General features: G+C 34.6%; 1 protein-coding gene and 1 non-coding gene across 2 annotated transcripts; one reads left to right on the top strand and one right to left on the bottom strand.

Annotated features, from left to right (window-relative positions):
- Window positions 1-39,701: 39,701 nt before the first annotated feature.
- On the bottom strand, window positions 39,702-134,249 carry LOC138695303 (uncharacterized). Its single transcript, XM_069819729.1, has 2 exons — window positions 131,590-134,249; window positions 39,702-40,860 (listed from the first exon to the last, which is right to left on the bottom strand). Exon 1 carries the CDS (start codon window positions 133,148-133,150, stop codon window positions 131,606-131,608), a length of 1,545 nt encoding a protein of 514 aa, XP_069675830.1. The 5' UTR covers window positions 133,151-134,249; the 3' UTR covers window positions 39,702-40,860; window positions 131,590-131,605.
- On the top strand, window positions 86,633-86,706 carry TRNAS-GCU (transfer RNA serine (anticodon GCU)). The gene has a single exon. It is a non-coding gene; the product is annotated as a tRNA-Ser (tRNA).
- Window positions 134,250-144,179: the final 9,930 nt, after the last annotated feature.

The raw sequence follows: 144,179 nt of genomic DNA, 5'->3' as shown, positions 1-144,179 counted from the left end.
CGCGCTGTAGAACTTTAACTTCCGACGACCAAGAATCGTCTCATTCTTTTTAAGGGTAACTGTACGTACGTACGTACGTACGTACGTACATACATACATGCATACATACATACATACATACATACATACATACATACATACATACATACATACGTGTCCGACCCATGGGTAGGTCTTTCACTGCAAACCCAACATTCTCCAATCTTTCCTATTTTCTGCCTTCCTCTTAGTTTCCGCAAATGATCTACATATCTTAATGTCGTCGATCATCTGATATCTTCTTCAACCCCGAACTCTTCTCCCGTTCACCATTTCTTCCAGTGCTTCCTTCAGTAGTCAGTTTCTTGTCAGCACAAATACTACATACACTTAAATATATATATATATATATATTTTTTTTCAGATAATTCATATGTCTATATACAGTTTTTCACTACATAGTCCTAAGTGTGGAAATGATTAGATATAAAATTAAAATAAAGTTTCCTACAGTAACTTTATAAACCTTTTAATAAACCCAGAAGTACAGTGGGTAAATGTGATTGCCTAGCACTGTGTGGCACATTTATTTGCGATATTACTAGATCAGAGGACATTAACAACATGTTCAAGTTTCTCTCGCTCGAATATTTTGTATTCTGATGTAGCCTATATCTGCGCAAAGCTTTAGGCCTACAGTATGTGTCGCTTCTTGAGGACAACATTCCTATAGGGAGAATGGGCGGACTCTAAAATTTTTCTCCATAAATAAGGACTTTATGCATGATGCAGGGTATATAATACCATGAATACAGGTCCAATTTTAGTAGAGTCTTCCGTATTTATCTAGAATTGTAAAATATCATAACATGGCTGTAACTCAGTATCACTGGATTCGTTTGCATACCTTAGGAGCACTTTCGGCTTAGATGGTGATTTTAACAACTCTACATCCATTTTTGTACTTATTTTCCATGCATCAACCCGAAATTATTTGATAATAACTTACAAAAGACGTCACTCTGTATCCTGTGTAGAGAATATAACATATCCTTTTTTTCTTATCTATGAAAAGAAAAAAAAATAAGTATATTTCTTGGAAAAATAATTATTTAATTAAATCTTTGATTGCAGTCAAAACATTTTAACATTAACGAATTGATTTCAGCTTACCTTGTAATAAAATACTCGAAACGGTATAAGAACACAATTCTTTTTTCAGTTTCTGTCATTTTTGCCTACACGTCATTATAAATTCCAGTCATTTTGGTTGCATTATGGTAACACTGTTTGCAAATCTTAAAATGTCACGTAAAATATTAAACTAGTCCTTAGCTGACATGCTCTCAGTAGAATAAAGACAAGGAAAAAATAATTCTTTACTTCTAATGAAACACGGACAGGTATCAAAAAGAAAATGAACTGTTATTGAGTTGACATATCTGTGGGTTCGTCCCCTGTTACAGAGAAATGCTTGGTAATTCTAACATCTGTTATTAATTTTGTAAGGAGGGCGTGATGTAAAATAATTAGCAATTCATTTTGTACGTCATGTGAAATTCACTTTATAAGAATCACGTTGCAATCATTTCTCAAGTTCTTTAGTATCCTCACTTCTACGTTGCGACATAGCATTACAATTGCTTGTAGTGCCTAATATTCTCTCGAATCGTAAGCTTTTGTATCTCAGAGTAACACAATAAGAAAAGAAATTAAGAAGACACTCCATTTCCTTTCATTTTATTTAGTTTTTCGCTTTCGGGTCTGAATGTTCGCTACATAACGACCGTTGAAGTTACAGTACACAACAAAAATGTCCATGTGGAAAAATGTTGACATACATAAATGTCCACAGCAAAACGTCCAAATACATGAATGTCCATATAAATAAATTTTTACAGCTGGGATCATGATTCTATGTAGCAAGTAAATTAATTTCTTCAGTTTTATTATTGTAGTGTGACGATTGTTTGTGCATCCAAGCAATTACTTGACATACATTTCGCAGCGAACCATAAATTTATATAATTTATATAAGTTATTTTGTCCAAGAAAAACAATAATAATTTGCTAAGTTCCACCCTGATCAGATTGACCATCCCCATGCTACTCGTAAAAACTGTAACATATGGAAGAGAACAACCATCAGGACCGCCACTGTCAATTGATAACGACCGCTAGATGGAAGCACAGTTGCTCCATGCAATTCAAATGAGAATTATAACATGACTTCATCTGCAGTTGCTAGATGGCAACATAATAAAATTGACAAAAGTGGTTGCCTTCAAAGCCCATAAGGCTGATCAATATGTTATAATATGTGGTCTGTGATTCCAGTTATTATGTACCATTACCTTTCCAGGTGTGGGAATGTTGAAAAATGCGGTGCACAAAAGTTTTCCAACTTCCAAAGTAAAAGGGTGTTTTCTATCATTTTATAGACAGTTTACCGTAAAATAAGTAATCTGAGATAAGGCGTAAACGTTGATGATCCTGGAATGATGCATCAAATGAAATAACTAATAGCACTACCTTCTGTGCTTCTAGAATACGTTGAAGCTACTTTCGATATTTTGCATCTTTTGGAATTAGGAGAATACCTTACTAACATAAGAGGACGTCGATCCCAGGGAAGACGGAGAGATGTACCACCTCGGTTTGTACCCACTATTTAGAATATGTTTGAAAATGCTATTCATGGTTTTCTCCGGTTTCTGTATCTTCTTGATCATAATATTTAAGCAAATCAGCGTTTATGCATCTTGCCTTGAACCCAGATTACTTACTATTTTACGGTAAAATATCTGCAAAATGATACAAACACCCTTTTATTCTAGAAGTTGGAAAACTTTTGCTCACCGCAAATTATTTTCGAAGTGTGTCCTTTCCTATCTTTGTGCATGATTCTTTCACTGTTATAGAATTTTTTTTATTTCTCCATTTAAATAAGGAATTTGTAATTTTCTCTCTAAGCTATATTTCCTTCATGTTCCAGTCTCTTTATGCCCAATAGTGATCTCAGAAGTCGCATGTCAGCTGCTTCTAGTTTCTGTGAATTTCATTTATTTAAAATCTTGACTTCACTGTTAACTCTTTTTTCGTGTTGTATGCAATATGTGTTTTTATCTGTACTGTCTATTGTAATTGGGGCTTTGCCCTGTTATGGACATAAATAAATAAATGAATGAATGAACGAACGAACGAATGAACGAATGAACGAATGAACGAATGAACGAATGAACGAATGAACGAATGAACGAATGAACGAATGAACGAATGAACGAATGAACGCATGAACGAATGAATGAATGAATGAATGAATAAATAAATTAGTGCTGTCTTTGATGTAATGTTGTGCAGTCTTAATTTTGTATCCACTGTCGTCTGTTAACCAAGATGTCAAGATGTCTTCTGATAGTTCCATCCCTTTTATTATACTTTTGTATAATTTGACAAATCTAGATTCATTTTACTCGTATGTTCTGCAAGTAGCTTTAATATATACTGTATATTATGTGAATTCAGATAGACTACTGATTCTACAGAGTTTCTATAAAATAAGTAACTATTTACGTTTTTCAGCCAACGTACGAATTTAATTTTTTACGGGGTTATCACCAGATACAATGTTGACTAATGCTGAACGTGTTGCCGTTGTAACATATCGTCTACAGGATATTCCATATGATGAGCTGTGACAAAAGTTTCAGCGAGAATTTAGGAAGGCTGCACCAACGAGTAAATTCATATGGAGGCTGTTGCATAAGTTTAAATGCCATGCCATTAGCATTTCATTTAAATTCAGATTAGTTCATACAGATTAGTTTTCTCCGTTACCATCTTCGTTTCTGAAGTCTAATATGGTTGTCGTATTTTTGCACGTTTACATTGAAAGTTTGTTGCATTTTTAGAAGTTTAGTAAAATGCGACAAATGCGATTTGGCTTAAATCCTACTTCAAATGGAATAACTGGCACGTAAATTTAAAAAAAATCAATAACGTCCGAAACTAGAGATGTAATGTATTAATTCGTACTCAATATTAAACACTTGTAGGCTTCAATTCTGGCAGAAACTCTTGAATGTTTGTAAGAAATGCCCTGGAAACCATCTGGAACTTTCTAGTGAATGTCAGCTGATTTGATAAGCAACATTATCAACATTTACAGAGAGAAATAATTCGCTCTCTGTAACCCAAAGGAACTTACTATATACACAAACCAAAGAGTTTAGAAAATGATAAAATTGTACACTTCCTTTGATATGAATAGAGATATTTGTGATAAATAAATAAATAAATAAATAAATAAATAAATAAATAAATAAATAAATAAATAAATAAATAAATAAATAAATAACATAAAATAGGTATATTGTTTTAACAATTTACACACGTCTGTACTTTCATCTTCCTCATTTTTACACCACTTTCGTTGGAAAATACTCTAGGTACGCCTACTTGCACCTTCCCCATTTTTATCGTTCATTCATTTAATCCATAGTTCTGTAGTCGTAGGCAGAGGGAGAAGTGGTAAACTAATCGCCTCAAACGCCACTGAGTATGCAACTAAGGTATTACAAAAATGCGAGAGGGGAGAAATTTAGTCCAGAGGCTCTAATTTATGCTTGGAGGTCTTTATCTAAATGATTGTACTGTTTCGACGTAACTCATACTGATTATACTAATTATTGTACTATTCCTTTAGTTGGCTGATAATATTCGTATGTATTAATTCTTTTTTTTTTAGTTAATACTTGTATACCGGAATGTATTTTCCTGTTTGTGATTATATTCATATAATAATAATAATAATAATAATAATAATAATAATAATAATAATAATAATAATAATAATAATCGTTTATTTTAACTGGCAGAGTTAAGGTCATTCGGCCTTTTCTTCTACTCAACCAGTATGATAGAAAATTACTACATTGCTATGAATATAACATAATTAATACAATACAATTCAAAGCAATACAATACTACAATACAAGACAATACAATATAATACGTAATTAATATAATACAATGAAAATTCTTTTTATCTTCACAACACCAATAAAATAATTAGGCCTATGTAATAATAATAATAATAATAATAATATTAATAATAATAATGTGATACCTGAATTAAATTAAATTATTATTAAACTCGATCACAATTATAACTTCAATTTGACTACGTCCAAAAGAAATCGTTTAGCCTTTTCTTGAAAGTGGTTATTGTCTGGCAGCCCCTCATCTTCTGAGATAGAGAATTCCATTCACGGGGGGCTGAGACAGTAAAAGAGGATGAATAGTGGGATGTTCTATGGACAGGAATTGCTAGGATTTGGCTCTCCTGTGACCTGGTGTTTAGATTGTGATTGGAGGATAAGTAGTTAAACCGGGAACGAAGATAATTTGGAATAGAAGTGTGGAGAACCTGAAAGAGAAGAGACAGCGAATGAAGTGTTCTACGGTTATAAAGTTGCAGCCAGAATAAAGATTTGAACGAGGGTGTAATATGGTCAAATTTGTGAGCATTGCTTATGAATCTGACACACATATTGTGCACACGCTGCAGCTTGTTCGCAAGGTCAGTTGTCAAGTCTGTAAGTATTACGTCGCAATAGTCAAACAGTGGTAGTACGAGGGTTTGCACTAAAGTCTGTTTTAATTCTGGGGGGAGGAAGTTTCTGAATGGGTTAAGAGAATGCATGGTATTGCACACTCTCTTGGATATTTCCTTTATTTGGCATTCCAAATTTAAATTTTCGTCCAAGAAAATGCCGAGGTTTCTGACGACGGAATGGTGCGGAATAGTGGCATTATTTACCGTAATAATTGGGATATATCTGTTGTTCATCATGTTCAATAGTCTCTTATGTCCATGTATTTTTCTGTATGTGCTTTGATTCTGGTTGAGTGGAAGAGAAGGCCTGATGGCCTTAACTCTGCCAGGGAAAATAAAACTATTATTATTATGGCGTTACAGTTTGGTTCACACGGGGCACGTGCCGTTCGGTCTGTGAATGCTTCAGTTGACACACAAGCGTTCAAGTGGGTGCAGGTGAGGGAAATGAAATGACGACACAATGAGAGGGAGAGAGGGAGGGTTGGTGGGGTGAGAGATAAATATTCCGCCCATTGATCGTCTAAAAAAGTATCTGACGCAGCTAAATTGAGAACCGAGTGGCGCGGAAGTTGATGGTCACGAACGTTGCGAGGGTGGGGCCCATTTCCGTCAAGTGTCTCTACTCCTTTCAGCACTGCTTGTTTCATTTAAATTGGTTCTTTTGCGAATCGGGGAGGAAGCGGTCATGGCCTATTACACCTTTTTATTAAATGAAATCATATTTCCATAGCTCACTATTTTTCCTCTTTCACAGCATCAGCAATGCGTTTCTGGAAGTCCCTACCCATCTTCCTCTGGAACTATCGATGTCGGACATATTTAAATTTAATAGTAATTCAAACACGTGGCAAATAGCAAGCCTCATAATTCCTAGCTTCAGGCATAATTTTTCCGTACCTTTTTTTTTATCCCCTTTTTATTGAGTATGGTCCACACCTGTGGAGTAACGGTCAGCGCGTCTGGCTGCGAAACCAGATGGCCCGGGTTCGAATCCCGGTCGGGGCAAGTTACCTGGTTGAGGTATTTTCCGGAGTATTCCCTCAACCCAATACGAGCAAATGCTGGGTGCTGGACCCCGGACTCATGTCAACGGCATTATCACCTTCATTTCATTCAGACGCTAAATAACCTAGATGTTGATACAGCGTCGTAAAATAACCCAATAAGATAAAAATAAAAAATAAAAAATAAATTTATTCAGTATGCTCCATTGCAGTAATGCAATACTACACACATATGTTGCTACACTGTTTTTACATTGTGTCTGAACTTAAAACAAAAACTAATAGTAACTATTTACAATATTTACAAGGATGTAAAGTCAGCTGACTGAATACAGTTTATGAATTATTTAAAATTATTAATACTAATACTATTTTAACTGGAGTAGTATTTCCACTATTTACAATATAATACACTGCCGTGAAGTCTATTGACTTATTAAAGGTCGTAAATTGCTTATAATTATTTTAACATATCTAACTTGAATACTAATACTAATTTTAAGTGGAGTAGTATTTTCACTATTTACAATATTTACAGTGATTTGAAATCTATTGATTGAACAAAGTTTCTGAATTCCTTATAGTGTTTTAACAATAGTTTCTCATGTGACACTGGACATCTATCTTGATTTCCGTACCTTATTTTGTCTTATCATGATTATTTTACATAATTGTATCATTATGTTTGTTAAATCTTTATTTTAATTATTATTAGTCATTTTGTTAGTGACTTACATGTTTTATTTTACTATTTCTGATAGGATGTTTTCTTTCTTCCCTAGCCCTACATATATACTATGTTTACTTTTGTCTTATGTATGTATAACTTAATAGTCTATTCCTTATTGCCTAGTTATAATAAATTTATTTTATTTCTAGATCTGAATTTGACTTATATCGTGAAGTGTTTTGTTCTACTAACACTTCAGTAATTTTTTTACTCGTCGCTAGCGAGACAAGCCAGATGCGTCGCATCTTTGACTGTAATATAGGCCTACCACATTAACAGTTTTCAAACTTGTATGCCACAATTTAATGGATCATTGTTTACTATAAAATATGTGTTTTATTGTTTGAGTATGTGAGAATTCTCACACTCTTTTCGCCAGTAGGCTAGGAGTCAATATGAAGAGAAGGATCGAAGACAGAATGTTTAGTCTACTACAGTATTTGGCCTAAAGACCGATGTAAAGTAAACTGACTTCATTTTGAAAGGAAGATCTTAAAAATGTTTGATCCAATACATGAAAATGAACAGTAGTGAAAACAATATAACAATAATTATTTGATTACTCATACGTTATCAATATATGATAAAAGCAGCAATATTAGGCCTAATATGGAAAAAACATTTTGCTCCTATCAACCCACACAAAGGTATTATTTGGTAAATCTGGAGGAGACAGAAGACGTGGATTTCCTAGATTAAGAAATTATGAGGACTATACGTAACGTAAGCCCTATAGTCTAAAAGTTGGACAAGACTGGCTGAAGTCAGAAAAAACATGGCGCCACTTAAATTGATTAGACCAGGGTCACCAGACTGTAACGTTGTAGATAATGGTAACGATTATGAATTCGTCTACAGAGATAGTGAGTGAGAAGAAGAGAAGTTGCACTTTCAACTATGTTTGTTCACTTAGCCTGTTAGAAAGCTACTCAAATGTTTTTTTACTAATTTTGGAAGATCTTTTTAGTCCTTGAAGTTTATATTTTAGTATTTATTTATTTATTTATTTATTTATTTATTTAACTTGGTAGAGATAACGCCATCAGGCCTTCTTTTCCCCTCAACTAGGGGTTTACAACTAAAGGATTAAGAATACAAATAAAATTATAATAACAATTAATATTAAAGTTACAATTACAATAAAAATCGAAGTACTAAAAAAACGTCATTAATAAATGCTAGAGAATTTATTGTAGAAGTTACGAACAAAGAAATAGTTTTTTACCGAAGCACAAATTAAACATAAAATAATAAATTATATAGAGATGAAATTACCGCAGATTGAAATATTTTATGCTAGAATAAGAGAACTGCGTATTTACATGAATCTTGTCTGAACGAGTCTCAATTACTGACCAAATGCCTAGTAAATTTGCGTTTGAATTCAATTTTATTTCTACAGCCCCTGATGCTAGCAGTCAGCGAATTCCAGTATCTTGGCAGGGCTATTGTGAAAGAAGATGAGTATGAGGAAGTGCGATGAGATCGCATTGTTAGTATTGTTTCACGGCAAGAACGTGTGTTCAGATTATGGTGAGGGGAAAGGTAAGTGAAGCGAGACGACAGATACGAAGAAAAAAGAGAAAGGTTGAAGAATTCGAAGAGAAGGAGAAGTGAATGTAGATCTCTTCTTTTGCAAAGGCTAATTGGGATTTCCCGGTCTCTGATCGGGTCAGAAACCCTGATAGAACTGTTATTTAACTATTGCGGTGAATTTCGGTGAAGTTCGGAGGGCCCACTTAGTCAAATCCACTCACGCACCTCCACGCTGGGACTCTCTGGAATCTTTTAAGATGCAAAAGAGAGAGAGTGATGTGCGGAAAGCAACGGGAAGCTATCACATTTATCCTTTCCAAGAAAAATGTTCTGGGCAGAAGAAGATATCAGATGATAGACATTAAGATGTATGGATAGGTTGACCAGACGTCCTCTTTTATCCGGACATGTCCTCCTTTTCAGGCCTTTGTCCAGGGTCCGGGCAGATTTAAAAAAAAATCAAGAAATGTCCTCCTTTTCGTAACTTGTATGCCTGATATTTTGAAATTATCTGATTTGACGCCTTTTTCAAGTAATTTTCCTGTAGATGGGAGCAGCATTGACAGAATATACTCTTTGCCAACGATCATACCTCTCTTTGCATACAAAGTAATATTAAATTCACATTTTGTGCGGTCTTTTTATATATTTTGATAATAATAATTATAGTTCCTTTGGCTTTCATGTGTAATTAACTGTAAAATCATTTTATTTTATTAAGTTTTATCATAAGTATACTGTAATAAAATAGATATTGACATAATTTTAAGTATAATATAGGCCTAAGCCTAAATCTAAATAAGGTAGATATTTTCTGTCTTCTTTAATAATTATAGTTCCCTTGACTTTCATATGTAGCTAACTGTAAAAGCATTATTATTAAGTTTTATCATAATTATTTTTGTAATATTAACATACTTTTAAGTATTATATAAGCCTGAATCTGTACTGTAAATATTTCGTAAGAAAATAGATATTGACGTAATTTAGAGTACAATATAGGCCCAAACTTAAATCTAAGTACATATTTTCTGTCCTCTTTTTTCGAACAATGTCCTCCTTTTTTGAAGCTTTGTGTCCTCTTTTCTATCGATATGAATCTGGTCATCCTATAGGCCTATTATGGATCATATGCGGAGACTAAGAGGAAGGCAGAAAATAGGAAAGATTGGAGAATGCAGGGTTTTTCAGTTAAAGACTGCCCATGAGCAGAACACTTATGTATTGTATGTATCTAGTTTAAGCCAACCTACTGCTTCCAGTGATGGAGTAATATGATCATATTTGCAAACATTGCTTACAAAACGTACACACAAATTATGAGCACTTTGAAGTTTCGGTTTGTTGTCGCTGGAAAGTTCAGTCAGTAAAATGTCGGCATAGTCTAAACAGGGCAATATAAACGTCTGCACAAGAGACTTTGGTAGCTCAATATTACTTTCTAACAATTCTTTCACTCTTCTTCATCACGTACGACTTTTGAACAAGTTCTTTCACCTGAAAATTTTGGAAAATTCCTTTCTAGGGATTTTATGATCTTCAACTAGCGGATGGCCTGTGTGATGAAAGAATCTGGCACTGGGTACAAAACTTCCGGCATTGCCTACCAAAATAAGCAATTCTAAGGACGTTCATCACTCTCAATTGGGCTTAAACCACGGATCTAATGGTGAGCATGGGTAACTTTTCCCACAATTGTGTTTGAAATAATGCACGCACTTTACGGAAAGCATGAATATGGGGGCACACACCTGCACGTGTTTCGGAATACAGGGGTTAATTATCTCACTGCAGACACGGTGGCGCGGTCTCGCGTGCGATTGGTACCTGTTGGAAGCGTGGCTTATCAGGAAGTGACGGTACGGTTCAGTTCTGGTTCAGTGGTGGCGGCACAAGCTGTGCGTCTGCATCAGGTGTTGCAGGCGGTGACCATCGGCTTTCCTTCTCATATTAGTTGATAACGTACTTCCGCCGGATGAAACATTAAAGAAGCCAGCATTGCGGACACGGCACCTTTTTATATCTGTCCTGCAACCGGACTTCCATTCATGCCTCTCTAAGCCCATCCGTAGTTCATTCAACTGATAGCTTCTCATGAAAGAGCCCGGACTTCGATTTCCGGTACATTCTCTTAAGATTTGTGACAGAGCTATTCTAGGAAGAATAGATTTTACAATACTCTTGTTTGTAGTTGTTCAGGTCTTCATTGTCAACAGTGAAGACTCTTTGCGACGCGGATCACCACCCACGTAGCTTCTAGGTAAAGACTGGTTCAAAATAAACCGGGAACGGAAACGACAACGAGAACGGAAATATTTTATTTATTTATTTATTTATTTATTTATTTATTTATTTATTTATTTATTTATTTATTTATTTATTATTTTGCTAATAATTCTGACATAAAATACAATATATACAGAAAAACTTTAGCTCGCCCCTGAAAGAGTAGAAACGTGCTCAGGGGCGGATTCCTGAATTGAAATTAATAATTATACAATACAATTTGTCTTATGTCTACTATGCAATTATAGTAAGGTAATTCCGGGAGGATTGCCCCACTTAAAGTTTTTATCTTTTAAAAATTAAACAAACCAAAGCAGATATTTTATTCATGTGTTATATCAAGTGGAATACGTTAAAGGTTTATGTAAAATATTAAACAATCGATGATTCGTACACAATAAGTGGTAAAATAAAAAATAATCAGATACGATATCACTGCAATATACATACATAGGCCTATAGGGGAGAGATGCCCCGCTGTGGTAATTGCCAAATTAAACTATTAATTTGATAAATAACACTCTAAATAATGTTCCTTTTTTATTTTTGCAACAAGTTCATTTTGTTAAAATATTGTTAAAATAAATGTACTTAAATGTGAGCGTTCACAATTAACTATTGTGAATGCTCACATTTAAATACATTTATTTTAACATTATTTCCGTTCTCGTTCTCGTTGTCGTTTCCGTTCCCGGTTTATTTTGAACCAGCCTTAATCAGGACACTCAATCTCCAAGACTGAGCTCAAACGTTGGTTCGGATCCCTGTTATTGTTGATTACTTGGTACGGGTTTTCCTAGGGTTCTCCCAGAACGTAGGACAATCCCATGGCGAGTACGGTACTCTGTGATGAAGTTTGTTGGAACAACTTCTATTGGAGTGCGTTGTAGGTGGGTTAGTAAAAGACCTAAATCCTTTTAAACAACCAAGGGGTGCCAATACTTAAGTTTATTAATCAATCTTGAAATACAAGCCGTAGTACAAGCGATGATATGAAAATGATGGTGATTACTCGTTGCCACATGGACCATTCGTCGCCCTCTCCAACACTTCTGCTGACTGCAAAGCTATTAATAATAATGCTTCTTCAACGATCGCCGCTCCGTTTTATCGGCTGCCGCCAATGACGCTACGGTGACCTTTGAAATTCGCATGATTTCGCTTCTACTCAATGGCTTACCCACGCCGTGGCCAGTGCGATGACCTGCCTTTGCACTTTAACAGATAATCCTTTAGTCATTAACCTTAACCAGAGTATTATACATACATGACTCAGACTATAAATTTTAAATCAAGTCTGTACGAGTTATGAGGATGGAATACATTTTAGATTTACAGTATTAATAACGTCACTTTAAATATTAATTACAATCATACCAATTATAATCATACCAGTTATAATCATACCAATTAAATCATGCCAATTATAATCATTCCAATTATAATCATATTAATTATAATCATACCAATTATAATCATACCAGTTATAATCATATCAATTACAATCATGTCAATTATAATCATTCCAATTATAATCATACAAATTATAATCATGCAAATTGTAATCATTCCCATTATAATCATACCAGTTATAATCGTTCCGATTATGATCATACCAGTTATAATCATACCAGTTACAATCATGCCAATAAATAATCATCCTAATTATAATCATACCAATTACAATCATGCCAATTATAATCATTTTAATTATAATCATACCAAGTACAATCATGCAAATTATAATCATTCCAATTAAGACCCTACAGTAAGTGGGGCGCTTATCACAACTCGAATTCAGAGGCTGCTTGTTAAGGGATTAGGTACAGCTTAACATCTTCAAAAAAATCAATTTTTCAAAATAATGTTTAAAATATGCATCAAGTAATTACGTTTCTTTTGCTGAAACTCATTTCAATATACAGGGTGGAAGTGAAATAACCCTGCAGATTTTCAGAACAAATATCTCATATTATATGTAACAAAAAAGTGTAATACCATTTGGGTGGAAAGTCCATAGTTTTCTCAGAATTTTTTTCGGGTGTTTAAAACCCTCTTATTTGGTAACTATTTTGAGTAGAATCGTGATTTCTGTAAATATCGATAGAAAATATAAAGAGTAATCTGTCTCTTTGGCGTATTTTAATAGCGGGGATGGTTTTCGTGTAAATAATTTAAAAACCACTAATTTGAAGCCACTGAATGATGCGACCACCTTACAATATTGTAGCCAGAAAGGGAGATGAGATGTAGTTCACAAAGGCAGACGCACCTGAGTTCGTTGATTGCTTACATCTGTATTTCGAGAAGAAAGAGACGTGTGTTAGCGACGATGTTATCAGACTGCTGAAGCTTCCAACTGAATTTTCAAATTAAACGTGCATTTAATCAGAAAACGTAATATAGGTTTTGTATTCATTTAAGTGTACCCTATCGTTCCTTTCAATCTGCAGGATTATTTCACTTCCACTCTGTATACGAGTATGTTAGTTTAAAGTTATGAATTTCAATGTAAGACACTGCAAATGTTATTACATTGCATATTATGTCTTTAACGTTCTTTTCTTTGTACCTACATTTTGAAAATCCATATCATTGATAATAATTGAAGGGTTCAGAGTCATAGTGCGCCAAGCGCCATTTATTAAAAACGGAGAAAACAAGAGTTAAAATTAAGCGATTACCATAATTTAACGAAACATGTAGCAAGTAGGATTAAGTATGCACATTAAATTATGGTATTTACTTAACGTTAACCCTTGCTTTCTCCGTTTTTAATAAATGGCGCTTGGCCCACTATGGCTCTGAATCCTTCAATTGTGAAACTACTGAAGAGAATTGTACACAATATTTATTCATGTTTACATAAGGGTAAAAGTAATATTACTGTAGTTGTGCAGATTTTAACAGTTCATTCTTTGGAAGGAGCACAACAACATTTTCTAACACCATGTTAGTAAAAAATTAATATTGAACAAAATCATGGCAGCTATATCCAACATTTCAACTAACAAGAAAATTTCCCATAACATTAGGTTACTTATCTAGTGTCCTCCTATTATAACTTTAAATTATATGAATCAAGCTACACTATTTAAAATACGATAGGATTCATGGCAAATTACTAATATAAGAACACCATTTCGTAGTACTTTTGAAATCACTCAGTAACCTAGGTAATGAAAGAACACGTGATAGCTAAAATCAATTGATCAAAATTAAAAACACGTGATTGGTATATAACCCACCCGCTTGCCCAAATTGAGACCATTGTTATGTGATTTATTTAGTAAATCTGCAGTTTCTCTCGAAATGAAATATATAATCTAGGACTATTAAGGTTTTTTTTAAGATAGTACCAAAGCCACAAATATTGTAGATTAATAGTGCTGAAGCCACTATTTTATTGTTCTATATTAATGTCTGGTGAACGTACTGGCCAGACTTCAGGAAAGTAATTGTATTATTGACCTTAAGCAGGTTTAAAATTATTTTAGTTATTTAGTTGTTTATTTATTCTGATATTTAGCATATCCATAAATAAAAATATTTCGCATTTAGAGTTAACTGAATAAAAGTGCAAACTATAAACATGAAAAAAATCAACTTTTAACATCACACGAATTGACCAGTTCTCTTATAATTCAATAAAAAAATAATTTCTGGATGGTTACCAACAAATCTATTACAATGGCAATAAAGGAAATGATATTTGAACCGTGTGCAATCCTATTTCTTTACTATAACAGATGTCTTTTAATTTTGAGCAAATTGAATTCTTTAAAAAAGGTTATGGCAATTGCGAAATGTAACACCCTACTAATTAATAAGGTTATATTTTAAAGATGGCGCAGGTCCAGTCATAACTCCGTCAGCTGCCGGCCTCTAATCAAAGAGATCAGTAATTTGATCCCTGTAACATTCTGTACAAACTTCTGGTGGACAAACCAGTTAATTTTAATTGTTCGTTTGTGTCTTTGAATTGTGTCCTTTGTCATTTAGAACCAATATTATGAGACGCAGATGTTTAAGATTGTGCCCAATGATTATTACTTTTTTAGTTTTGTTGTATTAAAGTTGAGACCTTAAGTTGGTTTACATAAAACAGAAAACAAAGATTAGGAATAAATATATAAAATAGTCACAAACTAAGTCACTCAAAATTTAGGAATATTAAACATGGAGTCCTCCAAGATCTATTTTTTGTCCATTATTGTTTCTAGTTTATATTAATGATTTAGCCTCTACCAAAACTAATAATTTATTCCAGGTAAGGAGATGCACTATCACCTTTACTTTTTAACTTTGCTCTAGAGTATGCCATTAGCAGAGACCAGGATAACAGAGAGGGTTTGAAATTGAACGGGTTACATCAGCTGCTTGTCTATGCGGATGACGTGAATATATTAGGAGAAAATCCACAAACGATTAGGAAAAACACGGGAATTTTACTTGAAGCAAGTAAAGAGATAGGTTTGGAAGTAAATCCCGAAAAGACAGAGTTTATGATTATTTCTCGTGACGAGAATATTGTACGAAATGGAAATATAAAAATTAGAAATTTATCCTTTGAAGAGGTGGAAAAATTCAAATACCTGGGAACAATAGTAACAAATATAAATTATACTCGGGAGGAAATTAAACGCAGAATAAATATAGGAAATGCCTGTTCTTATTCGGTTGAGAAGCTTTTATCATCCAGTCTGCTGTCAAAAAATCTAAAAGTTAGAATTTATAAAACAGTTATATTACCTATTGTTCTGTATGGTTGTGAAACTTGGACTCTCACTTTGAGAGAGGAACATAGGTTAAGGGTGTCTGAGAATAAGGTGCTTAGGAAAATATTTGGGGCTAAGAGGGATGAAGTTACAGGAGAATGGAGAAAGTTACACAACACAGAGCTGCACTCATTGTATTCTTCACCTGACATAATTAGGAACATTAAATCCAGACGTCTGAGATAGGCAGGGCATGTAGCACGTATGAGCGAATCCAGAAATGCATATATAGTGTTAGTTGGGAGGCCGGAGGAAAAACGACCTTTGGGGAGGCCGAGACGTAGATGGGAAGATAATATTAAAATGGATTTGGGATATGATGATAGAGACTGGATTAATCTTGCTCAGGATAGGGACCAATGGCGGGCTTATGTGAGGGAGGCAATGAACCTCCGGGTTCCTTAAAAGCCAATAAGTAAGTAAGTAATCTTATTTGCAGATCATACAAGTGTGATTATCTGGAGGAAACAATATCATCACTTTAAGAACACATTTAATACAGTGTTTACTCTAATGAATAAATTGTTTATTGCAAATAAAGTAACACTTAGTACTGTTAATAAAAGGAGTCTAATCAAATTTAGTATACATAATAGTGTTCAGTTTTCCTACAATTTTAGATTAAATGCAAATTAAACACTAAACTTTTGTATGGAATTGGATCTATAATATCAAACTGTATTATAGCTTGTACTAATACGAGGTAAATCAGTCGTGAAGCATGGATAGTTAAATATTTCGTATGATAACAAAATAATGAATAATTTTACTCAATCTAATGCAAAGAAAAATAAAATGTTCATCCTAAAGTAAATGTCGGTCGATTATTCCGAGATACATAACTGGAGGAGGTTCATTTAGAATAGGACAGTTACAATAAAATTATTAGAAGAATAATTAGATGTTGTTGTTGTTATTGTTGAGTCAACTGTCCGAAGACAGTTTGAACCTCTTAAGTAACACCAATAAGACATCACTCATGAGGCAATTAGGCCATGAGATAATAGGGTAGGGTGGTCAGTTCCTTTCCCCCTCCAATGCATACATCGCCGATTAGCTACATATTACACTAATCGGACTTCAGATGCGTACAAACAATTATTCTTCCTCTCACACACATAGTCAAGTGAGATGTACTGACTGAGAATAGATTTACATATCAGGCAGATGGATGTTTAAAAGAGCGAATCAGGAGATTTCGTACTAACAGATTTTAAAAAAATGGTACAACCGTAGTTCCAATAAAATTTAAGGCAAGTGGGTTGGAATCAAATCAATTTTTAATCATTTGGATGCCATTATTTGCATTAAGGTACTAGGTATCATCCCAAGTTTTGTCTGCAAAAAAAGAACAACAAATGTATGTTTAGTGAAGTGTCCGAAGACTGGCTTAAACTTCACAAGTGAGACCAACAAGGCATTACTCATGAGGGAACTAAGCGAGGAGGTAATAAGATAGGGTGGTCACTTTCTTCCCCCTCTACAATGAAAATATATGAATTAATATTATGGGGAAATTTATCTGAAGTGAAATAGCCTTGAAGATTTCCAGAGCGAATAGCTCATGTTGTATGTAACAAAAAACTATAATATTATATTGGTGGAGAGTTCATAGTTTTTTAAGATAAAAGTTTTTTCCCCAAATGTTTAACAATCTCTTATTCGGTAATTGTTGCGAGTAAGATCGTGATTTTTGTCCATATCGATAGGAAATCTAATAAAGAATAATTTATCCCTCTGGCGTATTTCAATAGCGTGCACGGTTTTCATGTAAATTTAATTTTAAAAACCCCTAAATTCAAGCCATTGCACGAAGCGAACAAATGGCAACACGTCTTGGCAGAGTGCGGCTTACGTACGGAGAGCGGAGACTCACCTAGTTCGTTGATCTCTTACATCTGTATCACGAGTATAACGTATTAGCGACGATGTTGCCGGATTGCTGAAACTTCAAACTTAATTTTCCAATTAACCGTGCATTTAATCACAAAACGTAATATAGGTTTTCTAGTCATTTACGTGTACCCTATCGTCCCTTTCAATCTGCAACGTTATTTAACTTCCACTCTGTATATAAGCTACATATTACAAAAGGAAGCGCTACGAATTATGTGAATATGCATAAAAACACATCTCGCAAATAAGAAACCTTACTTTGTGAGTGCATTCTTTCTCTAGTACTATTTTTAGTACGGTACCATAATTTTAATACAAGACATATATTAGATTAGTCTGAGCCGTTATGCATAGTGTAAACGATAGAAACCGTCATACTTATATAGATAATACCTACATATAGGTTTAGTGAATAAAATGTCTAGTGAAATTGACTTATTTCTTATAATTGTATTTTTAATTTGCAAAATACCACATTTTTTAGATTGATAGGCCTAGTAGTCTAATTTTGTTTACATTTCGACTGAACGTGAAAGCCATTGTCAATTACCGTGCGCCCAACACATAGCAACATACAACTGAGTATAAGCATAAACACAAAAGATTTCTTCAGCGTACGTAGCGGGAAAAGTAAATAATGACGTTCTGTTCCTATTTTAAATAATGTCAGGATCACAAAACACATTTTTTTCTAGAAAAACCTTGAGAGTTATATAAAAAACGTTATTTGGCTTTCTTTCTCCAGTTATTTATGCTCTACCGTCAGTATTTTTTGGTAGTTAATATCGTCTACATCTTGTGCGTAGCCTATACATGAGGTGTTATTACATTAAAATTGAAGTAGCCTACAAGAGAAAAGACGTTTTCTCGGAGTTATCACATTTCCCTCAAGTTCAATGTCACCATTTACATTTTTGTCTTATTCTCCTCTTTGGAATGGAATTTAATTTACGGGAGGGGCATTATGGCCCAGCACTGCGACCTGTTCTGATCTATTGCGCTAACCCTCAAGCTATGCGCATTCCCAAACACACACACCGGTTGGATACACTAAGGTTCACTGTGTACACAGGTTTCGAGCAGGAAACCTCCCTTGTCCCTAGGCCAGCCGGCGATTGAGAATGTTATGGAATGATGACGAAGTGGAGAAATGTTGACGGAATGATGTGCATGCTTACTAAGGGGAAAAACGTGAGAACCAGGAGAAAAACCTCAACTGCGATCTTGTCCGACACAAGTGTCACTATGGGTTTCTCATAGACTCGAACCCGAGCCGCCTGTATGACAGGCCGGAGATCTGACCACTCAGCCACCGCAGGGGTTATTCTCCCTCTTTTACTTCGTAATGTACGTGCACGTTGTCAAGGTGATATGTACGAACCTTGGTGATGCCGAGTGGAAACAACCAGCCAATTCTTGCTTTTCTGTGCAATGTTGACGATTGCGTTCCTGTACCCCAGGGATGTCGAACAGCGCTCTCTAACTGTGAAACGATTAATAGTGTTTCCTACCGTAGCTGAGCTGAAACGACAGTCAGTCAGCTCGCGTAGCAGTGTTCTGTACGCAGTGTGTTTATCAACTCTGGCGGCTAGTATGGACGTGGAACGACGATTCAATAGTGAGTGGACAGATAAATACTTATTTTATTTATCTTAAAGGACGGAAAGGCACATTGCTTAATATGTAGAAAGGAACTTGGATACATTGGCCATCATAATATTAAAAGGCATTTTAATTCTACACGTCATGCTGAAGCTTAAGGGTCAGAAAAGTTATCCAGTTCCACTCGTGAAAAGACTGCTGTAGAAGAATTAAAATCAAGATTGAATTCAGAAAACCTCCCATCATCATCGGGTGTTAGTAGAACGAGCTTGCTTCGTGCTAGCTACAAATTTTGTGAAATTATTGCAAAGGCTTCAAAGCTACTCGTATTTACTGACGGAGAATTTGTGAAAGGCTGTCTCATAGCTGTTGCAAAAGGGACATGTCCGGAATACGTTAAAGATTTTAAATCTATATGTTTCTCTCGTAATATTTTTGCAGAGCACGTATCATAAATGGGAGATAACTACCGACCGGAAAGATAGCTAGCTACAGTATATTTATGAGTGTCGATTCAGATTTCAATGTTCATGGGGATCTTGTAGATGTCATTTCACTAAAGGATCGAACTCGAGGAGAAGATATTTTTGGATCTATAACAAAAACTATGAACAAATCTCAAGTTACGCTGAAAGTAATTAATTTTATGCATGAAAACAGTTTACGTTTTTGAACTTGAAGTTGAACTGCTACAGCACATACAGACTAAGTTGATATTTTAAATATGATATTAACAACAACTTTATTATTATTATTATTATTATTTTTTTTTTATTTATTTCCGTCACTAACGAACAACATTTATGGAATGACCTAGTAGATAAAACTTTATTATTATTATTATTATCATTATCATAATTCGTCCACAGGTAGGCTAGATTCTTTGTTTATCAGAGTTCATCAAGTGCAAATCTAAACTGAGTTCCTAATCAATTGGTACGATGTATAAAAGTTATCAAAGTACCAGCCGCCGCAGTTTCGCTTTTGTTTACGATCATTCGGCCGGTCTGTCTACTACCTCTGTTGAACTGTTGAACGGTAAGGGAGGAGTGAAGGCTCTGCAGTTCACAGCTCGAGAGCGCTGTTCGACATCCCTGCTGTATCCGACGAGGGATGCAAATGCATAGTACCTGCTGACGGATCAGGATAGTATTTCCAGTAGTGAATTAGGAGTATTTTGAGACGGAGTCATCCCTTACTACTATCCATGAAGTGATCTTGTTGGTTGCAAGCCGTTTAGGTGGTGTCCCGCTGATGTTCGCGGAATTTGCTATCTGGTGACTGTTAAAGAACTGAGTTATTTCCAGGGCTGAAGAACCAACCATTAAGTCACTCATTCATTTCATTCCTTTCGAAGTTGTACTTGTTTGTACTGTCTATATGCCAAAGGAATGTGTCCGTTCCTCTGTACATTTAGGTCTACATAAAATATTAAAATGTAAATTAGAAGAGAATTTTATTAAATATTTTGAGGTGCTTGTCCCTAGTCATGTGCTGTTCTGCACTGTCTCAACGGTGACCCTATGCCATCTTGCACGACCGGGAAACTGTGAATTGCCACAAAATTTCGGTTGGGTCAGTGTAAGATACGTGAATTACCACAAAGACATACGTAAATTGCCACAAATCCATATGTGAATTGCCACAAAGACATATGTGAACTACCACAAAGGTATACAACTTTCCGGTACAACATTTTCCCTCCCACTTTGTACAGACTTGGGACTGGGCAACCAGTATGGTTGGTGTTGTTAAAAATGTTGGAAATATTCGCAGGCATCAGTAGTCAATGTGACGAGAAACTTGGCCACATTTGCGGTGGGAAAGTGCTATCTTCACTTATGTCAGTGTCTAATAAATAATCACTATATTTATCCACAGCAATGTCATTAGGCTTTATTGACATGAAGTACTCAACGAAACACTCACTCACTTCGTCAGGACGAAATGGAAGGCCATAAAAGTAATTCAACCATTTTCCAACTTCACCTTCACCATCAGCAAACTGTTTTGAAATGCCGAGTTGTTGCATTTTTCTATGCCACGCTTACCCCAAATGAAATGTACAACCTTCAATTTTACTATCTGGAAACACTGTTTCGATGGCTATCTTTGTCAGAATTTCAAAGTCAATGACAAATTTAAAAGGGGAATTTCCAAGATTTTTCAAAACGCCTAACAGCCTAGTATAGGTTCCAAGTACCAAGTAGTAACTCTAAAATTGACCGCAGGTAATTTTGTGTCAATTAACGTATCTCGCAGATACCAACTCTAAAACTGACCGCAGGTAATTTTGTGTTAATTAACATATCTCGATCTTATAACTATCTTTACCTCTTCGGGTTTTGTGGCAATTCACCCGTACCCGCAAGACCAAGGAGGTAGGTACCGGTATATATCTTCCCCTGCACCGCATTGGAATGTAAGTCGTCAAAGAGAGAGGTAATATGGGATAAAGGGAAAAGGAAAGAGAGAAATTGAGAAACAAATAAAGATATATAAATGAACAAATGAAGGAAGATAGATATAAAGAAAGAAGGAAGAAAAGAAAGAAAGAAGGAAGGAAAGAAAGAAACAAAGAAAAAGAGAAAGAAAGAAGGAAGGAAAGAAATAAAGAGAGAAAGAGAGAGGGAGAGAGAAAGAAAGAAAAAAGAAGCAAAGAAGAGAAGAAGGGAAGAATCGTCATCTGTAATAATCCTTATTTCTACATTGATGTTATTGTAGAGACGAATTATTGTCTGTATTGTCACCGACAACTCTCAAAAAACGTATAATTTTCCTCTCTAATTTGAATGTCGTGAATAATTTGAGAAGCCATCATACGAAACAATTGTGACGCCCCTTTCAATTACAGTCTGCATTGGCATGAAGTTCTAACCAGGCACCTGCGTTATGAAAAGGTTTTGATGCTGATGAGGATGGAGACATCTCGACAACCGCAGAACAGACAAGGGAAGCTGCATCCGTCAGGCAAGACATCTCCTTAAGACATAGTTCACATGTCGTTAAAAAAATACTTTCCTGTCATATTCAGTTGTTCATTTAAAAGGCTCAAAAAACTATTCAACCCATTATGGGGAAATGATTTTGTCGGACGGAACTACACTCAATTTCCAAGTTGCCATAGAATGAATCGACTTTACGAAGGGTGATTCCCCTTTTTTTTCCCTGCCTTTGGGGGTGAGGATGTCTGGCTGTCCAATACCGGATGTCGAAATATGGTTCTAGCTAAGAGACAGACATTTTCCTCTCAGGAGAGAGAGAATTTAAAAGCACAAGTTGTCCATGACATTTCAAGTCCGGAAGTTACTAAAAATTATGAACGCGTGTGCGTCGAGGGTTGATTTGAGAGGGGAGGAAGACCAGCGGGAACTACGTACATGTCATTCAAATTCAATGCATTTACTTTTCATAGCGCAGAGTGCTCCTTATGTGTCCTGCTACCCGCAGCGGTCAGCGCTGCTTTGTCAACTGCAAGGGACAAGAGGTCCGCGTCCAGTGAACTCCGCACATTCAGCGACAAAACTGGCTGGACTCTCAGATTTTATTGTCGTTCTCATGCATGAGGCTATTTTATCCCTTTGTCACATTCATGCGCTGCTTTTCTTTTAAATTTGTACTTGTCATATTTAATAATAATAATAATAATAATAATAATAATAATAATAATAATAATAATAATAATAATAATATAATCATCATCATCATCATCCACATGGTTTAGGCTCTTGGGCCCGTCCAGACTTCACACTTCCCATCTTCTGCTTGGCCTTCCTATATCTCTTCTTTCCACTGACATTTTTATTGATGTACAATTTTTGGCCATATTTCATTATCTATTTGAAGCAGATGTTCGCCCCACTTATGTCTGCAACTATCGACCTGTTCACATAGAGGGGTTATTCCTAATTCTTCTCTTATAATATCATTTCTTATTCTGTCTGTTCTTGTACAACCCTTTACTGATCTAGGATACTTCATCCTGCTGTTGTTAGGGAATGGAATAGAATTTAACTGAGGGGGGCACGGATAGCCCAGCACTGCGACTTATTGAGACCTATTGCGCTAACCCTCGATATGGAATGAGTTGCATGCCACAGATCCCCTACACGCACCACCCTAATCACAGGACTCTCTGAAAGACCGGTCCCTACAACCGACAGAATCATATACCTTCCCTGCCTCGGGTGCCATTGCAGAAGCCATCCAACATCGCTGAATTACATTCTACGGAGGCCGGTCGAGAGAGTCAGCAGTTCGGGAGGCCGTCGGTAGAGTGATCTGAAAAACCAGAAACGGGATGATGAGGGAGGAAAGGAAGTGGCGAAGATGAGTGGGGTTACAATCGCCTGATAAAGTTACCCGATATTCATCCAAAGGAGTGAGAGGGGAAAACCCGGAAAAAATCTCACCTAGGCAACTCGTCCTGACCGGGAATCGAACCCGACCGCTCGACTCGGAGTTAGACTCGCTGACCCCTCAGCCACAGCGGTGGACGCTGTTGATAGGGACTGATAATCTCTTCGAGTTAATATCCATGTCTCACTGCCATGTATAATAATGGGTATACCCATGACTGTAAAATTTTAGCCAGTTTTGTTTTATTTCTTAATGTCCTTTTAAGTGTGTCACATATTTGTTGAAACCTATACAGGTTTCTATCTATGTTTCTGCCTCTATTAGTGGAAATCTCGCAGCCAAGATATACGAATTGAGATACTTGTTCAATTATTATTTTTTGTCAAATATAATCTTTGTTCTGAAAGACATAGATTTTGTTTTTGGGGCAGAGATTTTGATATTATATTCTTTTGCTATCTGTGAGGCTACTTCTGCTTGAAGATTGTCTTCTGATTTTTGGGGAATTATCTCTTCCTCCACAAATAATTTAATTTAATTTAATTTATATTATTTTCATCAGCGTCTGGATTTATTTTTTGTATTTATATGTGCTATCTGGTAGGATGGAAGAGAAGGCCTTATGGCCTTAATCCTGTCAGATTAAATAAATAAATAAAATAAATAAGTATAGGCCTAATGTGTTTAAATATATGGGTATGTTCGTATCTAATTTTATCCCAGGATTAACTAAAATTTTCCATTCTCTAATCATGTCACCAGTATAATTGTTGAACAAAGTGGGTGATAAACTACACTCTTTTCGTACACCCTGGTTAATTGAGATTTTAGCTGAGACTGTTCCATTTATGCACTTGAATTACATTATCTTTATATGAACATTTCATAATATTTATAAAGTGTTTGGAGTATTCACGTTTTTAATAATAATAATAATAATAATAAAGCAATGTGGAGGTCTATTCTCTTAGCTGTCCCACTAGCATCGATAATGCAAATTATTGGCTATCCTCCTCCTCCTGACCCTACAGCAAGCAGTAATCCTTGATTCAAGTTCTTATTAGGACTTCTTCTCACCCTAGGAAAGGTTGGCATTATTATAATTTTATTATTATATATTATGTTCGCAGTTGGTGCTCTAAAAGATCACCTATTCCAAATTCAACGAGCTTAATGAAAATTTCCAACTGGGATGTGGAGATCCTTCTTCTCCCTTCTGCGTATGTTTCTTGTTTTGCAGTTATCGTGTTAATTTGAGATGTCTTTGCCTCATGTTAATGACACGACTGATAATTCCCGCTCCTTGTTAGTATTTAGTCTTGTACAGTAATTAGGAAATTAATCTAAAAGTCTTAAATCTGTTGTGTTTGGTCAAAACGTAACTCCAAGAAGCCTGTTTTGAGATACAAGCATTTTTATTTTCACTTTTCCTATACAAATCATAATTCTGGTGTATATACAAATGTGAATAAAAATAACATAAGATTAGATGGAGATATCACGGCTATACCAAACGAAAGATAACTGTTTTGTATATAGACCTAGGACTGCGCTTTCAGCTAAAAAAAAAAGGCCATTTTTGGAATTATCATGTTCTGACCAAACTACACACAAATGACTTTTGAAGCTTAATAATAATAATAATAATAATAATAATAATAATAATAATAATAATAATGATAATAATAATATCATAACTATCATCATCATTGTTATAGAACCCGTTGAGACTTTAGAATTTTCAGACAAAATATTCCAGGTATTTCTATATTCAGTGAACTGCTTCTAATTCTTTGGAGCAGGCCGTTGCATATGTTGTCGTTGAAAAATCGATCCGGCTGTCATCATTTGCGACTTCTCAGCAAATAAATTTTTTATGGGATTAGATCGCCAGCCTTAAGCTCAACCCCGAACAGGAGAGCCAGTCCAGAGATGTCCAACTACATTCTTGAGTAGCTCGGGCACCGCTAAAATGTCAATTACTGTTCATAAAAAAAACAGTTCTTGAGGTGAATTGAAAGTAGTAATAACGATAATGATAATAATAATAATAATAATAATAATAATAATAATAATAGTAATAATAATAATACAATCTAATTAATTCGTTTATATCCGAAAATAGAAATTATGAGTTTGGACAAAAAAATGCAGTCGTTTGGCTTTGTAAACCTAGTTCTCTGTTTTAAAATGTTCGTTGGTAGACGATGAACGGCTTCCGAAAACATAATTATTCCGTAGAGAGACCATATCTATTTCTCAGAACTCTGCAAGACATTCTGAACTTATTGTTGAAGAATTATTAAATCTTTTCCTAATATGTTCCTGCAAATATACAATGTGAACCGTAAGTTATGTCATTAATTTCGAAGAGGCATTCATTCGGATATTAAAAAAAAGTTTAGTACAATTTTGCTCGTTTTTCCTTCCTTTCCGATATAAAAGTTGTTTTATATGCAATATTTCGTAACCTGTTTTAGGAAACCCATTGATTCAATTTCCATTTTGCTCAGTCAATTTAAGAGAGCAATGTATTATGATAATAAATTATTGGAAGAATTTTAGTTTTGTCATTTAAATGTGCAGAAATTTGATCCGAGCAAATATAACTTTTCGTTCTACAAAGGAATTTTAAAAAGTTGCATTTGCTCCTATCAAATTTCTGCACATCTAAATGACAAAACCAAAATTCTTTCAGGACAGCCATTGATTCAATTTCCATTTTGCCCAGTCAGTATAAGACAGCAATGTATTATGATAATAAATTATTGAAAGAATTTTAATTTTGTCATTTAAAAGTGCAGAAATTTGATCCGAACATATATAACTTTTCTTTTAGGAAAGCCATTGATTCAATTTCCATTTTGCTCAGTCAATATAAGAGAGCAATGTATTATGATAATAAATTATAGAAAGAATTTTAGTTTTGTCATTTAAATGTGCAGAAATTTGATCTGAACATATATAACGTTTTGTTCTGCAAATGAATTTTAAAATGTCGCATTTGCTCGTATCAAATTTCTGCACATCTAAATGACAAAACCCAAAATTATTTCAAATATTTATTATAATAATACCCTGATCTCTTAAATTGACTGAGCATATTGGGAATTCAATCGATGTCTTTCCCAATACACGCTATGAAATGTTTCATATAAAACAATAAAATGTTTGTCTCCAAAAGGACTAAAAACGAGCAAAATTCTATTGAAATTTGTTTGAAATATATCAAAGAATGATCTCCTGAAATTAATGACATTACTTACGGTTCATCCTATATATTTATTTCACGAAATTTCAATGTATTATTTTAATTCCATGGACTAATATCTCATTAAGAGTTAATGAGCTTTACATGATTGCAAAGTTTAAATCTACTTTTTTGTCTTTTCCAGGTGGCAGCTTCCAGGCGTCAGGTAAGATTATCCATGCTAGTATATATACTATATTATCACACGCAATAATTATTAACACAGAAAATAATGTTCGTAAGAAGATTATCATCAGACGTATGGAATGATAAAAACAATGAACTCCCCCATTGTGTCATTGTCAGTCGTCTACGTTGCTCGATATATTTCCGTCCTGTCATTATTTCGGATGGGACAGTGATAGTGGGTTGCAAGAACGCATGTATTCCTTCGTTAGCCGCTAACGACCAATATGTTCGAAAGACGCGTTGCAAGAAACATTTGTGTTATTAATCCGCTAAAGGATTCACTAACTTAGAGATCTGATTTGCCTCCTATAATAATATTTATTCCTTCGTTAGACAGCCATCTTACGTACATTTTGTGTATTGGCGAATAGTTTAATATATTTTGATTAATCATAATGGTACCTGTATGAGATTCAGGCATGCGATGTTTTGTATAATAGGCCTATATACACGATATTCTAATAATATTGCATATCGATGGCTAAAAAGTGATACCTCGTATCTGTAGGCCTACATTTGCAGATAAATAAAAAAAAAACTTCGAAATTATTTTCTCAAAAAAGACAAACTTCTTACATATGTTTCTGCTTTGCAACATCTTCTATTCGAGAACAAAATATTAGTAGACTGTCCAATTTTGTGAACACAATATTAATGTAGTTAATCTAAATAATAATAATGTAGTTAAACTAAATTACCATTTTTGTAGATAGAGGTATCTCTTCTTAGCCATCGATATACGATAATTTGATTATTTATTTATTTATTTATTTATTTATTTATTTATTTATTTATTTATTTATTTATTTATTTATTTATTTATTCATTAATTCTTCGAATAGCGAAGTTATTATTTATTTCTGTATTACAGACTCTAGTTCATCGTCTGACGACGAGGTTATGTGCTCTGTAGACTGTCTTTATATTTTCTATAAAATTAATGCACTTGTGCACTATTTTTAATAACAAATGGGCATATTTATCTTTCTCACTGAAACTTATATTCATGATTTCTTTCTGGTTCGTATTAGTCTATATTTATTGCAAATTTTGACAACAATAAAAGCAATACCTCACATCAGTCTAGCAGCCAATGTTCACTTTTTATTCATTCACGTACTATTGCGTCATTTGTGAAATCCAAAGATGCTTGGTTAACGATCCAATAACTAGAGGCCCGTTAAATTCCTCTTCTCCAACCCGACAATCCACTAACTTTAAAGGTCCACTAACTAATGGAGTAATACATTATTTATAGGTCTGTTTTCTTGCAACCCAGCATGAGTCTTTCTTTCTTGTATTGGATTATGTTTTATGTAAATTTATTTGTGAATCATTTGCAATTTTCAACTTTGGCTTTAATATGAAGAATATTATTAAATTATCATTCTGAAAACTTACATTCCAGAGAAAAATTCGAAGTCGATTTTCGCAAGGCCACAATACTTCTCTTCTTGCTTCGTAAGCTATAATGAAAAAGTAAAAGCACGACATTTATGAGTAACGAACTGCACATGCGTCACTATTCGTATGAAGGAGGAAAAAATATTTTAACAAGCAGTTTTAGATGTCTATCGCATAACGTTTGGAAGAAAAAAAGCGGCAAGCACGTAAAAAACCTAAGAAATGAGACTGCTTCGTCCTTGAGACAGTTCTTTGGCGTCATAACAAAAGGAATTCTTTTTACTTTCGTTTGCTTTTTATTGTTTATAAATTGCCGTAATTACTAGCCCGTGTCCTCCGCTGCGTGACGGCTCTGACAGAGAGGCACCCACACTCTGCCTGGTGCGTGCCCCTGTCTCCGTTACATCACGGCGGATCAGGTATCGCACTTTACGACACTGCAAGTAATAAACCCATAAGGCCAAAAGCCATAGAGTTGCCTAGCATCACCTTACTGTACATTTTACACATTTGTTTTTTCTACAGTACTTTTTTTTTATTATTTCTGTTTTATTTAACATCGCGTTTCAAACATCGAGTTTCATGGGACCGTGGCAGAAATAACACAAAATTAAATATATCTCATATTGGTGATGTATAGGGCTAGGATTTTGATGACCTATAAATCATGAAAAAATGTCCTAAAAGCAATGCATTTATGACCTAAAAAATCTTTCAAAAATGCCCTAAAAATTGATCTTACATAATTGGCTTAGTTTTTTTTCAGTAGGTTATTTTACGACGCTTTATCAACATCTTTGGTTATTTAGCGTCTGAATGAGATTACTGTAAGGTGATAATGCCGGTGAAATGAGTCCGGGGTCCATCACCGAGAGTTACCCAGCATTTGCTCATATTGGGTTGAGGGAAAACCCCGGAAAAAACCTCAACCAGATAACTTGCCCCGACCGGGAATCGAACTTGGCTTAATAGGAAAAGAAGTTTTGTACTACTTAATATTTAGACTAGTAATTAAATTAAATGTTACATAATTTTTTCTAAGTAGTACACTTTAATTAATTATTTTACCTGATGTAGTTTCCATGTATGATTGTTTACCTCTGCGTCGGCATGCGGACGTGAGGTCAGCAGTCAGCAGGACGGTCTCGGCCGTTCATGGGCTGTAGCGCCATGGATTTACTTTACTTTTAGTTTCCATGTAGTCCACCACAAGACCACTCTTATCCGGAATTAGCAGATATAGAGGAGTCTATATTGAAGGGGTGGTCGGACTGATTCATTACATGGGATGTACTACGTTAAAATGGCAATATTTGTGTAGAAAAACGATTAAAATATTATACAAAATAATGGGTATTAATGGACAAAATATGTAAAGAAAATATTAAAGGAAATAAACATTATTTTACATTAATAATGGGGATTTATGGCCAAAATTAAATGAAAATTCTTAAAAAATGACCGAATAAAACAAAAGATGCTCTTATGAGTTGAAACAGGCAAAAAATGCAAAAAAAAAAATGCCCTAACAAATATGTCTCAAAACACTCAGTTTATCACATAACATATAAATACTAAAGCAGCAATGTTTCTGGCTTAGTAGAAAGAAGATGCAATTTCATAAAAATCCTAGCCCTAGTGATGTATAGGCCTAAGGAGAGGCAAAAACCAGTATACATTTTAGAATTATATTTAATTCCTCTGAACCTGTTAAGGAAAGAAATAATTGTTAATGTATTTAAATACATTTTCAGCTCCTTAACATTTTTCCTTATAAAATTTTCCTGTGCAACTAGGAAGATAGTAATTACAAATAGTTGAAAAGTAGAGGGAGAAAAACAATCAAAGTCACAATTCCCTTAAGGATCGTGTCGTCTTCTAATTCAGTAGGCCTATATTACTGCAAACTTTATCATCTTTCTTATCAAAACTGGTATAAGAGAATTATCCACCTCTGGTACAGTCGCCCTGTCTTACTTTTTGATTAGGAACAGCAATAATTTGCTGAATTAGAAGATGTCATCTCTCTTAAGAGAATTGCGACTTTGTTTTTCCCCTATACTCTTCAATTGATTGCCCACGTCAAATCCCTATATACAGTAAACTGTGTCCATTCATTTATTCATGCATTTTTTCTGCCCAAGGACAGGTTCTTCACTGCAAACCCAGCATTATCTAATCTTTCCTATTTTCTGCATTCCTCTTTGTTTCCTCATGTGAGCCATATATCTTAATGTCGTCTATCATCTGATATCTTCTTCTGCCCCGAACTCTTCTCCCGTTCATCTTTTCTTTCAGAGCATCCTTTAGTAGACAGTTTCTTCTTAGCCAGTCACCCAATCAATTTCTTTTTCTCTTCCTGATCAGTTTCAGCATTATACTTTCTTCGCACATTCTTCATAGCTTCTTTTCTTATTGTATCTGTCCACTTCACACGCTCAATTCCTCTCCATAGGCCTATCCACATTTTAAATGCTTCTAGTCGTTTTTCTTCACTTCGTCTTAATGTCCATGTTTCTGTCCCATGCAATGTAACACTCCACACGAAGCACTTCACCAGTCCCTTCCTTAGTTCCCTTATCAAAAGTCTACAGAAAATGCTCCTTTCCATATTAAAAGCTTCCTTTGCTATTTCTGTCCTCCTTTTGTCTTCCTGGCAGCAGCTCATGTTTACGGCTTATAGTACATCCCAAGTATTTGAAGTTGTCCACTTGCTCTACTGCTTTATTTTGAGTTCGTATCTTTATCTTTATTTCTGTTCCGATAATCATAATCTTCGTCTTGTTTGCATTTATCTATTTCCAATACCGATCACAGATGTCATTTAGCTCCATTAGCATATGCTTTAATTATCATATCGACTACCAACAAAGCCATTTTTTACTCTATATGTAGCTCACATCGGCTGACTACGCCAAGGTTGATTAAGCATCTCGGTTTCGAGCAGGCAACCATAGCTTTAAAAATTTGGAAATGAAAGGGAAAAGTTACAAAAATGTTTATTGAAATAAAAATAAAAATATTATAGAAGGAAAATGAATAATCCTCTAGTTGCTAAAACGACATAATGATGTTATTGAGTAAGCATTTACACATACATTTGTTCAAATGAGATCAGACGGACGAACGAAATCATCAAAAATAAAACGCAGAATATGTGCTAAAAATAACTGAACGGAGATATCTTGTTCAATTTCCGATTGAAAATTATGAAAATGACAATAATGGTAACGGTAGTGACATTTTATTGGTACTGATGAGAATTACGATTAATTCTATTTTATTTTTGTATTTAGGTTTCCTCGACCAAAAACAGATATGATATAAACAAATTTGTAAACAATATCCTTTTAAAGGAACTTATCCTCATATTGTTTCGTCATATTTTTTCCGAAGTTTTATGTCTGCTATACAGTATAGCCTATTCTTCCCGAAGTCCATCTTTTGCATACCTCTTGCACTTCGTTCATCCATCCCTTTGATGGTTTGTTCTTTTCTCTTCTGCCTTCTATCTCCTATTCTAAGACTATCAGTGGCAATCTGCTGTCGAACATTCTTCTTACATGTCCATACTATTCTATTCTTTTGTTCAATTATTTTCAAAATATTTGTTTTGTGAATTTTATACAATACAGAGGTCAGGAATTAAAACTAAAGGAAACATTTTTATTAAGTGCTATCAAATTCTGGTATATGCGGATGATGTTATCACTGGAAAGAGAATAAAACAAAACTAATATCAGTGTCAAGAAGGACCAATCTTTCAACAGATACAGGTGATATTGGAAATTATACTTTTGACAGAGTTACTGAATTCATACATCTGGGTACAGTTCTCATTTCTAATAATGATATTAAGAATGAAATTCAAAGAAAAATTAATTTAGCTAACAGAGAAAAAATTGCACTTTTACTTATAGCCCCAGATCACATATAGATTGCTCATTCCTATTTTAAAATCGGTTGCACTTTGAAGAGAACAACCGCCAGGATTACCACCAGTCCACCGTAAACGAACACGAGATGGCAGTACATACAGTCGCTAATGCAATTCAAATGGGAGTTATGACGTGACTCTTTATGTAACAACTAGATGGCAGCATAGTAAACCTGACAAAAGTTGTCATCGTCAAAACCTATAACGCCGAGCAAATTGGGTATATATGATCTTGGCTATTGCCTACTCAAGAATAAAATTATTCCAAGAAACAAGCAGAAAATTTATAAGACTTTAATTAGGACAATAGTACTCGTAATATACGGTGCAGAGACATGGACGTTGAATAGGGATATGTGAACAGAGATTGCCGTTTTTGAAATGAAGATCCTTAGAATAATACATGGGGCTATTGGGATCAGGGATGAGTGGAGGTGTAGGTATAATAATGAAATTATAAAATTGTTCAAAGATGAGGATATATTATGTAGTAACATTCATTAGATTTTTATACTAAAGTGGTTAAGGCATGTAAACATATACTATTAGAGTGAAACAAAATTTTCTACTCATCCGGAAGGATCCAGATCAAATGATATGTCTGAGAATAGATGGTGAGATTGTGTTCAGCTGAATTTTTGAAGATTTGGATTATGGAGAGTGAAGGAGCTGTCGGCGGATAGAGATGAGGAGAGCCATAGATGAGAGAAGGCCCGCCATGGGCTGTAGTGTCATGCAAGAAGAAGAAGAAGAAGAAGAAGAAGAATTTTATACAATATTAAACATTCAATATTAAACATTGTAGCAGAAAGGTATTAATATAATCAATTCAACTGAGATTAATTTTATTAAATCCATAAAGGATTATTCTAATCCAGCATATTACGAAAAGAACAGATAAGAACAGAAAATAATTAAGTAACTGATAGAATTAAGGGAAAAGGAAATGAACTGGAAATAACTTTTTCTCCAATAGAAGACGTCCATAAAAATTAATTCTAAATAAAATAAAGGGGAAATATTATGTTGCTTAAATAGTATATACGTAATTGTGAGATTTCTAAAATAGAAATGGAAGATCAATTTCTTAATTCGATAATAAAGAAAAATAATTTCTGTCCGTCCGAGTGGTTATGTCGCAGGGTCGTCGAAACCTGGGAAAATCACATGACGGTTACTTACTTAACAGAGCCTTTTTCTTTAAATTTTTTTTTAAACAGTGTAAACTTCCAATTCCGTACGGCAAATATTTTCAAGAACGAGTCAACAACCCAGTCACTAGTCTTTACAGAGGGACGAGCAGAAACGGGTGGGGTAAACCAGGATGTGACATAATCACTCGGACGGACAGCAGTGTCCTTCTTGACGGTGTGGTTAAGTAAATGTAATCTTACAATATTATTCTTGGTAGCCTGTATAATTAGCAGGTGTGGAAATGGAGGGGTTAAAATAATTTGAGACATTTTGTATTAGTGACACTTTATTGAAAGTGATGCATATTTCTATAACTGGTTATAAAGTTTACAAACGACCGATAGAAAAAATGTTAACATTCTTCAAAACCTTAAAGAGTTTGCTCGACATGTGCTACATTCCAATTCTTCTACCAGATCAACAATTTGTATAATAATGAAGTCTAAAATAAATAATCGAACATTAAATAACTTCTTAAAAATTCTTATAACATCTTACGACAGTTTCTGGAAGTTTTCACATTTCTTGTTACGAGATCAGTTTGTTGGAGTACTTTAATAAGATACTTAGGCTACTCATTTCCATATTTTTTTTATTATTTTCTTTTATTTATGAAACTAATATTTCTTACACTTAAACAAGTTACAGGGTAGTAAAACCTACGAATTTTATTGTTGTTGTAATCGGAATGATATTAGCATTAAATATAATAATTTAATTTTCTTTTTACAAGCCGTTATCAGGCATTATCATAATTTTTGTTAAAGGCATTTTAATTCACAAATTTCCCAAAACTTATTTTTCCTGGAGTAATATTCTAATGACCATTTTCCTCAAATACCGTATACGTAGGGTAATTAATTATAATTAAATATAACTATGCAATTCTAAACTAGGTTCTACTTCTTGTTTTATAAACATATAATTATTATTCTGAGTAAAGTCAAAGATTGTTAATTATACTGTATATCATTTCATATTTGAATATATATTACAAAATTAATAGACTACTGTAACAAATGAACCAGACGTAGTTATGGACTTTCATTTTTGATTTATGCTTTCATTTCATATGTAATTTTCTCGGTGACGGAATAATTTCTAGTTCAGACTTTGATGATTCCGTTAAGTTCAAACTTATTATTTAATGTCCGATTTTGAAATTATTTCAAACATAAACGTCTTCTTTTTAGCAGGTATTATGAACAAGCGTTATTAGAAAGTTTGACTAATATATCAAGAAATATTTGAACATTTACTTTCGGTAAGTTACGTTTTAAAAAGTTTGTTCTGACAATAAATTAGGGAAAATTTTTATTGGACAGGTATATATGTTATGAAAATGGTCACTAGAAAATAATTCAAGAGAAACATAGACTATATTTGTCACTAGTCGTCTAAATTCAACAACAATTTTCGAAGTTCTAGAATTTTTAATCCAAAGAAAATACAAAAGTGTATTACGGAAAAACGCAGGAGAGAAAAACACGTCATACAAAAATTAATGGGGAACAACTTTTTTAATAAATTTAAAGGTCATGTTGATTCAGATAAGTTTTTGTGAAATTAAGTCAATAATAGTTTTGTATTCTCAGTCAAACACTTATCAAATTGACAAGTGTTTGACTGAGGCTACAAAACTATTATTGACTTAACTTTTTAAATGCTAACAATACAGCATTGGTAGTCATCATCAGTTGTAAAGCAGGGTTGTCTGAAGCTGACGAGATGGAAAATTTCAGATGATGCTGTAAGGAGAGAACGTTTTTGTTTACTTCGTTGCTAAGGCAACACACGTGGTCTATGTGACTCGCTGTAACAGATTAATTTTTCTGTCTTCCTTTTCTTCAGTTGTTCAATACCAAGAAATTTTACAGATGAAATAAATAAATATATTTAGCATATTCAATGTTACGAGAAAAATGCTTTTAAAATGAACGAGCAATAACTAAGATATAGGGGAGAGTCGGGTAGTATCGGACATCGGGTAATATGGGACAGTGAGTTTCTTTCATCTACCACAAGATGATAGTACCTGATTGACATGGTTACATTTCTGTGATGTCGCATAGAGAAATATAACCATGTGATTCAGGTACTACCATATGGTGGTAGATGAAAGAAACGTACTGTCCGATATTACCCGATGTCCGATACTACCCGACTCTCCCCTAGGCCTAGTGTATATTTTTTATGTAAACATTGTGTTACCAAGAGACATTTCTTCCAAAATGTCTTCTCATTATTAGCTTAATCATCAGGAAAATATAGATAACTGAAATACGTGAGAAATAATTTGTAACAAAGTGCGACTGATAAATCTGTAGGACATGTTAAGTTTAGAAACCTTAGTTGAAATATAGAAAGAAGCAGTATCCCAAATCTTACAGTTTCCGAGATTGCAAAGTATGCAGAGCTATGAATTCACTTCCGGTAATAATTCCAAGTAAATTATAGTTCTTACTACACATCGTTTCCTGTTGAGGCGGAAACAAGAGGGTTTTCACAATCGTGTTTTTTTTATTAGAACCTTTATATCTAGGAAACAGTGAGGCATAAGATACTGCTTCTTTGAAAGCTTCCTTTCAGTTTTTCTGTGGAATGTGTCATAGAATCAACTCATGTGAAAAAAATTATATTATTTATATGGTTATGTAATATGGGTAACTTACGATTTCACGAATATTATGGTAAGATAGCTATGAAAAATGGACTTATTTTTGAGCTATAGTTTTACAAGAATAAAATTCGACAATGATTTCAAGCGATGTAGCACATAAATGTACATAAAGCGTCTCGTTTAGGCACAGTGAAAATGTAAACAAAGTGCAGGTAACGTGTGGGGTGAGTACGAGCCGTGCGATAAACAAGTGAGATGCACAAGGTTTTAGTTACAACATTTATGGCGGAGCATCAATTGAAATTATATTTTCCAAAAACACACAGAACAGAAGAACACAAATCGCATACCGTTATCATATAAGCCTACACATTTTTAAGAAACAAGTAATTGTAACTTTGAAATAATTACTGTGCTGTATCTGAATAAATTGAACTTTGAGAAGGGATAATTATGTTTAGGAAATAGTGTTGTCACTTCAGACCAATATACTGTAGTTTTGTTAATTCGGCCACAGAAGACAGTGGTATTATGTTAGTGATACAGAGAATGAAATTCATGACCGTAAAAATGCTGCTTGAAAGCAACATCATATGAATAGTAAAATTTGATTTCTTATATTGAATTATTTCAACGTTACAATTGCTTGTTTGTTAAAATGTGTATATGATAATGTTATGCAATTTGTGTTCTTTTGTTTTGTGTGTTTTTGGAAAATGTAATTTCAATTACTGCTCCGCCATAAATGTTGTAACTAAAAACCTTGTGCATCCCTCATGTTTATCGTACTGCTCGTCCTCCCTTCAAGCGTTACCTGCACTTTAAGTTTTCACTGTGCCTAAACGAGACGCTCTACTGTATATAGATATACTGACTTATTATTTCATGTTATATCTTTATTTCAATTACATTTTATGCCAGTTTTTATGCCCAGACACTAATTAGTATAAATGCAACATTGCTATTATTGTACGACTAATACATTAAGTTATATTTTGAAAATCACCTAATAAATCGAATATATTCAAAAACAATAATTTGTGTCATTATACAGAAGTCAATATACAGATTGTAAATTAAATAAATAGCCAAACTTAAAAAGGTGATACAGCACGGTCCACTGGACAAACAATTTTATCAAGGTTTTCCTCCAACTAGCATTTTCAATTTAATGTAATAAATACATGTTTGTAAGGTAGAGATCAGAATACCGATTCTACATTAATAATATTTTTTGGCAACAGTGATAAACGTTGAACGTGCAGAGAAGTCGTACTGAGTTTTCTTAATACAGATGAAATTGAAACACTATGTTTGAGGTTCAGATCTCTTCTCCACAAGTTAAAGGAATATCAAAAGTTTGTGATTAGAAAATCCACCAACATTATCCACATATATCTTTAATTACAAATGGCTCATTCACTGATATTTAATTTCTTTAATGCTATCGGTCCTTTTGGTCAATGACTCATGCCTCGTGACCTTACTACAATATTATTCATTTTTACAAAAACATCCGGCTTGCAAAATTTCTTTACATTTTTCTGGAAAAACCGTTAGAATTAGAGCAATATGTTATCGGAGTGTTTCGTTCAGTAGACTGTATTGTATTGCATGTGTATGGTTGGAACTGTTTATTGTTTACACATTATAATTATCGCATTAATCTCTAATCATCAGGTAATTTAATTCTGTGCTGTAAATAGATAATTTATTCCTGCTTTTTGTGTCACATATTGCGCTTTGTCCTTTTCGATTTCACTTTTTCATATCATCTTTTAATATTGTTATTTATTTCATCTCGTAGTAAGTTGATATTATAATGTTTCCTTTTTAATCTGCTTTTCGTGCATTATATTGAAATGTTACATTGTTTCGTAACATTGTTTTACCTTTTAAATAACTGAAGGGTTCGGGAGTAAAACATAGTAAGTGACGTTTTAGTCTTTTGAAGTTATTAGGTAGGTAAACATTAAATACATGCCATAGTTTGTATAGTTACCAGGAAAGTAAACTCTGCATATTTCTGCCATCTGTTGAGATGTTGAAAAACGAACTACTGCATTAGACGCATAATGAAAGATACCATATTATACGCTACATATATATGTTTTTTTTTTACCAAAATGTCAGTTACCATGTTTTACGCCCAAGCCCCTCAATTTTCTAAGCATTTAATCCTTTCATATCTGTATTTCTAATTATAATTTGCATTTTATATTGTTTGATTAAGTGTGAAACTTGGATTTGAGTAACTTCATATTTTTCATGTCATTGTTGAACGTTCAAATCCATAACGTTTTGAAACATTATTAGATTCTTTTTGCGCAAAGGAATATAGTTTTCAGAGCTATCTTATCATTCCCATTGTGATTACCATCTATAGTAATATATGTGACGTACTTCAGTTATCAATTTGTCCTTGAATGAAACAAAATATGTTGTATTTTGTGGTATTTCTGTATTGAAATTTTTTGCTAACGTTTCATAATCACTTCCTGGTTCCATCTTTCAAGTAAGTAGTACCATAGAATTGTATCGGTCAACTTAATTTAATTGCAGTATGAGTTCTATAAAAAATACACTGTATTTCTATTCGGGAGGTTTAGGATTCAAAATCCAGGGTTGACCAATCTGATTGGGATTTTTGTGATATTCTGAATGATAAAATAATTATGAATCTAGTAATTTAAAGAAGCAAATGTCGGATTGTTTCTCATTTCATCTTCAAATGATTTTCCCATTTTACCTATAAATGTACAGATAATGTTTCACAGGATCTCAATCACTACTGACTGTCAATGGTGGACATGTCTACGGATATGTTTATTAGATGGCATAGTAGTTCGTACAATTGCCAATAGATGGCAGAAGTCTCATGTTTCAACAATGTCGACAGTCGCGCGATTACCTCGAACTATAAATAAAACAAAAAAAAAAAAAATCAGTTTTATAATCCACATCAATATTATATACAATATCTACATACAGCCAATTTATCTAGGCCTAAGAATCAAGTTAGATTAATTCAAAGGAATCCATAGTAATATGAATTATTAATTCTGAATATGGAACATTTTAAAACTGAATTATTGCCTCTTCTCGACAGAAGCCTGTTTTACATCATAACCATTTTAAATTGTTGCACCTCTAACGTGTATGTTGACAGACATCATTGTAGTAAAAATTCATGAATCTGTAACATTCTGAATCGACATGTTCCCAGTTCCTTCAGTGACATGTCTCCGCGTTCATTATCGCGGTAAAATCACTTACCAAGATTTGGACATTGAATCATATGTATATTCATCTCTGTGTGTCATCTAAAGAGATATTTTACACCTACTGTTAGCTATCGTTCCATTAGCTGTTGAATTCGGTATTTCGAGCGAGTCAACGACGCCGGCTAAAGTCGCTTACAGAACTTTCGCGAGAGATGGCACTACTATATTTAAATGTAAAGTTGAATGAAAAATGACTATAAATTTATTCTTCCACGGCCTAAATCATCTAAACAGATACAAAAATGAATATAGTCATACGTTTCTGTCAGATTATATCCTAATGTTCATTACTTAAAAATAGCCTACTATTTTGAAGCATGTAATTACTAATTTCACCACTGGGTGCCTATACCTTTGGGTATCGATTTGCATTAGGTGGCATATACTATTGTAAATAATCCGTGGCTTGACAGCCCATGAAGGGCCAAGGCTGACCAGTCCACTGCTGGCCTCATGTCCATATGCCTCATTGAACCAGTACGGCGGTATCGTGTGATGATCTTCACAGCCGTTTTAGCTGGTTCGCGGAATCGGATTTTGCTACCGAGGACGACCAATACGTGGCGTAAAAGGTTTAATTTCCTCATGTGACGGATCCTTCTTTCTCGGCCATGTTTGTACTCATAAATACGTAAGTGCTAACGTTACTATGCCACAGTTTTAATAACGTAATTTGCTGTTATTTTATAAAGATAGGCATATATTTTACTATATGTCACATAGTCTATTATTGTTACCTTAACATTTTGATTCGTCTCATACATGTTTGACATGGTATCATTTTTGTCCAGTTATTTACTCCCAATTGAGTGTGTGAACTTTGTAGATGAAGCTATTTATGAAAATGGAACCCGTAATTATTTCAGAAACCCTTAGAAAAATTTTCAGTACCAGCAAGAAACACCCAAAAATTAAACATTCTAACCACACTGAATCTCAAATCTAAAAACAATTTAGAAGTTAACTGTACATAATATGGAACTTTAAACTTCACAACACGTTGATAGTCCAAAGCTACATCATTGCCTAATTACATTAAAGTTTCAGATCGTATACATTCGTATAGTTCATATCTGATTCAAGTGGCATTTATAACACGTTTCGAAGAGTCACAACCATCAAAAGGCACGATGATCTCGGCCCGTAGAATCCGCATTTTCTTCCTCTGAAGCAGCATTCTGCAGAACGAAGTCTGAAAAAGAAAAAAAAATAATAATGTCATGAAACATATAGACTACTACATCAATATGCAAATACATTATTTTTTATAAGTTTATGTCTGTAGCAACACTTATATGTTATATATCTTCTTCCAAACATTTATGATTGCCATAAGGCTGAGGCAAGAATTCAGGATTCCAACCGTCCTACGCAACATATTGTAATTGCGACTTAGTAGGGTCATAAAAATACACAGAAACTTTACAATGTGCAACAAATAACATATTAATACTACACAATTATACAATTGAATTTATGATTCAGTTCGTTACTTCATTCTTAATCTTAAACCAGTCATATTTTTCTTAATATGAAATCTTCTTCAGCAATACATTGTTTTGTATTAGATACGCATGATTTTGCAAGCAGTAGTCTTTATTGAAATTACTCTAATCATCTAATGTATTCAATTTTTAGTCTATTCCTGTCATCTGTCCATTGCGCATTCATGATAGAAAAAATTCGTTCCACACATGCATTATGGGCTGGTAAAGAAAAGTAGAACTAGCCAATCTTTACTAATTCTAAATTTTTACAAGAACTGAAAAATTCCACCCATTTATCACTGGCTAGTTTTTACATGAAATTAATGACAGAATCAGGTTCATTCAGGTTTTCTTTCAAAAACTTTATTAAACACAGTGATTGATTGAGCCTCAACTTTGTAGCCATGTTTCAATAAGTATTTAACAGTACGGTACCTTCTAACAGAGGGAATGCAATAAATTTCATTCGTACACGCTTCCTTAAGATCCTTCAGTGAAAGTTTTAAATCAACATTAAAATTCAGGATATTTGCCGATTTGTTGAAAATCGGGCGGGACACTTCTCCATGCACTAAAATTCAGGAAAATCCCGCTTTTTCAGTACGTATGACAACCCTACAAACATTTTGAGATTCCTTTAAGGGAATGGTTTTAAAATAATAGTATGCGTTCCGTAGTGACAAGTAGAATGTCATCTTGTGGCAGGCGACATGCTATTTACGAGATGAAAGAAAAATTGGATCAATCTATTTTTCCCTTTCTCCATTAATAACTAATCGGGGTATAGACTCCTTCGAGAGAGTTTTGACCAGCTCTTGATAGTCAGGAGTCACCATTAACGAAGCGCTAATGTGTCCGTTTCTACATCGAAATCTTGAGTTTCCCTACTGGCGAGTCCACGAGAGAAACATCATGGAAAATGCACTAGAAACAAGTGACCTTATAATATGATATTATATTATAATAACTGCTAATATTAACTATAGATTCAAAATGAGTTAAAATAGCGTAAATTGATATGCTCTACTAATTTTTTAGTAAAAATCCCACTTGTCGCTAGAGAAGAGTGTGTAACAAGTAAGTCAAAATTAACCAGTTCACTCCCTATTATGAAATACTGCAACCTCGCTGAACATTTGTGAGAAATTCTCTGTTAGTGACTGAGAATATAGATCCAGTATGATGTAGAAGGCCAAAGATATAATGTTTATAGGTCTATCTGGCATACAGTTGTAGCTAATGAAATGTAGATGGTCACAGAGATCCTTGTCTAGTACTTCTGATCCAACAGTCTAACAAGAAGGCCGCTCAGGTTTAAATTACAAGCTATATCTAAGCTTATTTTGTCACTTATTGATAGCCATTCTTCTGTATCAAATTGAAATTACAGAAGTTGAATCAGAACAACATTAGAAATTTTTCTAAAAAAACTCGGGGAATCGACTTGAGTGTTTTCAGCTGGGGGGTGAATATCCACTAAAGTTTAGTTTTTATGCAGCAGGACAGTAACGTTTTTCATTTTGCCACCTTATTAATTGGAATTTTACTGAAATAATAGCGAATATATGTCGCGGCTACCTTCGTATTATATTTTGAAAATTCATCGTCACATTAAACCTTTATTAATCGGGACGTAATTTAAATGTTGTATGGCTGACAAAGTATTCATAAAAGTTACATCAAAATGCCTACAGTTCAGCTCAAAGTACAATGGATAGTACCATTGCAGTGACTGGCGAGATCGTTCAACAATTTGGAGTCTTGTACACGAAACTTCTGATGTGTGCCCACAAAAAATCCACAGTTGTCAAATCAAGCGAACGTTCCGGCCAGGGTGTACGATTTTATCTACCAATCCAGCGACTAGGATACGTTGAATTTCTAAAAATTTTTGCCTCACGATTTTTATGCGCTGGAACCCAGTCACCTGAAATCACATTTCCTAACGTAGGCTTATTATCAGTGGAACATCCTCCAGAAGTGCTCGACTTTGGAAACAAGCTCTCATTAGACCTATCCCGAAAAATAAAATTCCTGAATCCCCAAACGACTACAGACCAATTAGCATCTTACCAGCTCTGTCAAAAGCACTGGAGCGCGTAGTACATAAGCAACTGACTGAATACCTCAATGAGCATAGCTTACTTGACGACTACCAATCTGGTTTCCGTGCAGAACATAATACTACTACTGCCCTTTTAAAAGTGATTGAAGACACTCGAGAACCCAGCGACAGAGGAGAATTAACACTACTGACATCACTAGACTTCAGCAAAGCTTTCGACACAGTTGACACGGATCTCATTTTATGCAAACTAAAAAACTACAATCTTTCTAACAGTGCCGTTGCTTGGTTCGATTCCTACCTTCGCGAACGCCAACAATGTGTATCAGCCGGTGGTCATTCTTCCAATTGGCGTACCGTCAAGGCCGGAATCCCTCAGGGCTCGGTTCTTGGGCCATTACTTTTTACGCTTTATATAAACGACGTAACAAAGATCTTAAAATATTCAAAACACCACCTATACGCTGACGACTTACAACTTTACATTCATTCCCGAACTTGTACAATCAATGACTCTGTGACCAGAATTAATGAAGATCTAGCATCTGTAGCTCAATGGGCGCAAAAATTTGGACTCAGACTAAACCCAGACAAATCACAAGCTATAATAATGGGCCACCAACGAGCATTAAACAAAATAGATCTAGCCACTGTATCAAATACAAAAATAAATAATACTACAATTACATATAGTAAGACAGTAAAAAATTTAGGGGTATATTTAGATTCAAATTTAAATTTTCAAAGTCAAGTGACCTACATATGTAAGAAAACTTTTTCCATAATTCATTCCCTCAAACACTTAACCAATGTTTTACCTCTCAGCCTTAAAAAGAACCTGATCCAAACTTTAGTGATGCCCCACTTCGATTATTGCGATTCTTTATTCACGAATCTAAATACTGATCTTGCCCATAGACTACAGCATGTTCACAATATCTGCGTTCGTTTCGTTTGTAACATTAGAAAATTCGATCATGTAACACCGTCACTAGAATTGTTGTCTTGGAGTCCACTTAAAGAAAGAAGATTCTTCAACTCTCTCTTATTACTATTTAAAATCATCCACACCTCCACACTCTCTTACCTAGCATCTCGTTTTGTTTACCTTTCACTACCTCGAACCTGGAACATGTACCTTCTCTCTATTCCTCTGCACAGAACATCCTTCTACTCATCATCTTTCAGCATATCTATTCCACGCCTCTGGAATTCTCTCCCTGACCACGTCAGAGACTGTCGGACAATATCAAAATTCAAATTTAAATTAAAAAATCACATTCTAGTTCGTGGAATTGTTTGTTGAACACATGTCAGGTTGCGCAACTTCACCTTAACCCATGACATAAAGTAAATATTGTAACTATGCTGTTGTAAAATTGAAAATTAATATGTAATGTATTTATTATTATTATTATTATTATTATTATTATTATTGCTACTACTATTATTATTATTATTATTGTTGTCAGTTATCAATATCATCATTGCTATCTCTGTTTTCTTTCTTTTCGTTGTATTAGCTCGATGAGAGCAATATAATGTACTTTTGACTCTGTTGACCCTCTATAGGGCTTTAACTTAATTTGTATCATTTTTCATCAGTGTTTGTATTTCTTTTTTGTATCTATATGTACTATCTGGTAGGATGGAAGAGAAGGCCTTATGGCCTTAATCCTGTCAGATTAAATAAATTATTAAATTAAATTAAAATTTGTTCTGAAAGGTGCCAACAGGAATGTCATTGAACTACACGGCGGCATAAATACTTTTTTACTGCCGTACAGCATAGATAAAACCAGATGTCAGTGAATATACATTCCCTATCTCGAAATACTAGTACAGTATAAGTTTCCTGACTCATTTCTGAAAAAATCAATGATTTACTATAACAGTACAAAAATACAGAAAAAGAACAACACGTATGGAGAATGGAACTACATAGGATATCATATAAACTGCCTCATTACAAACCAGATGGAAGCAGAGATTTTGGGCAGATAAATATTAAATTATTTTGAAATCGGAACAAGTCTTCATGCTTAATCCATGTATAGGGTTACCATCCGTCCGGCAAAAGGAGGAAATGTCCTCATTTTTAATCATTCTATCCTGTCAGGAAGGCATTTAGAAAAAATTAAAATGTCCGGCATTTCGCATTTCAACTAGAATTAATATGAATATTGAACAATGTGCGATATCATGCATAGAATATCTAAACAAATGGTGAAAATCTATGAAAGACTTTAACTACTTTCAATGATTGAAGCTGAAGCACACAAAAAACATAAAATATGATGACCTATTGACAGGCATTGAATTCTTAAATTCTAAAAATGTCACTATTCATGATTCTAAGCTATTTTATCAATTTTATTCTGCAATGTACAAAGATATGCCAATCAAGTTAATTTTGACAAAGACTTAAGTTTAGATAAACAATGGTGCAAATTCTTAAATTCCAATAGTTCTGCGAGCACTGAACTTTCTCAGAACTCTTAAAAATATGTCAGTTCTATTTATTTATCCCAAGTCACAATGGAAGTGTTGAGAGAGTATTTTCTCTAATATCTGCTCAATGGACAAAAGAACGAAATCGCATGCTAACAGAGACAGTCAGAGGTATCATCATAGCGAAATATAATTTCAAGAACATGTCCTGTAAATAGTTCCATAATTATTTGTTACAAGATATGTTTGTCTGTTCAGGCTCTTGTGCACAAAGTGGGCTCCAACGATAAGTAGAGTACAGATGTAATATTGATCCAGCAACTAGTGAGAAAACTAACTAAAGTGAGCCATTGTTTTTAATCTTTAATTTTGTTCATACCAATTCTTAAAAGTCCTCCTTTTTTCAGAAATGTCCTCTTATTTTAGATTCTATGTCCTCCATGGCTTAAAAATCGATAATGTGTTAAATTGAAAAAAATCATATTGAAGAAATTACCCCCAAACTAAATTCAGCATGTTTTGCTATTAGATCTATGCAAAAGATAGTAATATCAATACCTTAAAAACAATATACTTTGCATACTTTCACTCGGTAATGAGTTTTGGAATAATATTCTTTGGAAATTCCACAGATAGTAACAGTATATTCCTATTACAAAAAAGAGTAATTAGAATAATAGTAGGTGCCAAATCTAGGGAATCTTGCAGGACTATTTTCAAAAAACTACAAATAATGCCCATGGCTTGTCAATATATCTTTTCATTAATAATCTTCCTCTTATGTAATCGTGAAAACTTTGTAACTAAATGGCATAAATACACGTCAAAAAATGACTTTCATACTCTATCGGCAAGTCTATCATGCTATCAAAAAGGAGTGCGTTATATGGCAGTAAATATTTTTAATAGCCTCCCTACCGATATAAAAAATGAAACTCAAAACATAAGATTATTTAGGGCCAAATTAAAGAAGTACCTAATTTCTCACGCCTTCTATTCTGTAGGTGAATTCATGACGTTCAATAACGCTTCATGAACTTGATACTAAAACTATGTGTTGTACTAGTAGACTATATTGTAAATCTCTTCTGTATATATTTCATCTAGACTGTGACTATAGATTAAGACTTTATAATAGTATTAAGTGTTTTGACTTGTTCCATATTCTAGCTGTGAAGCAATGTATGAATACCATGGAATGTTAATAAATACAATACATAGAATTTATTCTCATGGTAACCGTGGTGGGAATATATTCCCATCACGATGGTAACCCTATCCATGTAGTAAATGATTATTATTATTATTATTATTATTATTATTATTATTATTATTATTATTATTGTGCTGTTATTGAGCTGGTCTTTGACCGCCGGATGCGTGGACTTCTTTGTGTACTCCTGGAGCATGTGGGCAAGTGCCAACGTGTGTTTCCATTCATGCAGTGGCTGCTGCTAAGTGACAGAGGCACAGAGCGAGAGAGCTCCGCTAGAAAATGAGTAACCGCCCCGCTTTTGTCACCGCTCATTACAGAAAGGTCACAATTTCCGCTCATTTGGTGCGCGAGCTGTCACAGTTGTCGGCAAGTGCGACAGAGAGCGACGTTTACTGCTCTGTCTGCATGACATATGCTGGCAAGATGCGCACCAAACCAACGGCGCCAATATGACAACCGCAGTATTCGAATTTGCGATTTATAACACACACGCAGGTTGAAATTAAACAGTAACGCATAGAGAATTTGAATTGAGTCACCACATCGGCACGAGCTGCACTACCAGCCACATAACTTGCGAAAAACTGGCCTGTTCTAGTTTCAGAAATTTAAAATGTTTTGCAATGTTACCTTGTATCAAAATATTCTTTCCTATACTTGGTTTGCGTTATATTAAAATCTGAAATTGTATTCATTGTTAATTTCAAATCTTTTTTCTCATGAAGATTTATACTATTCCAGTAGGGAGGGAAGGTAGATTCGACAGTAACATGCATAATTGTTCCACCCAAGGACAGGTCTTTCGCTGCAAGCCCAGCATTCTCCAATCTTTCCTATTTTCTGCCTTCCTCTTAGTCTTCGCATATGATCCAAATATCTTAATGTCGTCTATCATCTGATATCTTGTTCTGCTCCGAACTTTTTCCCGTTTACAATTCCTTCCAGTGCATCCTTCAGCAGACAATTTCTTCTCAGCCAGTGACCCAAACCAATTCCTTTTCCTCTTCCTGATCAGTTTCATCATCATTCTTTCTTCACCCACTCTTTCCAACACAGCTTCATTTCTTATTCTGTCTGTCCACTCCATTCTTCTCCATAACCACATTTCAAATGCTTCTAGTTGTTTCTCTTCACTTGGTCGTAATGCCCATGTTTCTGCCCCATACAGTGCTACACTTCGCACAAAGTACTTCACTAGTTCTTCCTTAGTTCTTTTTCCAGAGGTCCGAAGAAGATGCTTCTTTTTCTATTGAAAGCTTCCTTTGCTATTGCTATCCTCCTTTTGACCTCCTGGCAGCAGCTTATGTTACTGCTTATAGTACATTCCAAGTATCTGAAGCTGTTCACTTGCTCTACTGTCTCATTTAGTAGTCGTAAGTTTACCTAGTTTATTTTTCTTCGTCTTGTATCCTTCAGTAGGCAGTTCCTTCTCAGGCAGTGACCCAACCACTTCTTTTATTGTGACATTTATAGTGTCCAATTATTTTAAACGATTATTAATCGATAAGTGTTATAAGCCAGGTTCATATCCCGCTTCACACTGAATTTATAACTTGTGGTGGGCAAGCTCGTAAGTTTTTTTACTTGGTTAATTAACGACGCTGTATCAACTATTAGGTTATTTAGTGTCGATGGGATTGGTGATAGTGAGATGGTGTTTGGCGAGATGAGGTCGAGGATTCGACATAGGTTACCCGACATTCGTCTTACGATTGGGAAAACCCTCGGAAAAATCAAAGCCAGGTAATCAGCCCAATGGGGAATCCAACCCAAGCCCGAGAGTAACTCTGGATCGGCAGGCAAGCGCCTCAACCCACTGAGCTACGCCGGTGGCCCCATAAGGATTTCCTCCAGGCACTCCGATTTCACTATGATATTCCAACAATTCTCCATAAACATGTCATTCATTACGAGAGCAACGTAGACCTATCGCCAGTGGTGCACTCTGGATAGTCTCCCACGAACTAAGTGATCTACTCTTCTCGGTACTAGCGATATCTATGAGCTCGTTCGTAGGGTCGGGTAAATAACGGAAAAGTTAAGGTTCCTGCCATTTGTCATAATAGTAATAATAATAATAATAATAATAATAATAGTAATAAATATAAATGTAATATAACTTATGTACACTATAAAGTAACAAAATTATATTTATCATCAAATAGTCTTGCAAATATTCTACAGTCTACAAGTAACCTATTGAGGCTATTGAAGCTTTCTATTGCTCATGTCAAACTCTTATACATATAGGGCCTTTATATTGGAACATGTAGAAGCATTCATTTGCTGTAACAGTGAAATATGGTACATAATAAAGAAGAACGGCGCACAAATGTGTATTGGTAATATATTAGTTTTTGGAATAGTCCATGAGCGAGCTTGTTATCTTCTGACACTTACTGAAATGGTATCGTTCACACAGATCACCACACCCTCGTCGTTCGCAAAGCTGATGATGGAAAAATATGGCATATGAACGTTCTAAAGAATCAAAATCATGGCGAAAGTTCTTTCATAACTTAAACCTATGTATCTGGGTATTTATGGTGGTACTACTCCGGTTTAACGTGGATGCCTTGCATAAAGTTTGTTAAAATATAGCCTTCCTTTCTCCCCATCCAGTGCACTGCATTGCCCCGTACTTGCATGTCACATGTCTTTCCTTTTATTAAGCTAAACCTTTTTCGATGGATTAGGCAATATCAGAATATATTTTTCATATATTGCAGTCAAATTATTAATATAAAAATTAAATTCCAATATGGACTAAGTTATTTTTCCTACCTGTATTTCATAAATTTTGGAAATCTTTAGTAATAGGCTTAATGATAAGGAGCAAATATGCAAATATTTTCACTGATTATTATTATTATTATTATTATTATTATTATTATTATTATTATATGGACATTACGCCGAAGTGAAGAGAAACGAATAGAAGCACTTGAAATGTAGATAATGAAGAAGAATGGAGCGTGGGAAGTGGACAGACAGAATAAGAAATGAAGCTGTGTTGGAAAGAATGAGTGAAGAAAGAATAATGCTGAAACTGATCAGAAAGAGGAAAATGAATTGGCTGGGCCACTGGCTGTGAAGAAACTGCCTACTGAAAGATGCACTGGAAGGAATGGTGAACGGGAGAAAAGTTCGGGGCAAAAGAAGATATCAGATGATAGACGACATTAAGATATGTGGATCATATGAGTCTAAGAGGAAGGAAGAAAAAGGAAAGATTTGAGATTGCTGGGTTTGCAGTGAAAGACCTGGCCATGGGCAGAACACTATGTATGTATGTATGTATTGTATGTAATGTAATGTATGTATGCATGCATGTACAGTATGTATGTATGTATGTGTGTATGTACGCATGCATGCATGTATTGTAAAGGTTGATTTAACAATGCTCCTTGCACGTAATTTTTTTGTGCTACACACCATCACAGTTTCACTCTAAAGTATTGTATTGTATTACTACATTAAAATATAAATGCAATAGGTCCTACGTGGAATAAACATAGCACACACTCGTCTAAGCAAGTTCGTGTTCGAGGGCACTTCCTACAAATAACTATTTGGTACTAAAATACAGTAACTTACATTAAAAATTAAATAAAATCCAAGATTTAATACCTGCAGTGCCTGGGAAAAGTGACATAAGTCAGTTTCCGCAAACCTTTTTTGATAATTTATTGACAACTCACACTGGTTTATGTCGATTTGATTTTTTTCTGTATGAATTATTGTAATGGAAGAAATACTTGTGTCTCTTTTTCCAAGCGAGCAGATGTTCCGTAAGTTATCAATAAATTATCAAAAAAGGTTTTTGGAAACTGACTTATGTCACTTTTCCCGGGAACTGCAGATGTAATAATTACAAAACAGAAACTACTGAGATAAAAATCAGGGAATCAAGAATAGAATATAAATTTCAATGAATAAATATATTGCTAATAAGAAAAATAAAGTAGAGAAAAGTTACTAATTTCGATTAATTTTATTCTTAAATTATACCAACATTGAAATTACCTAGATTGGTCTTACTATCAATAGTCTATTCAGTTGTGTAACCTTGACCCGTGACTAACTGTGATTTAGTCCAGTGGTTTTGCAGCATTTCATTTCAGCTATAGAGTATGTCAAAATTTTTCTGCTAGAATAAACGTGCCGTTCTTCTTTATATTTTTGACCGTTTTACGATAATATTTTAATAATATGAACTTTTTTCGACAGAAAAGATGTAATAAAAATAATTTACAGTAATTGGTCAATTTTTCAAGCAACTCGATTACTTTCATGTTATGCAGGCGGCTTAACAATTTGGTCTTGAATAGTGTTGTATGATTCATATTTTCTTAAATGATTAGGCATATGCTGTCCAGCTGAAGGTTTTTTACGGGTTCTGGTCCATTTACCTTGTTAAATATTGTATGCCAAGTTTCAAATTAATTCAGGCTAGTGCTACAGACCATGACAATGCCATAAAGTAGATTCAAATAAAACTAGGCAGGACTGTTTCTTTAAAATTATATGCAAAATTTTTACATTATTTATTAAGAAACTTGCCTCAGCTCTTCGAACGGCACATTTAATAGTTCTAAATCTTTGAGAAACTAATGAATCAAAGTGGTGTATCACTCCCCATGTAACGTACATATCCTTCAGTGGCGGCTCGTTCATAAAATTTTCTGCAGCCTACTGCATTATTTTGTGGGTAATTTAACATTAAGTAAGCAACAACTTAGCATTAAGGAATATAAAAGCTTAACAGTCGGTCCAGATATTATATAACTATCTGACGATTCTTAAAAAATTCTACCTATACACGGACATAGCATCAACATACAAACTTAAATTCGTAAATCCAGCTTATTGACTATATTATATTGCCAGGCAAGCACGCTATTATTACGCTTATATGACGAAGAGCAATATACTTTCAACTTCAGTGACGTCTTTTTGGAAAATATTATTCCGCAACGGAATTATTTTAAATTTATCATGGAGTCAGAGTAGAAATCATGAAATGAGAATAGAATTCTTGGAATACAATCGGAGTCATGAAGTCCGTGTCGAGTTAGATTCTTTGTCGGAGTCATGGAATCCGTGTTGGAGTCAAGAAGTCCGTATTGGAGTCAAGGATTCCGTGTCGAAGTCAAGGATTCCGTGTCGAAGTCAAGGAGCCGTGTCGATGTCAAGGAGTCCATGTCGGAGTCGAGAGTACGTGTCGAAGACAAGAGTACGTGTCGGAGTCATAAAATTCGGGTCGGTATCACGGTATCCGTGTCAGTGTCATAGAATTCATTTTGGTGGCATGATATCCCTGTCGAAATTGTTGAATTCGTTTCGGTATCATGAAGTCCGTGTCCGAGCCATGCAGTCCTTGTCGGTGTCATGGAGTCCTTATCGGAGCCGTGGAGTCCATGTCGGAACCATAGAGTCCTTGTCGGAGGAGTGGAGTCCTTACCGGAGTCGTAGATTAATTATCTGAGTCGTGGAGTCCTTGTCGGAGCCGTGGAGTCAATGTCGGAACCATGGATACCTTATCGGAGTGGAGTCTTTACCGGAGTCGTGGATTCCTTATCTGAGTCGTGGAGTCCTTGTCGCAGCCGTGGAGTCAATGTCGGAACCATGGAGTCCTTGTCGGAGGAGTGGAGTCCTTACCGGAGTCGTGGATTCCTTATCTGAGTCGTGGATTCCTTATCTGAGTCGTGGATTCCTTATCTGAGTCGTGGATTCCTTATCTGAGTCATAGAGTCCTTGTCGGAGCCGTGGAGTTCATGTCGGAACTATGGAGTTCTTGTCGGAGGAGTGCAGTCCTTATCTGAGTCGTGGATTCCTTATCTGAGTCATGGAGTCCTTGTCGGAGACGTGGAGTCCTCGTCGGAGCCGTGGAGTCCATGTCGGAACTATGGAGTTCTTGTCGGAGGAGTGGATTCCTTATCTGAGTCGTGGATTCCTTATCTGATTCGTGGATTCCTTATCTGATTCTTGGATTCCTTATCTGAGTCGTGGATTCCTTATCTGAGTCATGCAGTCCTTGTCGGAGTCGTAGAGTCCTCGTCGGTGCCGTGAAGTCCATGTCGGAACTATGGAGTTCGTGTCGGAGGAGTGGAGTCCTTATCTGAGTCGTGGATTCCTTATCTGAGTCGTGGATTCCTTATCTGAGTCGTCGATTCCTTATCTGAGTCGTCGATTCCTTATCTGAGTCGTCGATTCCTTATCTGAGTCGTGGATTCCTTATCTGAGTCTTGGAGTCCTTATCTGAGTCGTGGATTCCTTACCTGAGTCGTGGATTCCTTATCTGAGCCATGGAGTCCTTGTCGGATCCGTGGAGTCCATGTCGGAACTATGGAGTCCTTGTTGGAGGAGTGGAGTCCTTATCGGAGTCGTGGATTCCTTATCTGAGTCGTGGATTCCTTATCTGAGTCGTGGATTCCTTCTCTGAGCCGTAGAGTCCGTGTCTTAACCATGGGGTCCTTGTCGGTGTCATCGAGTCCTTGTCGGAATCATGAAATAGATGTCGGAGTCATGAAGTCCTGTCGGAACCCTGGAGCACGTGTCGGAGTTATGAATATATATATATATATATATATATATATATATATATATATATATAATCTGTGTGTGCGTGCATGTGTGTGTACTTTGTCTTTGCAGAGTCATGGAATTCAACGTAGAATCATTGAATCCAGTGTAGAGTCATGAATTCTTTGCAGAGTCATTGAATCCATTTCACAGTGACAGAATCCGTTTCAGAATTACGGAATCCGTGTTTAAGTCGTGCAATCCGTGTTTTAGTCCTGGAGTCCTTTTCCGTATCGTAGTCAAGAATTCAGAGTCGGAGTCATGGGAAGTGTGTTGGAGTCATGGACACAAAGTCAGGGGCAATTTTGGATTAAGTTTATTGAGTAAAACTATGCCGACTTCAGATCTCGATACAGAATCTTTCAACATGTACTTAGGCTATAGCTATTCTTAACCCCTGATCACATATGCAGGGTGGAAGTGAAATAATCCTGCAGATTGAAAGAGACGATATGGTACACTTAAGTGAATAGAACACCTACTGAATGTTACGTTTTATGATTAAATTTCACGGTTGATTAGAAAATTGAGTTGGAAGTTTCAGCAATCTGGCAACATCGCCGCTAACACACTGCTATTTCTTCTCGCAATATAGATGTAAGAGGTCAACCAACTCAGGGTTGTTTCCCTAAGTGAACTATCTCCTTCTCAGGCTACAACGTTGAAATCTGGTAGGGCTGTTCAGTGGCTTGAAATTAGTGGTTTTTTAATTAAATTTGCACGAAAACCGTCCATGCCATTGAAATATTCTAAAAGGATAAATGTTTCCTGATTAAATTTTCTGACGATATGGACATAAATCACGATCCTACTGTCAATAGCTGCCAAATAAGAGGATATTAAACATTAGGGAAATAACGTTTAATCGGAGAAAATTAATTTTTTCACCAATATGGTATTTATTACACTTTTTTTTGTTACGTACAACATGAGCTATTCGCTCTGAAAATCTGCAGAGTTAATTCACTTCCACCTTGTATATCAGATTGGCCATTTTCATGTAACGAAATGACAACATATGAAAGAGAACAACTACTAGGATCTCCACTGTCGAAAATGATTCTTTTGGGAACGATCGCTAGATGGAATTACTGCTGCAAGCTGTTACTCCAGGCAACTCTATGAGGGTTATAACGTAACTTCTTTTGCAGTAGCTAGATGGCAGCATAGTGAAATTGATAACAGTTGTCTTGAAAGTGCAATACGCTGATCAATCTTTTATATGTGACCAGGCTCTTAACTTAGCAAAGTTCAGCGATTCATTCAGCCATGTAGTTTGGGAATAATGCTATGTAGCAGTACTTTTGAGTGGTTATCCTTTTCTACTTTAGTCTATAATAACTAAGGCTAGGATTTTGATGAAAATTACATCTTTTTTCTAGTAAGCCAGAAACATAGCTGCTTTAGTATTTATATGTTATGTGATAAACTGAGTGTTTTAAGACACATTTGTTAGGGCTTTCTTTTTCTTTTCTTTTTTTTTTTGCATTTTTTTTTTTTTTTTTTGCCTGTTTCAACTCATAAGAGCATCTTTTGTTTTATTTGGACATTTTTAGGCATTTTCATTTAATTTTGGCCATAAATCCCAATTATTAATATAAAATAATGTTTATTTCCTTTGATATTTTGTCCATTAATACCCATTATTTTTTTACTTGGTTGTTTCACGACGCTGTATCAACTATGAGGTTATTTAGGGTCGCTGGAATTGGCGATAGCGATATATTTGGCATGATGAGGCCGAGGATTCGCCATAGATTACCTGACATTTGTCTTACGGTTGGGAAAAACTTCGGATAAAACCCAACCAGATAATCAGCCCAAGCGGGAATCGAACCCGCCACCGAGCGCAACTCCGATCGCCAGGCAAGCGCCTTAACCGACCAAGCTGTGCTGGTGGCTAATACCTATTATTTTGTATAAATTTTAATCGTTTTTCTACATAAATATTGCCATTTTAACGTAGTACACTCCAACCAACCCTTCAATATAGACTCCTCTATACCTGCTAATTCCGGATAAGAGTGGCCTTGTGGTGAACTACATGGAAACTACATTAGGTAAAATAATTAATGAAAGTGTACCACTTAGAAAAAAAAATTATGTAAAATTAAATAAACTTAAATGTTAGTACAGGAATTTAATTTAATTACTAATCTAAATATATGAAGTAGTACAAAACCTCTTTTCCTACTAAGCCAATTATGTAAGAACAATTTTTAGGGCATTTTAAGGGAATTTTTTAAAAGATTTTTAGGTCATAAATGCATTGTTTTTAGGACATTTTTTCATGATTTATAGGTCATCAAAATCCTAGCCCTAATAATAATTATTACACGAAATGCATTTTATAGAAATAAAAATAGTCTGATAAAGCATGTGGCATCGATAAAGTATATAAGTTATTAATGACATAATATGTGATATAGCAGTTTTACCAATATTAACGCACATTGAACCTTTATGAAAGAATCTCAATCTGAGTGCCAGTTTTATGTACTAACTCTACAAGCTGGCTGGACATAAAATATAAGAAATGCAAAATACATTAGGGTCTATCGTGACAACTGTAAGTACAACATCCAACCTGCTATGAAGTCACTTGTTCGTTCCAAATTAAGTTTTGCCTACAAGTATTTGTACTAATTATAAAACAAAACTGCAGATTTAATGTTCTGCTATCAATCTTGGTTTCTTTTTCAACCCGATAGTATAATTACAACAGAAACGTTGAAGGCCTGTAAGCTATATTTAAAATCAACTTTTTAGTTCTCAGAATATTGCGACAAAAGTACTCGTTTGGAAACAGATCTCTACATAATTTGGGAAACCAAACAAGTCTTGCAAAACTGGGGTGATTGACCTGATATTAAGTGAATTTCCTCCTCTGGTAAGAACTTCATGAAACAGTCATTATACTTTACATGTCTTATTTCTAACTGATAGTTACTTTAAAAACTTACACACACGCAAACTGGCTTCGTATATTTTTCTTTAATTTGCCCGTAAGATTGCGTATAGAATGTACATTTATTTCTGTACTTTCATCTTTATTGTTATTAGAAAGAAGTAGACAAAATATGTTATCATTGCAATTAGGTTTAAAGTCTGAAATATTTTGTCATTAATTATGGGCCATACAAAACAAAATAAACCATGTATTGTGGGTTCCTATCACCACGGTGGTCCTCCAGCTTGGAGGTTGGGTGAAAGGTTAACAACCCATCACCGTAAAAAACAGCTTGTTACGAAACCACGCAATAAGCCTCGGAATGGGACTGATTCCCTGGCACGACCACAGAAAAGGAATGCCTGTTTATTCGGTTGAGAAGCTTTTCTCATCTAATCTGCTGTCAAAAAATCTGAAAGAATTTATAAAACGGAGCCGTGGAGTCCATGTCGGAACTATGCAGTCCTTGTCGGAGGAGTGGAGTCCTTATCGGAGTCCTAGATTCCTTATCTGAGTCGTGGATTCCTTATCTGATCGGTTGTTCCGTATGGTGTCGGCTTGGGTAGCGTAATCGGTATAGCGCTGTGCTCGAGGTTGCGGATTCGATCCCGGCCCAGGTAGATGGCATTTAAGTGTGCTTAAATGCGACAGGCTCATGTCAGTAGATTTACTGACATGTAAAATAATTCCTGTGGGACAAAATTCCGGCACACCGGCGACGCTGATATAACCTCGGCAGTTGCGAGCGTAGTTAAATAACCTTATATATATTTTTTTTTTGTTCTGTACGGTTGTGAAACTCGGGCTCTTACTTTGACAAAGGAACAGAGATTAAGGTTGTTTGAGAATAAGGTTCTTAGGAAAATATTTGTGGCTAAGAGGGATGAAGTTACAGGGGAATGAAGAAACTTACACAACGCAGAACTGCACGCATTGTACTCTTCACCTGACATAATTAGGAACAATAAACCCAGACGTTTGAGATGGGCAGGGCATGTAGCACGTACAGAAGAATCCAGAAATGCATATACAGTGGAGTGTTAGTTGGGAGGCCGGAGGGAAAAAGACCTTTGGAGAGGCCGAGACGCAGATGGAAGGATAATATTAAAATGGATTCGAGGGAGGTGGGATATGATGATAGAGACTGGATTAATCTTGCACAGGATAGGTACCAATGGCGGGCTTATATGAGGGCTGCAATGATCTCCGGGTTCCATAAAAGCTATAAGAAGGTTTAGAAAATAAAACACTTTGGATGATATAGAGCTTCTGGTTCTTATAATAATTATAGTGATACTCAGTATTAGGTACTTCGCTTTGAATGTAGTGGTAGCGTTCCTAGGCAAGCACAGAATGGGTAGCCGGGTTTGATTTCCGGCAAGAATTGCTAGCTTTAAAGCTTTACAAGTATTCTCATTGTGTGCCATTTCTTTTGTTGATGCTGTTTTCTCTCAAAAAGTGGCCTTCTGCCATGCTGACTACAAAGATCACAGATTCATTACCTTGTAAATTTAATTGTGATTTTCTATTTGGTTCTAGATAATGTAAGTTTCATAGCTAGAGCAATACCACAAAAGATGTTAAATTTGAATTCACAAGCTCGAAGTACAGCAACACAGTGTAACAAGAGCAATGTGATATTCCAAACGACAGTGAACAGTGGCAAAATGACCTTGATGTTAAAGCGACTATGAATAAAACTTAAGATGAAAAGTGACGAAAGACTATTAAATTCCATTGACTGGGTGACTATGTCCGACAGCAATACTACTGCCGGTGCTAAGTTATCTTTTCACTGTGTGACGTCACTTATTCTTGTTACCCATGAAATGTGACAATTTTTTCTCTTGAACCTCTTCCTTCAGAAATCATTCAGACCATGAAAAGAGCAAGAACCCATTAAACTTCCCTTTCGGAAACTCTATCACTTACGTAACTTTAGCGCAACACGAGTTCGAAAATAATGCACTAGATGTTACACATTCCAAAGCGAACGTGCTGTCATCTAATATTATCTCATGCACTACTTTCTGTTACATATAAAATGTGCATTTTTCCCGTTTGAACCTGCAATGAAGACGTAACTGCGTCAAAAAATCATTGCAAAACTAATCGGATAATGTTTGTATTTGTTTCTTTCTTATATTAATGTTAAAATATTATTAAAACTCATATTTCAAAAGGTATTTAATTTATTGTTGAAATATTAACTCTAATATTAAGACCTCGTATTTATTGTATCTCTGACATCGTGTACACTGTTTCATTTTTAAATTATCTTGAATGATTATAATTAAAATATTAATTAATTAACATTTTAAAAAAAGAAACAAGAATTATAATAAAATTTTTTACAACACTAAAAGTTATAATTTATTCCAGTTCGCAACTTCTGAGATCAGTGTTTGGTTTGCGTGTGCAAAGTGACAGAAGAATCACTTACTCCATATTTATAAGATGATGTTAACAATAATGTTGATTCCGCTGGAATATTCAAATTCATTACATTTTATATCCCTCCAGTTAGATCTAGAAGAAATTTGTTATATAACATCCCGACATTGAGAAACATCACATGAACTGGCCATGGTTTAACATTTCATGGTAAGCAATTTCATTTCTTTAAGTGAGGAAATTGATCTATTTTCCGGCACAGAAAAATTATTCAGAAATCAAATTAAAAAAAAGTATGTCATTCATATCATAGCACATTCCGTTTTTTTCTGTAATAACTCAATTTTTTCCTTGTTTTGGTCTTGCTAATAATTAAGTTCTATTACAATTCATTATGGATTTATTAAATTTATGATTTTTTTTGTTAATAGTGATTTATTACAAGCCACATCTCTCTTTATGTTTTTATTTTATTTCTATTGTAAGTCTGTTGCATATTCTTAGAATATTTATAACTGCCACTCATGTAAATCATTATCAATAATTATGAATTAAATTGTTCATTTATATTTCTATGTGAAGAAAGTGCTTTAATGGGCTCTAACCTGTGTACGTTTCTATTTCATAATAAATAAATGAACAAAGAAACAAATAAAAATATAAATAAATAAATAAATAGGCTAAATTAATTAATTCAGTAAAAATACATTTTTAGCGAACTTAAATTTGTAATAATTTTAAGGAGGGGAAAAATTAGCACTAATAACTTGTAGTAATAAATTTAAGAACATATATTCCCCAAAGTTTACTTATAAAATTTAAATGCAAATGGCCACGTGTAAAATTCTATAATATGATCCCTACAGCTACTGAGCAAAGAAAAACTTACATCGTTAGACAAGCTAGGACGCAAGTCGTAGTTTTTTTAACCGAGCAAAAGGTCGAAATGACCGTTTGGTGTAAATATTTCGAGGGGTTGCCAGGGTTTTTAGGGGAGGGCGAGCAACAAAAGTGGAAGACTGCTCCAGATAACCTGATGTCTGCTGATGTTTTTGGATTCACAATAGCGATGTAATGGCTCGTGGCATAAGATCCCAAACCCCATAGAGTAGTTCGGAGGTAGGGGAGGGGAGAAATAAAAACTGGTGGCACAAGGCCTGCAAACCTGTGGCGCGAACACCGGAAACCACATATGGCCCACGAGTTGAGCTAGTATAGTTAATGCCATGTGCACGTGTAGCCCCAGCAACGTAACGATTCATGTGCAAGCCTCGTGTTATTCATATGCAAACCATCTTAGTTGCTTCGTCATTGTGAATCAACAATAATTGCACAGATTAAAAAAACAGCAGATTACTTAGGGTGATTTTGTCGATGGCTCCATTTCCCCACAGCCAAAAGTCCTGGGTTTGCATTACTTCCAAAGAGATAAACTCTTAACTAATCCTTTATTAAATTATTTTTTTTTAATTTGAGTTCGTCTAAAAATTCTAAACAAATATGAATACAATATATTATATTTTCAGACAATAAGGAAATTATTTCTAATTCTGAAAATTTTAGATCATAGCAATATATAACCACCTCACCATAGTTTTCAATATTCTTGGTAATGATAGCTTAATAGGTTAGTAATTTAGAATCTGATATCAATTCTAAAATTGTCTTTCTGAAAAACATGATCTTGGACTACTGGCGTGGTTTGAGTGTAACAGGCAAGACTCGTACTCGACGCTACTCGGGTTCGAATTCCGCTGGGGCGGATTACCTGTTTTATTTATTTATTTATTTATTTATTTATTTATTTATTTATTTATTTACTTATTTATTTATTTATTTATTTATTTATTTATTTATTTATTTATTTATTTATTTATTTACTTATTTATTTATTTATTTATTTTATTCATATTGTAATCAGGTATACCTACTACTGATTTCATTGGTATGTAATGTTATAACATAATAACTACAGCTACTCTGAAATAAAATAACCAATGACTATAGATTAACGTAAAAGTGAGCCTAGCCATTATAAATAAAGTCTAAATAAATGTACACCTACACAAAAGTTAACCTAACTTACAAGTAAACATATTTCTATTAGCCCAAGTATTGTCAACTTAAATAATTACAAGTCACTTTAATTAATTGCATGCCAACTTAATTAATTACATGTGAACTTAAATAATGACAGTGCATCTATATTATTACCTTTAAATCTCCTTACAGTAAGACAGACCAATCGTCAACCTTTTCTTAAATGTAATGATTTGGAGAGGACTGCCCCGAAAGATTTCTGCAGATGAGCTACTTCAAATTAACTATTACATTGTACAGCTTACAAAGGAAAATTTCGCAATGATCGTACTTCGTTTTCTGCATTTAAGCTTCATAATGATATTGTAGCAAGTTTTGTTTGAAGACGTCATTACTATATTCATGATTTTTGTTATATTTTGTTATTTTACCTGGTACATACTGTAATCTTTTCGTTATAAGTGAGAAATCGAAATTTAATTCTTTTACGGATCTAATTGTTCAATTGTTTTTCAGCATTTTCAAAATTATTTCTAGCTTGTGACCTTTACATAAAACATCATAGGCAAACAGAAAGTTTTGAAGTGAAATTCCATCTCGTAAATCTAAAATATGACTTTATTTGAACAGAATCCTGCCTGAAAATAAATTGTAATTTACACTAAAATCACGAACTACGACTTTAGTTTGCCTGCTGATCTTAAGCTACGTTCGGGCGTGGGTTCGATTCCCACCTGGGCTGTTTACTTGGTTATTTCTTTTTCCGAGGTTTTCCCAACTGTAAGCTGAAAATCAGGTAACATATTGGCGAATCCTCGACCTCATCTCGCCAAATACTATTTATCATCATTCTATAGACGCTAAATGACTTAGTGGTTGATAAATGTCGTTAAATAACAACCACAAAAATAATGAAACAAATAAATGCATTTTTATACCCAGAATATCACCCGTTATGTAGATAAAAATAAAGAATATAATATATGTACCGGTAGGCCTATATGAATGTACAAAATTTTAATAGGTAGGCCCTAGAAGTTTTAATAGGTAATATGTAAAAGCTACATTTAAATCTTAATGTACAACATTATAATAACTGTATGATCGAGCGAGGTGGCTAAGTGGTAACACACTAGACTCATATTCTGGAGGTCCCGGGTTCGATCCCCAGTGTCAACACTAATTTCTTCGATTTTTTTTCCGTGGTTTTCCTCGACTGAATATAACTTATTTTCAGTTAAATAAAGGCGATTGCACAATTGGAACCTAATTACAACGGAATAATAGACACAGCACAACAGCGCATTCCCATAATTCAAGTACAGAAGTCGCAATGTGACTTAAATAAAGGCAGATAAAAAATAATTGTAGCTACCAACATTTATCTTAAGATAGATACATTTGGACACTCAAGCAATAAGATACAAATTGAAATCGTCATAAATATAACATTTTTTTTTTAAGAATGTGGAAATAATATCTTTCGATTACAGAATAAATTGTGACATTTTAAAATAATTTCAATTTAAAATGTGGATATGGAGAAGAATGGAACGTGTGAAATGGACAGATATTATAAGCAATGAAACTGTGTTAGAAAGAGTGGGTGAAGAAAGAATGATGCTGAAAGTGATCAGGAAGGGAAGAAGGAATTGGTTGATTCACTGGCTGAGAAGAAACTGCCAACTGAAGGATGCACTGGAAGGAATGGTGAACGGAAGAAGAATTCGGGACAGAACAAGATATAAGATGATAGACGACATTAAGATATGTGGATCATATGAGGAGACAAATAGGAAGCAGAAAGTAGGAAAGACTGGAAAATGCTAAGTTTGCAGTGAAAGACCTGCCATTTCGCAGAACACTAGGGTCTATGTATGTATGTACGTATGTATTCAATGTTAAAATGAAATAAAACAAAATATTAACATAGAGCATTGATTTGTTAATGCTTCATGTAAGACATCTTAAGTAATTAATAGAAAATTAACTATTATACAGGAAAAAAATAAAAAAAGAAAATTAAAAAAATGCTAGCGTCAATAGGTTTGAAGCTACAACTAGCTTGAACAGAACATTGGTATGGCTCAGGTGATAGCGAATTAGACTCGAAATTTTAGGCATAGTTTCGAATTTCGCTTGAGCTGATTGCCTGGTTGTATTTCTTTTTCGAGGTTTTCTCAAATGTGAAGTGAATGTCAGGTAATCCGATGGCAAATCCTCAGATCATCTCGCCAAATACCATCTCGCTATCACTAATTCCACCGTCAAACATAGTACGACTTTAGGCTGTGAAATTTTCAGACAAAAAGGGCTTGCATTTTTGTTGTTTATATTATTATTATTATTATTATTATTATTATTATTATTATTATTATTATTATTATTATTATTATTATATGTCGAAGTTTGTATGCTGGACGTCATGATCTCGATTACTTATTCTTATGTAAGGTCCTTAAAGGTGACATTGTCAATCTTTCTTAAACAGTGTCAGCCTTCGTATTCCTATTCAGGACATGAGACATCACAAACTCTCTTCTGTATAAGAAATTCTAAATCTTCCTCGCCGATCTCCAGATGTATTAAAAATGCTAGCATACATGTAGGCGATTTCGATCCATTCAATGTATGGAAGTATTAGAACATGGCAATGTCTTTGCTATTATTATTTGCATAATCTTTCTACACAAATTGGTAATACTTTTGTAAGAATCAACTCCTTTCCATAACATATTATAGTATTAATAATTCTTGCAAATTAATCATTACACTCTATGTTTTTCATTTTGTTTTTATCTCAATTATTTAATTTGTACCATAGTTGTCCATTTTATTGTATTAATTGTATCACTGTGCTGGACTTTTATTGGTCAATGGCTGTTGTCCAGCACATAAATAAATAAATAAATAAATAAATAAATAAATAAATAAATAAATAAATAAATAAATAAATAAACAAACAAACAAAGAAACAAATAAATAAATAAATATTATTATTATTATTATTATTATTATTATTATTATTATCACAGTGTTTGTATCATAAATAATGTGTGATGATAGTGTTGTTATTGCTAATGAGGGTTATTCTCTTTATTGTAAACATAATTAATTCAGTGTATTGCGCCCTATAATGTAAATTACTATTATTAATGACATTTCTGCAGTTCGTTCGCCTTACATTAATTCCTAAAAGGATCAGTTATTTTAAACAATAGGGCTTCCGTTAATGCGCATGCGTTATAGCGTTCCATAGAGCCATATATCTCCATATACTTTATGATACCATCGAACAGTAATATTGAACAGGTAGATTTATAGCATGAAATTACTATGGCAACTCAACAAACGAACTTTTTGCGAACTCCTATTTTTTTTCGGTCTCTGTAAAGCTGTACATTATACTGACAGGAATAGGACGTTAATAAAAAAAAGAGGTATGGAATAAGATGGGACAAAGAGAACGTGGCAATATCACAGAGAAAGAAGAAAGGTATAAGCAGAAGCAACTATTGAAAGAAAAACTTGTTACGGTGTTTAGCCGTGATTTATCCTTGACGTGTCTTTTTTCCCACTGTATAGATGTGTGTATGAGCCTATATCCCTTAGCTATTATATCAGAGATTTATCCAAGCAAACGGTAATATATTACCACTACCTCCTATTCTGCTGACTGACCCCCTCTCTCACCGTCAACCTTCTTCTCTTTCTACATCTATGCACAGCCCGCACTCCCTCTTCAATTCTAGCCACATGACTGTATCCAGCAGATATATCTAATTTATAGTTTAAGAAATTAATTAATCATGGTAATGAGATTTATAATTCTAACATTGGATGTTCAGATATTCATAATGTTATTTTATTTTTAATCAAATAGAATTATTATTATTTTATTATTATTATTAAATATTAGTCTATTATTATTATTATTATTATTATTATTATTATTATAAATAGTTTCGTAAATTATCATTTTTGTTGTTAGTTATTGTGTTTGTATTAATGATGATGATGATTATTATTATTATTATTATTATTATTATTATTACGGTACTACTACATATCACTACTCGTATTAGGCCCTACTACTACTACTACTACTACTACTACTGATACTACTACCATTACTGCTACTACTACTACTACTGCTGCTACTACTATTACTACTCCTACTACTGATACTACTACTACTGCTACTTCTACTACTATTACTACTCCTACTAATGATACTATACTATTACTAATCCTACTACTGATACTACTATTATTACTACTACTGCTACTAATACTAGTACTACTTCTACTACTGATACTATTACTGCTACTACTACTGCTATTACTACTCCTACTATTGATACTACTATTACTACTCCTACTACTACTGCTATTACTACTACTATTACTACTCTTACTACTGATACTACTACTACTCCTACTACTGATACTACTACTATTACTACTACTGATACTACTACCACTACTACTACTCCTACTACTGATACTACTACCACCACTATTACTACTCCTACTACTGATACTACTACTATTACTACTCCTACTACTGACACTACTACTATTACTACTCCTACTACTGATACTACTACTTCTATCACAATTACTACTCCTACTATTGATACTACTACTATTACTACCACTATTACTACTCCTACTACTGATACTACTACTACACTATTACTACTCCTACTATTGATACTACTACTATTACTACTCCTACTACTACTACTATTACTACTCTTACGACTGATACTACTACTCCTACTACTGATACTACTACCACTATTACTACTCCTACTACTGATACTACTACTATTACTAATCCTACTACTGATAGTACTACTATTACTACTACTGCTACTAATACTATTACTACTTCTACTACTGATACTATTACTACTACTACTACTGCTATTACTACTCCTACTATTGATACTACTACTATTACTACTCCTACTACTACTGCTATTACTACTACTATTACTACTCTTACTACTGATACTACTACTGATACTGCTACTATTACTACTACTGATACTACTACCACTACTACTACTCCTACTACTGATACTACTACTACCACTATTACTACTCCTACTACTGATACTACTACTATTACTACTCCTACTGATACTACTACTACCACTATTACTACTCCTACTATTGATACTACTACTATTACTACCACTATTACTACTCCTACTACTACCACTATTACTACTCCTACTATTGATACTACTACTATTACTACTCCTACTACTACTTCTATTACTACTACTATTACTACTCCTACTACTGATACTACTACTATTACTACTCATACTACTGATACTGCTTTTATTACTACTACTGATACTATTGCTACTACTATTACTACTCCTACTACTGATACTACTGCTATTACTACTCCTGCTACTGATACTACTACTATTACTACAGATACTACTATTGATACTACTACTACTACTATTACTACAGATACTACTACTGATACTACTACTACTATTACTACTCCTATTACTGATACTACTACTATTACTACAGATACTACTACTGATAGTACTACTGTTACTGCTACTGCTACTATTACTACTACTACTACTACTACTATTTTAATAGGTAGACAAAGTAGCTACAGGCTGGAATATCAGGGTTCAATCCTGAGCAGTTGTGGAATTTTCTTTTTGCCAAAACTTTCACATCGGCAACGAGGACCGTTCAATCTGTTTTCAGAGTGAGTATCAAGTCTTTCCCAATGATGAAAAACAGTCTAAGAGGGGTACTGACCATATTACCTCATTCACATTCCTGGGTTATGACAGCACGGAGGCTGGAGGACTTCCTTAACGACCTCATGCGCCTTTATGACGTGTGAAGGATATAATACATCTTTATCTTCAACTACTAGGCCTAGTACTAACACTGTTATTGTTACTGCTACTACTACTACTGCTGCTGCTGCTACTACTACTACTACTACTACTACTACTACTACTGCTATACTAATATTACTAACGATAATTATTGTCAGTAAATTAAGAATGAAAATAACAACTAATGTAGGTCTATTTTGATTTAAAATGAGGAAAATTAAAACAAGTTGTGCTATAGGCTATTATGAATTCTACAGAAGCGAAAAAAGTAGAACATACTGTACTAAGAAGGCTTAAAAATGTTAACATTAATACCATGATGTCATAATATTTTATTAATTACCTTAAAATGCAGAGTTTTAGAATGTGAGACGTGATGGATGAGGAAAAATATATTACAATTAAATCCTAAACTGTAGCCTATTTTGGTTATTATTACTCTTACTTTATTACTATTATTGTCATCATAACCTTTGTACGTTGTATAAAATAATGACCGTATATAAAAACATAAAAACTATATAAATTCTTGTCCTGTAATGGAAAATAATAAAAAGAGATATTTTCCATTCTTGGAGGATAGTATTCCTAGTGTAATGTTCAGAGAGCACTGTAATAAATTTTAAATGTATTGCCTTGCTTGGAAGCTATATTCATATATTACCCTACACAGACACATTTATGGAACTAAATGTACGATGAAACGGAAGTGCTTATATAGAAATTTGACGTCTTCCTCCATACAGAGCCTTAAACGGTACGAGTAGTGTAGCAAAGTACTTTTCAATATTAATATCATGTCTACGTTTCTGCTAGGCATCTGTTACTAAGTGGTAGATATCACAGAATTCCAACAGAGAGTTTCTCTAGTAAGGTTTCTGAAAGGATTGACAAACTGCATAGTGCATTCATTTGTTAGCCCAAACTATAAGCATGTTCTAATATTATTACAGAATCATGTTGATGATGAAGGTTAATAATAATAATAATAATAATAATAATAATAATAATAATAATAACAATAATAATAATAATAATAATAACACATTGATTTCTTCCACCCGTTCCGCCCAACTTCTTGTTTTGGACCAACAATTGCGAATCCTTGATAATGTGGTGAGTATCCCACAACTCTACTTTTTGTAAGAAAAACAGAATAAACACAAAATGGGAAACATACATACTCTATCACTAAGGAAGGGAATTCCTTACCAGTGATCGAACAAGAACCACTATATTCTGATGATGCTGCTGCTGCTGCTGATGATGATGATGATGATGATGATGATGATGATAATCACACATTGATTTCTTCCACCCGTTTCGCCCTACTTCTTGTTTTGGACCAACAATTGCGAATCCTTGATAATGTGGTGAGTATCCCACAACTCTATTTTTTGTAAGAAAAACAGAATTAACACAAAATAGGAAACATACATACTCTATCACTAAGGAAGGGAATTCCTTACCAGTGATCGAACAAGAACCACTATATCCTGATGATGATGATGATTATGATGATGATGATGATGATGATGATGATGATGATAATGATAGCAGGCTTATAACATCTTGTAATTTTTCCTTAACTAAAAAATGTACGCATAAGAATATAATAAAAATTTACAAACTCGAAAAGTTCCTCAACCGAAATTGGTCTTAGTCTGGAGAGTATAATATGACATTACAACTCATTGTACAGTATATTCAGGAGAAACTATTGTCAACAAGTTTTCATTAATGCTGTTCACTACATGAATAAAAATATAATTTAGGATATTATCATTATTTGAGTTGTAATTTGTTAAAACTTTAACTCTAAAGTACCTACTAGATTAAAGTATGATTTACTTTATAGAAAAATTCTGGTGACTTCTACCAAAATGTTTGGTCTATCTCTCTGATAGCACATATCCAGAGCTTCAATTCCGCACTCAATGTTCACTCATCCCACCTGCCCTTACCAACGGAGTCAGTATAATAACCCTTAAGACTATTTTGGTCCGCCCGTCCGAGTTGTGTATATTATTATAAAATAATTTATTATATTGTTTACTCCTTTAAAAACTGTTTGAGTCTATAAGTAATTTAGAATAAATAATTATACGCTTTAAGTCTACTAATTCGTAATTAACTTGTATATTCAACTTAAGACGACGCTATTGAAATAACAGTGTTTATCACAAAGGATTAAAATCTGTCTATGTAAGCAGGAAGTGAATGGTTTCTGGGTGGTTCCGGTAGGAATTAAGCCTTGAGGGTTAACATCAGTACTAATTTTATCCTACGGTATTCAATTCTCCAGAAGAATGGAGGTGGAAATGCTTCCTATTATATTCGCAGGAAATATAAGTTCCTTGCACACAATATATGACTCCTCCCTATACAATTCCATTAGTTTTCTGCAAAAGAAAAAAAAATTGAAGTCTATGAATACATCGTTACACTCCATAATTCAATGCATTAAGTCTTACAATATAGCAAGCCTATTTTATGTTTTGAGATGAGATGCATCCAGTATCCGAAAAGATCTTGGTACCTCCTTCCCTTTTCATATGCACCCTTCAGGGGCACACGAGCGCTTCAGGTAGAAAATAGGGGATGATACCAAAGAAGGGATGGGGAAGTTTGGGTAGGAGGTTAAACCCGACAATAAAAAAAAAACTTTTATGTTGCAAAGTTATGTTAATGTTATGCAGAACGAGAAGGGAAGTTGCATCACGGACTGTTCAATGGTTAGCAGCACAGCTTATTAGTGCAAACTGGACCTATGTCACCTACCTACGAAACAAACAGAAATTTAATCTCAGGTCTTACATTTTCGGAGATTATTCGAAATGATCTTCGTAAGAAATGAGAACTATATGGTTATTAAGTTATGAAGCAGTTTATGGGTATTTCAACCGCGTATTGAAATGTATCGTCTCCAATGTTTAGAAATTACCTACTGGTTCTGTCTTCCAAAAATGTCTCCATTATTTTCGAATCAGCTAGTAGCTCGAAATGTTTAAAATATTGTAACTAAAGGCCAGCTTTTGGTCACCGACTGAAGAAAACAGGTTAGCTGTAATATGGGATATAGATGGTAGCACACGCACATGGCACGTTTGGTATAGTCGGAGCAGAAGATAGTACTTAGAAAAATGGTACCGATATTAACATGGTTAGGTGTCGATTATTAATCTGATTGAAACTCTTATTTGCTAACCTGCACAGGAAATTGAAACATACAACCACATCATGAACACACAATATACCTCACCTCATCTGACTCGATTCCAATATTACTAATATATTTTGCATGTTTTGGTGGACATTACGTCGCTAAAAAGACGAAGTGGCGTAAGCGACAAATGTGTAATTTTACAGGAAAGCAGTTGAAAGAAAAGTGTATTTATATGCGGACCTACAACTCAAAGTAATAAATAGACACGTCAAAGATAATACATTGATTCAGTTCGTTTATTGTTTTTCTTAATAAGGACTAATGGCAAACTCTAAAATTTTGATACCTTATAGGCCAAGAAGGCCTTAATTGGAGATACGTCTGTTCGAAAGATTTCACTCATAATAGGAAGGCACTTATGCCAGACACATGACTGATCGTATAATACTAATTTATGCTATTCATTGAGTTGTATTATTCTTTATTTATTTTTTGACTAATTTTATTTATTTTTATTATACATTATAATTATTTGAAAGTCTAGGAAATAAAGAGGATTATAAACTTATTTTAATAAAGCAAAATCAAGAATTTGTTTTAATTACATAAAATTAATGAATAATGTATTTATTTGTTTACAAACAATTTTAAGAAACACAAACAAGTATTGAAAATGTTCATAGGTTAATAATAATAATTGTACCCTAGAATTAATGTGGGAGTTCCTTGTAGGAGTTTTATAAACAACATCTCTTATTACTGGTGTTGACCCTTTGCATAGCTGCTGCAAATCGTTGTACTTCTCAACCGAAATCTTTGGAGAGGTGACATTAAGAAGAGGCAGAGGAAGCTTCAAAATGTCAGAAATATTCCGTGATTTCAGAGATAGCTGCTCATAATGTTCGTCCAAATGACTGGTTTTTACAAAAACGCAGTTAGGGTCGTCTTTGGTCACTCTGACTTCTCTGACTGTAGTCCAATCAATCTGTTTCTTTTTGTACCAATTTCATACTCCAGACAGCTTAATAATGTTGAAATAGTTTGTTTGCTCGAATTTATAAATAAATGTTCATTGTTGGCATCACGTGGCAATCCATGGATTGTAGGGAGCCTAGCAATACACTGCACACATAGACGTAACGACCAATTTTAAAAATGGTAATACCTAATGAAGAGACGTAAGCGACTTGCGAGTCGTATACGCCAGTTCGTCTGAAAAAGAATGAAAGAGCAATGGCGTTTACGACGATAACACGATGTTCACTGCCAAGTAACCATTAGAGATGGATGCACGCCAGTTCGTCAGAATATAGATATGGTCCAACGAAGTGTGCTGGCGAAGTATCTCCAAATTTTTGGTTTTGGCGCTTACGTTACTTCGTCAGATAAGCGACGATTAGAGACCGAATGTTTAGGCATTTATAATAGTTCAAATAGGCAGGCAAAAAAAGGCAATAAAAACGTAAAAAAGGCACAATAATCTTTGAAGAAAGGCATTACAAATTTTAAAAAGGCATAATATATTTTAGCAATAAATTTAAATTATATCAACATAACTCATAGGTTACTTCGTAGATGACACATGTTGACATATAAAATACTTTTTTTTTCGTGATTAACTGTCTTTTCACAAACCTTACATAACAAAACTGTTCCATCGGTTGAAAACACATGGGCACCAAATTCACTAACGTAAGCATGAAGTTTGCTTTTCAATGGTTTACTGAATTTAGGCATTCTAGCTAGAACCCATCTTATGCCTCCTGTCACCTGACAATTACTGACTATTCTTTCTCTTACAATAATAAACACGTGTAGCACAAAATTGTAACGGTAAGATTTGAAAATATGAAAGCAAACAATTGAAAATACTACGTGACCACTTCTATGAGAACGAGCTTAATATTTAAAATTATAAAGCTGATTGTTGGTATCGTGAAGACATGACAATATTATATTTGTAACTGTGGATTGCCGATCATTATTCGTATTACACCAATAGTATTAATGCACGATTATTAGCAGATTAAGCACCGAAATAAGTTAATTTTATTTACTATTGTTAGTAAAGCTAGTCATTGTTTCAAATATTTAAATTTCATATACATTGCATTGCAATTAATTAGAAAATTGCAAATAAACAAAAAATATTGCTTTAAATGACAAAAAAAAGGCATCTATTAGTAACAAACACCTTACAAAGTCAGAATAAGTAAAATAAAAATTGCCCTATCACTTTGATTTACTCCAAATCACATTTATATCTATGCAAATAATGATTTACTTCCACCCAGTAAAAAAGGCATTTTGCCAAACATCCGGGCTCTAATAATATAAAGAATCATAATTTCCTAAAACGGTGTTTAGCATTTGCATACACTAACTTCTTTCGTGAGCTGACTGTACAAGTTTACACATTCCCAGTATAAGTAGTTGTGTCCCTGCCGCATCGTTCGTTGCACAAAACAGTAGAGAGCGTAGGTACTTATGTCTTCACTAAACTTGTAATTCAATGTGACCAAACACTAGGCTCTAATTATAACTTATTACGACACATGAATGTAAAACCGGCAAATTGTTATCACGAAGGCAGTAGCCTATATATACTTTGTCTTTATATCGTACATTTTGTGCGTTCCGAAATAATATAGTCGAAGTCTCGATTTGATTTTGTATTTTGAATTTTTTTTCGATCCACACTTTTGGCAAACACACTTGAGACATAGTTAAAAACAGCATTTCCTCAGTCTACATTAGAAAAATACTCAATGGGATTTCGGTGATAAGAAATCAGCATATGTAGGCCTACAGGATAAGGAAGCAAGTAACAGAGATGAAATTTTAAGAAACAATTTATTCTACGCTATATCAAACATCGTCATCCAGTACCAGGAATTAAACTACATTTGGAGCTAAATGAGAGCTGTGAGAAGTATGAGATGATAATTGAAAACAAGACGAAGATCATGGTCATAGGAAGAAAGATGAAGAAGGTAAACTTGCGAATTCTAAATGAGGTAGTGGACAGCTAAAAATAATTGGAGTGTACCATAAACAGTAACAGTAACAATCTCATCCACAGTAGTTGACTATACTAAGGTTCGCAGTTTATACAAATGCCGTATGTTCCCAGCCCGCTTCCTCGCACGCCGCCTCAGTAATCGGAGAAATGTTGAATGTCATAAATTCAACTACAGAATAGAAGACGTGAGAAATTAGATGTTTTTTTATTTGGCCCAAAATAATCTTATGTTTTGAGTTTCATTTTTATATCCATAGGGAGCCTATTAAAAATTTTTACTGCCATATAACTCACTCCTTTTTGATAGCACGATAGACTTGCCGATGGAATATGATAATCATTTTTGATCAGTGTTTTTACTATGAACTGGTTGAATTAGTTGCAAAGTTTTCATGAGTGAATAGGAAGTTTATTAATGAAAAAATATACTGACAAACCATGGGTATTATTTGTAGCTTTTTAAAAATGATCCCATACGATTCCTTATATTTGGCACCTACCATTACTCTAATTACTCTTTTTTGTAGTAAGAATATACTGTTACTATCTGTAGAATTTCCCCAGAATATTATTTCAAAACTCATCATCGAGTGGAAGTATACAAAGTATATCTTGTAAGTAGCATGAGAATGGAATGAAAATCGGTCAGAATGATGTTAATGCCAACATGGGAGAACGAGGAAACACGAAGAAAATCTCACAGTTGTCACTATGGGTTTTTTCAATGAATCTTGGAACTCGAACCTGGAGCGCTTACATAAGAAGCTGGTGGTCTTGACCTAACAATACCATAAGAATGCTTTAAATCATACTTAAAAGTTTCAGAACTCTCATATATTTATATCAATTAATTTTCACAAATTTCATCATAAATTTGTAGATTAATAATATTTCAAGAAGGATGGAATATCGTACCTTCCACTATGTCATACTGCAGGGATGTCAAAATGCCTGAAGTACGTGCTCATACTACAAGCAATACAAATCCAACAAGGTTCACTTATTAGCAAGATGAAGTACAATCATCGCTCTTAAGGAAATGTTGTGCGGGTTCTTGAGAGCACGCAGTCTTACTACCTCGAGATTTAGTAATGTGCCAAGATGATCACATGCAGCAAAAGTAATCGTTGTCAATATGAAGTATACATTTAAGAATCCCTAGAGGGCTGAAATGACCAACAAGCCTCAGTATCTCAATCCAGAATTAAAGCAACATATTCAGTTATTCTTAAACGATTACACATCTTTGTGACATGGTCAATGCGCTCTTAAATACCAACTTGAGTGTCGATGAACCGGTTTTTGTGAAATTTGATATTGAATAGTTATCTTGAAATCCTCCGTACCCACTTTGTCCACTTACAATGGGCAACATCTTCTGTATACTCACTATTTCTTTATTCTTGATCACTCCACCGCTTGACTATGTGTTAGGATGGCACAATGCTTCTCAGCTTGTAAAGAAGGTTTCGATATACAGCCAATCCTATGCCATTCGTAGTTTGTACAGCGGTTGCGGAACAGGTTTTCTCGGAGTAATTCGTTTCCTTTTTCTAATTTGATGCCAGCAATGTTTATTTATCGCCATACTGAATATGACTCTCCCATAACTATCTCTTAAGTATAAAAGGGGTTTAATTAACAGTAATATTACTATATGTCCATCAAAAACGGTTGGTGGTGTTGGTTGATTTACGAGTAGTTAGTTGGACTTGGTTGGTTGGTTGGTTGGTTTCATTGGTCGTATTGGTTGCTCGGTTTGGTTGGTTGGTTGGTTGGATTTATCGGTGTCATTGGTCGGCTTGATTGGTTTGGTGGTCTGTGTGATTTGTTTGGTTGGTCGGGTTGGTTTTTTTTTTTTTTTTTGGTTTGGTTACATCAGTGATGACCAACTCAGCTGCTCTTACGAATCACTGTGTGCATTCATGTGCACTCAGAGCAAAGAACAGAAATGATGGCATTGCAAGCATTATTGGGACGATCTACTCTTGCATACTGCGCAGCGAAGAGTGCTTTTGAACCACCGGCGTGGCTCAGTCGTTAAGGCGCTTGCCTGCCGGTCTGAAGTTGCGTTCGGGCGCGGGTTCGATCCCCGCTTGGGCTGATTACCTGGTTAGGTTTTTTCCGAGGTTTTCCCCAACCGTAAGGTGAATGCCAGGTTATCTATGGCGAATCCTCGGCATCATCTCACCAAATACCATCTCGCTATCACCAATCTCATCGACGCTAAATAACCTAGTAGTTGATACAACGTTGTTAATTTTTTTATTTTAGTAGGTTATTTTACGACGCTTTATCAAAATCTTACGTTATTTAGCGTCTGAATGAGATGAAGGTGATAATACCGGTGAAATGAGTCCGGAGTCTAGCACCGAAAGTTATCCAGCATTTGCTCATATTGGGCTGAGGGAAAACCCCGGAAAAACCTCAACCAGGTAACTTGTCCCGACCGGGAATCGAACCCGGGCCACCTGATTTCGCGGCCAGACGCGCTAACCGTTACTCCACAGATGTGGACGCGTCGTTAAATAACCAACTAACAAAAAAAGAGTGCTTTTGCACAAAGAGCACGATTTTGTCACCATTGGGTTACGTGTTGAGTTGGTTGATTGTTTGATTTGGTTGGTCGAATTGGTTTTATTAGTTTGGTTAGTCATGTTGGTTGGTTTGATTGGTCGAGATGGCTGATTTGTCTGGTTGTTTGATTGTTGGTTGGTTGGATTGGATTGGATTGTTAATGGGGTTACTTCAGAGAGCTTAGCTTCTCCTGCTACTTTAGTTGCTGTTGTATGTAGGTACTCATTTTGACTGCTCTGTTTACAATAGAGCTCCCCGTCCCTGGGTTAGTTGGTTTGGTAGGAAGATTTGATTTGTTTGGTTGGTTAGTTGATTGCTTTGGTTTTCAGGGTTATTTGGTCGGGTTAGTTGGTAAATTTGACTGGTTTGATTGATCGCGTTGGTCTGGTTGGTATTATGGTTGGTTGGTTGCTTTAGTTGGTCGTGTAAGTTTGGTTAGTCGGGTTTGTTGGTTGCTTTGTTTGCTTAGCTAGCTGTTTGATTAGTCGGATTGGTTGCTTCGGTTAATCGGATTAATTAGTTGTTTTGGTTGGTACGGTTGGTTGATTAGTTTCGTAACTTCGTAATCTAAAGCATCACGCCTGGGCTCGCCTTACGGAATGAACTACTTCGCGTCCACATGACGTAAGAAAATTTCTCATAAAATTATATTTCGACTAGCGTATGGCATCGCGATGAATTTGGGAGCTGTGCTAGGTAGCGAAATCCGGTTTAGAAAACAGGTGGGGGGGGGAGGGATCATAGTGTTAACCATATGATACCCCCGTACTGGTTGGATGAATGTTTACATCTGCTGATGCATATGGACATGAAGTCAGCAGTCGGTTGGCCGGGCTTAGCCCTTCATGGGCTGTCGCGCCACAGATTATTATTATTATTATTATTATTATTATATTAAATATGGTTTATTTAACGACGCTCGCAACTGCCGAGGTTATATCAGCGTCGCCGGTGTGCCGGAATTTTGTCCCGCAGGAGTTCTTTTACATGCCAGTAAATCTGACATGAGCCTGTCGCATTTAAGCACACTTACATGCCATCGACCTGGGTCGGGATCGAACCCTCAACCTCGAGCACAGAAGGCCAGCGCTATACCAACTGCGCTACCGAGGCCGACATTATTATTATTATTATTATTATTATTATTATTATTAATGATAATACGAAAATGAATTATTAATTTTTTAGAAAACTAAGTGAAATTTGTGTCTGTTTGTCGGAAACTCTGTTTGTAATGTTGGTTTTATTAGTTTATTTCCTTGAAGACTTTCTCCAGTCACCTAGGAAGTGAATTATAACTACCTAGGACAGGTATGCTCATTCTCTGGCTCCCGATTACATTCTGTAATCACAACCTTCCAATGTAGAGCGTGCTGTTCCTCGTTCGAAGCTCGACGGATGACCGAGGAAGGCAGTTCAAGTACTAACTTAGTAAACGCACGAACAGTGCGGGACAATGACACAATCAAAACCTTCTGTAAGTAAACAAACGATCATTCCGTACAGTGTGGGAGTAAGACTATTTTCGTTGCACGTTCGGTGAAAAACGTAAAGTGTTTACTATATTGTAAGGTACTGTCAGGAATATTACTGAGCAATATAAAACGATATTATAGGCTCTGCCACCCAGAATATGCCGAAGTGACAGGGAAACTGTTTTCTGTAATATGTATTCATACACCAATGTTGTTGTTGTTATTATTATTATTATTATTATTATTATTATTATTATTATTATTATTATTATTGTGGTGGTGGTGGTGATTTTATTCCAGCAGAAATACATGTTTAGATAAAATAATTTTTCAGGGGTGCAATGTGCAATACACCTTCAAGAATTGAAAGCATTTCATGAAAGGTCAAACATTGAAGAGAGTCGAACAATTTAGTCTATGCTTAGGAGCAAGTTATGTAGTACTTATGTTGGGAATTAGCTAAGGCACTAAAACCCTTCACGGATGGTGAACTTGTAAAGAGATGTATGTGTCTGAACAAAATATAGTTAATTATATCTCTGTACTGGAACAGCTCAAATATGAATTCACAGAGCATAGATTTAGTGATTTTAGACGTATGGAGAGTGAAATTAATGTTTTTGTTAATCCTTTCATAGTAAATTTAGTACAATCCGTGAGAGTGCAGTTCCAGGACGAGTTCATTGATCTACAAAGTAACGTAGAATTCAGAACTAAATGCAGAGAATATGACTTCACAAGCATAAAATTATTAAAAAATGAACAAAACGAAATATTTCAAGATCAGCTTATTCGCTGCCACTATGTTAGCTACCTTCGCCTCGACATATGTGTGCGAACAATTATTAATTTCGAGAATGAAGATTGCTAAATCCAACCATTGGTTCCGCTGCGCACTGCAGTAAATTCGTTGGAAATAGACTTCCGATTACTTGCAGAAAAGAATGCACATGTTGAATAGACCGCAATATATGGTGGAATATGAAAATAACATTATCCATGATATAATAATATCATAACTATATCAAATATAATAAATAATGTTATGACTGAATATTACAGTGCATACGCTTTTCTTTTTCAAATTCAGTTTATTATCCGTATTTATAAAAGTGTAAGAACTATGGCACGGCCGGTGCTGCAATGTACAGGGACATCATTTTATTTTTACTTCAATTTTTATTGTACCTGAGTTTTGGAATGTACTTCACTCCCACCCCTTCTACTAGTAAACTTCCAACCGTTCACGACACAGAGCCGAGGGCGCGTAAGCAGTACTGAGTTACTGAGTATAGTACGTTTCAGAAATATGTTCGCGTTTTCCAGTGACGAAAGAGCTTTCAATATTGAATCATATTTTCGTACGGGTACTGTCGTCCGTTTCCCTATGCCGCATCACGGTTTCTCCCACCTGCTTCTGTTCGCCCCTTTGTAAAGTCTAGTAGCTGGGCTATCTTAGCTCTTTTCTGAAAACATTAATTTCTGTTAGGAATTGGACGTCTACGTAATATTATTCAAGTGTTTAAAATAACTTAAATAAAAGGGCCTCCTTAAGTAATTAACTGTCACGTGATACCCCCCCCCTTTCTACAACCCTGCGACAAAACCACTTGAACGGACAGTGGATAGCATTTCTGAGTGATTTTATCTTTTCGGATCGGGCAGAAGTGAAGATTGAATTTACAGTACGTAAGGTACTCTTTTATAGAGTAGGTACAGAATTATTTCAACATGAGTTACTCGTACGAAGGATATGTTAATAATATGTTATGTTTTATTTAACGACGCTCGCAACTGCAGAGGTTATATCAGCGTTGCCGGATGTGCCGGAATTTTGTCCCGCAGGAGTTCTTTTACATGCCAGTAAATCTACTGACATGAGCCTGTCGCATTTAAGCACACTTAAATGCCATCGACCTGGCCCGGGATCGAACCCGCAACCTTGGGCATAGAAGGCCCGTACGAAGGACGAAACTGGTAATTGGAATTAGGTACAATAGTCTATAGTGGAATAATATGGACAAAAGAACTGAAGCCTGTATCGAAATGAACGGCCACCATTTTCTAAAATGTGTTTAAATATCCATATTATAATTATTTTTCAATTTAACATCATTCTCTATATAGTACGCTAATGTGCTGTAACAGTACAATATACACTGCATAATTAATACTTCCGAATAGATAGCTCAATTCGTGTGTAAGACACTAAGTGTTAATACAGTACTGTATTTTGATTAAACAAAAACCTAATGAAAATTATCAAACTCAAAATTGCGATATTTCCTAGTTTACATAAATGGATGAACTACTTTTCTTCCCTCCTATACCTAGTAAAGTGATTTGTATTTTACGCCAGTATCATCGAACTCCGTCGTGGAAAGGGTAGCAAACGGTGTTTCCTGTTTCAATCGTTAATAGAAAGGTATAGCCAGGTTAATATAAAAAATATTAGTAAAAATAAAATGATGTCCCTGTAGTTGCGGAGCCCAGTCCGTACACTGTGTGTGTGTTATGCAGTGCAGCATCATCCGTGTAATCGGTGCTTTTACAATTTTGAGCATTCCTGACCTAGGAAGTGAATTATAACTTGAATATGTTCATTGTTCTGTGGAATGAAACACGTATGTTTTCGTATAGTTTTGTGTGACATAGCACATTCTTCTCGGGTTCGGTTTATGCATTTCCAAAGTGTATACATGTGTCGACACTGGTAATGTGAAAAGTAACCTTGACACACAGTTTATAAGCCTACACGTTGTGAAGTTTCGCCAGAATAACTGTGCACGACGAGTTAAAAACTAAATCTATGACTCAAGTATATACACATAGTCGTACTGATGTAAGTAAGCTGAATGGAAACTGGCCGAGGACTAGGATGGAAGCTGACACGAAACGCATAAATTTTTCAAGGCAGTGCAGAATGCTAGCAAAGTTTGTAGTGTAAAGTGAAAAATAAACAGCGAAAAACATTTAAAATAAGAAGAATGACAGAAAGAAATAAAAAAGTTAAGATAAGAAGGATAAATAAATGTATAATGAATGAAAAAGAAACTGGGGAAACAGAACTCTCAGAAAACCTGAACTGTGACCTACTACGCCACAAGTGTCACTATAGAAAAATTGTAGGCCTGATCGGGACAGAATGAGGACACCCTGCGTGACAAATTGATGATCTACAACGGTGGTATTCAATCTTTATTGCTAGCATACCCCAAAATACATTTTTTACCTTCGTATACCCAAACTGCATTGGATTATATGAGAAATAACAAAAGACTATGATTAATGTATGAAAAATATATTATTATTATTATTATTATTATTATTATTATTATTCATAGTGTTCTGCCCAAGGGCAAGTCTTTTACTGCAAATCCAGCTTTCTCCAATGGTTCCTATTTTTCGTCTTCTCTTTGTCTTCGCATATGCTCCATATATCTTAATGTTGTCTATCATCTGATATCTTCTCTTGTCCCCAACTCTTCTCCCGTTCACCATTCCTTCCAGTGCATCCTTCAGCAAAAAGTTTCTTCTCAGCAGTGACCCAACCAATTCCTTTTCCTCTTCCTGATCAGTTTCAGCATCATTCTTTCTTCACCCACTCTTTCCAACATAGTTTCTTTTCTTATCGTCTGTCCATTTCGCACTCTCCATTCTTCTCCATATCCACATTTCAAATGCTTCTAGTTGTTTCTCTTCACTTCGTCTTAATGTTAATGTTTCTGCTCCATACAATGCAACACTCCACACAAAGCACTTTACTAGTTTCTTGCTTAGTTATTTTTCCTGAAGCTCGCACGAGATGCTCGTTTTTCTAATAAAAGCTTCCTTTGCCATTGCTATCCTCCTTTTGACTTCCTGGTAGCAGCTCACGTTACTGCTTATAGTACACCCCAAGTATTTGAAGCTGTCCACTTACTCTATTGCCTCATTTAGAATTCGCAATTTTATCGTCTTTATTTTTCTTCATATGACCATGGTCTTCGTCTTGTATGCATTTATCTTCAGCTAATTTATTATTATTATTATTATTATTATTATTATTATTATTATTAGTATTATTATTATTATTGCATCAATAACTGATATATGTAACTACTACTACTACTACTACTACTACTACTACTACTACTACTACTACATAAATTCCACAAGGGTGGCTGCCCTTCAGTAAGGGTTGCCAAAAGACAGCATACGAAACAAATAAAAATAAACATTTGTGTTATCAGTATTTATGGTTATTTTTTCAAATGGAAGCTACCCTTGGGAAAGTACTTGTATTCAATAATTATTAGTAATCAAATAGAATATAAAGAAATTTAGGTGTACAGATGATTACGTAAAATCTGAACAGAATATTTCATTACGTCTATAGCAATAATGTTCAAAATTTTAAAGGAACTCCAAAAGACCTAAAACATTCAACTGAGAATTTTGGAATGGTTCCCCTTCCTCCGAACAATAGTCCAAATACTTCAATCTGTCCTTGTATATGATAATAATCCCTAAAGTATTCAATTGTAGGGTCATAGATGGTCTTCTTTTCTTCATGTACTGCTACAGGTTGTTCAACTGCAGTTTCAAAGCGCACGGTGGGATCGATGATAATTGCTCTGTCATTTCCTCTATCAATGGCAATGATGTCAACTCGCCGTGAACTTCCACTACTACTACTACTACTACTACTACTACTACTACTACTACTACTAATAATAATAATAATAATAATAATAATAAACTACTACTATTACTACTACTACTACTACTACTACTACTACTAATAATAATAATAATAATAATAATAATAATAATAATAATAATAATAATAATAATATGAATTAAGTAAAATGTTATTGGAGCAAGGAAAAAAAGAGTTGATATTGTAAAGAAAATGCTGCATTAATTATCAACATGTAATAAAATAAATGTCAGCAATTTGACTATGTAGTCAGTAGGATGCGTAACCTTTGAGACAACCCCGTGTGCTCCTGGAAGTACGAATTACATAGATTGAATACGACTTTCAGATGCCTTAATTGACGTGTAATAAAACTGACCTGGGTATAGAATTGTATGTTTAAACATAAACACATAATATACTGATGCATTATTTGTTAGATTTTACGATTCAAATTTTGGGACGCTCTTCCAATAGGTGGTTGCTAAATGGGATGAATGATATAGCCTACACAGTACTTCAGTCATGATTAAATATAGTCGTAAGTCAATACTGTTATCCCTGTGGAATTCGGGGGAGGGAAAAATTGTCCATGAAGGTTGTTATATCTCTACAACCCCTACTCCCCCTTTAAAACATCTACTCGCCCCTCCGATCACTGGTTATCGCCAAAATATACGATGTTCATTTACTTGCCGGCAAGTTGATGTTTGTCAGCTGTTAGCCACCTGCTCGGCGACTGTCTGCCTTCGTTGGGGTATTTATGACGGTAACTCCAGCCCTGCTCTTGATATAACTATATGGACGTTCAACAAAGCTGTCTCTTACACCTACATAACTTAACATTATTGCAGTGCTTACCACTTCAGAAAGAAGCAACTACAAGATCGATAATTATTCTTTATTTGAAATAGTACTGTGGATGATGAGAAACAATGGTATGATGGGTAGTAATGGAGCAATAGTGGATAGATCTGCTTGAATCAATTTTGTAAGAAGAATAGTTTAAATTATATGAAATATTCATCATCATCATCATCATCATCATCATCCTTGCATGTACGTATTGGGCCTAGTGGCCCGTTACGGTCTCTTGCCAACGCTTGAACGGTCTGCCCAAGGATCTCTTGCCCACAGGATAGTAATTTAAAATTTGGCGTGGAATTCTAGAACGAGGCATTCTGATCTGATGACATGTAATCTCCAGTTTTGTCTGTATGTCTGTAGGTATTCCGTAATCGGTTCAATCTGGAGTTCTTTCATAATGTCAAAATTTTTAATGTGATCCATTCTCGTGTATCCCGCTCTACGACGCATAAATCTCATTTCTGCCGCCGTTAATCTTTGTGAATCAATATTACGAATCGTCCAAGCTTCACTACCAAAACAGAATATAGGTCTGGCCAATGTTTTATAAATTCTGGTGCGCGTGTGTTTCTGTACTAAGGTTGGTTTGAATATCTGATTAATTATCCCCATTGCTCTGTTGAATTTAATAATTTTCTCATTCAAATCCTTTACTTCTTCATATGAAATTTGGTAACCGAGATAACTAAAATTTTTTACTTGTTCGATATCTTATTATTGATGCATATTTTGCTATGGACTGGTTCCTTTCCTAAAAAAAAGCCATCACTTTAGATTTGTCAATATGAAATATTAACTTCATAAAAGTTACGAAATTCAGTAAAGAGAGAAGAAAAATATATATAAATATAGAATAACACTACATATAACTACATTATGGTACAAGATACACGTGACGACATCAATTTTTCAAATAGCACTACATAGATTAGATTAGATTTGATTAAAGTCATGAGTATTATACAAATACTATGGATATAGTCATAATAAAACAAACAGAGTGAATAAGATTATATTAGAAACATAAGTTATTAACGGAGGACTCAAAGTATTCATTAATACTGTAAAAGGGATGATTAATCATCCAGCATTTTAAAACATTCTTAAAATGTGTTATAGTTAACAGTGTGTGCAGACTTATGTAATCTATTAAACATAGATACTGCCATGGACATAAATTGTTTTTTAGTTGTTTCCAGTCTACCATGAGATTCAGTCAAGTGAAAATTGTATCTTGTATTGTAATTATGATGATCAGATATATGATAATAATTTGCTAAATTTTTCTTTACCTTCAGCAAAGAGGTGAAGATGTAAAGATTAATAACAGTCAGAATAGCCTCATTTATGAATGGTGGCTTACAGTGCGCATCATAAGCAGAACAGTTAAAATACGTAAGACTTTTTTTTTTGCAGAAGGAGAACATTAGATACACTAGAACTATTTCCACATACAGAAGTACCATAGGTTATGATACTATTGAAGAAGGCAAAATAAGCACTTCTTACATATGTTCTATTCACCAGTGATTTCAATTTGCTTAATAAATAAATAACCCTTGAGAGTTTAGTACAAACATAATCAATATGTGGGGCCCAAGGTAATTTGGGATCCAGTTCAATTCCTACAAGTTTAGCAGATGGCTGAGAGTTGTAAATTGTGGAATCACTTAATGTAAAGAACATATGTTGTGTCTTAGTCTGATTAGTCATGTCATGTTGCATTGATTACACACATTAAGACGAGTTCAAAAATGTATCTCAATGTTACCTTCCTAATCAATAACAACAAAACTTAACAAAAACGTACTTACAGTATGATAATGTTATGCTTTGAGAGTCACAGAAGATGTTCTAAATGGTGACCATTCACATTAATGCACATTCGAAGGCGTTCCCCGAAAGACCGTATGACTGCCCTGCACGTTGCTGGCTGAATGGACACACAAGCCTGTCGAATGCGTTGCTGCATGTCTGGTATTGTCAGAATGTTCTGGTACACACTGTTCTTTATAGTTCCCCACAGAAAGAAGTCGAGTGGCGACAGGTCCGGAGAACTTGCAGGCCACTGTACGTGGATTGTGGCGTCGACAGTTGTTGTGGTTTGTTTAGATGTTAAGACAGCAAACACACAACACACTACCTGTACGGACGTCAGTCGTCTTTCGTTTTGTGTAAGTCAATGCACAAGATGAATGGGGCACCGCAACAAACGACACATTCTGATGTCATTCATTCTGCATTTTGTTGTTGTTATTGATTGAGAAGGTGACGTTTTGATACATTTTTGAACTCGTCTTAATGTGTGTAATCAATGTAACATGATTAAAGTACATAGTGCTAGTTGAAAAATTGATGACGTCACGTGTATCTTGTACCATAATGTAGTTACATGCACCAAATCTCTACACTCATGTTAGCCCCTTGTTCTAACATAACTCTGAAAAACAAAAATTCCAATACCTATCCAAACAAAAAAGTTCTAATAGGAGCACAAGATAAATGGGACATTATGTATATGGGCGATCCATATTTATGTCCAACTTTTTATTACACTGTAGTAGCGAAACTAATCAGGTTAAGTGACCCATTCTACCACTAAAATGTACCGTTTTCCATACCATTAAAAGCACAAAAGAAGCTGTCATTTTATTTCACTTCATTGTGTTCTGAATACGGTTCGAAACATTTAATGTAATCAGAAAAATGTAGTGTAAATCTTAAAACATTAACCATGGCCACAAGACTGTCTGTGTATGATCGAACACGAATTGCTGCTGGAATGGTGTGGCAGTCCCAAAGTATGGTGCAGAGATGGTGGAGAATGGTGAAAGGAAGAAATGTGACACTGGATTACAAGACCATCGAGAGACTTCATGCCAACTTGATTCACAGTGGTTCAGTTACGCAACAGAAGGGTGCTGGCCGACCAAAAACGGTGATCACAGAGGAGGCCAAAGCAACCACTACTGAGGCCTTCCAGAGAAGTCTTAAGAAATTCATTCGACAGTACCAGCGGGAATCTGGTGTATCCTATGGGCCCGTGCAGCGGTTGCTAAAGGAAATGAATTGGTGGCCAAGGAAGCCACTCTTTGTGCAAGCTCTGTCATGTGAGGACTGTGATATCAGAGTGGAGTTTGCGGAGTCTCTACGAGCATGGATTCAAGAGGAACCTAACCTTTTGCGACACATTCTATGGTCAGACGAGAGGAATGTGGCCGGATGCCAAATGAAATGCTTGTGAGAGCAGTACAGAATGTTCAGCCACGTCTGTAAAAATGTGCAGCAAATGCTGGTGCTTACATCGAATTTTAATATTGGTGGAATTTTAAGCAATCCCAATGATTGAACTATTAGTTTATGTTACTTTTATCCTGTCATGTTAATTCATTTACTTGTGATAAACAAATAAAAAGTTGGACATTATTATGGGTCGCTCTGTATATAGAGTTATTTAAAACAAGTTCGCAAATTTGAATGGCTATAACTTCGGCAAATTTTTAGATTGTACAAAAATAAAAACATCAATTTATCCGTAAACAAATGGAGCTTTATTATAACAAAAAGAAACAAGACGTAATGGAAAAAGTTAAATATGACCAGTCTATCGCTTTTTATCGGTAACTGCACCAGTTTCCTTAAATTTATTCACCAGCTTACGAAATGATTTTACAGAACACAGTCCATTTCTCAATCCATGTAACGTTCTAAATCTTCACAATATATTGGAGTATTGACTATTGCATTCGTACTAGCAATGAAAGAGGCCAATACGAACTCGTAAAGACAAAAACGTTGTAAAAATTGAACTGTTTGTATCCAGAACCTGCTATTTTACTTTCAGTTATTTTTACAGGAAGGAGAAAAATTGCTGACATTGAAATATAAGAACCATTTTTTAAAATGCGTGCTTATTCTCATTTTACAAATATTTTATACCATTCTATGTACTGAATGTATTAAAATACTTCATAGTTTACCAACAATTCCTAAATTAAAATATAAGATGATAGATTTTTGCCTTAAAAATAAACAAAAAATTGAAGGGCCGGGTATCGATCCCGGGACCCTTCGACACCGTCGTCGTGTATAGTTCCTGGGGTAGCTCAGTCGGTAGAGCGTTCGCGCGCTAAGCGAAGGGTTCCGGGATCGATACCCGGCCCCGGAATAATTTTTCCTTGAAATTATTCAAACCTGCTTTACAGGGAGCTACTACCTGAAAGCCAGATTTGTATAAAAAAATAGAAGGTTTTGGAAAAGAAATTATGCTTTTAAATATCATTTTTCAGCGACACATATCAGGACTTGGCAAAAAATAACTTTATCTTTGGACTCAGAATGTAAGAAACATGTTTATTATTTTATTGAGTCAAATCGTTTTTGAGCAAAATAGTAAGTTTTCGAAACAAACAGCCTGTATTCTTTCTTAACCGCAATATTGTTAATACAAGCGTGATACAGCAACGAAATGCCTATCGAAAAAAAAAAACAATCCCTCTGAAGCATATTGGTATCAATATAGACCCAAACTATTAATATTTATATATTATACAGAAAATACAACCATTTCAAACTAGGAAATTAATTTAGAATAGCTTTATATTTATCACACAGATACAAAAAAGATTCACGTGCATTTTCTAGATAGTATAAAATTTAAAAAATAGAAAGGAAAAGAAATCACAAAAAATATTTCGTTGGCTTACTTTTAAAACCTCGTAACTACATCTGAGGAAATTGAACAAGAGATCAAAAGAGTCTTAATATAAAAAAATATTTACAGACTTACGTAGTGTTACTATGATAAGATTTTGAAAATTATACACAGATTAAGACATTTGGAAAAAAAATGGACTTACATTGTTTTAGAAGTTAGCAGACGATATTGAAAATTGTGGAAATTAGGTGGGAAACTCTTTACTACTGCCATATTTAATATTTAATTATTGTCAGTAACTATAAATTAGTTTTAATATATTAATGTTTACTTCTGATTGAGGTTCTCGCTGATCTTATGTAAGATTACATAGGCAATATATCTCGCTTGACGATGTGTCGGAGGAAGAACAATATTGTTTGTATGCATCTGAAGTCTGATTAGTGTAATATGTTGCTGGTCAACGATGTATGCAATGGAGAGAGAAAAGAACTGGTCACCCCACCACATTATCTCCTGGCTCAGTTGTTTCATGAGTGATGCCTTAGGCCTATTGATGTCACTCATCAGGTTCAAACCTGTCTACGGACAGTTGACTAAACAATATGAATATTGCTTCTTAAAGAGTATTTATCACACCAATTCTTAGTTTAATAAACTTTCTGCTTTCTTTATCTATCGGTATATTGAAAAAAGGAGATTCAAACTGATGGAACGCGTTAAACTCTAAACCTCGGATTCTCTGGCAAATAGAGTAAACTCCTGACTAGCAGCTGCGGCAGGAAGAACATCTATAATACACATGTACGGCATCCCTCATGCCAATAACTCTGCTACAGAAAAGAATAATAAAAATATGTCTTAATATACCTCTAGATTATCATTCAGAACTGTTGTGTTCAGAATTTAAGTTATTTGACTTCCATCAAATTTATAATAATGTATTATTGAATTTCGTACATAAAAAAATATTTAATTTAAATTCACATAAATATAAAACGAAAAGATCAGACAACATATGCTTGACAGTACCTAAATGTACCAAAATTGTAGCATATAATCAACAGTAATCTCACTAGAGGTTTTGATTTATCTAGAGAAAATCAAAACTCGAGTGGGATTTAATTGACTATTACACGATTAGAAGAAAGTATATAAAGATTAGAAGAAACAAAGTACTCCAATACAATAAAATATTAATTGGATTACGAAAATACAACTGTCTTCAAATGTATTATTGTACCATCTCAACATTACGCTAGATGGCAGTAGTGTTTTATGATTATGTTTTCTTATTATCAGTTGTGCCAACTATGGAATCTTAATTGAACTCTGTAGACGGTTACTAGTCAAGAAGGTTTTGTTGATTCAGTTTCATTTTTATTAAAACATTTGCATTCCACTTCAATCATCCGCATCCCAGTAATCAACGTCACTTGACAGATGATTTTCAACAAATCTTAGTATTAAACAATCTCTGATATGTGACTATCCATAATATCATATAGCAGAAGCTATAACAAACATAACCTAAATAATATAAACACGTGTTAGAACAGTTTTAATTAGGGGTGATTAAATAAACAAGAAACGTTTTAATTAACGATGATGAAATAAAAAATAAACATAAATAATTTTAAAAGAAACAATTATTGAAAGTAGATACAATTTTCAAATTTGAATGTTTTAGTGGTTGATGTTTCAGTTGATGTTATATTGGACGTGTGCGTAAAAGAAGTGAACTCGTTGATCTACATGGTGTATCCCTCAACTTATTCAGGACTTCAAAATGGTGCTCTTCATATATGACCAGTGATCTTTATTAATTCTTGTTCTTGAATGCCAATGCGAGTCATATTTGAAAGTGCTGTGCATCGACTGGAGTGGTTTGTAATTTTCTGTTGTTTGACGTCCAGACCAGTGCAGTTTGAAATGTTGGCAAACAAAGAAACAAATGCTAGGGTAGTGATAAAAATAAACAAATACTAGGGACGCTATAAAATTAAACAAATACTAGGGACGCGATAAAATTGTGCTATAAGCTGCCATGATTGGTTGAAAGACGTACTTTCGTACCGTTTTATTGGTCAAAAGTAGTGTGACGTAGTAAAAGTGTAATAGTCACAGTAACAACTTCGGTCCATGATAATAGCTAAATTCCCAAACATGCAGTTTGCTAATTAAAAAAAAAATCTGTTAAAAATTGCTGTTTAGAGAGAAAATTTAAAGTTCAATTATTGTGATATCTGTTTTTACTTCTTTTCCTTTTTACTTTTTATTCTGTTATTTGAAGGATTCAGAGCCATAGTGGGCCAAGCGCCATTTGTTAAAATGGAGAAAACAAGGGTTAAAATTAAGTGATTACCATAATTCAATGAAACATATAGCAAGTAGTATAAAGTGTGCACATTTAAACTAAATAATACGTCAATCTTCATTAAGCTATGGTATTCACTTAATTTTAACCATAGCTTTCTCTGTTATTAATAAATGGCGCTTGGCCCACTATGGCTCTGAACCCTTCATTTATTTTTATTTATTTTATTTATTTATTTATTTATTTATTTATTTATTTATTTATTTATTTATTTAACCTGGTAGAGATAAGGCTATCAGGCCTTCTCTTCCCCTCTACCAGGGGATTACAACTACAATATTAAGAATACAATTACAATTATAATTACAATTAATATTAAATTTACAGATACAATAAAAATCAAAGTATTAAAAGATTAACTGATTAATTAAAGCTAGACAGTTTATTGTAAAAGTTAAGAAGAGAGAAGCATTTCTCTTATTAAGTACAAATTAAACCTACTCTACGCAGTAAGAAAATGCTTAATAAGCTTGCTTTTGAAGGCTACTAAATTCCGACAGTCTCTGATGTCACTGGGTAGGGTATTCCACAAGCGCGAGAGCGAGATTGTGTATGATGATGAATACGATGATGTCTTATGTGTTGGTATGCTAGTATGAAATGACTTAACATTATGTAAAATGCCCCCTGAGCACGAGTATGTAACTTACACTTTCTGCGGTTCTAGATTGTTTTTTATATAAAAAAAGCAACATGAATCTTTGTCCTGGCAATAAAGTATTAGGCCTATATCATATTATTTAATAAGTTAATGGAAAATACGTTTCTTAAAAAAAGTTTCATATTGATGTAGCAAATTTCATATTTATAGCAATATTGCAGGACAGAAAAAATGAAATGTGGCAGCACCCAGATATCATTGTCAGTTATCCAAGAGGGTTTAATCGAAAACGTCCAATTACAAAGAAGCAGGCTTGGGTGCGGATTGGGATTGAAGACGTAGAGAGATTTTGTGACGCAGTTCTATTGAAAGTAACTTTATACTTTGTAGCTAAGCTATAGATTCTTGCCTTTCCAAAGCACAAAAAAGTGTCCGTTCACCAATAGCACTCAATTCTTGTACCTGAATTCTACTGGTCAGCCGTGATGAATAGCGTCCTAGTATTGTAAATATAAATAGCACGAGAGGTTGTGAAATGACATCGGGTAGGATCTGGAAGCTGGTCTCTCCGTCCACCAAACCAAGCTTCCCTTTCTTTGAAAAGATCCGATGAATGCTTCATATTTTATATCCGATTTGGAGGGAAACTTCACTGAAAGAAGTAACCTTTATCATACCTTACCTAACTTCGAAAATATTTAATGAAACCTATTGAATGAAGTCCGTTCGTTTCCAGCGAAATCTGTATTTCAAAAGAATACTGTGAAAGCTTGAGGTTATTTATATGAAAATAGAAGTAGGGGAGATATAAGAGCGTAGTTCGAAATGTCTATAAGGAGAATTAATCTTTTACGCTCTAGCCACAAATCTGATTACTTTTATGTAAACTGTGAAAAGGAAGATTTAAAATTTCATGCTACAATAAATGTGCATTAGTACCAACATAAAAAGTGAGACCAATCCGTTTAAAAGAGGCAATGAGGGCTATATATTTTAAGGATTGCGTCAAGAAGCAATGAGTGTGTGTGAAAATTTCTCCAACTTTGTAACAGTCAATAATATTGAAAAGAAAAAAATCCATACTTTTCTAAACTCAAGATGTAAAGGTTTAGGTAAGAAATATACCATCGTTGACAGGTCATCATCATTATCATCCCAATCGCCGTGACAATGCCAACAATGTCAATTCTAGTACAAATTTAATCATCAGTTTATAATAACACAGGACTGCGATGAAAAAACTTTAATAGTACATTATGCAACGAGCCTATAATGGTAGAAATTAAGACGCGAGTTTCATAATTTTCATACGAGTGTGTTAATTACCATTATAGTCAAGTCTCATACGACTTTTTATGCTCGACCATACTTCTAACTTGAAATTATTCATAAGTATTCATGTTATTCTTATCTGACTGAGGAGCGGAACTGACCTAGTGTAATACCTCGTAAATTGTGAGATGTGCGCAGACGCGAAAGTATTGATTTTTTCCGAGAAACAAATGTCGACATTGACCTTGATATAATCTAGAGAGTAAAATAAACATTAATCTCGATATACGGTAACCTTGAAATTGAATTAGACATTGAAAAACGAGATGACAAATTGAATTTATTTGAATATTATTTACAATTAACGCTAATTATTATAGTAACAGAACTAGTTGTCTTTCGATTGCATATCCGAGAATAATCGATACTTGCGCTTTCGTATTGCTACAATGGTATTTTCTGATTGGTGGAACACCTGAACTTTAATGAATAGGTGTACTTTAATGAGGTCCATTAAAGGGCTGCTACCAGATGTATAATTACTACATTTCGGCATGGTCGAGCATAAAAACATTTTAGTTGCCCTTTATGTATTTTTGTATGCTGAACCCACAAATGACATCAAGAATAGCACATCGCGCACCATTTTTTCACAAAATTATATTTTATATTTTATAATATTAATATACTGGTGATTTTGCTGCATCCACAACCAAGTGCTCTAATGTAAAATGTTGTACTAAGCTGTTGATGAGCATCAGAAACAATTTAGGATTACCAAAGGAAAAAGCTTATCTCTTACGCTTCAGATTAAAACAAATTAATTTGCTGACACCGGGAACATTTCTTCATTGGTGCAGGAATAGAAAAGAGGAATTTTACTCCCTACTTTTCACTAGACACTGTCTTAGTATACTACAGTGATATTCCTGGGTTGATACGAAAGTTTAATATTCAGTACGAAGTGGATGAATGGAGACTTTTGTTTAAAACTCACGTTTCAGCTCCGTACTGTAACATGCTTTGACTTGCAAATAAGAGTTTTTTCGATAAAATATTGCTGCTCCACAAAATAGACTTTAGCATGCCAATTACTTTCCTTCCGTCGTTTTGGGCCTATACTTTTTTTTTCTATTTCTAGATTTGAAGATCAATATGCCACCTTGATTCCAGATAGGAACATTTTGCACATTTTTAAAGTGTACTCCATCTTTCTGCAAATTTTCTTTCATGTTAGTTGTTAGGTATATGTTTTACTGCACTTTATTTTCAAACCTTAAATGGGAATACAAAAAAATAACAGATTTTACGTATTTATATATAACAGATTTGTTATATTTAAGCTATTTACTTATTCTTGTAGAGTTAAGGTTATGAGGCCTTCTCTTTCACACTACTACAGGGACATCATTTTATTTTTACTAACATTTTTAATATTAACTTGACTATACCTCTGGATCAACGCTGTTTGCTATCCCCTTCCACGACTGGAGTTCGATGATACCGACGTAATATACAAACAAATCACTTTACTAGGTATAGGAGGGAAGAAAAGTAGTTCATCCATTTACGTAAACTAGGAAATATTGCGCTTTTGAGTTTAATCATTTTCATTAGGTTTTTGTTTAATCAAAATACAGTGCAGTATTAACAATGAGTGTTTTTACTCACGAATTGAGCTGTCCATGTGGACGTATTCATTATGCAGTGTACATTATACTGTCTACAGCACATTAGCGTACAATATAGAGAATGAAGTTAAATTGAAAAATAATCATAAAATGGATATTAAACACATTTCGATACAGGCTTCAGTTCTAATGTGCATATTATCGCACTATAGCATATTGTACTTAATTCCAATTACCAGTTCTTCGTACTAGTAACTCATGTTGAAATAATTCTGTACCTACTGTATAAAAATGAGTACCTTGCGTACTGTAAATTCAATCTTCACTTCTGACCGATCCGAAAAGATAAAATTACTCAGACATACTATCTACTGTCCGTCCAAGTGGTTATGTCGTAGGGTCGTAGAAAGGAGGGAACTCACGTGACAGTTAATTACTTAACGAGGCCCTTTTATTTAAGTTATTTTAAACAGTTGTATAATATTACGTAGACGTCCAATTCCTAAAAGAAATTAATATTCTCAGAAAAGAGCTAAGACAGCCCAGCCACTAGCTGGCGAATAAAAGCTGGTTGGGGAAACCGGGATACGACGTAGACAAATGGACGACAGTACCTGTGCGAAAATGATTCAATATTGAAAGCTCTTTCGTCACTGGAAAATGCGAACATATTTTTAGAACGTATTGTGGCTACTATGACTGTATATGCGGTCTTGGATATATGTGGAAGACTGTTGAAGGGGTGGGAGTGAAGTACATTCAAAAACTCAGGTACAATAAAAATTGAAGTAAAAATAAAATGATGTCGCTGTAGAAGTGAAATATATAGGCCTATTGATACAATAGCAATAACAAATATATGCATACTATGATCGCAGACAGTGTTAACATAAATAATAGCATAATCGAAACTCATAAATTACGAAAACGATAAGCGATTTACAATATAAGAAAATGAAGGAGACTGATGGAACAGAAATACTAGTGCTGTTGAAAAGTAAGGACAACTGAGGAATCCGTTAAAGAAACAGGATCAACGAATTTTGAAAGTAGAAAAAAATTCGAAAAAGTTTCTATAATTATTTCTGTGAAAGTGTGATTATACTTAAGTTATATTAGGCCTATATCCCATCGTCGCCGCCTATCCTTCTTCAATAAATACCATTACCGGTACATAATTTTTCTGATGGATAAATTTCCTATATTCTTTTCGATAGTCAATTATCTGTCGACCTCTAAAAAAATGGTAATAGCGTTCTGATTTATTTTTAGACAGAGGCAAGGTAGCTATGAAGCACGTCCCTTTGAAGTCACGAAAGATTTGATAGTCTTCTTTGTTAAGAAGTAAGTTCATAAAAAATAATAATGCACTTTTCTTCGTAAGAGAGTGGGGTAATTTAATTATAAAAGAATTTCACAACATCGAGAAATGCTCGCCATTTGAGACTCTGTCACTACCAGTCTCTCTTCTAGGAAACGAACAGCATTCAGAGGAAAATTTTGTGAAATATATCTATAATTGCGAAATATCTTTATATTTTTACAGGCTTTTAGAATGACAACAAATTGTAAGTTCCATACCTCACTCCATTTTGAGTTATGAATCTTCTCAGTGCGCTGGAACAATCTCTTATTACATTAATAATAATAATAATAATAATAATAATAATAATAATAATCTGAGGCACGACAGCCTATGAAGGACCATGACCGACCAGCCGGCTGCTGGCTTCACGTCCAAATGCCGAAGCAGAGATGAACGTTCATCCAACCAGAATGGAGATATCGTGTGGTTAGTACGATTATCCCTCCCAGTCGTTATAGCTGGATTTCGCTACCTATCGTAACTCACCAAGTGCATCACAATCGATGGGCACTGGTACCATACACTGGCCGATTATTACATTTCAGTACTAGTACTAAACAAGGCTAATTTTAATTTACTTAGCAGAAATTATTATAAAAAATAACCCTCTCAAGAATAGCTTGAATTGCTGTTTATTTATTTCATTGGCAATAAAACAATAGTAGGCTTAAAGCAACTGAAGCAGAAGTTTCTATGAAAATGAAATAATAATCTTTCTGGCTTTGAAATAATCCTTGATTTACGAGAAAATTTTCTCAGCTACTTTTATTCCACAGTTACATTACTCAATATTTTCCTCATTCGTGAAATGAAGCTGGAAGTGGGTGAAGGAAGAATGATGCTGAAACTGACCAGGAAGAGAAAAAGGAATTCGTTGAGTCACTGACTGAGAAGAAACTGCCTACTGAAGGATGCACTGAAAGGATTGGTGAACGAGAGAAGAGTTCGGGGCAGAAGAAGATATGAGATGATAGTTGACATTAAGATATATGGATCATATGATGAGGCAAAGAGGAAGGCAGAAAATAGGAAAAATTGGAGAAAGTTGGGTTTGCAGTGAAATACCTGCCCTTGAGTAGAACAATGAGTGAATGAATGAATGAATGAATGAATGAATGAATGAATGAATGAATGAATGAATGAATTAAATGTCATGTTTTATTTAACAACGCTCGCAATTGTCGAGATTATATCAGCGGCGCCGGTGTGCCGGAATTTTGTCCCACAGGAGTTCGTTTACATGCCAGTAAATCTACTGACATGAGCCTGTCGCATTTAAGCACACTTAAATACTATCAACCTGGCCCGGGATCGAACCCGCAACCTCGGGCATAGAAGGCTAGCGCTATACCAACTGCGTCAACCAGGCTGACCGACCGAATGAATGAATGAGTGAATGAAAGAATGAATGAATGAATGAATGAATTAATTAATTAATTAATTAATTAATTAATGGCTATACATCCCGTCAAGTTAGGGGAATCGAATATCTAATGGATAACAAAAGAAAAAATGGAAGAAATATGTTAAGAAACGTAATACTGAATAAAAATCTGATTATTTTAAGTAAAATTACTCGTAGAAAATCTGTCCTGCTTTCGCTTTAATAATAAAAACAAAAACTTTCAGGATTCACCATGAGTCGTTCAAAGATCTTTACAGATCAAAAATTTAACCCAAGCCCAGCACAGCAAGTAAATAAAATCTTATTTGTGCCTAACTCGAGTTTAAGACAGAAAAAGAAGTTTTACCTAAAGAAAGGAAATGAAAGAAAAAGAAAATGACAGGAAAAGACACGTATTGACGAAAAAATACAGAAATTAATAAATTGAAAACACTTTAAAGTTGATATGACATTGGAAGAGAAAAGGAAAGTTGTTCCAGATTGAGTTATAAAGAAAAGAAAAGTGAGAAGACCAGAGACAACGAGGTTGAAACGCCTTGATGTCTGCTCTGTTTAACCTGCGATATTTTATACCTCTTGATAAAAGCGATACATCATTCAAAACACAAACTAATGCAGGATGTTCTGGCTGTACGCTGTATTTCTTTGGAGCAAGATAATAAATTAACATACATTGTGTTTTAGACCATATATACTTTTGGGAGAGATTTGTATCTGCTAACACAGTGTCCGTTTATAAAAGCAACTTCATTCAAATTTCTTCCACATGTATTTTGTTAGCGCAAACTCAAAGATATAAAACTAAAGAAGCATGTCAGCTACAATGATTGATACGGAATGGAGTGCAGTAAATCAGATCTCAAGTTTTCATCCTGCCTTCATACCCGAGGCCATCAGAGAGGAGTAGATTGTTCATACAAGTTTAATCCTGCAATCAAGTTCTCGGACATGTTCCAAATTCTATACAAGCGGTAAGATTATATTGACTTGAAAACTGTGTTACTCGTGTGTACATAGAAATCAAATTAAGATGCTGGAAATAACATGTAAATTAGAATATAAGCATAGCAGCGACTTGCAACACCACAAAGTAGGCAAAGGGTAAGGCGCAGTTTTGACTTAGCATGGGGTTTTCGTATGTTTGAATCCCATCTAAGATATGGATATTTTTCAGTTATAAATATTTCTCAAGTGAAATAACGTCAACATGTTGACACCATTTGTTGATATTCTTACGGCATTTTCGGTGAGTCCCTAATAATGTCCAATCCATCACACAATCCTTGTCATTCTTTTTTTAAAGATATTATTTCAAATTCAGTTCTAAATGACCGTTGCAGTCCATGTCGCTTCAGGGAAATTTCATAGCCATATGGCGTGTAATTATTACGGAACATAAGGTAGAGGAAGCAGAAATGAAAAGAAAGAAAGTCACACCACTGCAGAACTTCCGTAAGGGGGCGAAAAAGGTAAAGCAATACTGAATTCTTAGAAACATATTCTGTAACCTTGTTTCCGAATAATTTGTTGTGATGTTATCTGAAAGAAACGCGTGGCTTAGATTATCTGTCCGAACGTACAATTATTTCGTAGCGTCTTTCGAATTCTTCTACATATTTTATGCTTGTTGTAGGCATAAGTATTGTACGAGTATGTGATGCAAGTATGTAGGTACAGTGTGTGCAGTACGTATGTATTGTTTGTTACTGACGAGATGAAGAGTGGGAGGTGAGGCCGCAGAGGGGAGAGTATCAGTGATATGAATGCTTACATTATGTTACGCTGTAGCAATACTATTCATTAGAAAATATACAGACTTCATCAGTTGCTGGTCATTGCATTTGTGCTTAGGAAGTGAGAAGTGAAGCTATTGATTACAATTCTTACCAGATTGAGCAATTAATTATTAATAGTTACTTTATTAAAATGCGTTGTATTTTTTTAATTTTCATACGCATATTGTAACTAAATGTTTTCAACATGAGTAATAACATGACTACTGGGATGCTTAACTGAGCGTTATATGTAATAATCAACACCCAAAGTCTTCTCCTGAGTAATCAATTGTATGTATGTATGTATGTATGTATGTATGTATGTATGTATGTATGTATGTATGTATGTATGTATGTATGCATGCATGTAGGCCTATGTATGTATGTATGTATGTATGTATGTATGTATGTATGTATGTATGTATGTATTTATGTGAAGTGTGGATGTATGTTCGTCTAGGCCTACTAATAAATTAGTATATTTATTTAAAAAATTAATTAGGTTTGCTCTAAAGAGAGACAATTCTCGTTAGTTCAGAAACACTGAGACTGGCCTCTGACGTAGTGTAATGCTAGTTGATTAGCAGGAATTGTTACTTATTTCAGGCTGCGCGCGGGCGTGAGTTCACATCTCTTTTTTTTTTTTTTTTGGAATGATTAACCAGTAGGAATTTCTCTGAGATTTTCTCCAACTGTAAGGGAAATGCCAGCTATTCTGGGCCTCTTCTTGCCAAAATATAATTTAGATTTGAACAATTCCACCGATACTAGACAACGGTGAAGTAAGAATAATAAAGATTTATTTACCACAGTAATGGAGCATTTAGATTGTTAAAAAAAATTATATACACACTCCGACCCGAAGGTGGGGTTCGGTATGATTCCAGAAAATATAGACACACCTCAAATTCACTTCCACTACTTCCGCGCAGATTTGGAACTGCGTCTTTGCCATTGGGAATAGCTCAGTCGACCCACTTTGCTCTCCTCTAGGTCACAAATAAATTGTTGCAGAGGTCTGAAGGGCCAGCATTGTGGAGCACGCTATGTGCCGTGTAGTGGGTGGTGGAGACACCGTGTCCGTTGGTCGGCATGACACATTGCAGGCGGGAGGCGCAACATATGGCCGGTGCACCGTCTCCACAATGCTCCTCTCGAATCAGTTGTTGCTGCTACACTTCTCTTTTTAATTTAAGAATTTTCTCCTTTAACTTTTCTATATACCTTAAGAAATCATGACTCATCACAATTAGTTATCTAACAGCAGAATAGCCCATGATTACTCTTATTTGCTGTTCACAAATCAACGTTTAATTTATTACGGCATTGCCTGAAATAGTATGTTACGTGCTTCCTCAGTTTAGTGGCTCAATTTCATAGCCGCTTAACATGTAAAGAACGGATGTGCAATATATCTACAGTGTTGATAAAATGTTTGACACCCGTACATTTCTGACTTTCTATTGACCGTATATTTTTACACATAGGTTATAGTTCATTGTAAATATTAGTATAAAATAAAACTAAAAAAAAATCATGTTTCAGTCAAGTATGAGGACTGTAGCTCAAGTAGTTGGCGATGTATGCATATTTTTACATTTTTTTAACACCCAGGACACCATAGTTTAAAGAAAATAACAGTTTTAAGTAAAAAATTACTTAAGTAGGCTACGTAAAGATTATTTTTTTTAGTCCTACAGAATTTATCTGTTATGGTAATAATGGTTATTAGAGAAGAAAAATTCGCTCCGGCGCAAAGGATCGAACCCGAACCTTGGTTCTACGTACCAAGTGCTCTAACCACTGAGCTACGCCGAAGTTCAATCCATAGCACCGAATCGAATCCCCTCCTCTAGTGTTTTCCCTTTATAGCCTTACTCCTTGTTCGACATATGTGTTGACTTATTTATTTATTTATTTATTTATTTATTTATTTAAATCCACCACCAACAGAAGCAGGCTTTCAATTACAGGTGGCTTACATAGATACTGTACATACACAAAATACTTAATAAGAAAAAAAAAACAAAACAAACAACACAAACGAAAGAAAGAAAATAGATAACGGCAATAAATGCTAGAATATAATATTGCTGTTAATATAGTGCCAAATGTCAGTATAATGATGCAAAATTATTTAAAAACTAGAGTAAAAACATTATAATACACTTCTTCATAATTTAAATATCTAAGGAAATACAATTCTTTTTTAATATTGTATGAAAATTTTCAACTGTTAAACTGAAATCCAATTGAGAATCACAGTTTAAAGACAGAGAGTTGTAAGTATTACACATAACAAACAATGGAGAGTTCTTGAAGAAAACAGTTCTAGGAATGGGAATAACAAAAGGTTGCCTATGACGTATTTGTCTTTTTTTTTACTTTGAACTGAAGGAATTTAAGAACATCACAGTTATTCAATATACCGTCAACAGTCTTATAGAGTAAAATTTGACTATTTATTAATCGTCGAGATTTTAAAGTTTTATAATTCAATTCAAAACGTAACTGATTATATGAAATTTGCTTGTCATAAGACGACACGTGATGTTCTTTAAAATATAAATAACGTAAAAATCTTTTCTGTATCCTTTCTATTTGCATCTGATGGGACTGGAACTGAGGTGACCATATATAGGCCTATATATTGAATAACTTAGAGTCAACTGTCATTGTTAAGGCTGGTTCACAATAAATCGGAAACGAGAACCAGAATGAAAACGAGAAGCAGAGGACGTGAATATGAAAATTTTTGATTCACAATAAACCCAGAACGTAGACGACTATGCATATCGATATGTATGTCAATAACGATATGTAAAGTCGATATTACGCATTCTGATGTTATTTGTGTATAATTGACCAATGGCGTTCTCTCATGAGTACAAGGCAGCCAACATAAACACAGGTTAACCAACTTCGAAATTTCAACTGAAACATTTTATTAGGTACGGTACTATAAATATGCCCATGCATCTTTATTATCACAACCTATTTTAAGTCTACCATAACGTAAAATAATTAGAGAAGAAACATTTGTAATAGAACAAAAATGAATACAACAATAGTTATTGAATTGAAGCATGAATATGTAGTGTGTAATACAACCAATACAGTAATAAAATATGATTCGCTTCCGTTCGGTGTTGAAAGATGAAGCTATTGAAAGACACGTCATCATCTTTATACGAGGCGCGCCGCTTATCGTAAACGTGAAGATTTTCCTCAACACTCAATATTAGAATCTCATCAAATAAAACTTGCTCCATGATGCACAGCACAGAACAAAATAATGCATAGGTTATGTCACGGTCTTCTTGCTACAAAATATACGACGATAAAATAGCTTTTAGATGGCAATAGAATGAATCTAGTGGGCTGTGATCGGAAACGTGAACGCCAAAGTTGAAACTTGGCCAACTCTCCGTTCCCGATCCCGGGCTCCGGCAAGCTTTTCTTTGATTGTGAATGCTCACATTTAAATGTACACATTTTAACAATTTTACCGTTTTCGTTTTCGTTCCGATTCTCGTTTCCGGTTTATTGTGAACCAGCCTTTACTATAACAGATAAATTCTGTAGGACTAAAAAAAAATAATATTTACGTAGATTCTTCGCTCATCTTCGCCAAACCTTACAGCATTAGATACTTTTGTTGAAACATGGTAAGGACTCAAAAAAATTTGCAGTTTTAGGTTTAAGTTTTGCAAGACATTTTTACTAAAATGCTGGCGAAGTGAGTAAAAAGAATCAACCATTCTTTTTCTTTTAACAGCCAAAAAGTTTAATTTTGTTGGTCTGTATAATTGTTGAGAAAATTTGGGCGAATGGAAAAGTGTTCTGTATCGAAATCCCGCCAAGTCGGACAAACATCAGTCGCTCAATAAACCAACAACACGGTATCAGGGCTGACTTGTGAGTATATGACGGCCGGCCTATCAAAGGAGATCCGGTAGGAGAATTATTCTGGATATGTAATCATCCAGTGACATGCCCCGTGCAGCAGGAGAACCCTTCTTTGCCTTGTGTTATTAGCGATAATTTAGCAGTGTGTTGGCGGGTCACTGGACCGTCATTGAGAGAACTCTGACCTCCATCCGGAGCCATGTTGTTCTGGCCACCTTAGCCTTGAAACTTGAATGTTCTTATTAAGTCTTAAATGAATCAGCATTCATATTGAACGCTACAGCGAGGAACCGATGCATAGCTTTACTGAAGTCCCTATTCCCTGGGACAAGGGAGAGGAAGGCCGTTCGCGTCTATGACACAACACTCCCAAGTGACCTAGGTTCGATCCCCGGCAGCAGAAGTTTCAAAGTTTTTTTTTTCTTCTTCTTTTTTTTTTTTTTCGAAGTACTCCCGTTGCCCTCTTATATTCTACCAACACTCTTTGCCCCTCTCCTAAGTTCACCTTTGTTTTTCAATAGTTCATAGTAATATGCGTTACAAGAGCGGTATGTTGAAGTTTTCATGTTCGAGGAAAAGTTTGAAAAAGCGAAACGTAGTTGAGCCATTGTTTTATCTCTCGTTTTGTTCATACGAATTTTTAAAAAGTTCTCCTTTTTTCAGTAATGTCTTCTTATTTTAGGTTCCATGTCCTCCTATAGAATTTCTTCTATAAAAATAGCTAGAGTGAAGTCTTGAGGACGGTCATTTATTCATTGGTCTTTCACCAAACCAAACTTTCTCCAACCCTTCCTCTTTTCTGCCTTCCTCTTTGTCTCCTCATATGATCTATATATCTTTTAATATCGTCTGTCACCTGATATCTTCTCTCGTTCATAATTCCTTCCAGTGCATCCTTCAGTAGGCAGTTTCTTCTCAGCCAGTGACCCAACCATTGTTTACGTCTGGAATCTTTTACCGTGGAAAGACTCATTATGTCATATTTGCAGTTTTTTTTTTGTGAAAGATAAATGCGGTAGCTTCCCGTTGCTTTCCGCACACCACTCTCTCTTTCGGATCTTATAAGATTCCAGGGGGCCGCAGAGTAGAAGTGAGGAGAGTGGATTTGACTAATTAGGCCCAACTAATGAGAAGAAACTGCCTTCTGAAAGATGCACTGGAAGGAATGGTGGACGAGGGAAGAGTTCGGGTCAGAAGAAGATATCAGATGATAGACGATATAAAGATATATGGATCATATGGCGGAGACTAAAAAGAAGGAAGAAAATGAGAAAGACTGAAGAATGCTGGGTTTGCAGTGAAAGACCTGACCTTGGGCAGAACACTATGAATGAATGACTGAAATGAATGGTAGATAGTTAATTCTGTTGTTGGCAACTGAAACTACAGAACTGTCCAATCACAAAAGGTATAAATGTGGAAATGCCCGTATCAGGTAATATTAAACATTTAGGTTTAGGCCTACTGGTTAAAAACCATGAATGTCACAGGCATTAAAACTTATTTTTTTCAGTAATTCTATTCTGTAACATTCCCAGTTCTTTCCCTCTTTTCCTTCAGATAGGCCTATGATATTTTATTGCATTAAAATTAAAGTGTGAAATGGAAGGAAATTTTTCACCCATAACCTAGAACTGCAGCTCGAGGCTTATTGTGCTTTATCTCTCCTTTATGTGGTAATGATTGAGTCCGAATGGTCGCTCTCTTTTAGGTATCGTGACTTAGCTATGTAGTATAATCTGTCTATACAGTCATGTAGGTGCAAGGTCATGTGGATTCCCGCTAGAACGCATTTGTACACCCTCTCCCCAGAGTATATTACGTCTCTTCAAACTGATGCCATCTGTACACCAGTCACAATAATACATACAGTATAGCTACACCATTTTGGATATATATTATAAGAATTTACCTATGATTGACATTCTGGCTGATCGGCCATGTACCTATGTACTGTACATCTTTTATCAGGCCTCACTTGATGTGTTCCAAAGGAAGAACACTAATTACAGCTTAAGTCTGATTAATGTAATATGTTACTAGTCAGCGGTGTATGCAATGGAGGGGGAAAGGAACTGGCCACCTTCTCTCTATCTTCTGACTTACAAGCAAACATTCTAACGGGGGGCAGATAAAAAAAAGTTATTTTTTTTTCTTCCACCGTGTTAATAATGTCAAAACAAGTGCTTATACAAATTTTGGCCACTCGACCGCAATTACTAGGGTAGTAAAAAATAAGTTCGCCATGGGCCGTTAACAGAAAGAGAACACAGTTCTATTGGAAACATTTATTAGAACAGACACAGCAATTGTTCAGATATTTTTCAACATATTCTCCACCAGAATTGAGACATTTATCATACCAGGGGATCGACAGAGAGGTGCAGACGGCTGTCAAACGCTGGTTCCAATCACTTCTACGACACAAGAGTACAAAAATTGATCCCATGGTATGACAAATGTCTCAATTCCAGCGGGGGTTATGTTGACAAATAGCGCAACAATTGCTGTAGGCCTATGTGTTTCAATAAATCTTTCCATGCAATTGCGCTTTTTTTTCTGTAAACGGCCCCAGAGAAGATCACTTTCTGGACTGCCTCGTAATTGCGGTCGAGTGACCAAAATTTGTATAACACCTCTTTTGACATTATTAACATGGCGGAAAAAAAAAAATAACTTTTTTATCTGGCCCCATCAGAATGTTTGCTTGTTAGTGATTCCTTACTGGCGTCACTTATCAGGTTCCAACCTGTCTTCGGACATTGACTACACAACAACAAACTGTAGGAATGATAACGTTAGAAATTGAAATTAAGAATGATGGTGGAATGATTTGAGTCAAAAGGAAGAACCCCGAGAAAAACCATCGGAGATCTTGGCTTTGTCCACCATAAATACGACTCCAGCATCATCGGGATTTGAACTCGGGTCTTTATAATTTTACATTGTTTTCTCTTCTTCATGTTCTACATGTCACTGTTCATAATTTTATTCATCATTAAGGCTGCTGCCTTCTTCATCATCCTGTTCTTTTTCTGTTCTTTCATCACTTTCTCCTCACGTTCGTTTCTCATTCTCTTCATCACATTATTATGACCATCATCATCACCATAATTTTTGTCACATTCTTCCTCTTCCTCCCATTATCTCTTGCACTCGTGAATGTGATGCCATGTCCTTGCGAATCTCTGTCTTCAAATTTCAACATTGCAGTGTGTTACCGTGTTTGGGTACGGTACATTGAAAAAAGTGATGTCAGTTTTTTCTTACGTTCTCCGTGTGTACGGCTGCCAAGACTGCAGTTTGAGTGACAGCTGACACAAATTATAGGTCAGGTCCGAGACAAATTAGAGACTGAATATAATGCCAATGATAGATGACGTTCTCTCAGATACTGCGCCATCAGAAGACTTGATGACAACCAATTCAGATGTTCTAAGTCTCGTTTTCGTGGGACAAAACATTTCGATTAAATAAAGTACTAATCCATTCTTCGAAAACCACACAATGAAGATAGGATCTACTTTGAATACAGAAAGAATGGAAAGGAAGTGACAAGTATTTTATAATTAAATACAAAGAATACGTTAATGGAATACAGTATACTAGGAAGGTCGGAATATAGAACTCTAGGCTATATATAGAAGATAGAAAATAACCTGCGTCACAGAACACTTACCGGTTACTGCGCAGGACGTAGTACTGGGGATCAGTTGTATTCTAGATCCACTCCGTGACAGATCGTCTCGCATCAAGTACGTTTCACACAGTACTGTATTTTGTGATTCTAAGTATTTATAAATTACAGCTTTAAATTGAGTTTTTTCATTTCCTTATTAATCTACCCCTTATCTATCTTCGTATTTATTTAGTATTTTCAGGTGTCTGTTTCCTTTGGACGTCTTGATCTTAAATAATTTGTATAATAACTAATTTCCTTCCATTTATTTAAAATTTTCTTTAACTGCTTTTGAAATGTAAATACTGAAAATGTATTATCTCTTTTTATATATAGTGGACTCTCCTAAGTTCGACAAAACAGAATTGAAAGTCCAATAAGGGTAGTGGGTGTGGCAGGTGAAATGAATACAAATTATTGGTTATCCATCAACGAATACAGTACTGTACTTGCATTTCCTGCCCTCCCCGAGACGTGTATGCGCTTCTAGTATCACAGTGGATTTCGACAGTTCCGTCTCACAAACGATACAATTCTCAAATAGAAAAAGAAGAGTTCATTAATTTCAAATCAGTGATCAATATGGATGTCCTAATCAATAAAATATTCTGTTTTTCTTTAACAAAAGTATCACTACAAGACACAGAACCAATTCCCATTCAGATGGCAAACCCATTTCTTAGTGCCCGTATAGGGGCGTGTCTAATTCTCCTACGTAAGCAATCTAACTATAGGATGTCGAATTTGATTTCTGTCGAACTTAGAGCTTCCACTGTACTTAATACTTCCTTATTTGTAATTAAATATCAATAAAGGCATAAGAATGAATAATAAGCCTAGTGTTACTGAATACCGGCAGTTATTTATAATCTTACAAAATATTTGCAAGAATAATAAGGTTTATCTACTATCAGGCAGTACATCTCACTTGACAATAATTGTTTTTATGCATCTAAAGTCTGACTAGTGTAATATGTAGCTAGTCGGCGATGTATGTAATGGAGGGGGAAAGGAACTGGCCACCCTACCCCATTATCTTCTGGCCTAGTTGCCTCATAAGAGGAACTTCTTGGTATCACTTGTGAGGTTCAGACCTGTCTTCGGACAGTTTACTAAACAACAACAATAAAGTTTAATTTGAAATATGTTATTCAATCGACAGCTGAACTACTACAAGTGAATGGCTATTGACACCGCTGTCTACATGAGCTCTCAGTGAATGCAGTATAACCCGGCCTTCTGATCTACTCGCCTGCTGATATCGTCCCGCCTCCTAACGTCACGTGAGTAGGCCTATTGCAAACTTCCAGGGTTATTTTGCAACTTGTAGACCTGTAGTACCATCAGAATAATAATGAAGGAATATGAAAAGTTCAAGATTATGACTGTAGAGTCGAGAAATTTTAAAAATAAAATGTGGAGCAGAAGTATAAGGAAAAGATTATAATCATTATAATGATAATCATAGTGAGCATCATTATTTCAAAGGACTAAAAACAATAAGTCCAATCTACATGGAGACACGTTGCTACAGTTCGATATTCCATGCGTTACTTGTAATAATAATAATAATAATAATAATAATAATAATAATAATAATAATAATAATAATAATAATAATTCGATAACAATAAAAAACAATAAGCTCAAAATCCGCCATTAGGGAAAAATTTTGGCGAACCCCTTGCAAAATTTCGCGAACTCCCTGGGTGTTCGCGAACCACAGTTTGGGAAACGCTGTTTCATAGCCTCGGACAACGTCTATTGAAAAACCTGAGCAGGGAGATCTCGTCGGCATTGACATGGACTGCGGAGGGGGGATAAACGTCTTACAAGAAATACCGTTGGCTCGAGACAAGCAGTTGCCCTATCTTCTTTCTTAAGCGTTAGATGGATAAAAAAAATGGTTGCCTAACAGAGAGGGATCGGAAAATGCGTAGAAACGGGATCGAGTGATACCTTGTGATATTGTGAGGGTCGTTCACAACAATGGGGCAAGAGGTTACGGCCGACGTTTGAGAACTGGATTTCAAGAACGAGTCCGCTGGCAGCTAGTGTAGGACACGCGAGACAAGTAATCGAAGAAGAGAAATGAGCAACGGAATTTTGTTTAAAAGAGAAGTGTCTGAAATTGTAATTAGTACTCCACTGGATCAGCTTACTTAATACCGTAAGGGTGAAACCACAGTCTACTATATACAGTCACGAAGCTTGAGTTTTGAGGGTGGTAGAAACAATAGACTGTGACAGTACTATTTTGCATTGCCTGTAATGAGGCGATATTAGCGATCCTAGTGGTGAGCAACTACCTAATGTTTGCATATTTACTACGTATTGAGCTTCGCGACTGTATATACTAGACTGTGGTGAAACCTAACCATTTTCCCCCTATTATGACATATTCTAGTGGATTATAGTGATTTTCTACAGTAGATGTCAGGTTGAATTTTCTTTTACCAACTTTATTTCGAATTTCGAGTACTGATAAATATGACAACTGGAAGTTATTTTCTAACTGTTATGTTGGCAGCAATAATTTTGGTTTGCAGTAGAAGGAATCTGATGAAATGGAACTAACTAGGCTTGTGAAATTTTAACGTAATTAATTAGTAACACCGGTATTAATATTAATATTAATAAATAATTCAGTATGTTGTGTACCGTTGTGATTCCAATTCAACACTATGTTCAGGTAAGTGTAATTAAATAAGATATAACTTATAGACCTAGGCCTGTTTGGTACGAAACATACACATGGCTAATGGGCAAAAATATATTTCTTAGCGTCCAAATTTTTATTAAAATATCCAAGAGAGGAAATAACATGGTATGTTGGTATTTTGAATATTATTATAAATGCGACTATTTAGAACCAATGACAAGTTAAAAAAGCTTAATGTTTAAGAAAGCACGACTTTTTTTACGTGGTTGTTTAACGACGTTGTATCAACTCCAGGTTATTTAGAGTTGATGCGATTGGTGACAGCAAGATGATATTGTAAGAGATGAGTCTGAGGATTCGCCATAGCTTACTGGCATTTGCCTTACTGTGGGGGAAAATCTCTGAAAAACCCAACCAGGTAATCAGTTCAAGCGGGAATCGAACCCGCGTCCGAGCGCAACTCCTGATCGGTAGCCAAGCGCCTTAGTTGACTGAGCTACGCCTGTGACTATCATGAAGTTAAGCAAGTAAAATGGCTGTATTTAATAAGGGAATTTGTAGCGGATTGAAAGGATAAATACCTACAGGTGGTCATAAAGATCCAGTGTCAATAGTAGGGGATAAATTTAATAAATGAGTAAAAGATGGAATTAATAAGGAAGTGAATTAACAAATAAACAAGTTATTGCATAAATCAAGGAATTAAACAATAGTAAGTGAATAATAAGTTAATGACTGAGTGGATGGTTGAATCAATAAGTAAGCGAATTAATTAACAAATAAACAAGTGGATGAGTAAATCAAGAAATTAAACAACAATAAATGAATTAATTGATGAATAAGGAAATTAATGAGTGAAAGATTGAATATGTAAGTGAATTAAGTAAGAAGAAAGCAAACTAATGAGTAAATCAAAGTAGTAAATGATAACAAGTGAATTCAATAATTAATAAGTGAATTAATCAGTGGTAGCTCGAATAAATAAATTAATTAATAGCCCAATGAATTAAATAAGAGGTGTGATGATTGACTGAAATAATGAATAAGTAAATTAATGAATGAGTGAAATATGAAATAAATAAGTAAATGAATTAATTAAAAAATAAAGAAAAGAATGAGCAAATCAAGAAATAAAACAATAATAAGTGAAAGAATTAATCAATAAGTAAATAATGAATGAATGGAGGATGAAAATAATAATAATTGAATTAATTAACAATAAAGAAACGAATGAATAAATCAAGGAATTAAAGAATAATAAGTGTATATATTCCTCTGATTGAGGTTCTGGATGTTACGTATACATCATCCATTATCAGGCAGTACATCTCTCTTGACGATATGTGTCAGAGGAAGAACAATAATTGTTTAAAAGGTTAGGTACAGCTTACAGCAGTAAAATTTTTGGAAATATTCAACATTTTTTCTCCATTACTATATCTTGTACAATAATGAAAATTGGTATGTGTAAAACACTCTCCTGCTAAATGAAAAAAATATTTTTACGATTAAAAAAGTTATATATATATATATAATTTTTTTTTTCAAAATTCAAAATGGTGACAGTTCACTGTGCAGTGATGAGGCGTTTCCCTCATAACTCATAAACTTGTTAACTTCTTCATGTTCTATCTCTCTTATTTTATTGCTGAAACTCATGTTTACAATATCATGCTCTTTCAACTACATTCTTTAATAAATAATATACATTTTTTTTTTATTTTGTGTTAGAAGAAAATACTGATATTTGACCCTTTTTTAAATGTATTTATTTTTTATCAGACAATCTATCAAATGTAGAGAAGTGATCTTGCATCATATTGTAGATATGACATGCATAACTACACACAAAAATGTCATCACAGAATGTTGCATAGTTTTTTAATTATATGGGAAACCTTCATCACCGCACAGCGAAATGAATTTTGAAAAAAAAAAAATGTAAATAATTTCTTAAATCTTAAAAAATATTTTTTTCATATAGCCAAAGGACAGTGTTTTACACAAACTAATTTTCATTATTGTACAAGATATAGTAATGGAGGAAAAAATGTTGAATATTTCCAAAATTTTAGTCTTGTAAGCTGTACCTTACCCCTCAATGCAACTGAAGTCTGACTAGTGTATTATGTAGCTAGTCGGCGATGTATGCAATGGAGGGGGAAAGGAACAGGCCACTTTACCTCATTCTCTCCTGACCTAGTTGCCTCATAAGTGGTGCATTCTTGGTATCACAGGTGAGATTCAGACCTGTCTTCGGACAGTTGACTAAACAAGTACTTGTATTAATGAATAAGTAAATCAGTGAATGAGTGGAAGAAAAAATTAATGAGGGAATAAAATAAACAAATGAATAAGTAAAGCAACGAATTAAATGGTAGTACGTAAATGTATTGATGAATAAGTAAATTAATGAACGAGTGGAAGATCGAATTAATAAGTGAACTAATTAAGGAATAAACAAATGAATGAATTGCAGATTGAACAAATGAATTAATTAATGACTAAAATAGTAATCTAATTAATTAATGATTGAACGATTCGTTGTATGAATGAATCGCAGTAAATCTCGTTCATCCGGATCGCGATAATCGCTTAATCTGGACAGCCAAAAAATACAATAGGCCTACAGTACATAGGCCTACGAGATAATTATGATGCGCCCGGCACACGTTCCTCTGCATCAATCCAAACGCTTGCTGCAGAAATTGTTTAAAATACTTATCTATTGTATATTTTCTTGGGATACTTCGGGGTTTATTTTCTTCACTAATAGTTTAACCTGATCACCGGCCTCACTCGAATATCTCATCACTAGTATCACTAGAAGATGTGAGTACAGTAATAATAATTTACCTGCCACTATATAGATATATTCTATGTACTTTAAATGTATAACATATAGGCCTATGTCTCGTTACTGTAAACGGAGTTTTAATGTACTTCCTGCTATAGTTTTATGTTATTTTAGTGAATATGAATTTTCTTTAATTCGGACAACTTAAAACCACAATTATTTCGGTTTAACGACATTCTACTGTACCTAGTAATAAGCTTTTAAATGGGAAAGTGATTACTTACATTCGTTAGTGAATAAAAGAAGAGATGGAATGAAAATAAATTAATTGATAAATGAATGAGTGATTAATTGACTGATTGTAAATGACTTAATGTGGAAAAATGAATCATTAAATGAATATATAAATAAAAAATAATAAATAAAAATTAATACGTAATAATACATTAATAATTAACAGGTACGGTAACTTAATTATTAATAATGGATTCATAATGTATTTATTGAATATATTAGTGAATAATGACTTGACAAAAATATAGATTGCACTGTACGTAGCAGCTACGAGGCGACCTATTAGAAGAACTCTCGTATGTCATCTTGATGGTAGCACCAAAGTCTAGTATATACAGCCACGAAGCTCAATACGTAGTAAATATGCATCCATAGATAGTTGCTAACCACTAGGATTGCTATTATCGCCTCATTACAGACAATGCGAAATAGTACCTGCACAGTCTATTGTTTCTAGTACCCTCATAAACTCAAGCTTCGTGACTATATACTAGACTGTGGTAGCACGCTGCACCAGTGTGCAGCAACCATGGATAACAGTAGTAACTTGAATGGCGGTTTTTAAATTAAGTAGTGTCACTTGGAAATGAATATAATTTTAATTACATTTTAAACTACTGTTCTTCTCCCTCTCGCCCTTCCTGTCTCGCTGTTTCTTTGTTAGGTTTGATATCTTGCCATTTATACGTGGTCTGAGTGAGTCTCACAAACCAGTACCGTATATCACACTGCAGAAATCCTGCCCCATTCTGCGACCCACTGAGGAATGCAAGGCCGGCTTCCAAGGGGGGAGAAGATCGGGAATGTATTCACTACTTCCAAGACGAGACAGGGTTCCCTCCCTCTTCCCCTCAAGACGTTACAGGGAGAGGGAGGGAAAAGACATAATACAGGAGAAAAGCTCGTTCTAGAAAAGAAAAATAATATGGTATGGGTGATTTTTTTCCCCTCAGCTTATTCCTTTCAAATCTACTTACAGGAGAAAATATATATAAGTGAAGTCTACATGGTTGACAAATTTATGTTATTTTGCGATGTTGCCAGTTTTGGCAAATACGGAAAACATTTATCTCAAAAGTAATTATATTCATATAAGCCATTCTAATTACCTATTAAAATTCAGTACATAAATTATCGGCTAAATGTAATTGTTTATAATGCTTTTTACGTTGGTGGCAGAATCATTTTTGGATTCCGGGCTGCAAATGATTGACTTACTAGATTTATTTTGAATTAGGGCCAGGGCTTGATCCCCTAGGATTTAGGTAAGATTAATGCTAAAACGTTGCTATCTGATTTATATAAATTAATGAAATGAAATCAAGAAAGAAAGAAACAAAGAAGCAAAGAAAGAAAGAAATCAGTAGAAGTGGGGAAGTAAATAATAAAGAAAGAGAAGAAATTATAGGAATAGGAAAATCTTGAAAAACAAAGAAAGATACGAGGAATTAAAAGAAAAAGAAACTAAAGAAATCTGCACAAAGGACAACGAGGAAAATAGAAAATTGAAAATAAGAAAAAAAGAAAAGTGGAGAGACCAGGATATAAGCTAGAAACAAAAATACATGGAAACTGTTGTGAAAAGATGAATTGAAGTAAGAAATGAAAATAAAGAACACGAGAACTGAAGAATGAAGAGAATAACGGCGATAATGAAAAGGGACAAAACGAACAGAAGGAAGTAAGGGGAAATGACGGGAATTAATAAAGGAAATAATGTAGAAAACGCGAGTAGAAATAAGAAAAAGGAAGAAAAGAGAGAGGCAGAATAGAGATAATAAAGAAAGAATGAAGAGATCAAATATGTAAAGCAAAGAGAAAAGTTGGAAAGAAGAAACGGAAGAAATAAGAAATAATGAAGTGGTAAAATGATGAGAAAAAAATTAGGAATGAAGAGTAAAAAAGAAGAAAATGAAAAGATGACAGGCAATTCACAGAATTCAGATGATTGCGTGAATGCGTCTTTATTTTATATATTTCATTATTTTCATCATTAGATACACATGTTTATTTCTACTATCTTTAAATGATTTCCCACGTTTGCGACACCTATTCTTGGTTGTCTTGGATCATCGACAAAGCAATGCTAACTAATTAAATTAATATACGTTTAGTCTACCTCCCATTACAGATAAATAAAACTTAATTAACTTTTACATTTTCAATTGACTTCAATCTGTTACATAGATTCGTACAGTGACTTCAAACTTTCCTTCACAGCATCTGGCTCTATGCAGATAAAACTAGTTGCTTGTTAGTTAACGCTCCTCACTTATACAATTGCAAGTACATCACTCAACACTCGACAGATGGCACCACGCGTAAGCTTTGGTATGTGCAGAATCTGGCGGAGGATTCTTGAACTTCGTGTTACGCCAAAGATGTTGTACCTCGGACAAAGATGTATTATGTATTCACATCAAAAGAGGGGATAGAGAAAACGAAGAAAGGAGAAAAATACGGAAAGAAGTAACTAGGACAAGCTTAACGAAAGGAAGAAGTAGATAAGGAATAGAAGGGAAAAGAACTGGAAGGAAAAAGGGGAGAAAGAAGTAGAGAAGTGATATGAGTATGTAGTAAGAAAGTTGGAATTGTGAGAGAAAAGAAAAAAAATAGAGAAACTAGAATGAGGAAAAAGTGGGAATAAGAAAGAAATGGAGTGGGGAAGGAGGAATATAATATACAAAATAAACTGGAAAACTGAAGACAGAATAAAAGGACGCAAGTAAATAAAATAAGAAAAATATGCAGGAAAAACATCAAGAAGAAATGGGATTAATAATAAAGAAGTCCGGAAGAAAAGTATTCAATGAAAAGAAAACAAGAGTAAGGAAAAACTAAAAAAAAAGGAAATATAAAAGACGAAAAGAAATAAAACTAGAGATCGTGTTCAAATGTATATAATAATGTGAGATTTGAGGATGTTAAGAATGTGGCGCAGGATTCCTATAGTATTTTGGTTTTCCATAATATTCTTAGGCCACCATTTTCCTATTGTCACTATATTAACATTTTTCCATACCAAAATATCTATGGTAAAAAAGAGACCTTACATAAATATTGACTAATTATATAAAATTAAATTTCTTCATTACTTTCTATAGATGGTTAAAAAGAGAAAAATTATGTGATTAGGTTGGAAATTGGATTTATTAGTTTCCAATTCGACTTAATAGCCTACATGTATTTACCTTTGTTAATGTCGGTACAATTGCAAATAAAACAAACAATCGGAACGTAACTGTCGCCTTACTTCAGTTAAAATATTTTCAAAATAAGTTTACATTGATTGCCCGATTATAATCAACAGCGTCAATTATGCTCAGGGTATTTCGATGTTTTGACGGAACTAAAGGCTATGTAATCGGTGTAATCAATTAAAATAATTTATAACTTCTTTGTGTCCCGTCTGCGCATGAATTGCTGGTGGGAAAACAAATATACATTTATAATCATCAGTGGTTGCTAAAACGGTCTAAGTACGCTCTTGGCATGAATTTAATCTTTTCTAGAGCTGACATTTATCAAAGAGAATCCCAAACTATCAGCCATTAATTATGCCCAATATAAAATGACAGTGAATGCGTCCATTAGTTTCATGAATGGGTATTTATTACACTGGATGATTAGTGGAGGAAGTTCGTGACTCGTGACCTGTGAGTCGTTGGAAAGAAGCCAACGCGACAGAAATACCAGCTCACAGTTCGACAAACCCACGTTGAAGAAGTGTTAGCAAGAATTTTTAACGTTTCATTGATTTTCGTTACTTATGAAATGATCATCTTTATTATCATCACCGATGTTGTGTTTATTTTTATCGTTATTATTACTTTCTTCTTTATCACCATCCTCATAATCATCATCATCATCATCATCGTTACTTCGCCGTAATCATCGCAACTTCATATTTTTTGTTTATGTTGTATATGATTTAATTCCTCACTTCCTTAGACTTTTCCATTTTCATTATGTTCATAAAATTTTTCGTTCTTCTCATTATATTAATCATCTTCCTCCTCGACTTCAGTATCGGTATACAATTGATACAGAATAAATCCCTTAGGGCCGTATTCATAGACATTCTCAGCGCGGGCTTCCGGTGGATGATCAGCGAACTAACGTTTTTCGTATTCATAAACCAGTGCTAGCGATGTGATATGATATGAATCCTGTACAAGTAACCAGTCGATAGTCGGGGCTAGTTTAGCACACTCGTAGCGCGGGCTAGCGAAATGTCTATGAATAGCACCCTTAGTTTCTATATTACAAAACATTCAAAGTACTTTGTTCATTCCAGTTACTAACTAGATTACTGAGATTATTTCGTTTATAAGTTATGACGTCATTCCATTTTCGGCCAATGAAGTGTAATGAAATTTTGAATTCCAACCAATCACAGTCATACATCGCGATAATTTCTGCAGCTCCATTTATCACTATCAATTTATCGCATGGTCGTTCTTTCGTTTAGTCAGTGCCGCCAACTATTTCCATTGCACTAAATAAAATGCGAAATCCTACTTCCACATCTACATTTTCTAATTCCATGTCCATTGTATCTAAAGAAAATGACACTCCTTCATAACAATTGTTCATTTAATTAACATTCCCAAACATATTAATCATCTGATATGTATGTATGTATGTATGTATGTATGTATGTATGTATGTATGTATGTATGTATGTATGTATGTATGTATGTATGTATGTATGTATGTATGTATGTATGTATGTATGTATGTATGTATGTATTTTTTTTTTTATTTTATTGGTTATTTTACGACGCTGTATCAACATCTAGGTTATTTAGCGTCTGAATGAAATGAAGGTGATAATGCTGGTGAAATGAGTCCGGGGTCCTGCACCGGAAGTTACCCAGCATTTGCTCGTATTGGGTTGAGGAAAAATCCCGGAAGAAACCTCAACCAGGTAACTTTTCCCGACCGGGATTCGAACCCGGGCCACCTGGTTTCGCGGCCAGACGCGCTGGCCGCTACTTCACAGGTGTGGACGTATGTATGTATGTATGTGTACACATATTATATATATTGCTGAGAAAAATTATCTACGAGCCTGCGTTAGATAGAAAATATAAGTCACTCTGGTGCGTAAGATTGTTAAATACTAGTAATTCACTACCTGTAAAAGATAGATAACATTAACTGTACTTAAATTAAGAGTTTTCTATCTATATAGTGCATGGCTTTCTTCAGGGTGAAAGAAGAAGAGCTGTGAGTCCTATATCGTAGTTTCATGGCACTTAAAAGAACCCTGTCCCCAATACAGGCCCCAGACAAAATTTGTCGGCTATTTCTCACCAATGTTGAATTTGTGATGAATAACCTCTTCAGTTAAAAACGTCGTTAAATAAATAATACTACCACCACCGCCACTACTACTACCAGCATCTTACGTTCGACTGTCCAACGTTTTCTAGATAGGTCTATTTTTCTGTCTCTTCGTGTTCTTAGCTTGTATTTTATATTAAATATTTAATATGGATTATTTCCACATCATGTAAATATTACTAGGCCTATAGGCTATATTTGCATGTTTAATGACTCTGAGTTCTGATATAGCCTACAGTATGTATTTTCTTGATGAGTATGTTTGTTACTTTAGTTGAGTTTTAATTTCTTGTTACCTTAATTTGATTTTCAACTCATGCCTATTTATTTTTATTTATTCGAGATTACCGAATTACGTAAACATGATGTAATACTATTTTTCAATAGTTATTTTGTAAATTGTTGTTTACTTGTTTTTTATTATAGATATGGATTCATTTCATTATAAAATTTATGGATGTCAGTCTCAAAATCCACTGCAGTCTTTGTTAGATAATACGACAGCATAATTTGTAGGTCGGCCAAATGTTAAATGTTATCTGCAAAATAAAAAAAATACTGTAAACTCAGTTAACAATTCTTTCTAAGCTTAAATCCACTGAGAATCGAATTTGAGCCTTTTATTTGGAAAGCCTATTGCCTGGTTTCAAAAGAGATACTTCACTAAATGTCGTTCTGTCATTCACAAGAGATGTATTTCACTCTTACACTAACACAATCTGTCTAAGGCGGCAAGTGTAAAGGCAATATCTCCCAATTATGGTTCAATCCAATCCCACTTGTGTGCAGTTTCCTCTCTATTCACTAAAACAATGCCGATGTAGTGGAAATACCAGCATATAACGTAGGCATTTATTATACTTCTCCATTTTGTTGTTTGTTGGGCTAATTATGTTGGTCAGTCAGATCATTTCCAAGGGGACTGGCAAAACTCTAAATGAAGCTATGAAAACAAACAAAAAGAGTTAATGGTTCTTTTTCTATATAATAAAGACTAGGCTTTCTTTCGCTAACTCGTAGATTAGGCTACATATTATCAGTGTCGGATTGGCCAAAATATTACTTTTAATTAAGTTAGAAATATTTTTATATTTCAGTTTATATTTTAATAATATTATTTAATTAATTGCATGTAACAACTGGATATCCCGTATAAGAATGGAAACTACTAGAATTCCACGTATATTTTCAAATTACGGACAAGTTGGGAACGCCTAAATCTTCACACATGATGATAATGATGATGATGACGATAATTGCATGTAATTATTTTACATCATTATTATATACTATAAATATCAATTTTTACTCTATTCAACATGTATCGAATTTTCGTAGATTTCCTTATTCGATCTTGTCAAATTATATTCTCTTAGTCCACGCCGTTCTTTTGGGTTGACGTCTCATTATTTAAAATGGTAACCCAAACTTATTCGTATATACGATTTTTAATCAGATATGATATCCGTTGTATTTAGGAAGCATAGAGTTCGTTAGGGATAATTTTCGCTCTTTTTCAAGCAGCTTATGTTCCGCCAGTAGTCTCAACAGTTGAGTTTCTGCTGCTTCAGTGCTTCATTTCTGCTTGATGATATTAGCCATAACCTTAAATCGAAAATTAGACTCGTGTTTTTCCATAGTTCTACGCAGTTTCAGAACTCTTTGAAGACATACCTTACTGGTTATGATTTGCTTCAATTTCTGCAAGCATTCTATTTTGACATGTAACGTATATATTCGACTTACAGTAGAAGAAAAAATGAAATAATTTTGTGGAACGGATATTCGACATCGGTTACCGTAGAAATCTTACGTCACACCCGATAAAATGTACGAATACACAAGGGGAATCCGCATATTAAATACTCTACTTGGAAATGTTTATTATAATCCATGGAAGGTTTCAATATATTAAAAAAGTAAAGTTATTCAGTTGTACTTTGACATGGACGAGAAATATACTCGTGCGCAATACATACGTAACTATAGAAAGTCAATATAAGGTTGCCATACTTACACACAGATGTTTTCATGTACTTACAGAATGTAAGAAAAATACTAAGACAAACTTTAGAACCGAGTTCCCCAATCCAAAACAAGAAAATATGTAATAAAACATTATTATTATTATGATTATTATTATTATTATTATTATTATTATTATTATTAGATTGTTTCAAGCCGCACACAATTAACAAAAAAATAACTGGTGTACTGTACACAGATTGTAACAAAAATACTGAGATAAAATCTGGGATCGAGTTCTCCACACAAAAACTTGCACCTCAGACTCATTTCGCTTCATTAAATTCAACTTCATCTATTATCTTTCAATAGTTTGAGGTCGAACGCGATCAAATGTAGTAGCGGTGATTTGCATACAGATGACACTTATCTGAAGAGACTACATAACTCTCAGGGGGATGGAGAGGCGTTCATCGCGGACTCAGTCGGACCGGATGTTGTGTGGCTGAATCGATAGATGGCACCAAACAATGGATTACGATACTTCCATGAATGAAGTCTTGTGGACTTCAAATAATCATCCCTATCTCAAGGAGGCCAGTTCGGCACGATGTCTCAGGATATGGTGCAAGATTCGGATCGTCCTCCACATTATAGAAAAAAAGCCCAAGCTTAAAAGACAGAAGCCAGCAGTGGCGGCTCGTGAACTTGTGGATTGGGGGAGCTGCAGTAGATTTTGGTACATACAAATTTCACGTCTTGATATCATTACTAATAAGTATAGGACAAAAATAAATGCACTAGATATCGAAAAATCAAAACTTCCTTTCTTAGTTGGGAGATGTCTGTGGCATCATTTGCTATAATCGCTAAAAAAAAAACTAATACCATCGATTTCAGTCTGAATTTCAGATCGGCAGACACTCGACATGCAATCTACCAGTTCATTCTGAATTGTTTTAGAATTACTTTTAAACAGTGGCATGTTCCAAATGATTTTTGAGAGGCTCGTTTAGATTACTCACGAACTGTAGCAACCCACGAAATACACCAGGGTTTTTCGAATCGTTTTTTCATCATGTCACCTAAGGGGAAGTTCATATTGGCCACAAAATCAATATATTTTTAAAATAATTTCACGATTTTTTCTCATTTCTTGATTATGTTTGAAAATGTTTGTTCTGTTCGCTTCACTTAGTTGCGCAGCAATATTAGTTTTTCCTAACATTGCCAATGAAACATTTTTCAGGTGAGACAGCGAAGATTCGTGCTTTTTAATTTTTAGGGGCAAATGTCCTAAATCTGTCACACCACTCCTAGTCTATAGAGTATCACCACCGAAGCAAGGAAAACAAAATACAGAATTTTTTTTGTTCACATCCACGTAACCACAAATGCTTAGAGTAAATTTCGTTGTTATACTTCCTTACATATATGCACTATTTCGGCTTAATGAAGCTTGAGTAAGATTTAAGTCGGGTAACGGACGACCATTTAATTTCACTTCATTACATCAATCTTCTCCGCAAGGGAAAGTTGAGAAAAATAAAACTAATATTCTGTAATAACACATTCATGCTTGCACATTTGCACTGGTTAAGTTACGGTACTAAGACGTCACAACACTCAGATATACTGATGGTCAACAATGTTCTAAAAGTGGAAAAGAAGTCTCTTTCGTATTTTACGTGCTATATTAAAAGGATTCTACTCGTGCAATCATTTTGAGTTAAGGCAAGTATTAGGTTCTGCTGGAGGCTGGATATATATGTAATAGTAAGGCAAAAGAGAATATTAATTTCGTTATACTAACTCTATAAGATTCTACAACAGTAAGTATGTCAAGAGAAAATAAAAATTTTGTCATTAAGTTTCAAGGGAATAGAGAATCCATTTGACGTAGCATTACAATAACGGTGTGGGAGTGGAGGAAAGATCTTCCCTTGTCGCCTGGCTCTGCAAGCCACTGCAGCGAAATATGGGTTTTAAACAGCGGCAGTTTCCCTCTGCTTCCTTTCACCTCTCTACCCCCTGACCATGCAAAACATACTCTCTATGAGCTGTTCCAACCTGCAGATCCCAGGACGACTTTGAATGCAGTGTCAATTCCAGTACAGTCGACGCGCAAAAAGATTATGCATAAGATAATAGTACATATTCCCGGCCAGATGAAATATAAAGCAATTTACCAATAAAAGCTGTAACAATTCTTCTACAAATTAAAATAAATATTATTTTTATTTTCCTGTCAAAGCAGGGAGTGCTGCAGCTCCGCAGCTCTTATGGACGGGCCGCCCCTGGAAGCCAGTGAGGCGATCCTTGAAGGTGGCGTGAACAGTTTTTGGGAACTTTCAAAATAAAGACTAAACGTTCCGATAATGAATGTAAACAGTGAAGTTAACGATGACAGCCATGATTATGATAATTATAATGATAATGACAGTGTTGATGACGACAATAATTTCGGTATTGAAGAGAAAATAGCCTACTGTTGTTCAGTTTTGTTTAACAAGTGATACGAGTAAATGCATGTCACTTCTGTAAACTGTCACTTTATCAAAATGCTTGAAATATTTTCACATTTTAATAATAACTGCAATATTTAAATTTAAAAACACAGTAGACCTATATATTTAAAGATGAAAGGTTAGTGAAACGACATGTGAAGAAACGACCTGACCAGTTTTGCAGTGTCGAAGCCGGACCAGATCAAGAAAAGTCTAAACCATAAAGTCAAGCTGATGATGATGATGATGATGATAATGATGATTGTAAAGTAAACATTTCAGTATTTAACGTAAAATCTGGTGTCCATATTTACCAGTTCCGAGGACACTATCACTTACAATACGATTATTTAGTCCTGACAATCGCCGGCGATCTGCGCCTGGGGCCGGCGAGTCCATTTAGTTACGCCAAGGGGTGTTTGGGTTATTCACTTTCTTGCCTTCGAAGTGATCGGATGTAATGCGTGCGGTAGAGTGGTATGTTTCCAGTACAATTAAGCTGTACTGCATTCCTTTACCGACCGCTCGCCCTTATCTCTACTCCGGAACTCTCCCCACTCCTCCTATTCCACTCTTTTGCGTCGCTGAGCTGTCAGGACTAAATAATCGGTCTGTACCTAAGAGCGCCAGTAATTAACATCAATAAAATAAACATACTTCTGAAGACATGAGGTTAATCAGCTTAAACATCTCTAGCCTTATCTCATGTCAACATAAAAACAATTATATCTTTAACACACTTCGTAGCCACCGGCGTAGCTCAGTTGGCTAAGGCGTTTGCCTGTAGATCCAGAGTTGCGCTCGGGCCTCGGTTCGACTCCCGCTTCGGCTGATTACCTGGTTGGGTTTCTTCCGACATTTTCCCCAACCGTAAGGCGAATGTCAGGTAATCTATGGCGAATCCTAGGCCTCATCTCGTCAAATACCATCTCGCTACAACCAATTCCATCGACGCTAAATAACCTAGTACTTGATACAGTGTCGTTAAATAACCAACTAAAAAAAACACACACATTTTGTGAGCGTAAAAGAGTCAAGAAAATGTGTCATCACAAACACGAAGAGAGTTCATATAATATTTAGGCAACGTCGCATTTATCTCATTGGTTGGTCACTGCCCGTCGACCATACCAAGCACCGAACTCTTGCATAGTTGTTTTGTGTCCATTATAGTTGATTAGTTTTCTGGGTTAGGAATGGATATATCCCAGATGATACGGTCAGTAAATAAATTCGAAACATGGACGACATTTCATTTCAACAAAGGACCAATAAAGTCATCTAAGATAAATCTCGTAGAAGTCTTAGATCTTGTTTGAAATAATCGGGAACGTTTAAATATAGGCTAACTAATATGCATACAGAAATAATTTCATAACACAAAGAATTTACCATTTTATTGATATGCTATATATTAAGAGATAATTTTCAGTCAGTGTAGCTAGTAGCACATTATTTTGTATTATGATATAATAATAAAGATTCCGAAAATTGAAGTTCTGAATTGTATGACATATTTCATACGAATATCGTATATTACTTAAGAATATCCTATCAAGATTAAAAACCTAAAGCTGCTTTATAAGCCACATATATAACATATGTAACACAAAAAGAGACAACATAAATTTATATCTGACTGCCAAATTGGAAGCTAATTACTGTTTAATATCTTTTCCAGTCAAGTACGACGTTCGTAATAAGTATAATTTATTTCTTGCAACGAGGGAGGTTTCTTAAAAGGCAGTTCTCATTGTATAAATTGGGGCTATACACTCCGATAATTATCGGTGCTTATACACGTGCCCACAAACGAATATAAAAAAAGACAAAAAAGGAAGATAGAATAATTTTACATGCTCATTCCTGTCACATCTTAGGGCAATGTTACGCTTCTGGTGAAGTAATGAGTTGTGCCACAGGGAACAGAATTCAAAGAACTCCCGTAACCACATGATAGGTAACTGGACAATAACACCTTCACCGAGTCATTAAACTTGCAACCGCTACTGATATTACTTCTCTGGTGTTCAATTGTACTAGTATTAATTTTCACTCCTTCTTATTTCATTCCAAACCCTAATTTCAATAGAACTAGTTACCACTTTGTCTTTTATTTTAATATTGTTATGCTGTAAATATAAGTTATACATAGTGATTTTTACCTAATACAAATTAGCATCCCTAGTACCCAAAAAATAGTTTTGGTATGCTGCTTGTCTACCTGTTTCTGCTCATCTGTGTTGTTCTTTTCTTAGAGATTATCAGAAAGAATTTGTTAATATTCTGTATCAATGAATTGATTCATTTACGTTAAACCCATGAGCCTAATTAAAAGTTCTGGTAAAGTATGGAGTTGTATTTAGTCGCGTTGCTAGCTCAGTTGGTAGAGAGCGGATCCGAGTTCAATTCCAGGCGACGACAGAGTTGTATTTGTGATGGACAAAACCCAATATGAGTGCACAAAAAGCATACCTTAGCTGAAGTAATTAGAGATAAACCTAATCATTGTTCTGCTGTATAATTACCAACACCAGTAGCAATGGAATTTTATTCCAAAAAATACAAGACTTGTAAATTATTAGGAAAAACATTATTTTCTATTAGTTTACAGTTAAAATTGACGTCATTGTTAATTCATTTATTAACATTAAAATAGTATAAATATGCGGTTTATGGAATTTTGTGCTATGGATAATAAGTAAGAGATACAGTTTGTAGTTTAGAACTGTAGTTTCATTTCTACGAGTGTACGATGTACGCTGTGTACGATGTTTTAACCTGTATCCAATAGGAAAACATTTCATTTTGCAATTTTCTCTTCTAGGAATTGAAGTTCAAAGCTGATCTAAGGAACAACATTTTTGACGGCCTGTATTCTATTGTAATCTTTTGACTTAAGAACGCATTACTCTCATCCATAAAATCCGGTTGGAACATCCTTAATAATAATAATAATAATAATAATAATAATAATAATAATAAATAATTTATTTATTTAATCTCGCAGAGCTAAGGCCAGTAAGCCTTCTCTTCCGCCCAGCCAGACTCTAATTCTAATTGAATACAATTGCTTACATAGTTATTACATTAATATCTAGACCATAAAACAACATGAGAGTAAATGATGAAAGTTGGATAACTAATGTTAGTGTGACAATAATAAACATTGGTAAGAAATAGTTATAATAATAATAATAGTAATAATAATAATAATAATAATAATAATAATGAGATAATTTAGATATTTATCTGTTATATATATATATATATATATATATATATATATATATATATATATATAACCATTAAACATAATAATGCATTAAAAGTTGAATTTATACTTTTTATACTTTAATTGAGAAGCTGGGTGGAAAAAGAGAAATAAGATCAAATTTCCCTTTTCCATTAAATGTATCATTTCATGGTATGTGCCGTCCTCTAAGATTTTGACGAATCATTAAAATTATATCATAAATGGTGAGTTATAGCTCATTTTATGTTGCAGAAAAATTGCGCTTTTTCCGCAGAAAGTATAGGCACTAAAGTAGGTTGTGTCGACAACAATAAGGGTTTGAATTTGTCCTTAGCATTGCTTTACTTCAGCTGTGAAGTTTCTCTCCATCAGTATGATATGAATGTTTCTGCCCACACTGATGATGAATAAAATACTGACTCTAGTTTTAGTGAAAGTAATGCATAAATTAAAGTAAGGAAAGTATTAGAGGAAAAGGGAGAATGAAATATGAAATTCTTTGGAAGAAGATGGTTACAAAATAAAAAGCATTAAGTCATATGTGACCAGCTCTAGTAAAGAAACTCCATCTAAAGCATTCATAGACTCGTTAGCGGGTGTTATATGAAAGCTTGTTTTAAGAATGTATTTGTGCCACAACAAAGTGGATTTTTCAATATATTCTGGAAAACTGCAGGTAAAAATATACAATGCAAATTTGTTGTCTACTGTTTGGGACCACCTAAATTGAAAAGAAGAGTAACTGAAAGTAAAAACGAAGAAAATGTGTTTTCAGTGTGAAAGTGTCAGTATAGGCCTACAAGGAATATTTTTAACAAGACCGATTTCCATGAACAACGAGTAATTACCCATTTGTGTAAATATATTCCTGTTTTGATTAATACAGAAGAAATAATAATAATAATAATAATAATAATAATAATAATAATAATAATAATAATAATTTATTTTAGCTGGCAGAGTTAAGGCCGTATGGCCTTCTCTTCCACTCAACCAGCAAAAAGTATACATACATATGTATGAACAAAGAATTCAACAATTTGATTTAGATAAGAGCTACATGTAGACACCAGTTATTTACGAATTAAACAACAAAATACTATGAACTATTAATTAAACACTGAAATACAAACTATGTAGCAGAATTAAGCTAAATACATAGAATGTTAATATATTTCAAATAATGTTAGATAATAGAAAGAGATTATTATGAGACAATTTTGAAAATACAGCACTATCAGGATGCATGTCTAAAGGAATGAGCAACAATGCAGACAGTGATAGTTTAAGTCAATATGACTGGCGTGAAATGCTAAGAAGGTTATCTTTTAATCTGTTTTTAAAAGTGTTTATTGTCTTGCATCCCCTAATACTTTGTGACAGGGAATTCCGTTGTCGCGAGGTTGATACTGTAAAAGATGATGAATAACGAGATGTTCTTTGAAGAGTATACTTAACGCGCCACAGATCTGTATTTACGTCGTGGTTAGATTAACATAAGAATATTTGAACAATGTTTTTCGTTGCATTAAAGATGGACAATTTTTAATGTCACATTTGCATGATTATCTTATATTTTTTACACATCACAGTTCTTCCTTATGTAAAGGTTTTATAAAAAAAACATTCGGAGGAACATAAATACAATAATTATTAAAATGGATAAACTTTAAATCGAACAGAAAGTTATAGATTTAAATATTTAAAACGCAATTTACTGAAAACTATTATTTTGAAACAGTGCTCTTTTTCTACTCACCTCCTCAATTTTCGTAATAAATATAATTTTAAGTAGAATTAATAGACTACACATTTCAAGATTTTGAAAAGTTACAAAATAAATTGGAAGATTTTAACAGATGAACTAAAGAAACAGAAGCTTAATGATATATCACGTGTAACGTAACACCAATTATAATTTTTTACAACAATATTGACCTTTTGATCTTATCATTATTTTTCCTTCCCCATTCCCGTAGTTTGACAATTGATGCTTCCTCCCGCTTCATTAGCATTTGGGGAACACAATGATCTCCTCCCAGTCCAACAGATGCTGTATCCTCGCGTACCAGATGTGATGTTCAACTGTTTCGTTTACGTTAGCACCTCAAGGATGTTTCTTAAGAAAACAAATTGTATTGCAGTCAAGCATTAACTTTATATTTCTTTTCCTGTCTCTATCAACTTCATGCTCCTCCGTCCATGTTAAACACATTCAACATCTTTTTAACGTCATTTTTTTTGTGTTATGATGAATGTGACCTAGTTCATTTCTTAGAAGATGGAGCAGCTTCTGCAGAATGGAATCACCCATATATGCCTCTCTCGCGTCTGCCTTTTATCATCATCATCATCATCATCATCATTATTATCATCATCATCATCACCACCACCACTACCACACCACCACCACCACCACCACCACCACCACCACCACCACCATCATCATCATCATCATCATCATCATTTCTTGAATCAAGAGAGACTCCCATTTCACAGTCAGCATAAGTCTATCATTCCAATTTCTCGTCCATTCTTATATTTCTTCTCTTACTGTGTTGCAGCCCAAATCAGACCTTGGCCTCCTTAATGCGTCTCCTCCAGACATCTCTTTTATTGACTTTGGTTTTCTATGGCTTGCCCTTTGGCAGTAGGCTTTCCGCAATCTCTCTCACTGCGTCTTCCCATATAGGTTTAGATTTTCTTAAATGTCTTCTTAGCTAAGCGAATTTAATTCATTCTAATTTAATGACTAGCCCATTACATTATTTTGGATCTTTATTTATGTAGGTCAAATGCCCTTCGTAAATACGTTCTTTCGAATTTATCCAACATGTTCACTTCTTTGTTTGTTATTTTGCAAGTTGAACGATAAAAAGATTTGACCTTACAATCATTTTATAAATTCTCAGTTTTCTGTCGCTATGGATTGTTCTGGCTTTAAATATTATGTAGCAAAGAGTAATATGGCTTATTGGTTAACAGTGTTGTTCTCTTGACCTCTACCATTTCAATGCTATCTTTATTTAAAGTAGAACTTAAATAAGTAGAATTACGTATAAACCTCCTCAATTCCTGTATTCTTTAATTTCAGAGCTTGTGTTTTAGTTGCTTATTGTACTGAATCAAACGTTTGTTTCATCCGTATTAATTTCTAGTTTGTCAATTTAGCTTCTATTCTTATACTCTTATGTCTTTATCTAATTTTGGTTTATAGTTCAATCCTGGAAGTCTCCATTCTTGTATAAGACTTGCATTTTTTATATTATTATATTCTATAATTTAGATAATAATTCTTTTCCTCCTTAAGTTTTAGTAGCTGATTTTCTTCCTCCTTTGTACATTTTTCTCACTGTACTGGATATTTAATTTATGTTCCATAACTTACGTTTTTTATAGTTTTTCCTTAACGTCAATGTCTAATAATCACTTTCTGATTGTTTTATTGGCCTATTTTTAATCTTTGCTATTTTACTTTAATGTTTTGTTTATTACTTTTCATATATTTGAGCATAATTGTTGTTTAGTCAATTGTCCGAAGACAGGTCTGAACCCCACAAGTGAGACCAATAAGGCACTACTTATGAGGTAACTAGGCCAGGTGATAATGGGGTAGAGTGGCCAGTTTCTTTCCCCTCCATTATATTCATCGCCGATTAGCTAGCCTATATATTACACTAATGAGACTTCAGATGTAGGCCTATACAAACAATATTGTTTTTCCTCTGACACATATCAAGTGAGATGTACTGCCTGATAAGTAGATGTACAGTAATGGCAAAAAAAAAAAACAGACCGTTCCTTGTAGCTGATTTCAGAGCCTTGTTCACTCCAGAGCACGATAGACCGGTAACTAAGACTTTCGTGGTTCGAATCCTACCTCGGAAGGAAACTTTTTTTGTTCTGTATTCATATTTATTCCCAATACTTTTCGATTGCTGGTAAAATTCATGTTCTGGGAATAATAAGTTAATTAAGTAGTAAAATATCGCTGCAATCGAAAAGTATTGGGAATAAATTTGAATAGGGAACAAAAAAAGTTTCGTTCCCAGGCAGGATTCGAATCACGAAAGTCTTAGTTACCAGTCTATTGTGCTCTGGAGTGAACAAGGCTCTGAAATCAGCTACAAGGGTCGGTCCGGTTTTTCTTGCCACTACTGTACATATCAGCCAGAACCTCAATCAGAGGAATATATTTCTTAAATCCACTCATAAAACATGTTATTTTAAGGATATAATTTTAAGTATTATTATTTTCATTCAAAATTCATAAAAATCCAAAACTTCGATCATTTAGGCCTATACCGTTTAAATCGGAACTACGTCTTTTGATCGTCTTTAAAATTGTATGAATAATTTTTGTACCTCATATAAAACGTAGTTGGTACGTATTTACACAACATTTTGCAGTGAAATATAAACATATACATGCTATTGCGCAACAATATATTTAAGTCGCTTAATTTTAATTAAAATCTCAAAATATAATGAATAAATACAGAAAAAACAACAAATTCAATATAAAAATGTACTTAATTCACTTTTAAAGATTCATGTTCAATTGATAGGCCTATATTCAATGAAAATTCTAAAAATACTTCGCGAACAGAAAATATTACTTCAGACAAAATTTAATATCAGATTTCGTGCTTCCAAGACGGTAACGTTTTTACGTAACTTCGGTTATTCACATCGAGCTATAATTGGGACCTTTTATGACGTTTCGAAAAAATACTTAATTATCAGTGAAGGGAAGTAGATAAACAGACAAAGAGAACTCCATTGCATTATATGGAGTTTAGTAAATGTGACTACGTTTGAAAAAAAACCTCCTTTTGGTTGCATCATGTTCAAAAGGTCATTAAAATAACCATATAGGTTCGTTGGACGTTACAACCACAAAAAAATTTAGTTGAGTAAATATTTTAAAACGTAATTTTATAGATAATTACATGTAAGCTGGGAAGTTTCATTACATAATTTCGCAAGAAACGGAGGAAATAGGGTCTACTACAAAAAGGTAGGCCTACATGTATTTTTGGTTACCGGTAATTTCTTCCAAATTAAAATGTTCACAGACAGAAAAGGTCCAGTCAAAACGTCCAAATAAAAATCATCCAAAGAATTTAGTCCAAGCAGTAAACTTCCAAAAAGCAAAAAGGTCCAAAATGTAATACGTCAAATATACGAAAAGGTCCAATACGCTACAGAACCGATATACAGAAATTTCCAATACGTATGAAAGTACAATATACGATAATATACGTAAATGTGTGACGTTTTATTGAACGTCTGAACAGCAACAAAGCCAAACAGAAACCGTGGTCTTAAAATTACTTCCATGTCACACTATATAAAAACAGCCATAAATAAAAGTTTCTAGTAAACAACTACCAGAGATATAGTTACCTAACTCGCTATTTAAGGGCAATTTCATACCAACTCAAAATACTCCATATTGCGTATTCGAATTCCTATAAAAATTTATTGTTTATAAGGTTTCTGTTATAATTATTATACTACCAAATAAAGTTGCATTATAGAGATTGTTGTGTGAATAATTGTGTTCTTCTATTATATCTAGATTGAACTTTTTCATACCTTGGATATTACAATCACATGGGCATTTTCGTTAATTGGACATTTTGGCCACTGGTCTTAATTACTATATAGGCATTTATAACAGACCTTTTCAGTACATTGGACTTTTTCGTACCCTGGACATGCTTCTACATTTTATTTAAAATATGAAGGAACACTGATGTTCTAAAATGTATTTTTCGCACATTAATACCGAATTAAAGGAATAAACCATTTTAAACAGATACTAGCTAACATAATTTGAACGGCATCGATGTTATTATTCGTTTAATACCAGCTAAACATCAGTGGTTACAACGTTAGGTGGAAAAGACTGTGCCTCATGCAATGGAATATATATATGCCTAAATACATTATCCATTGATGAAATGTATAACAGATCTATTAAATTTCTTCCCATGTGAAACAAAGCAGTTAAGAAAGGCTATAGCTACTGTAGTTTGAAAGTGGAACGAGCAATTGGCACATACGGAGGACAAGGGAAATATATTTTACAAATATTTTCGACAGAAAAACCAGTATAATATTTACTTCATATATTTTTGTAATTTATTCATTTTGCGTCTGTCACATAAAATTTGGTTTCTTCTTCTAAAGCTTGTGTATCAATAAAATTAATTAAGGTTGGCGCATATGCAAAGAATCCTTACAAATAGTCAAACATTCTTCTAATATTAGTAATAAAATGATATGTGTATGTTGAAACACTAACTAGGAAATTGTAACATACATTAATATGTACAGTAGCTTCATAGCCATTAGTATTACTATCTCCCCCAAGCAAAAAAAAAAAAAAAAAAAAAAAAAAAAAAAAAAAAAAATTACCTAGAATTGAAGCGATTTCAACGTTTAAGCTATACGTAGTTGAGTTGGAACAGTAATAGAATTACTGTAGCTGGGAGATTCAATAATAATAACGATAATAATAATAATAAACTATTATCAAAATAAATTTTCTATTTTCATTCCTTATTTTCTCAGCATAGGCTATAAAGCATCACGGGAAAATAGTTTCGTAAAAAATTGATTTCGTGGTTTTCAGATAAATAATTACAGCATCCATGATACTCAAAATATAACTTTTTAAATCTCGTACACCTCTCTTTCTGTTCGTGCGTGTACAACAATTTGGCCTATTCCGTTGTTTGGATTCTTTAAATATTCAGTATCTACGAGTCAATTCATCCAAATATGTTGTACCTACACGAAATGATATAGTTTTTAAGGTATTAATGAATCATTATTTTACATAAAGTAATATATAATGACTATTTAGTTAAAATCTGCTCGGTCAGTGCTATTGTTGAATTAATTTTTCTTAGTTGAGGTAATGGGACAAACGAATGGTTATAGACCTGTGTCTTTAAAGTTGTTTGTATTAGAGAAATTGAAGACTTGAATTGACAAACATCTCAAGTACAAAACTGACCGAATTTGACTTTTTTTCTCTTACATATGTAGTGTTTTTCTTAGGCTACCATCCTGTAAAAAAGAATATCGCAAGTCTAAATCTAAGTCTTTGTTTTTTAATTATATAAATATCTATTTTATTACTTTTATATTGCAAGCCTATATAGTTTTTTTGCTCTCCTGAAAATGGAATGTTTAATTCATATCTTCAGTTAAGCATTAATTAGAGAATTAAACTATTTATATGGAATAGAACATTTCTCCGAACTTAAATTTAGCGCTTAAAGAGATTTCCATAAAAATTAATGAAACCCCATTAGTTCAAGAGGTGCGGCAAAACTTAACATAATTGACAACAACTGTAGGTCTAATTCTCTTTCAATTGTTAGTTATTAATACTTATATTGTTATACGTATTGAATGCATTGAGATCTCTACCATCTAACTTCAGTTATCTGATGTTACACATTACCCAGAATAGTTGCGTGACTGTACATTGGTGGTACTCGGGACATTAATTTAAAAGTGATGAACTCACCATGTGAACCGCGTCCTCACGAGGTGGAGGTTGCTGTGGAGGCCACTGAAGTAACAAGCCGCAGTCTCTGCTCCTGCTCCCACCACGCCATCATGTCCACCACGTCCTGTCCATTCCCTTCAATCACGTCGTCGGCCACGCCATCCTCCTCTCCTAGCCGCTGTTCCATCTTCACGTGCGAAAGAAGTTCCACGTTGGCCGGATAACTCTGACTCCGAACGACTGTCGTCGCCGTCTCGGACGACGCAACAAGTTGTAGGGGTGGTGACGTCACGAGTTGAAGCGTCGATGTCGGTGACGAAGTCGACTTCAGACTCGCAGAAAAAGATGGCAGGAACGACGCCGAAGTTGTGTTTCTCAGCAAGGTCATGTCGTCGACTCCGGAGGTTTCTGGTGAAAGGGATTGTTCGCTATATCCCTCAGGTGAGAGGGAGGATGTAGGATGATGTCTGTTGATGACAGACGTGTCTCCAACGATGACGAGATCACCAGAGGTTGCATGTTGATAAGTGTCTATAGAGGAAATTAGGTGAGGTGCGTGAAGGCGATGTATTTGGGCACTTGAAGGAATGTAGCTCTCGTTTGGAAAGGACGTCGAGGTGACGGAGATGGGTGGGAAAGACTCGTCTACTTCGTACTGAGTGGTGCTCTCTGCCCTGTTGACGATATCCTGCTGAGCATTCACAAGATGAATGAATGTATTTGTATTTCTGATACGGTGATACTCAGGAGTATAACTTGAAGATGTCAAAGTTGATGGTGCTGGCGAAGTAGGGTCAATGAGAGAGGTGTCATCTTCATCTTCAATGAGAATGGGTGACCCTGCCATATCAGTCTGGACGCTGTCGTCTTCGTAATGTTGGTAGCTATGAAGCTCGGCTGTAGATGGATTCGTTGAAGAATTAGCTGGCGATGATGGTGAATGAACGACGATGGATGTCGGTGACGATGCATCGGATGAATTTGGAGAATGGCTAACGGTAATATTAGTGTTCGATTCATTGTCGTCCATCGATAACAGTTGCTGAAGACTACGTATATAATCAACAGCCATTCTGAGTGTTTCGACCTTGCTAAGTTTTTTACTTGAACGACCCCCTGGAGTAGAATCCCCGGATGAATACGTTGACGACACTGAAAGTGGAATGTGTTGTCTGAGAGTAGCAAAACCATTATTCACTTGCTTTACCCTGTTTCTCTCTCTGGCGTTTCTACGCGCGACAGCCACAGGGGGAGGCTGATGGTGACTTCTCGATATATTCCCACCCACGCCACTTGGCTTCTTACGTATCCTTCCCGCATTGACAGTGATGCTATTGTTACTATTCACCAAGACTGTAGTAGCTGATGTGTTCACTATTGTCGTTTCACACGGAATGTTTGTAGCTTCTGATAGTGTAACTATTGGCTTAGGTTTCTTTCTTAAAATTAATATCTCGCGCCTTTCTGGTTGTCCACTAGGGCTACTTTCACTAACACCACTCGTATTATGCTGAAGAATTTGAAGTTTGTTGTGTGACGTCATAGTGTTTGAAAATGGAACAACACCCATGGTAGCCATGACAGGTTCTATAACACTTGTTTTTATAAACGTAATAATAGTAAAATGTAGTCACTTACAAAAATAAACCACATCAATTACTGTCATATATAACTTACTTCCATATTATTTTTTAAATAAAGGAAGACGCACTTTTCGAGGAGACGAGAGTGAGGTTATGTATACCTTGGTTTCCTCATGACAGTTTACAACATACGAAGTCGTAAACATTTCTTGTTTTACATAGCTGATTTTGTTACGAAGAACGGCGAAATTACAAGTATGGAACTGCTGAGCATGTATTAAAACATAACACAGGAACCCGTACAGAGTTTTACGACTTTAAATTCACCACTACAACACTGTCTTCTTTATAAAACCCACGTCTGTGTTCATAATGACGTACTTTATCGACGCATAAAACTAAAATAGTCTACTGAAACTTCAAAATATAAACACAAGTCTTCATGATGTCACCGTAGCAAGAAAATAAATTCCTTTTCTCACCCTGAGAATTCCATATGATATTCGCAAGCACATTTCACAGATATTCCAACTTATTATTCTTCCTTATAATCTCCGACTCATTCAAGTAGAGAGTTCACCGCCACCAATTCCTTTTCATACACACCAAGTCCCACACACTCATACATTCATATACAGTGTCTTAAATTACAAGATAAGCTACACAGTTATTCATCTAGTATGATGATGGAGAGTCTTTCTACTCTTTTTTTTATCCCGTCTCTGTCTAAAAGAGTGTGGCTACTAGTTAAGGCTCGTTACGTCACAAATGTCGCGTGCTTGAGCGTCTTCATTGCTGGAGCGGCCTACATCCCATCTCGGTACAGTCTAATTCACACTATAACTTCACAAAAACACAGCGCAGAAAGCCACAAACACTTTCAAAAAGCACAAGTCAAGAAATTTCAAACTATCGTCTTCAGCCACAAGAGACCCAATAAGGAAGTTCTGTCTCTTCTAGGGGTCTCAACAACCGACGGGATGACGAAAGCGACGGAAAAAAAAAATAAAAGGAGAGGGTCTCGTAGGCCTAGCAGTTCCCCCTACTAACCCAACTTCTTTCTCCAAACCGTTTGCCCCTGTATGTGACTTAGTTTGAGGGAGTTCTTATCCCTCTAAAAGAAGTGTGGCACATAACATTCTGTCGCATGGCACACACGTACTATATTTGGGTAAGAGGAATGGGGAGGGCAGTGGGGGAGGGGAATTTTCGAAGGGGAGAACTCGAACAACAGAAGGTCTGTTGCTAGCATTGTGAGAAGTATTGAAAGAACTGGCGTGAGGGGAGAAGTGAGGTTATGTCAGTTGTGGAATGAGGAAGAGGGATGGGGTGGGGGGATTATATAGCGTGCCCAAGGTTTAGTTCCCCATCAATCCACAGGTACCAGACCCAATTATTCAAACTTACGTTGCCGGTGTTAGATTTACGTATTCTTATATTATCTTTGCATTCTGGTATACACAACGGCCAAAGCGCGAAGCGTGCCAGCCATGGTCATGGATTCGAATCCTGCTTAGGGCATTGATGCTGTTTGCGCCTTTGTAAACGTGATCTGGTGTCACCTGGCGTTTCGCTGACCCCACATCACTGGAGTCCCTCCACGTGCCTAACCTTGAAAAGAATAACATGATTAAAAATGAAAGACAGAAAGTAAGAGAAAGTGAAATAAAGAACAGAAGATAAAATGGAAAGGAGGATTGTTGAGGCATCGAACGGCCGGCGAGGCGTCAGAAGACGTTCCAGAGGTCTGTGTTTCAAAAACGATGAGTCCAAGTGGAATTTTATCTCGAGGGTTTCATTCAAGGACCAGTGCATTTTACATGTCGAAAATACACGTTTCGGGTCTTCCGATTTTATTAAGTGTACACTGGAGTTCTTTCGATATTCCAGCAATTTTTTTACGTATATCCCAGCAAAATGTTTATCCATTCCGGGGAACTTTGGTCAGTTAAAAAAAAAGCATATTGTAATATCTACTCATGCTTCAACATTTCAACATACGTACATCATCTCACCAAATCGATTTATTTCGAGAATATACAGCAAAATTAATTGCCTTAAATGCCTCTGAAGTTAAGTATTTAGGCATAATTTTCGACACATTAATTACCTTTATAATAAATTACGTGAAATAATATATTATTTTGTTTTATTGAGGAATTACTTGTCAATAAGTTTATTACGCACAATATAACTTTATTTCAATCTGTAGTTATGTATAGAATTATAGGATGGGGTAGCTTATTTAAATCCAATTTTAATCCACTTTATCTATTATAGAAGAAAATAATTAAAATATGTCTTCATAAACCTACTGATTTTTCATCTCAAAAATTGTTTTTAGACTTTAATGTTCTTAACATAAGACAAATTTATTATATTGTATTAATAAAATTCATACATAAAAATCGAAATAATTTTTAATTGCATTCTTCACCTGACGTAATTAGGAACATTAAATCCAGACGCTTGAGATGGGCAGGGGATGTAGCACGTATGGGCGAATCCAGAAATGCATATAGAGTGTTAGTTGGGAGGCCGGAGGGAAAAAGACCTTTAGGGAGGCCGAGACGTAGACAGGAAGTTATTATTATTAAAATGGATTTGAGGGAGGTGGGATATGATGATAGAGAATGGATTAATCTTGCTCAGGATAGGGACCAATGGCGGGCTTATGTGAGGGCGGCAATGAACCTCCCTGTTCCTTAAAAGCCAGTAAGTAAGTAAGTAAGTAAGTAAGTAAGTAAGTAAGTAAGTAAGTAAGTATTTTCATAGTTACGAAACAATAGGTATGAATTCTTTAAGATTGTTTGAACCAAAATGCAACACTGCTACAGTATTTAATCATAGTAGTAATTTAGGCGCAAGAATATACAACAAATGTATATTTAAATACCCTAATCTTGTCAATTCTAATAGTTCTAGTATTAAATTTAAAAAGTTATGTGTGTATTTTATAAAAATTGAAAAATTGTAAATTAAATTTATATATTCTTATTGCATAGTAGACATAAGACAAATTGTATTATACACTTCTTAATTTAAATTCAGGAATCCGCCCCTGAGCACGAGTTCTACTCTTTCAGGGGCGAGCTCAAGTTTTTCTGTATATATTATATTTTATGTTACAATTATTAGCAAAATAAATAAATAGTTCAGAACTAGAAAAAAACCATTGTCAAGCCAACCATTTGTTAATACATTGTATTGTTAATATGATCAAAATATATAACATGAACACATTAAACAAGTAGTATTACTAATTGTTATGCTGTTATAGGGCATGCTGTTGTTAGTAAAATAATAATAATAATAATAATAATAATAATAATAATAATAATAATAATAATAATTGCAACCAACATAACCAACTTTGTTGAATATAGATTAACTTCAAAAAGAGAACAGTGAACATTATGCTGAATGCATTTTATTTTTTTTTTCAGATACTATTATTCATTTTTAGTTACAGTGTTCTCAGAAGCTGTAAGAAAGAGATGAATGTAGAAGTTTCTTCTACAGGCCCAGAACAAAATTTGGGCCATCTGAATTTTCAAAGTTCCAGTAAGCGGCGAGCATGCGCAGTAGGCCTATGTTATAACTGGAACTCTGAAAATTCAGGTGGCCTAAATTTTGTTTCTGTACTTAAATATTAGTGTAAGTTGGTATGTATGTAGGCCTATGTATGTATGTATGTATGTATGTATGTATGTATGTATGTATGTATGTATGTATGTATGTATGTATGTATGTATGTATGTATGTATGTATGTATGTATGTATGTATGTATGTATTTATGTATATGTGTATGTAGGCTATGTATGTATGTTATGTATGTATTTTTTTAAACCTTGTTTACCAGCATGTTCCATTACAAAAATGCAATACTACTTGCTAATAGACTACACATTACAATATTGCTAACTCTTCCAAATACAATGTATACACATTATTGCTAGCCTATTCTACTTTCCCTAAATATACTATTTACAACATGTTCACACCTATGCTACTGTTGAAGCTGTTAAATACTTTGTACAACACTATTTTAGTATCTATTCCTTTTCTATTATACATGTAGGCTATGTATGAATGTATGTATGTATGTATGTATGTATGTATGTATGTATGTATGTATGTATGTATGTATGCATGTATGTATGTAGGCTATGTATCTATGTATGTATTATGTATGTATGTATGTATGTATGTAGGCCCTATGTATAAGTTCTTAAAATGGCTTATGTATCATTCTGCTTATTAAAGTGAGGTCTACGGTACCACTATGCTATTAGCAGTTACATAAATTTCCTAGCGAAAAAGAAACTGGCCATCCTACCTATTATCTCCTGGCTTATTTGCCTTATAAGTGGTGCTTTTTGGTATCACTTGTGAGGGTCAGAACTGTCTTCCGACAGTTGACTAACAACAACGTAAATTTCCTCTAAAAGTATGTTAACTCATAACATTATGTTGTGTGATGTAAATACATAGACAGTAGATGCCTGAAGCGCAAAATCAAAACATGGCAACACTGTTTGTTATTGTGTGGAGACATGTAGCAATTTTAATGTACCTCTAGAAGGATAGGTGAAATAAACTATTACAGTACATTCAATGGAGCGTGTAATTTTCATGCTCAAGCACCACATTAACACAAAGTGAACAATCTTCAAATTAGTATCTTCCTAGAATCGGCTTAGGCCTACATCAAAGTGTAATGCAAAAAGGTGCAGCTTACGAGGAAACTAATTCATAGAAGTACAAAGTGAAAGTGAAGCTTGATCGCCTTCTCTTAGAGTTGTTAGGAATTTGATTGTTTTTCCAAAGTAAACACGAATTTAAATAGTGATTTAGACGGAGCTAGCACGCCTATTCTGTTATTACTACCTTAATTTGTTTCCAGATAAAATGACTGGTCAGATGTCAATAACTTGCTACATGTTTAAACTTTAGAGGTATCACACAGGTAATTTATATCTTCGGGGTGATTTGATCCTCGTTGTTCTATGGAGCAACATTTCTGGTGCACAAAACCGAAGAATGAAGAATGTTAAGAATTTCTTCTGTTATGACGTGGAACTACGTCTTTCTTCTCAGGTAACTTGGAAGTTGACCGTCACGTAAAAATACATTCCCCTCTCTCTGCTATTTTCCTTGACTTCTCCTTGTTTACCTCATCTTCCCGTTGCTCTCTTTGTCTTCTCCTTCTTCTCTTTCCCTTGCTTTCCTAGTCATCCTCATATTATCCTCATTAATCTTATTCTACTTGTATTCACACTGTTCTCTTTGTATTCGCCTTGTTAGTCTTGCTTTTTCCCTTGTCCTTCTTATCATTCCCTTGTTTTCCTCGTCTTCCTCTTGTTATCCTTGTATTCTACTCGTTCTCCAAGTAATTCCCTTATTCCGCTTGTATTAACTTTGTTTCCTTTGTATTCCCCTAGTTGCCTCTATATTTCCCTTATTGTTCCTTGTCATTCCATTGTTCCCCTTGCTTTCTGTCTTCTTTTCGGTATCTTTGTCTTATCCTTTTTCCCCTTGTTCTCCATGTATTCACCTTATTCTCCTTGTATTCCCCTGGTTCTCATTTTCTTCTTCTTTTTCTCATATTCTTCCTTTGTTATTCTTGTATTCCATGTGTCCTCCTTGTTTTCCCTTGTTCCGCTTTTCTTCCCCTTGTTCTCCTTCTATTCCTCTTACTTTCCTTGTCTTCTCGTTGTTTTCCTTGTATTCACATTGGTCTCCTTGTCGTCCTCTTGTTCTCTTAAACTTCCCCTTGTTTTCCTTGTTTCCGCCTTGTTCTTCTTGTCCTCTCCTTGTCCGTCTTGTTTTTCCTTATCCTCCTAGTAATCCCCCTCGTTTTCATTTATTCCACTTGTTCTTGCCGTCCACACCTGTGGAGTAACGGTTAACGCGTCTGGCCGCGAAACCAGGTGGCCCGGGTTAGATTCCCGGTCGGAGCTAGTTATCTGGCTGAGGTTCTTTTCGGGGTTTTCCCTCAACCCAATATGAGCAAATGCTGGGTAACTATCGGTGCTGGACCCCGGACTCATTTCACCGGCATTATCACCTTCACCTCATTCAGACGCTAAATAACCTAAGATGTTGATAAAGCGTCGTAAAATAACCTACTAAAAAAATGTTCTTGTCTCTTCGCTGGCGACACATTCCACGTGTTTTTCATCAACAACTCCTTACAGGCCTACGTACAGATACGCAGCACAGTAAAATACACCCGTCAAAGTTATAATCCACAAAATTATGATATTTTTTAATCATACTTTGCATTTTACTCCACAGATACTCTCCGTTTCACCTTCCCTTATATTTGATTTCATGAAATAAAAAGAAACAGTTGCTGGATGGAAGTGGCCAGTAAAATTACTGTACTATTTCTTGGAATCATACCCCGGAACTAGCTGGGGGCATCCTCATTGCAGGAATGGCTGGCATTCGGACATGATTAGCTTATGTAATATCTGATGATTGGTAGGAAACTTCCTCAGACTTCTGTGTGTAATCTTCTTGGGTTAGAAAATGAACCGTAAATGTCACATCCATCTCACTTTTGCCTCCTCGGGTTTGAAGCAAAATGAATCAACATAGTTTGGGCACAGTCTGGCATATACAGTCTCGAAGCTTGAGTTTATGAGGGTACTAGAAACAATAGACTGTGCAGGTACTATTTCGCATTGTCTGTAATGAGTCGATAGTAGCGATCCTAGTGGTTAGCAACTATCTATGGATGCATATTTACTACGTATTGAGCTTCGTGACTGTATGTAGGCCTATATACTGTACTAGACTGTGGTTTGGGTGTGAAAAGACTTCCATCTTCCTTCTTCATATATACACATACACACAAGTATCAAAGTTTAAAGCACTTCTATAGATAATTCTTTGACCGAAGAAATGAAAATATATTTTACTAACGTCTCGTATCGCCGAGCAATTAACTGTAGGGAAAACAGATGCTTTACTGCCTTGTCTTACATACAGCATTCATAAAGACCTGCTGTATAATATCATGATTAATCTTCATTTTCGATGTAGGTTTCCAAGAATCGACTGTTTTAAATTTCAACACACACTTATCCTTGAGAAGAAGGCCTATATCTACGCATTCAGTTTTCTGTCACTCTACTACTTTCTACAGTCCTTACTGACACATTGTAGCTATCTGCACAGTAGCTGTAGGCCTGCTGTATACCAGACTTGTACAACATGACTACGATAGAAAGGTGTTTAGTATCGAAAAAAGAAATAGAATACGGAAGAAAGAAAACTGATATGTTTCTTAAATTCTGGTGGTGTTCATTCTAGAAAAAGGACAAAATATATTAATACAGTATAAATATTACAACGTAAATAAAGTTTTTAACAGATTAAAAAAAAAAAAATGATTTTTAAAAGAATAATTTGAGGATGATGAAGAACAGGGTAGTTGTAGTACCGCAAAATCAACAATAGATCACCTTTTCTGTCTAAACAGTTGATTGTAAAAAAAAAAAAAACAAATTGAAAGGCCATAAATTTCCTATTCATAGATTTAGAAAAGACCTATGACTATGCCTCTAGAAAAACTATTTGAAATTTTGGAAAATAGTAACCTTAACTCACATATTACAAACACTATTAAAATTTCATATAGTGATGTAGTGTCTCGAATTAAAATAAGAACAAAATTGTCTGGTGGATTCGTAGTAGCTAAAGTATTGCGGGAAGGTTGGCGCGTATATGTAGACTACATATCTTACTCCTGGAATAATACTGCCGTAACTCCTAAATATTGAATTTTGTGTTACAGGCAGTTTTGTAATCTTTATTTTTAATCTTCTATCAAACAGTAGAATTGTCGTATCTCAAAGTTCAAGGGCAAAGTCTGCAGGACTCATACTGATACTTGGCAATCCTGAGTTTCATACGACTTTGAAATGTTTATCTTGCATTTCCTCAAAACTAACTTTTGGTAGTTACGACAGTATTGTTTGTAGGTTGCGATATAAAGAAATCTCTTTCAAATTGGAAGTTAGAAATGGGAGTAAAATGGATGATGATAGTACTTTTCATACTTTACAATTTACATACGATCAAGTGCTAACAACTGAAGATTATAATGATCTGGAATATTTGACCAGAAAATTGGTTGAAAGATATGGCAAATGGAGCTTCAACATAAATTTAGATAAAATTAAAAATTTGTCGATTGGCGATAAAACTAAAGTTTTAGCATTAAAGAATGTGTGAGTTTTGGAGTAAAAATAAACAATGAAGATATTCATGAAGCCGAAGTAATAGATATGATGACAGAGGAAAGATCAGTTATATTTGTGCTAAACTGAATATTGTGAGATAAAAATATTTTCAAAGAAGCAAAAATTACAACATACAACACATTAGTCAGAAGTGTATTTACAATCTATTTAAATGGATTTCTTCAAGTAATAGCGAGATGTTCTGGAATAGAAAAAAATAGAAATTAAATAAAACAACGGATGGGCTGTAATACTTATACTGTAGGTACCGAATTCTACAATTTATAGAATATAAACAAGTATAATGGTATGAGCTTGTAGGAAGAATGATTGAAGATAAGCTTCAAAGAAGATTGCTAGAATTGGTATCAAGAGAGAAGAAAGGAGGAAGAAGGAGACCAAGGAAGATATGGGTAAAAGAAATTGTGAAAAGCATGAGAGCAAAGGGTATACAAGGAGGAGATTGGGAGGATAGAAACGAAAGGAGAGAAAAAAATTAATTCTTAAATTGTTAAAACTAAGCATAGTACATCTATATGTACATTATAAATATACTGTAGATGTATAAAGCATAGTATATCCATATACATTATAAATATATACTGAAGTGGTCTTACTAATAAACCGTTTACAGTTTTTATACGAGACTTGCAGAGTTGGAACAGAAAACATTACTAATAAATAAACCATGCATAAGCGATGGATGTATAACCAGCCTGTAACTATACATGGAAATTGCTTTGCAGTAGTTACATACATACATGCAGCCCCTTGTTTAAGCGTTGTATATAGAAAAAAAATGGCCGCCCCTCTAACAGCTGTTCCTATCGATTGTCATTTTATGATAATGATGGCCTTGTAACCACAGAAAAACAAACCAAAGAGCACAGACTAATTAGAATAATATTGTTGTCGCTGTACTCTTTGACCAAAATATAGCGTGATAATCGATCAGGTCCAGTTTTATTATCGATACTTAGTGCGGCACACTAGCGTGCATTATCGGATGAAATATAGAACCTCAGTTATTCTATTACCTTTCGTAATGAAGTAATGACGAAACTATGACGTAGCTGTGTAACAGTTGTACTGTTATACACGACATATATAGCGATTATTAGTAAGGAACTTACACACGATTTATAAACGAGCTATTCATTGTGTAAGTGTAGGACAATATTAAACGTCTGTATAAGAGTTTTTATTAGAAAGACCGTAGATGTAAAATTCTAGTTAAAACTATTTGGAAAAACAAAATCATATTTGAGGCCTAGAAATGTCAAAGGTGCTATGTGCCATTTCTTTCTTTCTTTCTTTCTTTCTTTCTTTCTTTCTTTCTTTCTTTCTTTCTTTCTTTCCCGAAAATGAGATTTTCACATTGATGTAAAGGCCTACTGTGCACTATTTCAGATTATATATCAATCGAGGTAAGTACATGGCGATAAACAAAGCTCCATAGGTCTTTGTGGTACCAATTTTTCTCAAATAACTATATATTTTTTGGTACTTAGTAACTTTGCTATTACAGGACCTCAATTATTGTTAGTGCATTTTGATAGTAATGGATCGAGAATAAAGCCAATATGAGAACCTAAACTATGTAATATATATTGTATGATTCCTCACCTCACTTAGCTGATAGACGTACAGTAGTAGACTAGCCTATAATATCTGTAGACTTGCTCATAAAAACACGATATTTCATATGCCTTCATCAAGTTCTACTATAATTATTTTATCTACTGTATTTAGCCTTTATATTATTTTACTTTCCCAATGAGTTCCCAATAAATATTTACCTAATAATTTTATACAGTAAATACTTAAACTTGTCGTTTACTCATAACTTCCTTAAATGGGACTCGATCGTTATTTCCCTGCTCCTTTCAATTTCTTAAGTGTTCAGTGACTGCAGCTTAGTAAGTCATTATATGTGTCATATTTTGTTATAATTCATAACCCCTTTGTCGTTACATTCTAGTATTGTGCAAATAGTGACCGTGACATTAATAAAACCTGTAATGTCTAGAAATTATTTTCTTGAATATGCAGGCAGACAATAGCCTCTGAAGGTTGCCTTCTTCTTACAAATTATCGTCCATAAGGGGAGACTTTAACATATGGTTAGTGGTTACTAAAGGGGACTTGAATCGCTTCTAGAAGCTCGGACCACGCCCTTTCCCTCGCTCCCTTATATTAAATGAAACCATCATATTCGGCAGCATAACGTACAAGAAGAATACAGAACCCGTCTGGCGAATGTCAGCGAGCATCTGGTAGAGGGCCAAGCACTCCAGACCGGAACGGGTATGATCCCACTCTGATGATGGGTTTGATCTTGTCCGAAACAAGTAGCATACACTGTCACATATCACAACTAAACGCAGTGCACGTCACACTGAAAATAACTAATGACATATTTTGTCAATTATAAGAACAAAAAATTTATAGATGAAAGGAAAACAAAACCTACGATTAGGAACACCGTAAAACGGTGAATAAAATTACTGTAATTCGTGAAGATGTCCTTCTCAAAATAGCATAAGTAAATCGTGAAAAGGTCGCTATTTGAACATGTGAATCGTAAAGAAAAACTTGGAATTTAAGCATGGAAATTATTTTATCGCATTTAGTATAACTTAAGTAATTTGATTTTGTCCACGACTCCATTGAAATTTAACACAGAGAGAATTTCCTCTGGCGGGAAAACGCCGACCTTGGCAAGCAAACAGGTTACACTCCAGCAGAACTGTCAAGTGAATATAGGCC

Source organism: Periplaneta americana, chromosome 2, assembly GCF_040183065.1.
Source record: "Periplaneta americana isolate PAMFEO1 chromosome 2, P.americana_PAMFEO1_priV1, whole genome shotgun sequence".
In the NCBI taxonomy this organism is placed as follows: Eukaryota; Metazoa; Arthropoda; class Insecta; order Blattodea; family Blattidae; genus Periplaneta; species Periplaneta americana.
Note: the sequence above shows the minus strand (reverse complement) of the source record. Positions and strands in the feature narration are given on the sequence as shown.

Coding starts and splice junctions, on each gene's coding strand:
- LOC138695303 (XM_069819729.1), bottom strand. CDS start 133,150: ATGGCTACCATGGGTGTTGTTCCATTTTCAAACACTATGACGTCACAC.